Below are 137,446 nucleotides of genomic sequence, written 5' to 3' on the forward strand. Positions count from 1 at the left end.
CGCAGGGAGCCCTCAGTTTGTCCGTCACTGATTAGTAAAAAAAGAAAATACTTCGCCTCTTCTTGCCCAGCTGCAGCGGATATGTGCATCTGTGCATCTTGACACGCCTTCAAGCCACCAGTGGACACACACACACAAAGCCGAGACAAAGACACACAAACTGACATGGCTGAGGTGAGTGCAAATGCACAAATGTGCAAGAGCTGTTATTTCATTTGCAAAACACGGCTCGGCAAAGCCTCAGCAAAATAGGCAATTAGAGACTCTTCTTCATGAGCACTTGACTGTATTCCTGTAACCTTTTACACAACTATTCTTCTCAAAGTATTTGTCACCTTCGCAGTGGGGCCTTCGCACGAAGCTTTTCAAAACACACAGTGGGGGAGAAAAGGAGGCGTAGAAACTTAAAATCCTCCCGTGAGGATTTGGGAACTTATATAACTCCCAATTATCAAAACTTCTTGCAGCCTTTGCAGGCCTCCCCTCTGTTTGTTAGACTCACAAAATATCTACAGTGCCACTGAAGAGTGTATAATGCCTGTATGCCCACATGACTGGCGAAAACACTCCTGCTCTTTCTGCCCCGCTGAGTCCTGCTGCATAATGGGGGTCTTGAAGGCTGTGGGCTCAGAGCAGGCCTGCCTAACAAAGCCTTGGTGGCTTGCAGCAGACAGGAGAATGTGTTTGCGAGCCGTTTGCCAAAAACTAATTTTCGGGAGGTTTTTTATGTGGGATGCAGTGGCAGCAGCATGACAGTGTGAGGTTTAGATAGAGCGGGGAGGGCTGCGAGCGCGATACGTGGCTCTTTTGTGAAAGTCCAGAGAGTTGGTTCAGAAATGAGGAAGTTCACAAATTGGTAGTTTGGAATAAATTGGAAAAAAGTTAGTTGTGGCATTTTTTACTTTTTTGTTTGTTTAATTGCAGTAATTTCCACCCCATCCTGGAGCATTTTTTGGAATTAATTTCAGATTAACCAGACGAAGGAGTCCACTTTCAACAGCCTGCAGGCTAGTCCCGTATTTCTTTCACTCCCTCTGTATCTCTCATGAGTATTTTTTTATCCTGGATCCCCTCACCTTCACTTTCATTTTGGCTCCACAGTAATGTACCTGTTTACCCATTGGGTGGTCCTGAGCTGGGCTAAACTAAAGCCCCAGTTCCTGCAATCTAAGTGTAGAGTAGCTGCTAATCCGATTTCAGGAAACAGCCAAGCCCCCGCCTCCCTACGCTCCTACCCCACCCACCACCACCAAACACTGCCCCCCCCCTTCTCTTCAGAGAAGAAAGGAAATAACAGAAACATGAGTGACAGGGAAGGAGTTAGAGGGAAGAACAATTAAACTTGGGTCCGGTTTGGTTATGGGAGTATTTTTTCAGCAGGACAACAGAACCTGGGCTCATATTTATGTGTCTGTCCCTTTAATAAAAGGTGCGACAGTGAGGACATATTACCTGCTCACGGACTGGTCTCTCCTCCGAGTCCACTCTGCCCTCCCTGGTGCGTTACCGAGGCCAAACATAAAGCAGTGTTTCATGGCGCTGGGGCTTATCTGGGCTCTGAAAGTATGTGAGACATGCCAGGAAAACAAAGGAGCGTCTCTGCGCCAACTGCAGGGTGAGCATATCCCTTTCACGGGCCACACATCTCCCCGGCTTTACTTATTTGACAGGCTCACGGGGGCTTTCAGAGGAGAGGGTCCGCACCTGGAAAGAGGCTGACCAGAATGGCACATGGAACAACCTGTTTTTTTGGTTGATAATACTGTTAGAGGAATTCCAAATTGCTATATCAAACATATCTTAGTCCACTTAAATGGCCTCTTAAGTTAAGAAACAACTAACAGTAACCTGCTGTTTTTGAATGATTCTTTCTTAGGACATAAAAAGATTGAGCCGACCCTGAATGTCTTTGTTCAAAGCCCTGTCCTGACCACAAATCAAATTAACAATCCAATACTAGAAACGTTACAAACTGTAAGTAAAAGTGTAAAACTATTGCCGCTACACGGCCATTTTATAAAGAATAGCGCAATACAGAATTCGAAAATATTGCCGCATTGACCTCCAAGAAGCAAGTGTGGCGAGCATCTTATTTTCTCAAACAATCCAGCTATATGTTGTGCAGAAAAAAAAGATATATTCTACAAAGAAATGATAAACACATTTTTACTTTCCACTGCTGCCCAAGACGTATAGAATGCAGGATGATTGGAAACGCCTCCAATTTCATGGCTCGCGTGTACAGCTGCGGGGAAAGGACCAGAGGGACAGAGTATGTTGGCTCACCCTGAGGAAAGCATGGCCTCAACTGGCCAAACATGAGCAGTGCAACCCGCAGCACACGCCAACTATCCCCCACAAGGCCGTGTGATAAAACACCTCACTTTAGATGGCGAAGCGATGGGGGAAAAAAAAGGGGGCTATCATTGTGGCAGACGTATGTCATATTACGGACATGAAGATATCTGCTAAAACCCCACGACGCGCATTCGTACGCACTCGCACGGGCACGGTGGCGTTGGGACGGAGTGGTGTGTGACATGAGGGGATTCGGTGTCACTGTGTCACAGCTGATCCCTGGTGTGCTGTCAGAGCGCCGAGACCCTCGGGGGCCCTCCTTTACAGCTGACAATACAAGAGTCCATACGGCATCTGTCGTACCCACTGACACACAAGCGCGTGTGTGTGTGTGTGTGTGCGTGTCTTTGTTTTACATGCATGCATGCTCTGTGGCCACATTTGTGTGAGCATTTTGTTGGGTACTTTTCACTTTGCCTACTGAACCATTTTGTTGCAATGACCAATTCCATTTAAATGTTTTCCCCCCCCCTTTCAATCGTCTGATCTCCAACACACAGCTTTTCTCTGTCTCATTCTAACCTGCCAGCCACCTGCCATTGTGTGTCCCTGATTAGCCCCAATCTCTCTTAGTTCTTCCTGTGTTTATTGGTCCCATCTTTAACAACAGGTCACTCTGGTTGCAGGCACTGATGACCTTGTTCTGGCGCTCCTGACACAGTAGGATTGCTCCATAAACGATAAGTAAAGACGGAGTGTCTGGGAGGTTAAAGGCCTCCACTTTCACAAACAAAGGTACGTTAACAGTGACTTGGTTGTGATTGTAATAGGGCTTCTGTTCTCGGTTTTATCAGCCCATTTTAGGGGAGACTCAGCCTTTATTGTCCGCTGCTCTAAAATCAATAATTTGCTTTCTCTACAGAGGCTACAGAGAGAATTGAGCGCCAAAGAAGAAGAGAATGCATTTGTTTTGTCACTGGCTTGTTTTTGCAGGATTTGTTTTGTACGACACCTGTGTTTTGTGCGTTGTTGCAAAACTGGGCAGGAAACGGATTTGCGTTTGTATGCCGCTATTTTAGTCTGCCTAACATTCTAACCGCTTTTTTACACTACATGTCATTCACCCATTCACACCTATATCAGATCGTAACCAATTGGACTTAAGATATCTACTGAATTACTTATACAATAGTATCTTGTGTGTATTATCAACATGATTTAAATATTTAATTTCTAAATAACACGGTCAATATCAGTCTGTCGCAAGACCCCATTTGGGACATTCCTGTTCCCCTCAGGACATTTTGTATTAACTCTGATAGCCCCTCAACTTTTCATGCAGCGCCATCATCAGGTTTATTTCTGAACTGCAAAACGTATTCCATGAGATTCCCATTGGCATTAACTGTACTTTCTGTTTATGGTTAACTTGCAAGTTTTAACGAACGCGCTGAGATCAGAACGGTTAATTTCATAACTGCAAAACATCGACATGTTGACACAGTCATTCTGAACATTTACCATGATGTTGGCATATAATAGGATACAATATCACCAACATAATTTGAAACTCAAGGCTTCAAACTCAAACAATGACCAAAAAGACTAAGCACTGATTTGTTTCACCACTTTGTCTCCATCAGAGCGCCTAAAGTGCTGATCCAACACTTGTATAACTGCAGTGAGGAGAAGCCTCTTGAGGAGGCACCAAGGAGCTCGCTCCACTCCCTGGGTAGACACAGACAGAATACTCCAGATTACCTAGTTTTCCTAATGTCTCCTCTCTGGCGAAGTGTCTTTCAGAGGGCTGAGAGGCAAACCGGCGCTGGTGAAAGACTCACTCTCCATTAGTGGAGGTAAACGGCTCTTCTGTGAGCAACCGGCTAAAGCGGGGCGGGATAAAAGGCCTCTCCACGCACTTCTTCAGGCAGATTAGAGAGGTGACTCTTGTCTCGAGGATGTTAATGTTTGTACGCGCACAGCGGAGCGCTCTACCGCAGGAACCTCAGCGGTCTCATTGCTGCGTTTATCTGCAGGAATTCACATGGTTCTGTTTCGTCAGCAATGAAACCTGCATTTAATTCTCAGTTCAATCATCCTGCATTAGGCTGTTTTGTTTGTAGTCTGAGCTACACCTTCAACTGCAATTGTATTATAACCATTGCCTTGGAATTAAATGTTGAGGGGAATTGGTTTAAAATAATGGTAAGAACACCATGGAGCTGCTTTTAGGTGTTTAGGTGTTGCAACTACTATTCTATTATAATTCTAGAATAAAATGATAATAGTAAAACTTCAGAAAACTGGAAAAAATAGAAGGTAAAGATGGTTTCAATAATTTCCTTAATTTATTTATGTAGTTGATACTTTAACATAAAAAAAACATGCAAGTTGTCCAACAATTACAATGCATTTCCCCCTCTCTCAGTTCTTCCAACTCTAACTGGTCCTTACTTTCTGAGGGGGAGAAACAAGCTGCGCCTCGTGGCAGGCTCACTGCTTCCTTGCCAGCTACCAGCCGCTGATTGCATTTCGCCCGAGAAGTAAATACTACATGCTCAGTTACCAGGTGAAATCAAGCAGGCAGACGTGTCGGCAGCCTCAGTAGACGCTCGCTGGACCCTGCCTGCGTCTACCTGTGACACGGACTTTATAGCCAAGTCAGCTGCTGCTGATCCACGTTGCTGAGCAGGTATCGGTGTGTAAGTGTGTGTGTGTCTGTGTCAGAGAGGGACAGGGAGAGATGGAAAGAAAAAAAAAAAAACAGTAGTGACGACAAAGTTTGTTTACTTTTTAAGAAAATAAAAATGTATGGCCATTGATTTGAAAGACTTGTTAAAGGAATACCGATAACTGCAGCTTTTTACCGACACTCACTGCAGCCGCCATCGGGCCTGTTTGTTGTGAACCGTGTAGAAAGCAAGAGAGCAGCGGAGGTATATTTGCCGGGGAAGGGGTGAGAATACAATAGCCCTCCTTCCAAGGGTCTGTAACCAAACACTCTTAATAAAGTCCCTGCCACTGCACAGCTCGCCTTACAACAACAGGGACGGCATTATACAACTCCACTCTTTGTTTTGAAGCGCCCCACCAGCGAGTCCTAGAGAGGGACGAGCACTGCACAATGTAAAATATTGATGACCCCGTTACACCTTATATTATTTCCATTGGCAGCACATCTACTGATGCTGTGGTCTAGTGTATTTTTTCGAGTTTCTTAGCAGGCAGGTTTTTTTTGGAGTGATTCATGCACCAGAAGTCAGAACAATAATGTCATATATTTCACTGACATGTTGGACGTTGTGATTTAAAGACAAGTTAAGTACAATGTGACATTTTTAATGATTAACCTGTTTTCATAATCATCACAAGTATCAGTCGGACAGATTGAATGATTGTTTGATCTCTTTTCCGACGATGTTGGCCAAGACTGGAGTGAGTAGCATTAAAGGTTGAATTTAAAGAAACGTACAAGTATCTTTAAACGAGCAGTTGATCATTAACCTTAAACCAAGCAGTGACCAATCGTAATGGTTTACAAGACACTGGAGCAAAAATAATAAAACAATACGAACATAAACCGAATGGATCAAATAATGAGGACACTGTAACATGGTCATGCTGACTGGACTCCTTTAACTTTCCCTATAAACACTCGTCGGTATTGTGTCAATACTTGCAGCTAAAGAAGGAGCCTCTCCTTGCGGATTTCAGGCCTCCCCGTTGTTTAAGGTTGTGACCCCTCTTTTTATTTTTCCCGGGGCTTCTGGGTTAATGAAGTAACAACAAACTGGGCCTGCGGCTAATTTGGAGTGGCACTTCCTGGCCCCTCCTGTCTGCACCGAGACGTATTTCATTTTCTCTTATCTCTGCCTCGGTCATGCGGCTTTCCGCATGGACGCCCATGTCTCCCCCAGTTGCACGACTAATGGAAACTTCGTTAATATCATTAATCTGCAGACCAGGACATGAACCAAACACGTTTAACCTTTCTGGGCACGCCTGTGCCACCGTAGCTGCGGTGACTGTCCACGCGCTGTTGTACTTGTGGCTCACTGTGACGTGTAATAATATGCGATTCTCTTTCCCGCATGAATTGGAGCCACTATAAAGCTGAGCTGGTCGAACATGGGGCTAGAATCCAACAGCAAGATGTATAAATGAATGCACATTTTTATTTATTTTTTATTTGTCAGCTGGTACCAAAGTTTCTCCAGGAAAAGTACTTGATAACGAACTCCTTCTTATTCTCCGCATCGCTCAATTTTCACTAAATATCTATCTTTCCTAATCAGCCTCACTTGACTGAACGGGTGTCTATAGATGACAGCACTCTCACTTCCACCATGCACATTAAAACAATGGTAACGTCAAAAGACTACTTAATGACTAATCAGGTGGCTGTGATTCATGCCTCATTCAAAGCCCCTTATTCACACATTCCACCAGCTCCATCAATGGACACTCCCAGCCCCACATGTCATATACGTTCATTCATAAAGAAGAAAACAACGAGAGGGGGGGAGGGGGTTGAAAAAAAAAAAAAAGGAGTCTCTCTTGTAGGATGGGTAACCCAGGGGACATTTTCTTTTGTGTGGCGCTCAGCTTATGGGGCCAAATGCCAGCAGGCTTACCTCCACACTGTCTGTCTGTGTGTGTCCCCCTTTCCTTTGCACGCAGTAATTAGGAGGATCTTAATGGAGAGGGGGTTTATTAGTGTCTGAGGAAGGCTTTAAACGTCACTTTAATTAAGGGGGATTCGGCAGACAGCTTGTGTGGCGATGTCACCCATTTTATAAAATCCTTGTTTGGGCACAACAGAAAAATAGAAGTGGGTCTTTAAAAGGAAGGGAAAAGGTCTCTGCAGAGGAAGGGCCGTCTGGACCTGCGGTCAGCGACAGAATGGATCGTCTGACCCTGGCTGAGCGTTAAGATGACGTCATTATCCGTCAAGAAATTCCAAATGTGTGCGTACGGGGAGAAAACTAACCTCCCTTCAAGGAGAAAATAAAAGCAGCCAAACAAACCGCCTGTTAAAAGATAACCTCACTGCTGAAATTTTTTTTTGGGGGGGGGGATTAATTTATTCTCAGCATATCCTATGGCCGTTCATGCAGGATATAAAAGCCTAGATTATTTCCTGCTTGGTTAACCCGCATCCGGCCAGTCGCTCTCACAAAGGCATTCTAATGTTGCCATTAGTTATGCTCCTCTGGTGGCCAAAAGATTGATCCCAGAGACTTGGAATCCAATAAATGTGTACATGAATGGCAGAGGGAGATAACACGTTCGCCACAGACAGTGCGAGTGCTGAAACACGATTGAAAAAGGCTGATTAATGAGGCCATATTTGTAAATAACCTCAACACTAACACTTCAATAGTAGTTTATTTACCTTGACCTTTTTCTTTTTATCTTAATTTTATTATCAAGCTACAATAGCCACTGAGAACTTGAGTTAGTAAGTAAAAAAAAAACATGTTTCAGGTGTGTTGTTAATTATTAAGTACCTCAATAAGGATTCGTCAGAAGTTAGATGAGGAAAAAGGGAGAAAATGAGGAGGAAGCTTTTCAGTAAAAAAGGAAAGAGCAAATGTACTCACTCATAAGAGCTGGTGTTGTCACAAACATCACGGGGCTATAAAAGTCTTCCACAATAACTGCGGCTGCTGGGGGCCCGCGGAGGGGATCTGATAATGGGGCCCGAGGGGAAGCGACAGCGTGCTCAGGGACCTGGGATCGTCTGGAAGACGGATAAGAAGACACAGGAGCAGGTTATCAGCCAGTTTATGGGGTGTCACTCCGCTCAAACACTCACCTGTTCCGCAGGACATTTCACAAACAGGCACCGTGTTAATCGTGTAGGGATCCGGCTGCTATGGACCGAATCGAATGTATTTTACAACCCTTGAGACCAGAACTCATAGACAATTTCATTTTGTTCAGATGAGTAAAGATATTTTTTTTAAGCATATTTCATTCAAACGTTATTTACCTGTTTTTATAGAGAACACCTGAATGTGGTAGGATACATCGTTGACATAACTTCAAGACTTAGTATAACACCAGGATTCCCACTGTAAACCCATGTGACGTTCTTTTTTCAGCCCGTGTGCGAACTAAGAAAGAGCCTCATGCCGAACACGGTGTGCTTGAAAAGACATGAAAACATCTCCAACACAGTGTAACCCTGCTATAAGACGACATCGTCAAAGTTATATGGCTGGATGTTGTACTTGTTACTTTGAGATTCTGGCTGGATTATCTAGCCGTCACAATTTGCTTTCACAAATTCCCTAATTAGCATCAATCATTCAACAAAGCAGTGATTTTTTTTTGTGGTATCGAGCCTCTAAAAACACATTAAAACGCACATACGGGGAAATACATTGTCTCAAACCTTTCTTATCTGCAGTGTTTCTTAATCATTTTATACAAAGCGCTGAACTATTTTAGAATGAATTGGCTTTATGATAATAATATTGATAATAAAAGTACTATTGAGCAGTGAGAGGGAATTAGCAGAAAGAGCATCTTGACTGGTTGAGATAAATGGCGGCTGACCTGCGTGTACGTAGAGCTGATGTGCCTTGTGGCACCACTGGACAGGTGCTCTAAAAACCCTTCCTGTGTGGGGGGGGGAGAGGGTGGGGGAGAGGTGGGGGCAGTGAGGTCGCCTCCCCCAAGGCCTCGCTGAGAGAAAGTCAGAGCACAAAGCATTTTGTTGCCAATAGATTGCAAACGCCAAGACTGCAACCGCTTATCCTTATCACCTACTAATGCTGTATTCTACTTGTTTGCTTGGTTTTAAATTACACAAACCGCCTCGTTCACTTATAAAATCGGACCGAATGAATGAGAACAGTTGGGGGGGTAAAGAGAAGTGGCCCAAAATGAAATCCCTCTAAACTAAAAGAAACAATGCAAAGTTCTGTTTTCCAATGGCTTCTTCCATACGTGATGAACATCACCACATCATAAAATAATAATCTGCATTTGTTCTTTGATCTTTAAGCAGCTTTCCGCTGTACACCAACGTATAGGAAACGTTTGCTCAGTGTCACGTATTGCCTCCACTGGAAAAGACCCAAACGCAGATTTGTTAGTCACCATGTATTTTATTCGTGAAAAGGAGGCACCGGACTAGGAGGTGACGGGGTGGTGACGGCGGTCCCGGATTCCAGAGGTGGGGGAAAAACAGTGAGCGGGATTCCCGGGGAGGTGCGTGGGCCATGCGGCCCGTTCAGGTGCCTGGGTGAAAAGAGGAAGACAGGACACTGGTTAGTTTTAGAACAGCGGCCTCTGACTTCTTGCTGTTCTTCGACCTGAGTTATCGGTCTGACTCACAAACAAGACTAACAATCCGGCGGGGAAGAGGCTTCGGGGCCGCTCCTAAATACCTCCCCTGATTGGAAGGCAGCAACAGGTGGGTGATTGTGGATGAGACGCAGCTGGGCCCTGCTCTCACCTCCGTGCTGACGTCCGGCCCCCTCGAGTGCTGGTTGGTGCCAACACACCGACGCCTCCTGAGGGTGGCGACCTGACAGTACCCCCTCTCCGACGGGTGTCTCCAGACACCCCACCAGGCCTGTCTGGCCGACGGCGATGGTAGTCCCTCACCATGACGGCGTCCAGGATCTGGCGGCGGGGAATCCAGCACCGCTCCTCTGGACCAAAACCCTCCCAATCCACTAGGTATTGGGTTCCCCGGCCCCGGCGTCTGGAGTCCAGAATCCTACGCACTGTGTAAGCCGGAGCACCGTCAATGATCCGTGGTGGGGGGGGTCGCGGGGGAGGGGGCAGGAGGGGGCTGAGGAGGACCGGTTTAAGACGGGACACGTGGAAAGTGGGGTGAACACGAAGGGACCTAGGTAACTTCAATCGGACCGCAACCGGGTTGATGACCCCTTCAATTACGAACGGGCCAATGAATCTCTGAGACAGTTTTCTAGACTCCGTCCTCAGTGGAAGGTCTTTAGTGGACAGCCAGACCTTGTCACCTACTTTGTAGGTCGGGGCGGCCGTCCGGTGGCGGTTGGCATGCCGTTGGTAATGCTCAGAGGAGCGGAGCAAGGCCGCGCGGACTCGATGCCAGGTTCGGTGACAGCGACGGATGTGACTGTGTACGGAGGGCACGGCGATGTCTCTCTCCTGGGATGGGAAAAGGGGAGGTTGATAGCCGTACAAACATTGAAAAGGGGACATACCTGTTGCGGAAGAGGGCAAGGTGTTGTGCGCATATTCTGCCCAGTAGATTTGGGAGGCCCAGGACCCGGGATTAGCAGACACTAGACATCGAAGAGATATCTCCAGTTTCTGGTTAGCTCTCTCTGCCTGACCATTGGTCTGTGGATGGTATCCCGAGCACAGACTGACTGTGGCCCCAATGGCCCTACAGAAGGCTCTCCAGACAGCCGAGGAAAATTGGGGCCCCCGGTCCGAGACCAGGTCACAAGGCAACCCATGTATGCGAAACACCTCCTTGACAAGGATAGAGGCCGTCTCCTTTGCTGACGGGAGCTTGGGGAGTGGAACGAAATGGGCATACTTGCTGAAACGATCAACCACGGTGAGTACAACTGTGTTACCTTCTGACGGGGGTAGTCCGGTCACGAAGTCCAGTGCCACATGAGACCATGGGCGTCGTGGTATGGGCAGGGGGCGTAAAAATCCGACGCTAGGTCTATTAGATACCTTATTTTGTGCGCACACTTGGCAAGCTGCGACGTATCCCTTTGTGTCGTCAGCCATGGTTGGCCACCAGAACCGTCTCCTTAGAAATGCCATGGTCCGAGCCACTCCGGGATGGCACGTCAGCCTTGAGCCATGAGCCCACTGCAGGACATTAGTTCTCACATTATCTGGCACAAATAGCCGGCCCGGAGGCCCATTACCTGGCCCCGGGTTGACTCTGAGGGCAGAGGTTACCTCGTCTTCTATTCTCCACAGGGCTGCCCCGACCAAGCAGTGTTTGGGGACGATGGTGTCCGGCTCTCGCCCCTCCTCCTCTCTGGAAAACACTCTAGATAGGGCGTCTGGTTTGGTGTTACGTGATCCAGGTCTGTAAGTCAGGGAGAAGGAAAAACGTCCAAAAAACAGGGCCCACCTGGCTTGACGTGAGTTGAGGCGTTTCGCTGACCGGATGTACTCGAGATTCTTATGGTCTGTCCAAACCACAAACGGTAGTTCCGCACCCTCCAACCAATGACGCCATTCCTCTAGGGCGACCTTGACGGCCAGTAGCTCACGGTTGCCCACATCGTAATTGCGCTCGGCCGGGGACAACCGACGCGACAAGTAAGCACAGGGGTGGAGCTTACCGTCCGTCGCGGTGCGTTGGGATAACACCGCTCCCAGCCCCACGTCAGAGGCATCCACCTCGACAACAAACTGCCGGCACGGATCAGGTTGGGCAAGGATGGGAGCAGACGTGAACCGCCTCTTGAGTTCCCCAAACGCCCCCTCTGCTTCTGGGGTCCACACGTAGGGTTTGCTACAGGAGGTAAGTGCAGTAAGGGGAGCGGCGACACTACTGTAATCCCGAATAAACCGTCGGTAAAAGTTAGCAAACCCTAAGAACCTCTGAAGTTGCTTTCTCGTGTCGGGCCTAGGCCATCCAAGTACTGCCTCCACCTTAGCTGGATCCATCCTCACCTGTCCCTCAGAAATGACGTAGCCCAGGAATGAAACAGTGTCGGCATGAAATTCACATTTCTCCGCTTTGGCATATAATTTGTTCTCCAGGAGACGTTGTAGCACCAGGCGGACATGTTGAATGTGTTCGGTGGGGTCTCTAGAAAATATGAGGATGTCATCAAGATACACAAATACGAAACGTCCCAACATGTCTCTGAGCACGTCGTTAACCAGCCCCTGAAATACCGCTGGGGCATTAGTCAATCCAAACGGCATGACTTGATATTCAAAATGCCCCAACGGTGTGTTAAATCCTGTCAACCACTCGTCTCCCTTACGAATTCTCACTAAGTGGTATGCATTACGCAAGTCTAACTTAGTGAAGATTGTGGACCCTTGAAGTGCATCAAAGGCCTCGTTCATGAGTGGTAACGGATACTTATTCTTGATGGTTATCTCGTTTAAACCGCGATAGTCAATACATGGCCGGAGGGAACCGTCCTTCTTGGTGACAAAAAAAAAAACCTGCTCCCAATGGAGACGAAGAGGGACGGATGAGCTCGGCGGCGAGCGACTCCTTAATGTATTTCTCCATGGCTACCCGTTCCGGTTTAGAGATGCTGTACAGACGACTACTGGGGAACGTGGAACCAGACTTTAATTCAATCGCGCAGTCGTACGGGCGGTGAGGTGGAAGTGATGAGGCCCGATTCTTACTGAAAACCTCCCCCAGGTCATGGTAGTCAGTGGGGACGAGGGATAGGTCAGCCGCGCATTGGGTGGATCCCTGGCTGTTCTCTAGTCTCGGACTTGCAGACCGCAGGCAATGAGCATGACAAAACTTACTCCAGTTGGTTATCCTAGCCTCTGGCCAGTCGATTACCGGATTGTGTTTAACCAACCACGTAAGTCCTAGAACGATCGGAATCTTAGGGGAGGAAATAATTAACAGGCTGATCTCTTCCTGGTGGTTACCTGAAATAAATAGCTTAACGGGCTCGGTTCGGCTGGTGATCCTGGCCAGCAGCCTGCCGTCAAGAGTAGCAGCCTCAACAGCCCCCTCCAGAGGAGTGGTGTTGAGGCCCAGTTGTCTCACCACATCAGCATCAATAAAACTGTCGTCTGCCCCAGAATCGATTAAAACTTGAAATCGAAAAGACTGACCTTTTGTTGAGAGCGTGGCGTGCAGTGGTGCTCTGGGCCGGGGGTTGGGAGATATGGGTACTTGGCTCGCTAGTATTCTCTCCACATCTAGCGAGCCCTCCTGTTTGATGAGCGCCGAGGACAGGAGGAACGGTAGTGTCCTTGTAGCCCGCAGAAAAGACAGCTGTTGTTGTCAAACCGGCGCCGCCGCTCCTCTTCGTCAAGGTGATATCGGCCTAGTTGCATGGGCTCATGCTCGGGCCTCTCTTCATTGTTGGTCCCCGCTGGTGATCTGGCGTTGTACCTGGGAGGTCCCCCTCCAACAGAATATGAGGTTGCTACCCTTCGGGGGAGGGGTGACTCGCTGCGCCTCCTTTCTCTCTGTCGCTCCCGGCATCGGTTATCTACCCGAATCGCCAATTGAACCAGATCCTCTAAAGTCTCTGGTTCAGGGTATGAAACCAATTCGTCCTTGATCTGGCTACTTAATCCGTTATAAAAAACAGATTCTAAGGCCTCATCGTTCCATCCGCTTTCAACGGCTAGCGTCCGGAACTCAATGGCGTAGTCTGCGACGCCTCGGGTACCATGCCGCAGCGCGTGTAGTCTCTTGGATGCGTCTCTACCACGCACTGGGTGGTCAAATAATTTACGCATCTCTGAGGTGAACATTGGGTAGGTACTTGCCACATTACTCTGTGTCTCCCATACCGCTGAGGCCCACTCTAAGGCTTTTCCACGTAGCAGTCCAATCACAAAAGCAATCTTTGACCCGTCCGTGGCGAATGAAGTTGGTTGTTGGTCGAAGACCAACCCACATTGTAGTAGGAAGGCTCGACAGCTGCCGAGGTTGCCATCGTACCTCTCCGGGGTAGGAACCTGTGGCTCCCGATGGTAGGGAGGGACTGGCACTGGCGGTGTTTGAGCAGGATCTGGAGCCGGAGCCGGAGGACCAACCGGGGCGCTGAGTCGGTGTTGTATCCCGGCGACACTGGTTGAGAGCTCCTGTAGTCCCTTCATGATCTCCTGAAGTGCTAGGCTGTGTTGATCTAGCAGGGCTCCTTGATTGGTGACGGCCCCGCGGACAGATTGTAGATCTGCTGGGTCCATGTCTTTGGCCGGATTGTTCTGTCACGTATTGCCTCCACTGGAAAAGACCCAAACGCAGATTTGTTAGTCACCATGTATTTTATTCGTGAAAAGGAGGCACCGGACTAGGAGGTGACGGGGTGGTGACGGCGGTCCCGGATTCCAGAGGTGGGGGAAAAACAGTGAGCGGGATTCCCGGGGAGGTGCGTGGGCCATGCGGCCCGTTCAGGTGCCTGGGTGAAAAGAGGAAGACAGGACACTGGTTAGTTTTAGAACAGCGGCCTCTGACTTCTTGCTGTTCTTCGACCTGAGTTATCGGTCTGACTCACAAACAAGACTAACAATCCGGCGGGGAAGAGGCTTCGGGGCCGCTCCTAAATACCTCCCCTGATTGGAAGGCAGCAACAGGTGGGTGATTGTGGATGAGACGCAGCTGGGCCCTGCTCTCACCTCCGTGCTGACGTCCGGCCCCCTCGAGTGCTGGTTGGTGCCAACACACCGACGCCTCCTGAGGGTGGCGACCTGACACTCAGTGACATTTTATTTGCTAAATATTTCGAAAAACTTTTGCCGTATCAGTCGCAGGATTTTGTTTTCTTTTAGTTTTACACGGAAAAACACAGTTTCACGACATGCTTCGACGTGCACGCGACAAAGCCACTAAATCAGAGAAGTACGTTCCCTTTCCATCACAAAAAATAAATAAACAGCCCAACTGTAGACTGCTTGGGTACGTTCACCAGATTTCTTTTTATCATTACGCTTTCACCCACATAAATGATCAAAACAAATGACACTCTCTGCGCAAAGAAGAAACGGAGCCCACAAAAGGGAGTCTGACAGCCATTTCCACAACAGATGTTTTTACAGAGGGGTGTCTTCTCTCCGCTGAGCAGTCTCACACATGAGAGACCCCCAAAAGCTTCAGAGAAACGTCCAGAAAACCAACATGTAAATTTGTAACTGCCATGTCTCCGACTAGCGGGCCCGCGCCAATTTTGTTTCTTTAGGAATAAAACAAAGAAACAAAGAATAAAAAAAAAAACAAGAGACGGCTGCATCGGTGTGGACGGCTTTAAAAAGGCGGGAGGAACAGCAACAGAACCACGACGTCGGAAAAAGACGACAGACGACATCGTTTGTGTGTTATCATGAAAAGATAAGTCCCTATTGATCCAGGTTGTGGGCAAAGGCTGCGCTATTGACAGGAAGACGGAATATGTCGGAGGGGCAATATTTCACACGTTCGGCCCGTTCACTCGATCACTGTGAGGGGGTGTTTTTTTTTTCCCCGGCCTGTATATAATAACACGTGTGCTCTTTATTTCCTTCAGATCAATGGTAATGCGAGGGAGGCCACACAAGATGGATGCCACGGGCGGGTTTTAGCCAAGCGACGCAGGCCGACGCGAGGGAGACCGGCCGCGTTTCCTGAGAGCAACCGAAGCTGGCGGCCATCTGCTGTGACTCGCGACGCCGAACGAAACTTTCGTGGTCGTTGTTGTTACCGCAAACCTGCGACTAAAAAACGTCCAACATTGTCCACCGTGCAAGCCGGCCCCTCTTGACCTGCAGCTCCTCGTGAAATAACGTACGCGTAGAATTCAAATCAACATGCCGACTTTGACTGCACAAATACTGTGGTGCGATAATGCAGACAATGACGCCTTGAATCACACGACCTTCGAGACCAAGCTGAGAGGTGAAATGATTAGTGAGGCTTAGATTGGATTTGGAGGTGGGTTTTAATTGTGAAAGAAGCCTTATGTTGTAAAAGTTTCAATTAATTAAACTGTAATGTGCTTGAATTCACTCTGTAAATGCACCTTTTGTAACGCTTAAGAATGATATGTTAAGTGTTTAACATTTTTAACAAATTCTCTCTCCAAATAATGTGCAGATCCCATCGCAGGTGATTCAACTGAAAGGATCAGATAATTTTGTGCCTTTCTATTGTGGATGCAATGCTACACATTCAGTAAGAAAATACAATTAAATCGAAATATGAAGCCACTCTGGCTGAACTGCGAAGTCGAACGCTAATAGAATAATACTGCTTCGACAGACAGCTCCGAGCATTATTGTCTAAAGTTGGGTAAAGGGTAATTAATTTGGCAGGAAATCATTCAGTGTTTTGGTGACTCTGATGAGAATTGTGATCTTTTTTTTCTTTTTTTCTCTCTCTCGCTCAGACATCCCCGACGCCAACCCCCAGCCCCCATTGTCTGTGTGAAAATGGAAATCTGTGCCACCAGTACAATATCCACATTATGTGCCCTGCCTCCACATTGTTGCATGACATGCTTGATTGTACCCCGGCATATAGTAGCGGAAATGTGTAAACATACCATTAGCACATATTACGGTTCGTCCTCCTCTAACTTATTAATGTGTAATGTACGACTTTGTACAAGGTTTTTTTTTTAGGATTTCTTCTATGTTTGAACCAAACACCTCTTGGAGATTTTGTAGAGCAGACAAAAAATCAGAAGGAAAAGCGTTAATTTACTAATTAGTTTGTGCTTTGGACAAAATACGTCCATTTCAAAATAACGGTTGATACGTTTTACAAGAAAATCATCTGTTTTACTCTCACATTGATTCACAAAACCATCAAAGCTTTTCTGTCAAAAACGTTTTAACTCAACCATACTGGACATTGTTTGTGCCTCCCTGAAAGGCAATTGCTATTATTAACCTTGCCTGAGGCTAAAGGTACAATACATGCCTTGCTATAATTGAGGGTATATGACATTTGTATACAATGTTTTGACGTATTGTGCATGTTCAGATATTATACAATGATTATAAAGCTGAATCTCTCAGACTTATTGTTTCATGTAATACAGTTTAAAGGCGTTGGGACCAAGACAAACCGCCCAAAAGAATACTTTCACATGAATCATTGAGTGGTTCTGAATGAAGATAAATTCACCTCTGAACCGTCCCATGTGCATTGACAATTAAAATCTCTTTCCAAAAGCATGAACTGCTTAAGATGTGGAGCCTCTCCTCTGAAAGACAGTGAAAAGTACCAAACATTAACGACTGTGGCGGTCTGAATTGTTGCTCCGTGATCAATCGGCAAAAATGACCTCCTGCTTCCACCGAAACATGAGATCCCGGCACAGAACCAAAGTCACGCTCCAGGATGTTATTGGTGAGCTCCACACACGGAACCTCTGTGCTTTAACGTCAAGTCGTGCTGCAGATGGAAGAGGCTTCTTTGGAAAACGTCAGTAAGAGTCTCTCATCCCCAAGAGATGCTGTGAGCTGATATTCACAACATAGCTCTAGAGTTCTGCTTCTACTGGAAGAAGTCCAGGGCGAACCATGTCGGAGAGACGTGCACGAGCACCTGAGTGCACCGATAACTCAATGCTGCCACCTTCTGTTTGGGGAACCGTTAAAAAGAAAGGGGGGGGAAAAAAGATCCCTGTTCCAGCTTTAGTGGGCCTGTCAGCATGAGTTCATATTTACCACTGAACTCTGCATTCGCAGGTATGAGAAACATGATTAAACAGGAACCAGGGTGGCCTTTAGATCATTCATTATTGATTTGGGCTAAATTTGACAGTGTAGTCAAGAATTGGCTCTGGATGCGAGTGTGTAAGCAAATACTGCCTGAAGCTCGAGTCTGTAGAATTTGAATACGAGATTGAAGGTAATATTTCAGCGTGTCGATGCTTCTGAGTGAGAGCATCTGAGCGCCGGTGTACGTGTTGTTGGGTCTGCAGAGGAAACCGAGATGCTCCCCTTTGCTGCAGATTTAGCGCGCTCTCCTCCGATACCTCGGCTGGTCTAGCCGTGAGCTCAGAGTTGAAACAGAGTTCAGCCAAGTTGAGAATTGTTCTCGCTCGTTTTATCCGCCCTGTGTACCATATTTCCACCCCCGTGAAATACTACAGCCGGCGAGAGTCACTGCCAAGGGAGCCGGGGAACAATTGAATTGGCATTAATGATTCACAGCTACATATCTGCTATAATACCAACACAGGCGGAGGTAACCGAGAGCAGGATCTGATGACATCATTGATGTTGCCTCAGATAACACCTCGGTCATCAACTATGTATGGATCTGGTAAAAGATATGAGATAATGTCAGAGTGAGAGTAGAATGTTTCCTGGCCTAACGTAGGCTCGACTGATGTTCAGACAGTTCGTCGGGAAGGGTCACGGAAACTTTCCTCATTTAGTGCGGGAAGAATCTCAAACATGTAGCTGCAACAGCCTTAATTTCATGACAGCTGAAATACATGAAGAAGATCTGAAAGTTCTACAAAAGGTTTTTTTTTACCTTGGACAGCTGTTGGACGCATTAGTAGCATGTGTTTCACATGCAGCTTTCATTGAACTGCAGTAAACATGTATTGCGGAGCTTTTTTGCTATTTGCCTTTACTTGTTATGACATATCCGCATTGCTGATGTTTTATCAACAATCGCATTCTATACATTTTTTGTAAAAGCGGAAATATTAACCCTCTAATATTCCTGCACTAACATCTTCAAGAGAATTGTGTCTAAAATAGTTTGATATTTAAACCATAAAACCAAGCTCTTCTTAGAAAATTGATGTTTGTAAACAATGTTATGACATATAAAAAAATGTGGACAAAAAAACTGTACTTGTATTATGTGAATACGTGTTAACCAGGTGATAGGCAGTATTCTCACTTTTTAGATAAAACTGAAATAGAAGGGGGAAAGGCAATGAGAAAATTATTTTCAAGCTACTAACGATAGTCCTGATGGTTCACAGATTTCTGTAAATTAAATTTAGATGAGCATTTAACAATTACTTCTATTTTCAATGAATCTGCTATTAAAATTATTTTCCAAGTAACAATTAATTAGTTGATTGGTTCTAAAATTGACAAAAATATATTTTTTTAAAACACTACGTGGCCTATTTTAACATATTGTCCCAAGGCCAAAAGAGATCCAGTATGAACTTATTTAAAACACACATAACGGAACATCCTCATATTGGAGAACAAGCAATGTTATTTAACGGAATGTTAGGGAGATTTAACGGAATTAAATCATCGGTACCAAAATCGTTATTATAGATAATATAATAGACTAGTTTTTAATCTCAGCTCATCTTCTTGTCTCTTTTCAGCACGCATGCCCTCCTTGTCGGGATCCGTTGTGCACACATGGCTACTAGACAGTCACAACATCACATCTGCGTGAAGCCACGCTGCGTACGATCGGCGGAAATGACGTACCAATGTTTTGAATCGTGCTAACAAGTAGCACGGATACCACTGCACGTCCCCGAATACACCTGGGGGGGAAAGCACCTCGCTTCATGTCCCCATAACACCTTGTCACCGTAAGTTTTCACCCGGTTTTTAAGCCAAGTTAAAGTCGTCGCGACGCATTAAGGCAGCGTGTTGTGGCATGGCGCGTTAGCTGGCTAGCAGCTGTCGGTTGCTAACGGAAACCCCACGTTAGTGCTAACATTGGATAGCTAAGAACCGTTACGCTAGCTAGCTCTAACTGCTAGCTGATTAATAACCTTTCTAATGCAACGACACCACCGGCAGAACGGAATCAATATTAGCGGCACGTGAGTGTGCCGCGAAAAAATGTTATTTTGATGACGTTAACCAGCTGGCGTACGGTGCAGTTGTTATACAACGTTACCTTCATATCAACTTTCTTTACGCCCTCGTCGAGTTTTATGTTTGTATCTGTACAAACTGCCTGACCTGAATGTTTGTAATAAAAAAAAATCTAACTGAGAAGTTGACGTAACTTCAGGTCGTCAACGTCCGCGTGAGGCGCCGCGGCACGTTTTCACCAGCGAGCTTTCGTAACGAATACTTTTGTAACATTGCCGCGTTACGTCTGAGCCCGATGAGGTAAGTCGGGTCACGGCATTCGGTAAATGTCAGCGCGTTTTGCTCTCCACAGCACAGCAGTGGCCATGGACCTCCACAAGATCATCCACAGCGCGCTGCAGGACTTCATCCAGGCTTACATTCCGGATGCCGATCTCAGGTCAGTGAGTCCTCACCATTTTGCATCGTTGCATATAATGTTTTTTTAAAGGTAACCGCTTTTTTTTTTTTTTTTTACAACTCAACGCAGCACCCTGGATGATGTTCTCCTGTCTTACATCACCGGAGTCCTGGAGGACCTCGGCTCTCAGCACAGTGTGGAGGAGAACTTTGACGTTGAGGTCTTTGCGGAGATGTTGGAGGCTTACATACCTGGCTTTGCCGAAATTGACAGGTAAACAAACAGATTTAAATAAATACATTTTTTAAAATGTTGGCTGTTCACATTGAATGATCATCTGTTGTTATCACAAAAAATTGTCATTTTCCAGCGTCAAGGTCTGTGAAATGATGTTCAATCTGGCATCCAAACTAGCCAGCGCCCGGACCTCAGGTAGTGGTTTCGAAGTACTCTATATCTCGAACACATGCACACTGCGACACTCTAGCTTTTTTCCACAAGGTTTCTTCATTTTAATGATACCAAAAGCATATTTTACTTACTTGCTTTACATTATTGGGCTGTGCCACCCATTTTGCATGTAGATCATCGCTTTAACCTGTATAGGACTCTGTGCTGATTTGCGTTTTTTATAAACTTGAAGAAAATGTTGAGCCCAAGGCAAGGACGGAAGAGAATTCCCTGAAACTCACCCCCCAGCCCTGCGACCCGCCACCAGGGAAAACGCAGTGCCATAAAACACAATCAGAGGGCGCCACTGCCAAGGTAATCCTCTCAGCATGCAGCAGCACTTTAATCTTATTTTAATTATTAAGATTTACCGTATTCAGGTTGTGTGTCCTTATCGGCGACAGCCGTAGTTCACATTAATGGAAATGCAAGCTAACGTGAGCGTGTGCATGCGTCCAGCTACCGGTGTCCGAGTGGGAGTCCCAGGAGCAGCACCTGCTGGAGATGTTTCCCAAGTGCGGTCTGTCTGAGGCTCGCAGCGCCCTGTCTATCGCCAAAGGAGACATGGGGGAGGCCGTGCGCCTTATCATAGAGGGGGACATCCAACTCAGCCCCTCTCCCCATAACGTGGGTGTCTCTGCTGCACACAAAAGAACACTGCCACTGTGTGTGTTAGCAGTCTGATTTGATGGTGTCCTGTGCCTTCAGGTGAACCAGGAGAAGAGCATTTCCTCGCGAGCAGACAAGAACCTTAAAGAGAGCATCCTTGAGAAGTGAGTTGGGGGTTGCTTTTGTCCTGGGAAAGCACAGCTGGCCTCGCTCCGTTGTTTCTACATGTATGACTATTGTTGTCTCCATAGGTACATGCTGGTAGACAGAGAGGAGGATAAGAAAACCCACCGGCCTGTCGCCCCCAAAGATGTGAGCTATGCTCTCTCATTCACCATGTACATAATATCATGCACTATATGTACATTCTATGTGTTTCATGCAATACAACTTGCATTCTGGTGTGATTTTTACAGCCTCCAAAGAAGCTGGTTCGGTACCACGGTAACCAGGTGGTAACCACAAAAGGGGAGCGATATCAGCTGGTGAAGAAAGACGAAGCCGAGGACCTGAAGAAGACGTACGTCAACCTCAAACCTGCACGAAAGTATAGATTCCATTGATGACGAGCACTAAAGTGTGAGAGCAGAAACTGAAAATATTGTTTACACTTATTATTTTATTTATTAAGGCTTAAATGTTAGGTTTTCTTCCTACTAAAGGAACATATTTATAAGTGTCAGTGGCTTATTTCTTAAATATTATAACCATCTCATGCCTTGGTTAAATCATTGAATTAGTTTTGGTTACTTGTGAAGCTTTCAACATGTAGTGATATTTTTGTGAGGTGGTTGAAACACCTTTTTGCCATCTCAGCGCGTCCGTTGTTAAGCGGGGTCGGGTTTCCAATAGACAATATCATATTGTCATAATTTCATCATAATCATGACATGATGACGTAGAGGTGAATCTATGGTCTTTCCGTAAATCTTGTGGTGCAGTAGATTCCTCTACTGCTTTTTATGTCCGTATCGAGTTATTCTTCCATCTGACAGGCATACCGAGCATTTTAAGTGGTTTAAATGGTTGTCCAAGCATTGTGATCTGGACAATTTGTTGTGCTATTAAAGGTTTTTTAAATGAAAACTAATTTCTAAAATCTAAAACATTTTTAATGAGCATTTGTACAGCACGCAGCTACAGCAGTCCTCGCCTAAAGGTTTGATGCGCAGTGTCTCTTTGTTGGATACGTTGTGCTAAGCGGTGTAGTTTATAGTACCCAAATGTGCTGTGATTGGTTTTTATCCTCTAGAATCACACCATTTAGTGCCAATAAAGGAAATGTGTGTGATGCAAAGTTTTGTATTTTTCTTGAATTTCTAAAATGAAAAACTACTTTATGAATCATGACTTGACGTGGCACAAAATTGTCCAGAATTGAGTTGATGGCAAAACATCAATAAATGAATTGGTAGTACATTTTGTTCAGCCCATCAAATTACATTTTCAAGAGTACATACGATCACAGCACTCCATCTCTTGTCGTGATAAATTGGATTACTGGTTGACCCATAAATGTTGATCAAAAATGCTGCGGTTGGACCTGATTTTCAAGTTCATTCCCACAGCGTTCTTTATTTTTGATATAGATGTTTAGATTTACAAAGTCTCTTGTGTATTTGTGAAGAGGTGCTTTCAGGGCCTCTTTATACAAATGTGTTACCAAAGTGGTCCGATGTCATGGTCTCGTTCATCTCACTCCTGTTTTGAATTTTGCTTTGCTTGTAATTGCTGTGGAATTTTTTATTACTATTGGGTTATTTGTTGTATATTATGATGAATGTGTTTTTCCAACAAATATACTGTTGTCACACGCGTTTCCTTTTGCATCCATCTTTGTTTATAAGCAATGGTTTTGGTGAAAAGTTCTTTTGTTGTTTATGTGTAACTATCATTGTTAATTACAAAATGAAGCTGTTTAGTTTTAACCTACGCTTTGAGAAACTGCTGATGCACAATTTGTAGTAAACATTTAGATCTTTCACATTGGATTCTTTGAATTGTTCTCATGTTACGAAAGATGTTCGTTAAAAAAAAGCACTGAATATTTGATCCCAAACCTTGATTATAAAAAATCACAAAAACTTGGCAAACAAACTTTAATCAGAGGATAAAGGAGAGCACGTACTGTTCGTTCAAAACGAAAATCAGCATTCCATCAGTAAAAACACACGCCTCTATTTCTATGAACCCTTGTTAATCCCACCTGTTAAAGCTGTTTAAGGCCAGAGTGAAAGACATTTAGACCGAAAATTTAAATCAAGTCAATAAAAAATTTAAGTGCCATGCCATTGTTAAGCGAGGCACAAACGTGCCGTAAACGGAGCTAACCTGGCAATAGAGGAGGGGGAGGAAACATCCGTCTGACACCACTAAAGTCTTTCTACGGAGGAATTGTCTGTTACATCACGGTCTAGAGAAGTTGAAATGCATGATCTCATAAAACCCTGAAAATAAATGAATTCCTACACCGATTCATCTGATGACACATGCAAACTAAGCCTTCTGTGTATGGGGGTACCCACCCACTGGTTAGTCCACGTCGGTTTGGCACATGCAGCACATGTAAAATCATCTTGTTTAAATGTACATATTTACCACCGAGTCCTCTCATTTTAAGGTCTTCAGATTGCAGCTTCATGCAAGTGAAAATAACTGAGTAGAGGATTCTATCTGAGATTTAACTTTTGTACACATTGCAGCGTTAAATTATCGAAGATTTGCTGTCTTTAATCCAGCACATTAAAAAGTTGTATTTTATGTACATTATACAACTTGACCACTAGATGGTGCATTGAGTTGCGATGGTACATTAAGTGCATCCCAGCAGATAGATCCACTTCTTCAGTCCGGTGATTGAACATAAATCTATGGTTTACATAAAAACAAAGAAACCACCAGTTTTTTCTCTTTTCAGTTTGCTGTCTCTTTTTGTTACTTTACCTTAACTGTGGCTGCAACTGAGATGGCAGAATGTGAGGCATTATCACCCCCCGACCCCACCATGCCTACTACTGGTAAACACAATAGCACATTTAGTCCAGAAACAATAAATAAACACAAAGCAGCATCACTCAGTTTAACAATATAGCTGCAAGTAGTCACATTTTCCTTCAGCTGTATATATGAGCAGCCACACATATTTTGATCATATTATGCTGCAGTTTTTGAAATCACTGTACTTCTGGTTTTGATACCGGGCCTGTACTTCCCTCTTTGCAACAGCATTCCTGTTGATCCCTCTCACCGTTGTACGTCGTCCTGGAGAAGACGCAGATGAAGTGGGTAAACTATATTGAAGACACTTGAAAGTCCGGTCGTCTTTAGAGGGTTGCCCCGCCTCCGTTTTAAAGCTGTCTTTGTTACTGAAGACTCAGTAATCAACACACAGCCGTGTTTGAGAAATCTGCTGTATGTAACCGATGTGTGCCGTACATGTAAATACCCTTTAACTCATCCATTAGTGGTCAAAATTCCAAAAAGGTACCAATCCCCGACGACTGGGTGAGCAAATGCACCTGAATACCTATTAGCTTGAATTATGTCAAGAACTCAAATTCACAAAAATACACCTGAACTAAAGCCAAATCAGGCCTTTTCTTCTCAAAGGAAAAAAAAACTTCTTCAAGCAGGGCGGATTCCTGTGAGTAAGTCGGACGTTTCTTCTCTGATTGTTGCGTTTGCAATGACCGTGGCCCCTCGGAGACGACGGAAGCAGAATGGTGTCGACATGTGACGCGGCGCTCCGACATCAGAACGCACAGCGCTCGCTCACTCGCTCGCTCTCTCTCACGCAGCAAACGCTTCCCAAAGCAGCCTTAGCTTTGAAGGGTGAGGCTCTAACTGAGATCCTGCTCATATCGGCCCTTGATCATGGTCTTCAGTAAAGGTCCGACCTACAGGAAGACAAAAAGGACGCTTTGGTTAGAAGCCCTATTCCATCGTTCTACCCGCTGTCCCAGATTGCTTTTATCTGCCCTTCGTTGTAAATCAGATGCGCCATAAATATTCCCGGTAATTGGGTTGCTGGAAGGGTCAGCGTGCTCCGGGGATTCCATGTAACAGGTGACCTAAATGTCGATGTGATTTAATGTTCTAGGAAGCGGCAGTGGGACTTTGTGCAACCGAGGAGAGGAAGGGGTTTGCATTGTGAAAGAAGACGAGTAGGTGTGTTTACCTCGTGTGGGTTTCCAAGGGCTTCTCCCAGCATTTTCTCAATATTCCTCATGATGGCCACCTTTTGATGAGCTCGCAGAGGGTACTCGATCTTCTTGGGTGTGGACGCGCCCTGATCGAAAGAGCCAAAAGAGGTTAGTGAACAAGAAGAAACATCGTCAGGCGACGCTCACGGATGAAATTGAAATAACGGTCGTGAAGACCCGAGCGTGCGTACTTTGTACCAGAAGTTCACGGTGATGGTCACTCCACCGTTTAGCAGCGATTCGATGTGGTGCCACCTGAGAGGAGAGGAGAGAAATATCAATAACTGGATTCACCCAATTCAGTTGGCAGTCAAAGCACTTTGTTTTACCTGTTGAGAGTAGTTCACACCACAAAAGCAATGCTCTGTACTAAATGTGAATTAGTGGATTTGACACATTCAATTTACGACAATAAATGACAACTGCAATATACAGTAATTGCCTTAAACATCATTGAATGAATATCAATGATTAGCCTATCAATAAAGCAGAGGGAACACTCAATACTTTTAAATAGCATGTCGATCAGTCAAATCAAAGAATATTTCAGTGAAATGCCTCCAAGGTCGTCTATGGCCTGGAGATAATCCTGTTCTACATAAGTAACGGCAAACAGAAGAACCTCTTACCAATACATGGGGATGTAGAGCACGTCTCCCGGGCCCACAACAGCCTCATAACCAACTATATTTTTAAAATTTGGAAATTTCTCATAATCAGGGTTATCAAAATCAACCTGTAGATGAAAAGAAACAAATAGGATTCGTCACAAAACACAAACAAACTGAACCTCGTAGGTGCAACTTCTTTAATCATAAAAGGCATAAAATGAATAAGTAATTCATTCAGACAAATGTGTCAGTTGTTATATATGTCCATAGTTCAGGTAATCTTAACCCATTTGTCTTCATAATAACTGTATTTGTAGTTACTGCAAGGAACCTTTATTTGAACTAAATGACAAGTCTGCAAATCTCTACTTGCCTATTATTAAACCCTAGTTGGATTTCTACATAGTTGTGGCTTACTTGGCTCTGTCTGTCACAGGGGTGGTGCACAGGATATGGATAGAGACACTCAAACTGGTCTGGAGGAAAGAGGATGCACCTCTTATGGCCTTTAATCTGTGCAAAGAAGTTCTGCTGCTCGTCATAATGTGCCGGCGTCACGTTGCCTGTGGCGACAGAATGTTCACAGAAAACGGGACCACGTTAAACGGCAGGAACTTTTAAAAACCCGCGTCCCCTTTCGCAGCGGATGACTTCGGGAGAGCCCTTACCCTCCATTCCTATCAACAGCAGGTTGGATGTCAGCTGTCCCCAGTTCCTCTTGGCTTGCTGCTTGTTGATCCAGTTCCAGTTGAAACCGAGGAAGTCGACAACAATCTTCTTCCCTACCGTGTCGTTTAGGGTCTGCTGCAGATACACCCTTGAAATGCATGAGAAAAGAGAGCCGGCAAAATGTATGAGCACCCTGGTTTTCCTCTCCAAGACCTGAAAACATGTCACAACGCAGCTCACGTTGGTTTTGAATGTGTCTTCAAGGTTATACGTTTGTTTACACTGTGTTCTATTTCTGGGGGACTAGAACTGCTTCACACCAGGAGGAACAATATGACGCTGAAAGACGTGGACAGCAGAACCCATCAAGAGTGAATCAAATGGGGACTTCACTTTAGTATGTGACCTGTGTGTGTGTGTGTGTGTGTGTGTGTGTGTGTGTGTGTGTGTGTGTGTGTGTGTGTGTGTGTGTGTGTGTGTGTGTGTGTGTGTGTGTGTGTGTGTGTGTGTCAGGTCAATTCAGGTCACAGTAATGTGCTCGTAATGCGGCGTCTATGCTTAGTCACCCGTAACTCTTGTTTGGACTGAGCCCAGACGGGGCGATGAACATAGCTCGCATTACATTCCGGTTCCAAATCAAATGTCCCTATAAATACGTCTTACCTCTCCTCTCCCCCCATTTCCTCCGTTATATGCATTTTATCCACAAATTCGGAGAATTTCATTTCCATTCGTTTAGACTTGGGGACAAAGTTCTCGAAATTGGCCATTTTCTTCTCGTCATAGTAGAGGAACTTGTGGTTTTCTGCGGTGTAAACAGAGAAGTCTCCATTGCCAATGTTCTCCTGGAGGTATGCAATGTCCCATTTAAGAGCTGGATACACGAGGCTGGTGTCTGTTAAAACCACCGGTTGCTGAAAACAGACAAAGAACATTTTAGGGCAGTTATATTACAAAAACTGATATTTATTAAATCCAATATAACCAGCCCGCCCATACACTTACAAAACAAGCAAGCCTCTGGAGAATAACGCACCGTAATTGTGTTCATTTTGTAGTTTTATTAAACTTTTATTATTATTTTAACTTAATCACGAATCGGACTATTGTTAATGAAGTGCATCAAATAGGTGGTATAAAGATGAATACATATTTATGTATTTTATGAAAAAAGAAAACACGGAGATGGATCGCAACAATTCGTTTCCAAAAAAAAACGGATCAATATATTTTTCAGACTATTTCATGCATCAAAAAAAAAAGGGAGCCGACATCCCGACACGCGCCCGCGCAGCACTTTGGACACGCGGAGCTCGAGGGCTACGTGACTGACTGAACGTAGACCGCAGAGCGCGCTCCCGTGGCGCGTCGCTCTCCCTCCCTCCCCCTCCCCGCCTCCCCCTTTCTTCTCGATTTCTCCAGAGAGCACGCGCACTAGTTAAATAATGTGGCGGCGTGGTGCAGCGCGCGCGCGCGCGCACACACCCCCACACAGCTTTAATGGGAATGTTCATTTAAATGAATGTCATCTAATCCGCCGCCTTCGTGGAGGCTTTTGAACTCACTTGGGATGAATATTTGTCCCCTTAACGTGTGAAACAAGTAATGGTCCTGATTGAAAGGGTGTCAACGTGTTTTCCACTGCACTTGACCTCTTGACCTGGCAATGATTGGCGCCGAATGGAAACACTGTAAAGGAGCCGCGTGCCTTGCGCTTCATGAAATGGCTGTTTAATTCATCTTCTGCTTTCACTTGAACCACATTGCACGTGGGAAAGGGTTTCAGTGTGCGAGTGGGTTAGTTTAAAGGGCAACGTTACTATTCCTTAGAAACACTTCCCAAGAGCTGCAAAGGGAGAGCTGAGCGGAGACGAAGAATCAGGTCACTTTTGACAAGACAGAAGAAGACTATTCCTGCGTGCACCTAGAATCCTATGAGGCAAGGTCTTGATTGTTGTAATGCAAAATCTATTTGGTTATGTTAACACTTTTAGGGTGGAATGAGAAACGTGATAACATGAGATAACACGTTGTCGTGCACTTCTCTATGTGAGCCATTACTGCATTGTGTAAAGGCTGGTGTCCATGTACAGGTGTCCGACCCTCCTGGGACATGCTCCAGGCGGCTTAGACACCGAGTAAGATTAATGAGAGATGGGACGACTTTGGTCTCCCATTGTTCGCCCCCCGGTTTATAGTCAAAACCAAAGCGTGTTACGTGCTTTCGACAAATACGTCTCACACACATGTAACTTGTGTCCTGCATTGAAAAGGTTAGTGCAGCTGGATAATGCGAGGGAAAGGGTTTTAGAAAGATGCTGACGGCTCTCCACATGTGTGTTTCTCAGTGAGCTACAGGGAGTCTATGCAGATGTTTTTAACCCGTCAAAACCAAACCACCTGACGTGACATTGCTGATTGAATCAACTCTTGGACTTGAGCTCCAATGGGTTTTACAATTGTAATAAGCTGTAATCCCCAAAAACCACGAAAAGCTCATGACAGCAAGCCAATTCTCAACTTTTACAGAACATTTACCATCGGGCAGCTTTTATAATGTGAAGATTTCTGACATAATTTATTGTCACTACTTGAAAAATGACTTTATCGTTTCTGTCAAATGTCTAGATTTCTGTCAGCTCCATGGGAGCTCCTCTTAAATGATCAAAACATTTTCCAACCCCTTTAGATCACATCCTGCTAGTGAGCTCCAAGGTGTGTGTGTGTGTGTGTGTGTGTGTGTGTGTGTGTGTGTGTGTGTGTGTGTGTGTGTGTGTGTGTGTGTGTGTGGAGCCGCAGTCTGTAGCTCCGTATGGCATTTTATTATGAAATCCTTTACTCGACACCAGACTAAATGAAGTGCTGATCCCTTCCAATGTCTCGTTACGTTAGATTCCGGGTGTAATGCACTCTGATGATCTTAGTTGGGGGTGTGAAGGCTGCAGGTCCACCTTCTAAGGCTTCTTGTAAAGATCTTAAATTGTTGTAGGCGACTTCCATCAAGCTAACCAAGCGGCTTTACCTCGTTGTGTATTAGCACCTCTGCTCTGGGGTCCGTGTGGGACAGCCTGGGAATCGGCTGTGTTGGGAAGGCATATTTCCGGAGCTGAGACTCATCCCAGTCCGGGTTCTGGAGCCCGATGAAGTCGGTGCCACCTTCGCTCGCCGCCGGATCCGCCTCCGCAACGGTCGCCGCCGCCATGGTCTCCGTCCTCCCAACGAGGGAATAACCCGCCTCTCCTCTGGACCGGGGCGGTCACAGGAGCTTTCCCATTCACCGTTATTCAATAAATTGAGGTAATAGTTGGGCCGTCCGGTAGCGGCGGCGGCTCCTCTCGCTGGCTCCGCTCCGCAGTGTTTACACACCGGTTTGACGGGGCAGAAAACAAACGACACCAGCTAACCAACGGAAAGGCAACACTTGGAGAGTGTCGAGGCCCCGGATGTCGGACAGCGACACCTAGCGGGCCGGAGGACTACGCGCCCCGCCTGTAATGACACGTGCTGACCACCAGAGGGAGCCGTCGGACTTGGTTTTCTTGCCGGTTTTTTTTCTTCAGAAAAATGATCTCCAGAAAAAGGAGACAAAGATGAGTATTTTTTATCACCCTCTAAATCCAATCGTTTTATACATTGCCCAAGTAAAAAAGTATTTTACAACTTTATCCATCCACACTATATTTCAAAAGAAATATTACTTAGTACTTATTTTGTCCCGCTATTAATCCCACAAAATAGGCATTGCAGATAAATAATAATTACCATTATTATTAGAATAATTATAATAGGAGAATAATTATACAATATATCATTTCAATTTAATAAAAATGGACACATAACATTATAGTCTGAGTGAGCATGATCCAAATTGTATGTATGTTGTATTTTTAAATTCACTTTTCCGGTAGCATTTTCATCATGTGATACCTTTTACTTCTCATCCACTAAATTGAAGTCCCAGGAATACTGACGAATAATTTATGAAGCGTAGTCTTGCATTAAGCATTAAACAATTAAAACTGCTAAAACTGTTATATCTTGACTAACTTGAATCTAAAAGTGCAAACACTGCTATACTACATAATAGGTGCTTGATCTTTGAGTATGTTTGAGTACATTTTGCTTGTAATACTTACAATAATGCAAATTAATATTGAGCATATATTATTGACATGTTGAGAAATGGTCCCTCTCTTTCTCTCTCTCTCTCTCTCTCTCTCTCTGAGAAGATATGAAAAATTGAGCAAACACTTTTGTAATCCTGAGCCAATATTGAACTATGGTCATCATTGCCTCAGCATGTTTGTATTGATCCCTTTTCATTAGATAACGGGGCACACAGTTCTTGCTCACTGGACTGATCGGCTGATGTAGTTTTGTAGATATCAAACTGGAATTGAACTTGTTTGAGATAATCTTTAATCACTCAGATCATATCCCCGTTTTTAACCTTTTTAACGTCCCAAAAGACAGAATCTTTGCTCAAAAGCATCTCCCGAAATGTCAGTAAAACCTGACACATCTTGTATGTTTTCTCTTGATCCAGGCTTTACCAGCGGGTTTCCACGGCAGTGACTGGTCGGGGACTCCCTGGTGGGTTCCCATGCTCTGTGTTTCCTGTGCAGATCAGTGAGCTGAGCTGAGCTGATCCCCCGATGCTCCCCTCTCCCCATTCTTTGCAGATAGAACCGGGAGATTGACCACCCCGGTGAGAGCCCCGAAAAGCCTCTAGCATCTCAATCCTGCTGGATAGCAACAAACACGTAACACGGCCGCCTTCTCCCCAACAGATGGCCTGCTGTCAAAACAAAGGTTCTCTTGAGGAGACACTGTTACAACGAAACAGCGTCTGATGTTTCTTGAGATTAACTGGCAAACTGCCGCGATATTCACACAGGTGAAGTTAACTTGTGACGTTTTCTTTTTTTTTTAGGAGCTTTCAATGAATTCCCCGCTCCACTCATCTGTACTCATTTGGCTTTCTCTCACATTCATATTGACCCTCGCCCCTCTAGGTGTTGTAGGTCCAGAACCCTTAAGCCATAAATCCTATTAGCCAAGGATTCTCTGAAGCATTATAAGTCGTTTTCCCATCTTTCAATGATTGCATTACCACTTGTTACCTGACAGCAATTATTTAGACGTATGTGGTGTGTCACAGAGACACAAAAGTACTGATTTAAACAAAAACACATCCCACCTCTACTTCTCTCTTTTGACCGTCTTAAAAAACATGCAAACATGTCTATCAATATTTTTTTGGTGTTCCTACTTTCCAATAGACTATTGAAGCTTTGTGAGAAATCACCTGCTTAAAACCCCACCCTTCCTCTGTGGTGTTCCCTCCCCCTCCACCTTACAGCAAATTGGACGTGGCGGGGCCGGCCCAGGAGACGGAAGTTCAGACCCCCGCGGTCGGAGGTTGTGTCACTCTCTGGGAAATTATGTGTCATGATCAACATTGTGAGCTGTTTCACACGCCATTATAATGTGTGCGTCTGTGTGTGTGTGTGTGTGTGTGTGTGTGTGTGTGTGTGTGTGTGTGTGTGTGTGTGTGTGTCTCATTCAGTTCACCTCCCTTCCGTTTTTCCCATTGGTGTGGTTGTTCATTCGAGGTAATACAATTGACAGAGAGAATACGGATGATAAAGTGCTGTTTTTGTGTGTCTGTAACTCAGGTTTAGGCTTCAACTGTGGCCCCTGGCTCTTTATGTGAGTCACATGGTCTACTTATAGTACTCCATTACCAACGACCCCCTGATTTAAGACAAGCAGAGAAGTACAGTGCAGCGCTGTGAAGGCTTAGAGGCAATTTTGCAAAATACGCATTCATTTTCTCTGCATCGTTAAAGCTAATATTAAGATGTTACGGTCACTTTTAACCGTGGTGTTATCCTCATATACAGCCAGCTAGAGCAATTTCCTCCCGTTCCTCTCCGCTGCCGATGCATGACAGATCTTGTCTGATTATGTGAACATTCCCACAGTTGTGTCAAAACTGCTGATCGGAAGAAACGGCTAAACGAGTCTTTCCCACACATTATTGGATGTATACTTTTATCTGGCTGATATAGTGGGCCAGTGCATGACGGCGCGACTCACATGCTTAAACAACAAAAACGTCCAAATAAGAATCCATTCATTCATTTACAACTTAGCGTTACATTTAAAGTTCCTGTGCATGAACACCCCCTATGGCAGCACATCGCAGGAGTTGCACGGAGCCGCTTGGTATGTCGGTATGCTGGTTCCTTTGTTGGGGAGAGGGTCTGCATGCCAGGCGGAGCAATCCAGCCCGCCACAGGGGTCGTCGGAGGGGGGGAGGAGTTTTGATTATGATCATTATTTGGTAAATAAGATGTCAACAAGGTGTTTCCTTGACACTTTATTGAGTAAAAGGAGGAAGGTGCAGAAATGAAACCCCCCCCCCCACCCCTCTCAACGGGACCTCTAATCTCCTCTTTCATGTCCCATCTCGTCTGAAGGGGCTTCGGCCTCGGCTGCCATGTGCTAGTTTGCCCGGGCCCGGCGCTTCTTACTTGCAGGTGGGGTGAGTATCCTGGCAAGCATGTGTTTATAAAACCCACTTGTTTGGGCACAATACTTGAACTAACTTCTTTTGAGAGAACAGTGTGAATCAGTGCAAAGCCTTTTCCCAAAGTCCTTTAGAAGGCGACAGCCCATTGAGAGTAGAGAAGGAGGGATTACCTTCCTCGACAGTGGTGCATTTCCGAGAGAGCTGATTAGCTCTGCATTCATTGTTAAATCGAGCAAAGGAAGGCCCTAGAGGAGTGAAAGGATCCAAATAGGTGGGCCCAGAAATAAAACAGCCGCAGGAAGCCCCGCACAAGCAACCCAAAGTTTTCCCAACATTTCTTTCCCCCTCTCCTGAGGAGGTGCGGCGTGAAAAAGGAGATTAGCATACAAAATTAGAGGCGGGATGATTTTTAAGGGCAACTTGCCTCATGCCCTCCACCCCCAAGGCCCTACTCTGTCTGGACAAAGTTAATTAAACTAGTATTAAACAGTAAAGAAACTTGCAAGCGCTTGGGAGTTAGGGGGCTCTTTGAGGATTACCATGATGAGGGAAAGAACGGGGAGGTATTTGTAGAGGCAAAATTGAGAAAGGCGTGATGGAACGACGAGTGCGCTGAAAGGTTTTTCTATTCTTGCTGCTTTGCCCCAGAGTTTCCTGACCCCGATGTGAAAGGAAGGTCGTGTTTACTGCAGAGCATCAGGTATCGCCGCCTCAAAGAGTAAAGAAGGAAGAACGGGAATGAAGATTGATGGATTTTTTATTCTGTTATTACAATTTAATAAAAATGAAAAGAAAAACTAACACAAGAAGACTGGGAAACAGTGTGCAATAAATTAACAAAGTGCTTCAATTTATATACAATTAAATACATACAGGAGGGCAGAAAAGGTCAGGGCGAGATAGATGACGGGAGAGGACACTTTTCCCTAAAAATGTAAAAGTATTTCTAAATAAATTTAAAGGGTTGAAGGGTTCCTAAAAGTTGTGATTTTAAAAGCTAACACTCATGATCAAAAGAAATGTATTAATAATAACTTTTAAGTTTTACATGTATGTATGTAAATAAATAAATAAATTGTGTTGTGGAGAATTTTGATGCCAGAGAAAGGCCCAGTGAAAAGGAACGTATAAAAAATATATCTTTAAATACCTTTGTACCAAAAACTCTACAAACTTGTCTAACATGTGACTCTGAGCACATCCCACTGTCTTTAAAACTTTCTACATATTTGACAATGAAGATGGTCCAAACTGGAGCGGCGGCGGTACCGACATGATGACCCCCGTTATGAAGGTGCTCACTGCTTCTTCCTCAGTCTGAGGTTCTTCCTTCGGCTACCGGCACTCTCATTCCTTCCCCTCTGACCTCCCTTCTTTACGCAAAAGTACTTGGTCGCCGTCTTCCTGCACTGCTCGCACTTAACCGTGCAGCACCAGTGGAATTTACAATTACAGCTCGACACAATCTCGGCCTTGCGTTCCTCCACGGCCAGCCCGCACTCACCGCAGAGCCTCTTGCAGCTCCGCTTCTCCCACTTGCTCAGGTTCTTGCCCTTCTTGAGGCACTCTCGGCCCTCCGTGCCCGGCAAGCCCAGCGTGCGGTTCTCCAGGCAGTAATCGGGGGAGTCTTCGAGGTGGACCAGCTCCTTGCGAGAGATGGAGCTGAAGGTCTCGGCGATGGCCCCCCTGCTGGCCGCGCTGTTCCCCGCACCCCGCAGGAGATCCACCTTCAGAGCCCTGTGGTACTTCTCCTTCAGGTAGTTCCCCACTTCCCGGAATTCTGGCAGCTGCAGCCAGCAGGTCTGAGTGGTGCAGCTTCCTGACACCCCGTGGCACTTGCATGTCTTCTGCATGGTTCCTTTCACAGCCTGGAGACGGCAGAAAAAAACTGTAATGTATTTTCATCGTTTACTGTGTTAAATAATGTCTGCTTCATATGAAAAACAGTGTCAAATGAATGTGTGTGTGTGTGTAAAATACAGGATGCCCATTGTCTCTTGATTGATGTGTTGTCAAATTAACTGATTGAATTTTTTTCTATGTTTTCCAGTTAAGTAAAAGGAGGGCTGAATACATTGAAAGGAAGAAATGATAGCTTCATAGTGCACAACTGAGTTCCTTTGTGGTTCGCAGAGTCTCCTGACTTTACCCGACACGAAACAGCTGTCGTTTGAAAGGGGACGTTTTCTTTTTGAGAGGAGGGGGATGAACTTTCTGTTGAGGTACGGCTGAATCAAAGTTTCACATTGAGACCTATTGTCCCCCCAGAAGAAATAGGGGTATTTATTTAGCATGTTCATTATCAACATGTTTTCTGGTGTGAGAAGACCCAATGGAGAGTCCCGTTGAGTGGAGGAATGGAAAAGGGGAGTTTTCTTCTCTCTTTCTATCCCATTTTTTTCTGTTACAATGATGCTCCAGGTGCCGTGGGGATCCTAGGGCCCAACAGGGGGGAGCAAAGGCACCGTAAACAAAGAGCACTTCAGCTGCACGCCTGTGGTCCCCTCAGACTCCCTCGGGGCCAAACAAAGACCAACATAAATGTGGGATCCTTATTGCAAGAATAAAACTAAACACTTATTTTAAAAAGCGGCATAATACAGAACGCTGCGCAATGTCTGGCTCCCCAGGATCTCTAATTAAGCTTGCACCAGTGATCCCGAGATCCTCTAGTCGAGGTATTGTCACAGGGGGCATTCAGCACTAGTAAATAGGCCCTTCTGGTACACCGAACACACTGTTATCATCGGGGACGAGTCGCACCTCACTTATAGCGGCGTGAAAGGGATGCTTGGGTGGCACAGTCAGTGTAATTCTGAGCAGGGGAAAATTATTCAAAAGGTGCTTTGCACTTTGCAATCAGTCGGTGGGCCACGAACACCATGTCCCTAAATATCCAGCCAGCCGCCACCCGGTTCAAGTACTGTAAGGGGGAATTCACGGCGCTAACGTCCCAAACTCGCGCTACAACTTATACCCAGGGCTCATCTCGCATTGCAAAGTGGATGGACGGGAACTTGGAGGCCGCCGCTGTACCTTGCGGCCAGCCTCGTTGTTGTGGAGGTTCATGGCTGCTCGTGAATCCTGTCCGGTCTCCAGCGCGTCAACAAACTGCTTGGAGATGGCCTCGCCGAAGCCAACATTGTCGCTGCAGCCTCCCCAGAGCCAACCGTGACCCCCTGGGAAGGAACGAAGAAGAAGAAGTACTCGGTTTAAAACATCTGTGCCGTGTGATTGAAAAGCGGGAGGTTATGCACACGCTATGCGTATTCCTCTGACCTCTTTGTCCGTTCCGGCTGTCGTCACAGCCACAGTTGTCAAATTCTCCGAGGCTGCAGTTCCTGGTTAAAGTGTACATGACTCCGGCGGAACTGATGGCGTGTACGAACGCAGTCTCCCGATTTGCTGTCAGCAGAAAGACTCATTAGCTTAGCTCATCTAATTCAAACAGATTCATCTATCTTTTAGTACGCGTTTAGTAGTTTTAATTTATGAATGACTTAATTATGAGTCACTTTTATATTTAGAATTTATTTTTGCCCAGACCCATAAAACCAGACATAATGGCATCTGGATTTCTTAACTGAGGTTCACGTTCTATTGCCCAACACATTTGGGTCTTTGTCTCATGGATCTCAGCGAAGCTGCCAAAAGAAGCAGTGATTCGGGACGATGTTGGGAAATGGATTAGTGTGTTTATTTTGGCTTGGGGTTAGCGACCGTGCCGGCTGCAACTATCCCAAAGGGTGATGAATGTTTCCAACCAGCAAACATCTCGATTTCCCAACGTGAATGAAATACAAAACCCCTCTTCCAACACAGACGTTTGAAACACAAACGCACAATTACAAAACACATTTGAAACGTCTTTAAAATTCTCCCGCCGAGCCGAGCCGCAGTGTGGAGATGCTGCAGCCGGTGTCTGGGCCCCCGGGGGACTCACCGCTGCGCAGGCTGCTGTGCGTGGACAGCTGCAGAGCTCTCTCGGGGCAGTTCCAACGGTCCCATGCAAACTGGTATTTGCACTCCTCTATGCCACTCTGAGCTCCTGCCGCCACACTGCTGGAGTAGATCAGGTACGCCTGCAGCAGCGGAGAGGACACAGTGGATATGTTTAAAACCCACGACATGGTGCACGAGCATCCCTCACCTGTTCGACAGAGACGAAAACGATAACTAAGAGGTTGAGGTGTTTTTGAAGCATCTGGCTCGGCTTGATTCAATGACCACGTTCCCATGGTTAGATATTTGCATTGTCGTCAGGGAACGAAGAGACCAGACATTTAACACTTAATAACAGTAAGTGGCCACAGATCCAACCAATCACGAGAGCCCTTCTTGTACTTCCCAACACACTCAGGGTTCAATGCACCAAACAGTATGTGTGGAAGAACACTAGGATCGGTGACGTGACCGAGCATCCGTCACTTTTACATATTATATATTTTACGTTGGTATCTCCCTGCTGGAGGGTCAAATGATTTACTATCTAAGAGGATGCCCCATCAGCCGGCCCTTCACGGGGCTGGAACTCATTGCCAACGGTCATGACAAAAAACATTTTGAACTGATTAAAACATTATTCTACTTGTTAAACTCTACCAACCCGCAGTGAATGTGCTGAATGGTTGAGCGCTCTTGAACCAGTACACTCCGTCCTTGGCTTTCGCCCGCCTCTCTCCGCGGCTTGTTCACACTGTGTGAGCGATAATATAACTAATATGTCTCAAGTGGCCTTTGGGGAGATGGAGTGCCACCTCTTTCACAGGGGTCTGGTCTGCTAATGATGACCACCCACTACAGCAATGCCCGCCCGGGCCTCTTAAAAACATTAAACCCGCGGATACGCAGAGCCTCTGAATAAGGTCAAGTGTACGTAGGGGGGGGGGGGGAATCAAAGGGCCAAGAATATCACTGATATAGCATAAGTGCCATTGACACAGGTACAATAATGTGTCCATACACTGGAGTTCAGATATCACACGCACGGCAGCGTGTTTTCTCTCCGTCTCTCTTTTGGGGAAAGGACAGGGAGAAAAGATCAAACGAATGTTGGCTTACCTTGGGTCCGGTCATCAGGAAATTATTCACTGACCTGGAAAAGGAGACAGCTTATTCACTCAGGGAAGCTCAGTGTCCTTCACAAATTCCTCTGCTAACATCTCTCATTAGTGCGCTTTGTAACATGTTAAACCGTGACACCGTGGGCATCCCGACATAGCGACTCAATAGTGACTCAATTTATTTCACTATATATATGTATATATACATATATATTTATATGTAATATGTGGAGAAAGAAAGACTTTAGAATGAATGGCCATAACTGTGTGGTTTATTTAAAATGTTGGGGTTGCCAGTTTCTTTGACTTGTGTTCATACCTTTGAAAATTAATTAATTGATGCTGAATTTTAAATGCTCATGGGTTTATCAATCTCTAAAAATCCAACAGGACTGTTTTATATATTTTGTTTAAGTCATTAATAAATATGTTTAACTCATCACGTCCACAGTTCAAAGTGGGATAAGATAACAAATTGTTTTTTGTCTTGAGTCTTTTTTGAATGAGCGGTGAGATGCAGTTTTTAACAACCTGGCAACCAAAGGCGGCCAAAACTAATGGTTTACAACTGAATTATGGAGCATTAGTAAATAACTAATCCCCCACTAATAAAGCCATTATTTATAACTAACAAATAATAATTAAAAATATAATAAATATTTTTTGTGAAATGCAAAACAACAAAAATCCAAAAAGTTTATTATTTTCCTTTTATTATTATTTCCTTATATCTATTTTCAAAGTTGTAAAATTAATTGATTTTATTGGTTACTAAATGAGAAAAAGATTCATTTAAATTACCACAAACCAGGAGAGAAAAAAATACAAATTTTACATATTCATTACAGAACTTACAACGCCGTGAAATGAATAGTTGACCTCTACAAGGCGCAAAATAGATTTTTGATAATATTTCAAGATCATTTAAAACTTACCAGCAGCAGTGTGGCCTCATGTGAGCCAGGAGAATGAAAACGTAATAGAAAACCTCCAAATGCATGAACATCCTGACAGGTGAGGCGGGTGACGGTGACTCTTGAGCCCGTCCAAAGCCTGCAGACAGTCTGACGATGGAGAGGAAACTGAGCTACCAGCACATGAAACTTCTCCAGGGCTTCCGAGATTCAAGGAGGGGGCTCTGAAATGGAGCCGCTCTCGTCCCAACAAGAGATTATCTGCTTAATTAAAGATTTTCCCCCATCTTACTCTCTTGGCCAATCAGAAGTATTTCACCAATGGGAGACTTCGATGATCAAAAGGGCACCCTGGGCCTTCAGGGCTGGGCAACGCTGGGTTCCCTGCCTCCATTCAAGAGCCAAGGAAGATCTCTTTAATCCTATAGGAAAAGTGTAACACTGATCCCTCGACATTTTATTGGACGGAGGAAAATGAGTTTATTTAAAGCAATCCAACCCGCGCAGTTGATCGTCCGGGATTAGTCGCAGATAGTGCTGCGGATGACGAAGTGTTAAGTTTGATGTGTTACAAAATACTGGTTGTCCTCGAGGAAGTGATTCGTGGCTATAACACAACAAAAGGTGTGATTGAATCAATGTGTATCACCCCCGAAACAAACCTTTACTCACATGGGAGACGACGCAGCATCCAACGTTTCATCCGACGCATTTCGCTTCGATCGGGCTCAAACCGGCTCATTATATATTAAAATAACAGCATCTTTAATGAACCGGATTAAAAGGAGGTTATTTCTTATGATATCCATCGACGGGACTCGTTCCTAGTTTTTCCAACCTTCTGCGCAGTTACAGTGGCACAACTGCGTCGGATGGGACTTTGCGTATATTTAGGTCGTTATTTCGGACGGATGCAGATAAGAAAATGATTCGTTTTGCATCCCATACAATATGGAATTATATTACTCAAACGAGGTCATACAGAATCATTTATCGAGTGGACTGTTCCCTTTAATGAGACCTTAATGGCCATCTTCATGTTTGTAGTTTTCACGTTTTCCTGCAATATTTCAATCACGAATTTGAGTGGATTTACCAGAGAGAGTTTCTCCGGTTAAGACCCTTCCAACGGAGAAAGAGGGGTGCGTTGCGGCAGCGTGACGGCCGAGCCATTGATCAGATATGGCGCATTTGCATCGCTAATCCAGACGGTCCCTACCTAACATTGCATGGAGGGTAATTCCCAAATAACCCCGTCTGACCCTTGGGACCCTTTCCTTTGGCACAGGCAGCCCTTTAGCAAACTTCTTGTGTGCAAATTAGGATTAAAGAAAAGCGATTTAGGGTGGGGGGTGAGGAGGAGGGCGGGGGGGGGGGGGGGGGGTGACTTCTGAGGGATGTTTTTGGATTACGATTCACAAAGGAATGACAAGTAAATTTAGACAACAGCGGGATCCTTCCTGTTGTTTTGGCATTTCAATACAAGATCAATGATCGAAGCGTCACCAAAAGTGCGCAGTCATGCCCGGTGTGTTATTGTAACAGGTGATTTGAGAAACTGAGAGGTGTCTGCAAACCTCCACGTTGGTCGCTCAGTGTGAAAGTAGCGCCCCTTTGGGTGTCTTTCGTGCACATTTGGTCGCTTGGGCGTCAATGTGCATCTAATTGGCGCCTATGGGAATAACGCATGTTCGTGTTTATGCGGCCAATTTAGTCAGTGCGACTATCAGGCAAGTAGCATTGCGCCATGCAACACGTGTCCCCCATGTGATGCACAAACCCGGGAGGGGTTGAAAACTGCGTGATTGTTCGCAGTGAAGAGCCGTGGTCCACACGGAGGTGATACATGCCGTGCGAGGGTGGGCTGACAGTCGGCAGCCAATGGACAAAAGGCTGATCACACATCATCAATGAAGGGACCACTTACACAACACTTGGACCGGACTCGGCCGGTCGGACTGCAGCAGTTTATGCCTCCCCCACCCCCAAAAAAAGCGGATCGCGTTCTCTGCACGCCGCAAAAGGCTCGGCCATGTGCGGCCATGTCTTTGACTTGCCCATGAAGCCGTTCACCAGCAGGGGGAGCCAGTGCACAGACCGCGTGACGTGGTCGAAAAGTTGTGTTGATTAACTAAATCTTCTTTATTAAAGACCCAAGGGAGGAAATTAGGTTGTTTTGCTCAAGCACTGCTGATCAAATCAGGTTGTCAGGTGACGAGTCCGCAAAACACCAAGCACCGTCTGTACCAACAGAAGTCTGTCCTCAGGAATCCTTAAAGGTGCGACCGCTCTGGTAGCAGGTAGATCCCCATCCTAACACAGGTAACGGAGGACAAGCGGTTAACCTGCATTTCACAAGATTCACTCAAGTTCACGCTTTTTCGGAGAGTATATTTATGACATGATGTATGACAGTGCACTTTGGAAACATGAGCATCAATCAGGAGACCAAGATTTTTTCCATTTTATAACTTTTGACGTTTTTTTGGCATTGACTTAAGTTTCAAATATTGCCGTTATTCACAAGTAGTGTCGTTTGGATTATTTCTTTATACCAAATGTCATAGTTTATTATCGGCAATGGCTACTAGTATGTGCAAAGCACCAAGGAAAGAATGTAACGAAGGGTATGGTCATATTTTTATTCAGTATACGAATCCGGAACATTACAGAATCAACAGAAACAGCAAACACATTTGTCACAAGTAGAAAATTTGGTTTATTTACGGTACATACAGTGGGCAAAAATATACTTTCAAAAAAAGGGTGCCATTTTTTAAGGCAATCAAACTTCAAGAAGTTAACACTGTAAAACAAAGTGTTGCTCTGTAAAAGAGTATGTGTGACAAATATCACAGCATTATCATCGAGATAACAAGTTTTGGATCTTGTTTGGTTCCGCATACGTTAAATCAGTTACGCTTTTTTTTGTTTTAAGATTTGATGAATAGTCCCTCTTTCATTATAAATATTTTAAAGTGTTCCTTATAAAAGAGACAGACAAAAAGAACTGGGCTGAACACTAATTTATTTTCATAACTTGCACTTTTAGATTTATTTTTCTCAGGTGTGCGACCCAAATAAGGCAATCGGGCAAGAGTCCTGACACAAGTGTCAATATATATCATACAGCACAAAAAGGCAATTCCTTCATGAGCCATGTCTAAGAGACCGCGTCTCAGTGTATTTCAAATTAATACAAAATAAATGAAAATATATATCTCTTTTCAGTTTAAGTGAGAAGTCCGGTTCTAGGTTTCAGTCTGATTCAGAGTCGGCTTCCCTACTCAACGGGAGGTATACAATGCATTACACCAGAGTTTTATCCTCATTGAGAACCACTCTTGTACAGTTAAAGACAGTGGGTGTGAAAAAATTCAAGTGTAACACATTTGTACTGTATTCACCCTGATTTACTCAGGTATGATAAATAAAGGGCAGTTCAATTGAGCGTTGACGGTCTTGGCCTTGACCACAGCAGCTTATGATTTCGTAAGACTACCATCTTACCAAAAATAGAGTAGACCGTAGCTTATAAGAGACAAAAATAAATGACACTGCACTCACTTGTGGAATGATACATAGCAGTACGGACAGACGTTAGAGCAAAAAGGCCCTCAGTATCACCTGTAGAGAAACCTCAATGTTGTTAGGAGTTTCAATAAAGCTTTCAAAGTGCCAAAGATTAATAAATAGCACATTAACAATCAAGACATACGCAGTCAATTATTCTGTACTCACTGCTCAGACTTATTCTAGTTTGTTCTACTGCTGCCAGTAGAGCATTTAATCACAATTAGCATTCCCCCCCCTCCCCATTCTCTTTGTGCGGTTTCTTTTTTTATATATCTATATATATATTATGGTGAAAAGCTGTGCTTGCACATGAAGCCAGGTCACTGGCTGTGACGAATAGTTGGTGAGGACACTTAAAACTTATGAGACCCACACATTTAGGGAAAGTCTACAACTCTCAAAAGCCAATATTAGTCTCTGGGAGGAAGGTTGATCTTATATTTAGAAGCATTGTAATCACCACTGAAATGCTGCTATACCTGCTGCTACGTTCGGTCTTGGTTCGACACGTTAGGTATCAGTTAAAGAGCCGGTATGACTCAGCCACTTTTGTTGCTGCTGTCGCCCGTTCGCTGGATGCGCGCCGCGATGATTTCCTTCGACACCTTTTTGGTGTCCTTGGCCAGTCCGAAGAAGCACATGGTGTCTATGAAGGCGGTGGTGATGTTCAGCTTGCAGCCAAACTCACTGGTGGCGTAGTCGAAGGGGAATGTGTGGTGGTAGTTGTGGAAGCCTTCCCCTGAAAAACCAGCGCGAAAGACTTAAGTGTTGGGCTTAAGCTCCAAAGTTTATTGCATGAAAGACGATACGCAGGAAAACAATTTAATGGTTCCGTTTCGCTCATTTAAAAATAAATTTAACAGTCACAGGACGGTAGCACAGTAACAAATAGCTTTTGACAACATTTGATTGATATTTTATGCTTTTTGGGGATTTGGAGATTAAAATGCCGACAGACATGTGATGCAATGCAAATTATGCAAAACGAGCCACCAGACTATCCGATTTGTCAAATGACTTTCCGTTATCATTGAAACATTGGTTGCCACGGTAACCGTGTGGTGTGCCCGCAGCCTTAGGAGATACGGCTCCAACGAATCTCATGGGGCATTGCAGTAGAGTTTGAGCTTAAAGTCATGAAGCCCCCCCCAAAAAAAGGTATTGCTGCAATAGTTACTCTGAACAACTTCAGAACGAATTCAGTCTTTGAAACCTGTTAGGAAGTAATCCAGGAGACTTTTATTTATCAGAAGTTAACGTGAGTGGAAAATGCTTCAAGGCCATAGTCTACTCCTCCATTTAATAAGAACGAGTTTATGACAGCCGTTCTGGGTCAGTAGGAAAGTTAAAAAAAAATTGTTTCCAATAAAATTATTCCTCCATTAGCTCTCAGGTTAACATTTAGTTTGATGCAATACAAAAACTAAAAGCTACACATTTCAATCATGGAAGATAATGTTCTGCCGACGAAAAGAATGTCTCCCAGAATTGTGTAGTCTTGTGCAATCACAATTTAGCGTGTGACTTTGTTGCCGTTCTGCTAAAACAATGCTCTTTGCTGTTTGCAGCATCACACCCCCACGGTGTCAGCCACCACAAATAAAAGTCGTCGCTCGTGGAAAACAATGACACTGAAATAACCCAGTGTTCATCTCTTGACAAACATTTAAATACACAGCTCAAAAGCTTAAACGGACCCGAAATAAACACGAACCAGTGGATTATGAAACCCACGCACTACAGATGCTGAGCTGGATCCGCTTTCAACCAGGCATGTGAATATCAGGCAAACACCCGTAGTAACTAAACAGTGACACACATACAACAAACAGGGAGTTTCCTTACCTATGGCACTCAAAGCAACCAGTCGGTTTTCCCTCGGGTTAATGGTCTTGTCATAAGGCCGGTTGCCCCAGAGGTGCGCAGCGCTGTTGACCAGCCAGGTGGCGTTGAGCATCACAGCGTATCTTAGCAGTCCAGGGACAAAGTATCCCACAGTCAAGGACTCCCCCCAAAAGTACCAGGGCACAAACGTGGGCAGGAGGAAGCAAAGGATCACCACGGAGACCTTGTAGTGCCTGGAATAAAAGAACACCAGAGCCATTCTCACTCAAACAGATTAAATTGGATATTAAATTCTAAATAATTAAAAACAATGTAACAGACGGTCACTCTTTTGGGTAGCAGATTGTGGAAATGAATATACATAAGACAGTTTAATTAATATTAATTAACATATAATTTGCACAAAGTTTCTACCCAGTCAGGTTAAAAAAAAAAAAAGTAAATGAATCAAGAAGGAAAATCTGGGACTGTGTCCAGAAAAGTTGGCATGTTGACAGAGGGCACCAAAGGTCCAAAACTGATGTGATCCATGGTCCAAAATGCACCCAGTATCAGATTGTGGAACCAGGTGTTATGACGATCAAAACAACCCAGCCGACAACATGCGGCACCGACTGGGCGAAAAGGCGAAATTCCTTTTAATGGTGCGACATCGCCTGTATCAAACTTTGGGTGTGAAGGGCGAGGTGGTGGATGCTGCTTGTGCTTCCATCGGTCTTATTCAGCGTCCCCCCCTTTATTTTGTTTGCACAGGCAGTTCCACGCACACGTGGAGCTCCAGCAGACAGACTACACCCCCGGCCCTCTAAAGTTGTAAACCTAGGGGTTGAAAACACTCCTTTAATCTTCTATCCGATAACCCCACCCAGAGTATTGGCAGTCCAGCAGATGGGTAAAAGATTACGTATGTTGAAAGATAAAGTAGGTTGTATTTATTTTTTCACACACCAAAAGAAAACTTTATTAAAACAAAAATGAAGTTTTGATAACATTTGGATTCTATAAAAGATGAAGTAAGCGTCTTTTAGCTCCCTTTTGAGACAACACAGACACAAGAACAGCAACTATTGGCAACGTTGACTCACTTTCTCTGGAACATAACCACTTTGTCGGCCTTCAAGTCCGACAGCTCCAGTTTTTTGCCCTTTTCAATGACGTCCGGATGTTTGCGAACCATCAGCCAACCGACGTGGGCGAAGAAGAAGCCCCGCGTGGCATTGTGGGGGTCTGCATCAGTCTCAGAGTACTTGTGGTGGACACGGTGGTCCCTCGCCCACTCATAGATGTCATTCTGCTCACACAGAAAACATTAGGTGAGGCACAAACAGATAGATAGCCTTAATCAGATAGCCTGATTAAGGTCAGAGATAACAGTGGTAACAAAACAATAAATGCATAGCCCTCAGATTGCTTTAGCTTAGTGAAATCCCTGCACTGTTGTGCATTTATTGATCTTAGAGCTGAATATTAAGCCTTCAAGTAACGAATCTTTTAAGAGATGTAGAAATGACCCGCTTTCAGCAATACTGTGTGTTCAGAGTTTTTTTTTTCCCCCTCCTCTAATAGCCAGATTTAAAATGGTCCGAATTGGATAGACTCCTTTTCCCTCATTAGAGTTAAGTTTCCACAATCACTTTTTGTTACAGTTGTCAGAGTTAAGGAAGACTGCCAATGAACACACATGGCAACATTGTGCTTCTGCAAACGCCAAACTTCCACCTTTGGAGATCAATGAAAGCGCAACTTGACATCCACATCTGTTCCCGTTTTACCTGAAAGGCCATGGAGTTGGCGAGAGCGAGGAAGACTCGCAGAGGGAACGCGGCCTTGTAGGATCTGTGGCTCCATAATCTGTGGGCACCTGCAGTCACACCGAGGGCGCTGATGATGTAGCACACTGCAGCTGGAAGGAAGAGTGGAGGAAAGACACAGCTTAGGGGAAACTGTCACCACCACACAGAGATTCATTTTACACCCGGGAGAGCAAAGTCACTGGGGCACCATGTTCTTTCCATTACACCCTGGCCTCTTTGTTCAGAGAAAGTCATCTATGCGGGGAGATGGGGACACGCAGGTTGGCTCTCACACGTTTGTTGTTCTAAACTGCTGAATGCGTTCCAATGTGGAGCCCAGACAAGACGGCCCAGGATTTGAGACCCGGGGGCTTCGGACTGCCAGAGAGCATTCTGTTGTGGTGCCACACAGCTCACAATGGGATGTCTATGGAAATGGTGATTGTGCTTTGTCTTCCCCCGGTGAAATAATATGCAGCTCAGCATTGCAAAGATAGAAGAGGAGAGGGGGAATTATGCAGTGCCGAAGTGAAAACAAGGTTGGAACTGTTCAAAAATCAAGTAATGCATCAATAGACATACAAATCCATCCATGGGGCACAAATTGCAATTATGCAGCTAAACGTTTGGTGTCAGTGAAATTAAAACAAATCTATTTTTGGACAGTCAAAACACTGCAAAGTATTTGGACAAATTGCGATCAGCCCCTCAGAAGTTAGTTAAAACTTGCATCGGGATTTGTAAAATGAAAAAAAGCACAAGGCCGAGTGACTCATTCTCCAATAGGCATGACCCCCCCCCCCCCCTTATGTATTGTAGTTTGCAATGACAACATCAGCACATTCTCTACTGCGACTGTGGCCCAAAACACGCTCACAATAAACAGTGCACTGCTAAGCCTCTCGCAGCATAGTAAATACTTACTCCACGCAAGAGTTGGAACTGACGCAGATGGAAGGAGAACCAGCCCGTAAAGAGCGGCGGCATGAAGGACGGACATCAACACGATGTTTCTCCACACCAGAGCAGTCGGCGGCTTGGGTCCATCTTTCTCTTTGTAGGTGTCGTCAAAAACGTCCTCCACCGTCGAGCTGTCTGCGATCTGTTGCTTGCCATCGCGATGGGTCCTGGTTACGGTCTCTGTCATCTTGGCTGAAGGGGTTCTGTAACGGTAGTGCGCAGCAGGGAGACCGAAAAAAAAAAAAAACGGAGAGAGAGGGGGAGGGAAAGAGAGATGTTTCTCAGTTGAATGCGCACGGCGGGATGCAGGAACAGAGAGGAAGGTACGGCGGCTTGCTGCGCACACGGTGCGCGGAAAATAAACTCGGCTGAAACGATTATTCTGACACGGTTATGAGAGAGAGAGAACCTAACGGCTCATCACTCGCGTGTCACCCGATAATACACAGACCACCTTGACCCCCCCCCCCCATTCCGCCTCCTTTTATTGGTGTCATACGCAGATTTGAGTGGGAAAGCTGCGGGCACGAACGCATGAAAACAGGACGTCACTCCGCTTTGCTGCTGCCACTTCGCATGAAAGCGGTGACGTCGTCATGCCACAATTGTTGCACCGGAAGATGCCGCTTGGCACCAACACGTAAAGGCAAACATTTTGTGTAGAACCGTAGTCTAAACCCTCCCAAGAAAACAAAAACAAGCCACGGTTACGACGGCGGGTAAAATTAATAAAATAAAACTACGCGTACTGTGGGCGGTTGGGCTAAACTTTTCTGGTAGCTAAGCTAGCTAGCTAGCTAGCTGAATGGTGGGCGTGTTGCTCGAAGTTTGCCGTGTGTGTGTGTGTGTGTCGCTAACGGCAGCCTCGTATCCTTTGAATGAAAAGTTCAACGAAAGAATAAAGCGAGCATCCCCACGTGAGCGTAAAATGTTGTGCCGAAGCGGTGTTTTGATCAGATCAACCCAAAAAAAGTTACGGTTTCGTAACATTATCTGCGGTGGAAAAATGGGTTCCAAAAAAAAAAAAAAATAGCAGCGACGCCACAACTCAAATAGCGCTTACAATTTGCATGAGCACTCGTCGTGTCTTCGTTAATGTCCGTTCAGGCGTGTCCGTCTGCCCAAGTCGAGAGTACTCACCGTGCGGAGGAAGAGAAGAGAAGAAGAGGCTTTAGGGGGGGAAAGGATGACGAGCGAGAGGCGACTCTTTGCTGCGTGGGTCTCCGGTGGCTCGAGTCGTCGCTGCTGCAGCCGACTGCTGAGGTGGTTTTTAAAGCAACTGCCCGACGAGGAAATTGATGCCACGCGCTGTGAAATACCCTATTGGCTGTTTTATTATGTTAACCACCTCCTTGTTTCTTCTTCTTGGGGGTCACCCTCCGAATGTCCCGCATGTTTCCCCCATGGCCCAATGCCATATCTACCTTTTGATCTTAATATGGCCCCTGCAATCTGATGTAATGTGGCAAGATGTTGTAAACGCGGGTCAACTCTTCACGCCCGGCATTATGTCACGCGCCAGTGACGCTGACATTTTGGCCATGGGCACATTTGCATTCGCATGACTGATCCCGGTGGCCCCGCCGGCATGTCAACATTTCCAGTGCAAAGGCAAATTTGGGTTTTGCAAGCTTCAGTTAACGATTTCAAAGTCTGATCTGAAATGGATGGGAACTCCTCAAATGTGTTTTCCCAACTTTTGGTAGATAAAATACAGTTTTCCCTTCAGACGACGTCGAAAATAGTTCTGTCAGATGTGGATATCAACTCGCATAGACTGAACAGAACATCTCATTGACCATTTGAAGCCTTTGTGAAACTTTGCAGCAGAGATGTGGTTCTTATATTTATGAGACTTTGTACTTTTGGTGCATAAAACATAAATGTATTGTGAACAAATTATTTATTTTACAGAAACAAAAATGAGTGAAATATGAGAAGATTGTGCCATAAATGTGCATTGCCAGGGTAACTGGGGGGTTTTCCCAAGTCGTAAAAAAGATAAAATAACTATTCATAAGCCAGGGACGCCTTGTTTCAATTGTACCATCTCGGATAAACGTTGGTAACCTCTACTGTACAGTCATGATTTTACTGACCTTAAGTGAACTGGAATAAATGGGACGTCTTCTCACAGGATGCCTCCGAAACGAGTAGTAATGGCGCCATCTGCTGCTCGAGTACGTCTACTACACGACCTGCACACCAGTAAAGGCACATCTAAACCACTGTAATGACATCCAATGTGAACAGCAGATGTCATTTTGTGAAGCTTATATTGTGTGATGGTTGCATTGACCGAACTCAATTCCGGGGAATTGACTCGAATGTCAATTCCCCCTGTCAATCTGCTGTATGTCAGATTGTATCACACAAGGTCACCAAACTGAACTAAAAGCACATTAAAGAACTTCATGAACCAACCAGATTAACAAAAGGTCTATATTGAATGGAAAAACTGCACATGCTCACGCAGAATTACCTTTACTCGCTTCGACTTCACAAATGAATGAACTCTTCTACAGCATTGTAAAATAAGTATATTATACGAGTTCAGAATGGTTGGTCTGTACAAAAAAAGCAACTTTGAATCATCACTTTGCACTTTTATACATCACAGGATTGATCATAAGATTTTCAAAAAACATTTCTTCGCAGGACTAAAACCAAGGTACTGAACATGGGGGTAATTTAATCATTTAACATATATAATTATTCAAGGACCTTTTGGGTTTTTGAAATAATGTAGGTGTTGCGGGGATGAAAGCCCACCCGTGGACCAAGAAAAACACGTGCTACCTCTCAAAGAGAAGCACCACTTCACAATGGGGCGTGTGTGGGAACATGTCCACAGGCACAGCCAGACTTGGAGAAAACGCATCTCCCCAGAGTTTCTTCCGGGGATCCGGGGCACAGCAAAGCTCCCGGAAGTTCCTCATGGCCTCCCCATCCGGCTTGCAGGACACGTACACCAGCCTGCGGATGGCGGGTTGGTTTCGCAGAGCTCGGACCACCCTGTGATGCAGCCCAGCTCGGGCGGGGTTCACCACGGCTGCCAGGGGGCCTCCGCCTGCGGCGCTCAACTGGGACATGACGGCAGGCAGCACAACCTCCGCCTTCCCGGCGACAAACTCGCAGTTCAGTACTTTATTTAGAGCGGCGTTGTGTCGAGCATCTTCCACCGCCTGCTCTATGAGCTCCACGCCAATGATTCGGTCCACTCTGGGAGAAACGGTGATGCCGATGGCCCCCGTCCCACAGCACACATCCAGGAGGGTACCGCCAGGCTTTGTTGTTGTTCCTCCACCATCCTCGGGCGTAGGGAAGCACAGGTGTCTCACGGTGGTATACAGCACCTCAGCAGCTGCCCGGTTTACCTGGAAAAAGGCATCGGCAGAAATGCGGAATTTGTAGCCCAGCACCTGTGAAGAACACAGAAAAAAGCCCCGTATAACTACACGGATATTGTGGTGCCTGCATTCCTTTGTCTATTATCATAACAAATGCAGAACTTATTGACATGTCAATGTCATGTTGAATAATAATACATAACAAAAGCTGTTGAGGTATTTTTTTTTTAATAATTAGAGACGTATCTCACTAATTTTATTTAAAACCTTTAGTTCCATTTCTCCTCCACTGCTAATCCGTCCTGGATCAATTTAGTAATCCAGTACAGATTCGGGAAACATTAGTTCACAATTATGTCATCAAATCAAACTATAACTAACAACAAATTGTATCTGTCATCTTGTTCATTGGTTTGTAATTGCCGTGAGGCTGGCCTGCGTAAAAAGGTGAAGCAATATTTTGCACCTGCTTGAACAAATCTACTGTTCTTCAAACACAATTTCATGGTTGCAAGTGCTGGAATGTATTCTGTACACTACGTAAAGTCCCATTCAAACACATGGTGGCTCGACGGTGTCGTGTTATACCTCTTCGTATATGTGTGGCTGACCATGCAGGAGCTGGTAGGGCGATTCCTCGTGGCTGCAGCGGGTCATGCCGCTCTCTTGGAAATACAGCGAGTCCAACTGACAGACCGACCCAGGCCCCAGCGTGAAGTATTCCACCAGCTCGGCCTTGTGGGCCGCCACCTCTTCTCGGGTGAGCCCTTGTGGATGAAAGTACACTATGGCCATGGTGTGGCCCTCTGCGTTGGTCCTCGCCGTGACCTCTCTCCAGTGACCCCCAGCGTGGAACAGCAGGCAGGGCTCCAGAGGCGAGAGGCGGAGAAAGTCCTGATAACACCTGGCCACCAGTTTGTGCTTCTCCGGCATGTTGAGCAGGTGGTCTCCGTTGACGCAGACGATGTTTCCCTTCCGGCCCGTGCCCACGTAAAACCCAACCGTCTTTGGATTTCCATCCGCTCCTCTGTTAACTGAAAACGTGGACTTGTTGCGGTAGCCATCCCGGACTGGCGACGGCAGAACGGGCAACACGGGGAAGCCGAGTTTACCCCTGACAGGTGAGCCTTGTGGGTCCCCTGTGAGGTGCCCGGCCAGCTGAGAGAGGATCATCTGCTGATGCTTCCGCTTGACCTCAAGTTGCTCTTCATAACTCAGCCTCCACAGAGGAGTGACCACGTCGGCCAGCCTTTCCTCCCACGACAGGTGATCTGTCCTGGGAGGATTCTTCTGACTTTTTATCCGCTGTGATGGTTTCCTCTGGCCATCTGAGGTAGCGTCGTTAGTTGAAAACAACAGACGGCTTTGCCTCACTGCAATGTTATACAGAATGTTACGTTTGGCAAATATAACTGAACTGCAGTGTGAAGCTGCCGAAGCCATTTCGACTTTCAAAGTAACGTTAGCTAGTGTCGTAAAGGATCAGTTATATATTCATATATGCATCAAATGAACACCACTGAATTCAAACATCGGGGTGTTAGTCGCGCGTGCGAACGGCATGCTGTTAGTTTCATTCAACTGTTATGACGCGTTATTTCAGAGACCGACAGCTTGTACACGTCATCTCCGTGCGTCCCGGGGCAAGTAAACACTTCCGCTGTACCGAGATGGACTCAAACAAGGACGAAGCGGAGCGGTGCATTAAAATAGCCCTAATTTCAGTCAGCAACAACCAGCCGGACAAAGCCCGGAAGTTCCTGGAGAAAGCGCAGCGGCTGTTTCCGACAGACAAGGCGAAAAGTACGTCGAACGAACGGCTGTTTTGGTAGAGATTTAACGTCGTTCGGTGGGCCATCGCTGGAAATCAGCTAACCTTAGCATAACCATCTTAACGTTACACCAGCTGCTCCAAGCCGACACTGGTATTTGTAGTTTTTCAGCACCACCCCCAAATTCAGCAACGTATTTGGTTACTGAATGTCTTAAATTGTCCCAACGCGGGTCGCATTTGCACCGTTGACGTCCTTGTTAGCCGCTAACGTTCCAGTGCTAAACGTTAGCTGACTAAGCTAAATACGTTATCTGATTATTAACCAGACTCCGGCGTCAGCCTTGAATGACTCGACTCCCACCTTCTCCGCAGACTTGCTGGAGCTGCTGGCTCAGAAAGGAAAGCCTCCGGAGGAGAATGGCGGTCCTGCGAACGCAGACGGACCCACTATGAGACACCGAAGCAGCCACGGAGAGGAGCCCAATGTGTCCGCACAGGGGGCCACCGATTCGGGCAAACCGTACACGGCCGATCAGCTCGACGCTGTCAAAAAGTAACTGCATATGTGTTCTTTTGTTTGAGCAAACTGAAGGGACGTGCAACATTTTACCTTGATTAAACTATGTATTAAAGCATACACAATCTTTTTGGGTGTAGGGAATGCGGTCTCTGAAGAAATATGCAGTAAATCCAAAATGCCACAGCAATTATATGGGAAAATGATCTTGTGTTCGTTCAATGATAAATGTTTGTCTTTACTGCTTCCATATTGAGGTATCTTGTCTGTTAATGTTTCTACATTTCTTCCTCTTTAATCCCCTAACTCTCTGCTTTTGTTTGTGTTTTTGCTACAGGATTAAGAGTTGTAAAGATTATTACCAAATTCTGGGGGTTGAAAAGACGGCCTCTGAGGAGGATCTTAAAAAAGCTTACAGAAAGCTCGCTCTAAAATTTCATCCGGATAAAAATCACGCGCCTGGAGCCACGGATGCATTTAAAGGTAAACTAGAGTTAATCCAGTGCCGTTCTTTGACACACATGTAATTTTCAGTGTAACCATGTGGGGACTCTTTTATTTGCCTTTCAGCTATTGGTAATGCTTATGCTTTGCTGAGTAACACTGAAAAACGAAGGCAGTATGACCAGTATGGAGAGGAACCATCACACCCAACCAGGCAGAGAAACCACCGGGATTTTGAAGCCGACATCTCACCTGAGGACCTCTTCAACATGTTCTTTGGTGGAGGCTTTCCATCAAGTAAGTAGAAGGCACATGAGTATTGGACTTGACGGATGTGGTACTTTAGCGCAGTGCTTTGGAGGTCCACAAGTATTGTGGTTTTCATGTTTTGTAGTAACACGTTTACACGCCTCAGCAGCCTCATTTTGCAGCAAGCCAGCCTTCTTCACTGCGTTCTGCGCAGGCTGAGTGTTGATTATAATCAGGGCTGTAGTGGAGGGTAAACGCACGTAAACGCCGTTTACGCACCTCTGGAATTGGAAATAGCGTTTACGCACCTCAAAGTTCCCTGTGCCTTGTATTCTTCCTTTGGAATAATCCGAAATAAACTTGGTGTAATTTTAAAACAGCTAAGACTACGTTTCCTATTGTTGAACATATAAACGCCGTAGTCTGGATCATGTTCATCTGCGCTGTATTACGGTCTGTGAGCATCCAATCAGTGCCTTGCGACTGCAGCAGCGACCAATCAGGATCCAGGAGGCACATACACGCTGTGGATCAGCCCAGTGGTCCCCAACCTTTCTTACCCCACAGACCGGTTTCATGTCAGACAATATTTCGCGGACCGGCCGAGAAGGTCCGACGGGGGGAGGGGTGTAGTAGTCGTTGCGGGCGGAACGACCGACGGGGGGGGGGGGTAGTCGCGCGCTCTGTGTTCGCTGGTCGTGCACGGTAAAAGGACAAGAAAAACGCCCGGTGACGCGTAGATTAGAAAACAAGTCAATTCTCAACGTGAAAAAAAACGTGCTGTATAGGCTATTTATGCTGACGTAGTGTTCCTTCAACTTGTGTTGTCAGTGTAATTGACAGGCTGCTTAACTGGTTAACTCTTAAATTCAACATATTTGTTCAGGCAGTGATAGGACAGGCAATGATGCAGAGAGCACAGGGAGAGGAGAAACACCAGGGCCAATAGAGAGAGAAGCACAGAGGAGCCATGAACCCCAGAACGCGTGTTCTGGGGTTCATGGCTCCTCTGTGCAAGGCAGGACCTGACGTGGAGGACAAGGAGGCCCTCTGGGCACTACTGTAAAAAGGAGACTCCATATGTAGATAGTTCTTAATCTGCAATTGTGTTGTTGTGTTGACATACTTTTCTTCACTTTTTTCTTAGATTTAATAAACTACAAACTAACCATTTATTCATTGTCATTGATTGTATATGACTTTTACTGATAGCATAATGTAATATAGCCAGGACAGCCTTACAGAGTCGCAACAATTTGTGTTGCGTTGCTTCGCATCGCGTCGAGGTCTGTCTGATCACAAAATTCAGAGTTTACCCACCTCTAATTTTACCACTACAGCACTGATTATAATGGCGTTTTTGCGTGTTCTATGCTGTATGCTGTCGACTCTAATAAGCTATCATCCTCTCGCTGGAGTCAAGGCGATTGTGAATCTCTTAATTTTATTAGACTGTCTTTGCCTTTTATCTTCTAAGGAAAAAACCCTCGGGTGGGAAGTGGTGCAAAACTTTATTCTGCCCATAGCTGATCATTAAAATGCACTGTATGTCTTTTCTTACGCTCTTTTCAGGTAATGTCCACGTTTACAGAAATGGAAGAATGCATTTTGCACACCAAAATAGGCCAGAAAGACGAGAACAGCAGAGAGAGGTAAGTCGTCTTTAAAATACCATACTAACACTTGCTTTTGATACGAGCGGATGTCCTGTACGCTCTCTGCAAGGAAACCATAATCAAATGATTTTTTGTGTTTGTTCCTGAACAGGGAGGTCTGGCTCTGTTTGTCCAGCTGATGCCCATCTTAATCCTCATCATTGTTTCTGCTCTTAGCCAAATGATGGTCACCCAGCCTCCCTACAGCCTTAGCTACCGTCCGTAAGTGTTTCACCACTCGGAGATCGTTCTCATGTCTCATCTGTTTCACCCGGTTCTAATGACTTTTTTTATACATCAGCTCAGCTGGACATATTCACAAAAGGCATACATCAAACCTGAAGGTGCTTTTCTATGTGGGAGATCGCTTCAATGAAGAATTCTCTGGAAACAACATGAAGAATGTTGAGAGAAGTGTCGAAGAAGACTACATCTCCAACCTCAGAAACAACTGTTGGAAGGAGAAGCAGCAGAGTAAGTTTTGGCTTGCGCCCCGAAACAATGAATCAGTTGATTGTAATTTAACTAGTACAGCTTTATATTTCTGCCACTGCGCAGTATGCCATCTTCATTCTAAATGTGGTGTGTTCTTAGTTTATTGGTATGAGCCTAATCATGTCCTATTTTTAAGGATTAGTAAATTGATGCTACAGCCACATCGGAGCGGCTGTATCATCAATCATTGTAGCATTTTAGCACTGAAACCGTGCCATACGTACTGACATCCTCTCCTTTCAGAGGAGGGCCTGCTGTACCGTGCTCGTTACTTTGGGGATTCCGAGTTGTACCAAAGGGCACAGAGAATGGGGACTCCCAGCTGTTCCAGACTATCTGAGATTCAGGTTCTATTGGATGGCTAGAAACCACTCGTGCACGCACGGGTAAGTTGCCACTACCGTCAGTCTCTTTACAGTATAATGGTGTCTGTATTTATTTGATAGGAACAGAAGCCATACATATAGATTAACTGAAAGCAGCTGCTCAATGCTAGTAATGTAGCGGTAAAGATATTAACACCAGTCCACAGAAGAAAATGTGTGAAACCAAAAATATAGTACATGAACTGCAAAAAACTAGAGTGTGTTGCTTTTTTGATCCCATTCAAACACACTTCATTATGGTTAGAGGTTTTTCAAAACATACCAAAGGTTTTCGGGTTGAATCCAAACATTACCGGGCAACTCATGCCATTCATTTAAATTTAAACTACTTGCTTCCTGTATGTAATGAACTGTAGCAAGCATTGACTCCGTTCCTTTACTTGTTGACGCGAGGTAGTCCAGTTGGAAGCAGGACTGACACCTGATATTTAAGAATTGGCTATGTTGTCTCCAATGTCGGTGTTTCCTACAAGCACTTTACGACATCACCAAAAAGGGGTTTTATAGCATGTCCTGCTCACAGCAGCTTTGTCATGACATGGTAAAACTTTTGATTTGATTGATTTAAAAAAATTAGCCATCATCATCATAGCCAATGTAATAGTCACATTGCTGGATTGTCTTGAACAAATGTGACTGTTCTACAAGTTGGTTTTGATACCAGATAAAAACGTTTTTCAACTGTCTTGAAGATGGGAAAAACATTTTTGAAAAATAGAGCACGGCTGTGAGAGGTTTGACATTGTGTAAAACATGCAAAAATGTCAAAGCTCAATTTCTCCGTGCTGCTGGTTCACTGATTCTGAACGTTGTGCAAGTGATAGTGAAGGATCTGTTTTGGGGTTTATCTTTGCATGTATGGAATCTAATCAGAGTTCATCCTACGTAGTGGCCGCTGCAAAGCTATCAGTGATTTCTTTCTTTTGTTTTTGCAGGTTTCTCGGTACTTGAATCATTAGAAGAAATCGGTCGGAGCCCACTGAAATTGGAGCATATTTCTGCAGCAAACCAAGAGAATAAAAAATGCCTTACGTGCAGTGGGCAGCAAACCTGATCATGGAACCTCTCTGCGACTTGTCGTAGATTGACTTCCTGTACATTTATGAGAAGCATTGAGTTGACCGCTGACGTTTTCTCACTCTGGTCTCTTCATTATGGTGAGAGTCCGCTGGGCGTCACCGTGGAAAGTAAGAGCATAGTTGTCTGTCCGGACGGTAAACAAAGCTGCTAAGATTAGTTTTCTCTGTCCCAGTCTTTTTTGTTGTCCTTAATCATTTTTGAGAAACCATATGGCCTTCTCATAGACAAATGTCTGAGCCACTCACAAGGAAAGTGTAATTTTTATAGTTCTTAACCAATGTAAATATTCATTTTCTTTTAACAGTGCAGGGTTTATTGGAGTTGATATCATCTACTATTGTTTTTTTGTGGATTCGCTTGTAGCCTGTTGGAAGTATTGAATTGTTGCACAAATAAAAGTAAACCATATTTATTAAATTAACATGCTAAAATTGTATAAGATTTTTTTTTGAATTAAACTTGTCCGATGGTTAACTAGTGCATGTTTTTTTCTTTAAAATAAGACTTCAGTCTACAGCCATGCTAGTGGTCGGGTGAGGCTGTACTTGCGCGCAGTGGTGCTTTAAGCTATTCAAATGATTCAATTCATGCTCACAATGACATTGCTAACTTGTTGATGCAGATGTAATGTCTGTTTGGGTCATGATGCAAAACAAAGGATGTTAAAGTATTGGACACATTTTTACCTGATAAGTGCAAAAGATGAACAGTAAAAATTATTTTGTATGGACATGAACTTCAGAACCAGGTTTAAAGATAATTCAACCTATAATTGTTGACACTTTTCCCTTTACGTGGTGAATGAACGGACTGATGTTCCAAACCCTAATGACACATTGTTTGTTAAACATACATACACATGAGAAGTAATTGACTGCTTACAAGTGAGCCATTAACAAAATATTTATTTCGATATGTTCAAGTTGAAAGTACAAAACGCATGTTTTAGGTCACATTTGACTATCAAAATACGTGAGTTGTTCCCTTAAGGCTGTGACTTTACATTCATAGGAATGAAACAAACACATGATCAAACATGAATCGATGCCGTTTCATGTCACACACATCCAGGTGAGCAGCTGCCGTGAGTCACAGTCTGTTTCCAGGAACAGTTCGGTACACTAGTAATTACAATGTGGTAACTCACAACCATCCTGTTTGACCCATAAGCTACTGTATTTACAAAAAACAACCTTTTATCCCACCAGCCTCCTTCTAGAGCAAGTCCCACATGCGAGTTCAGCTCGGAGCGCTTGGTCAGCAACACTCCTCAATCAGCAGCGCCCCCGAACAATACAGTTTCCTCTTGATGGCCCTGAAGTTCTTACTCATCCTCCGAGTGCCCTGGTTCCTTGCAGACGTCTCTGACTTGCGACCCTTGAAGAGCTTCTGAACTTTTGGCCACAGTCCACCGGACTCGAGCCTCAGCACCAGGGTCACGTGGAAGGTGGAGACCAGGCTGGCGTCCACGGCTATTTGGTCCACGGCGCACAGGGGGCCCTGGCCTCCGTTGTCCACGCACAGGTCAATGAGTGCTCCCCTGAGGCCGCAGGGTTCGCTGACAGCCAGGTGGAGCAGCTGCTGGCTGATGTTGTGCAGCAGTAAGTTGGGTAAGACGAGTTTGGAGCAGCCCAGGACATTCGAGGCGTCTGTGAGGCTCTGGGATATCGTTGCTACGACGTCGGCAGCCAGGGCTTCCTCCAGAGGGTAACAGAAGAAGCTGCTCTCTGATTCTGACAAGGAGATGTCCGCCACCGACCCTAAAAACAAAAGAATACAGGTCAAAGTCTCGCCCTGGTAGTGCTGGGCTTACTAAAATGAAGGCCTCTGCCTTGTTTAACCCTCTCGCTCTTTGTCTGTTCATAATCCATATTTTTGTAGAAGTTCAAGTCAACTGAAATAAAAACTAAATGACATCTTGGACTAAACACAATGGAGCTTCGTCATGCAAAAGCCAGCAACGCTCACCAGTTCCCCTTCTGCTCCACCGATGGTCATCTGTGATCCTCTGCTTGCTCCCCTTCAGCTCAGTCAGCCTCTGCAGCAGCCTGCCCCAGGACAGTCGCTTTGCACCTTCGCCCCCCGCCGGAGACGGAGGAAAGCTGCCATCCAGGGAGTAGTTGGAAGAAGAAGACATTTTTTCAAACGAAAGAAAAACAGGATCTGATGGTTAAAAAAGTAAAGTAAGTGCTATGGTGTCTTCAAACGGTGACCCCCCCCACACCACTTCTGAGTCAAACCAACTGGAAAACACACTGCAACAATGGAACAAAGCTCTATATATACATACACAGAGCGGAGGCCCCGCCCTCTGTGTTTATCAACCAATGAGGTTTCAGCTCACGTCTTCAGCGCTTCATCCAGTCGAGCAACATTTGTGGTCCCTCGGGTGAGGCGAAGGATTTAAGCCCCATAAGCAGGCACCGACCCCCAAACACACTTATATTTGTTTTATTTTTTTCTGTTCTAAAGTAGTTTTATACAAATCTGGGATCAAACATCCGAATCGACGGACCAATCAGTGCCCTTTGGTCAAAATGCCATGAAATAACATTATGACCCAGCCTCTCAGCTGGGGGGCAAAAGATGATGAAACCGCTGTGGGAAAGACTCATTCCTGCAGCTCAAGCCGTCACGTACCGCACGTACGGGGCGTGTTTTCTCCAAATGATCGGAAACACGCACGCTGACCTTTTTTCTTTTTTCTAAAATCGATGCATTGTAATCTTCGCGAGTCCCTCAAAGAGCCTCTTTACGACACCGACGCACACTCAATAAAGTTCTTTTAAGTTGCAGATCGGTGAAGTCAGCGCCCTACAATGTCCTGTTGTAACATTCGTTCAACTATTCTGAAACCATTAGATTCAGAACATTTTGTTTATGGACCTTTTGGTCAATAACGAGCACGGAGACATGTAGATTATTGACTTTAACTTTTTATCATACGTTGGTCAACGTGTTTACAGTAAGTGTTTTTCTTGTTTTTGCGTTTGCGTCCTCTGTAAAAATCGATAGTGCATACACGGTCTCTCTTTGTCCGCTAAGGCTGAATTATTGCTAATTCTTTTTCACGTTTGTCGGAGATTGTGATTCTGACCTGTGCGGAACTCAATGATGCAAACTAGTATAAAATAAATGAATTTACCGGGGGGTCTGTCCTTACTGGTGTAATACACTGCATATTCTGAGGGGGGCGCATTTGCATTACTTGTAAAACCGACAGTAAAGAAGCTTTAAATCAAAAGTGTCTGTGTGCATGACTGGATGTTAGATGTTCGTGCCTGGGTGCACCTATTGTTTTGAGTGAATGTGCCTGAACACACACAATCTTTGACGCGCATGCGCGCTTTGACAGTCACAACTGCGTGTTTATTCTGCTTCTCTACTGTGTCACTGCATATGACTCCAAAAATATGTCTTCTAACCAAGTTTAAGCTTCTGTGTCACCATTTTGGAGGGAAAAAACATCTACGCGATGTTGTTTTGGGGGAAAAGTCAAATGAATAAGAGCAAAAAAAGCTTGACAGGCATTGTGTTTTACAGATCCAACAGGCCCGAGAGAGCTGCGAGTTGAGCCAGCCTCGGGCTATGTAATTCATATATAATAAATCAGCTACCTAATGGGTTGTTGGGAATGGATTTCTTTTGGGGTAACTATTTGCTCTAGCTGAGGTACTCAGTAGTGTATCACAACAACAACAAAAACCTACCGCTTCCTATATTTTTCCCTCCAAAGGACTAGTTCACTAATTGGTGTGAAAGGACCCGGAGCAATCGCGAGGCACTTCAATGCAAAATGAAGCATATTTACACTTGATTTAGCTCAGATACAACCCTCTCTTCCGGACTCTTAAATATGCTCATGTTGTTAATTAATTCAGTAGGGGGGTAAAAGGGTCCCTGGATTGCATTTGCCGTGCTGTAGCTATAGCAACAGCATGCTATTTGTGAGCAGGGTCGGAGCTGTAGTGTAATAACCATGGTTGCTTTGTTTATCACTGCTCATGACTGAAAAAGTGAGGTAATGATGTCAAATCTAATAAAAGAAAAAATAAAGTAGCATTACATCTTCATGAGGAATATTCAACCGCGTGTCCCTGTGTCATCTGAGCCATGTTTATCTGTAAATCCTTGCAAGTGTTTATCTGTAAATCCCTACAGATTTTTCTCTGTAAATCCTTACAGATAAGTGCAGAACTCATTGCGTCGGCTGAGGGGGGAGCTTGTACGGCGTTCCCTTTAGGTTTTTATTTATTGCTGGAGGAAGCAGAAACAGGCCGTATGGGGGACAGAGAAACCGATGTCTGGCATGTTTTGCTAAGAGGCACATTACAAATCATGAAGGCTTTACACACTAATTTAAAAAAATCATCACTTTTGGGGGTACTGGTTTAATTAGGAGTTTATTTCTGACCAACCGTGATTTAAAAATAATGATGATATGTGGTTTATGAGCTGAGGTTGAACTGAAAAAGCCCTTTGAGAGAAATTAACTCCAAATTCTACTTTTCGTACAAACTAATGCTGTCTTTACAAAGTATGCTGCACGCGGTATGATTACAATTGGCTCATATGTCGGTTGTCGGTATGTTTGCATTTGACAGACTAGGTAATGTGAAGAACTTATTATCGTGAATACTAAATAACATGGTTGTATGGGTATTACAAAGGCTCAGGTAACCGCTTATCTCCCTTTCCCTGGCCCCACCCCTTTTTTTACCTGTCTTTTGATGACATACCACTTTCTTGCTTTTGGCCAACAGGCTTCCACATTGACAGTTAACGAAGCTCCCACTCAGCAGATTGGTGGGAAACAGTAGAGGGGTGCAAGCTGCTGCTCACAAGGACCAGGTTGAATAAAGGCAACATAATTCTGCCATTTTGAGAGCATTTTGAAGTAAGTATTCAGAGAAGGTTACCAGGAGTGCAGTTTGTTTATATAAAAACAATAGGCCCTTTGCCCAGAAGCCATATTGCCATGCCATTGCAGGATGAATAGAGGTGTAGCTAATACTATTATTTATGGCTGTGTTCCATTTAGGTGGACCAGGCTCTGGTATTTTGTCAAGCTGGCCCACTGGAATCAATTAACTGGGGAAAAATCATTTGATCTATTACATCTGTGTTTACCCTGCTATGACATGTCAAAATGGCAGTGGAATCGTGCAAAATAGCCAGACAATTAAACAATATTGTTATGCATGTATAATAGTTAAAGGCTTTCTGTCTGGTGTTCTGATGCATTGTTCACAATTTTGAGACATTTCATATCCAGTTGTTTTGTCTCATGCTTTTCCTTTCACTTTCCTCTACTCGTACTGTGTAACGGTTTTAATCAGGCCTTTCGTTTTTCTTTTCCTCGGCCAGACATGAGCAGCACTGAATGCAAACATATTAAAGGTATTATCTTGTGTCTCTTCTCTAAATACTGACTTGACGTAAAGCACCCAAAGGAACTGGATAATTTGCAGTCTCCAGGTTGTGTTATCATGTCTTATCATTGCTATTGATTGAATGTCATCACACACACGGGCGCCGTTGCTTAAAGATAGTTGCAGGAGTGAGAAAGTCGATGCACATATGATGAACCACATGACATCAAGACAGAGAAAAGGATCCTGATCATTATTTATAACTACTCTTACCGTGACACGTCCCTGGGTGACGCCAGCTCTCATTTTAGAAGCATGTGCATTATTTAACAATGCTGCCAATGTTTGGCTTTTTTTATTTGGTTTGGAATTAAACTTAAGACCTTTAATTGTGACTGCTGTTTGGGTTTCGCAGTGTACTGTATATCATTCAAATAGAGCTAGATGATACCACTATTCTTAAGTTGGATGAAAAGTTGGCGCTAGCAGCCCGTGCAGCTGGAGGGAAGAGCTAGCCCGGCTGCGCGCAGTTAAATCCAACTACGACTCTCACGGTAGCTATTCCTCCTTACCGTTCTTAATGAAACACAAAACAACTTCATAATGTCTACCACTGATTTGGGCTCAATGATGGGCCCATTTGTGTCTAAGCGTGCAAGGCGCCGGTTCCTGATAACAGCACACAACATCCCGTTCTCATTGTGCACCGTCTGATCCACACATTTCTTGTCAACAAAATGAGATGGCTTCAACAAAGCATCAGACCTGGGGCAACCACGCTCTCGTGACTGACAGGAACGTATTCTCCCTGTCTTTTATGAAGGGATTACCTGAACCCCCCCCCCCCCCCTATGGCTCTGTGATTCTAGGATTACCCCCCTTTTCTCTTTACCTTGCTTCAATAAATGAGTTGCACATTGTTGGCCTGCCATGTTCTGCCCTTGTCTCTCCGGATGATTGTCACATCACATCTTTCTGTTGGTTCACGATCCGGGTTCTGTGCCTGACTCCCTGTGTGCAGCGGCCGCAAGGTTTCCACCTAATATGTGCCTTAAAGCGCGCGTAATGTTAATCACCAGGCCGTTTTGCTGAATTCGAACCCATCGCCTTTGGTTTGATTATTGTCCCCGAGGATGAAGCTGGCTGATTGCAGCAGCTGCAGAGCGACATGTTAAAACGCATCAGTATAAATGTCACTGTGATGTTGTTTTGCAGCAGAGAGTTCAAACTGAGGACAATCCAGTTCAAACTGACATGTGGTAAACAGATTTGGTGTTTGCATACATAGATTTTGTTTTTCCCAATCTGCAAATGAGCGTCACATGTACGCCTGAATATATAGATTCAAAAATCCCTTGTTGCTTTCAGACACAGATTTGATCACATTGTGTTCATTTTGAACAACTGGCCCTCTCTTTTTGGCTTCGCTGGTGAACTTGATTGCTTTCAGCTGAGGGATTAGATGACACCCTGTCTCCTGCCTGCATGCTTTTATTAAGAGGGCCTCAAAGACACTCTCCAGGATGAAATAAAGATGGCATCAGTTAATCCAGCATTTCAATTACAAGCCGTGATATACTACGGCGCTCTGGGAACCGCGTGAGACTGTAGCAAGCAGCGATACAGCCGACAGGGCAGATATATGCTAAATGGGGCTTTCCTGTATTGTATATGAGAAGGGATGCCATTATCTGCGGGCAATCTGCAACAGAGCCCAAGAGCAGACTGATAAACTAACCCTCCTCTTTCTGTTGCCTCCTTGTCGCTCCAAGTAAGAATTCTGAGGCAAAGAGGCAGCAAATACTTAATCTTTCCAGTTTTATGAAGGCTTGCTGTGTAATTCTGCTGCGCTGTTATAGTGGCTCTTCCTGCAGATTTGGACATTATGGAAAAAAATGTGGTCAAATGCAACTAACAATCAATTTAGTTTATTCCTGGGTATCCCACATCAAACATAAAGGTATTTTGATAATGTTACAATTGATAACATGAAGCTTCTAGTCCACAAAACAACACAATAATGTTCCTGAAATGTAGTTGTGTATTTTCTCGTTGAGGTAATTCTGGCCACTCTGTGCTTTCAAATAAGCGACACCTGCTACTAAAATAACAAGAAAGGATTTACAAATCCAATTGGCAGCTCTGAAAGATGCCGTCATTTAAAGCTGTCTGTCAAATGATTTAATTCAGGAATTAATTCATTATAGTATTGCATTTTAATTCTGATATTGACAACTTTCAATTGAAACGTAAACACAGTTGTTCTTAGTCAAGTCTGCATATTTCGATTAACATAAATTATTCAACTGTTATGGATGAAAGCTGAACAGCAGGTCACACGACCAGCTAAGTCCTTTCATGGATGATGTGATCGAAGAAGCTATAAAGTGGACCTTGAATTCATTAGTAAAATACTGTAGGCCTAATTCAAAACAAAACGATAAAACAATACAAAAACATAATTAAAATATTCTTAATGCGACTATAAATTAGTGTAATCAACACAATTGGTGTATTGTCTTAATCAATCAATCGCTATTCTCCGTCTTATATGAAAAATGGTGCTCAGCTCATTCTGTACCAAACCAATTGTCCCACCTAAGAAACCATAAGTGTGTGTGTGTGGGGGGGGGTGCAGGGCGTCACGTGACTTTTAAACCACCACATTAAAATGCAAATAAATCCGTGACATATTCATACAAACACACCAAATACTACCACGCGACCCCAGGACCATGAGCACTATCATCACCTCCCACTCTCTCCCCCCCCCTCTCTCTCCCTCTCTCCCCCCCCCTCTCTCTCCCTCTCTCTCCCTCCCTCGGCGGCAGAAGGAGCATCCCATAGGCTAATCAGCTGGTGGTTTCAAACCAGCCTCAGCATCCTCCCCCTCCTCCCCTTCTCCTCCGCCCTCCTCCTCCTCCCAGCAGAGGAAAGCCGGCGGTCGGACAGCACGAGAGGTCTTTCTTTTTTTAGTCCGCTACCATGGTGGGAATTACGGATATCGCGTGCCTTCTCGTCCCGCTGGCGGTGCTCGCCGGTTCCACCTTCCAGACCGACGTGAAGGGCGTCAAGGAGGCGGAAAAAACGGGGAACTTCATGGAAGACGAGCAATGGCTGTCCACCATTTCCCAGTACAGCCGCAAGATCAAGCACTGGAATCGGTTCAGAGACGTAAGTCCTGCGCGTGGATCGTGAGATGCGCGGTGTAATGCGGCAGAAGACGCGCTCGCAAACTGCAATAATAGTTGTGGTTTGGTTGTTGGGACACGTCCCAATCCGTAGAAACACATGAACACTTTAAAACATTTTTTTTTTTAAAGAAAGAAAAAAGCTTGAGTTATAACCAACGAACGATCAGCAATACGGTGATGGAAACAGGGCATGTGTTCTAGGAGGGGTTGGGTTTTATACACATTTCTTGATTTTAAAGAATTTCTCAAAATATATATTTCATGTGAATTCGATAGCAAAGGGAAACTGTCTCGATATTGAATTGGAGGACTTGACCACAATTGTTTGGTCAACAAATAAAGCCACTGATGATATTACTCTTCCCACTTTTAGTATACAGGCCTTTTCGTTGGTATTAAGCAACTCACGTTCAAGTCCCACCTGCACAGCAGGAGCATTGTAGACCTATTCCATCATACTGCTCTTAATGTGGGCTACCACAGATGTGCTTCTGAACGTGTCTCAGGAGATTTCACGAACAAGAGAAATAAGCACTTAAAGCAGAGAGCCGGGGATTGATTGATGTGCATATTTACCAACTGCACAGACCGAACTGGGTTGCACAGATTGATTAAAGCCTGCAGGCTACGGACAGTGATATATTGCCGTGTCTGTGAATGTGTGGACATCATTTTGCCTGCGAGCTCTTGTGAAGTGATAACTAATGACCCCAGCAGGAAGGTTGGACCATGTTCCTTAGAACTCCTGTTAATTGGGTTGTTTGTATCACGTGGTGGGTGTCGTTGTCAGACTGAAAATGTGAGCAGCTGGCCTCGGCTTGTGTCGTGAATCAGAACAATGCACGATCTTCTCAGGACCACAAGCCTTTACAGGTAATAAACAATGGTGGAGAGGCTTTGGTGTCTTTTTCAATACGGATCCGTACGCCTCCCAAAGAGTGCAGGTAAATACGTGTGAAAATTAGCAGCCGCCCCTCCTGGAATCGGATCACACGGTTATTACTTACGGAGAATGTTCTCAGTAAACTGTATTACGGGAAGTAATGAAATTGTGGGCATGAAAAGATTTAGTTAGAATTATTGTGGGATTATAACTCAGTGGATGCTGCTCTATATTTACTCGGCTTTGATCCAAAATGTTAGAGCGGAAACTTCACTCTGAATTCAGCGCATTGTGATTGATTGTGCCCAACAACATCCCCACCCCCCACCCCCCCAACAGTGAATAAAAGAACAAACACACACAAGAAGCCTCCCAAGATTTAAACAGTTCCTGTTAACTTTGCCTGAAGGGATGCCGTCTAGTATGAAGATATCACTCTGACCCCCCCCCCCCCCCCCGTTGATTTAACATCAAAGCTGCTGCGCAACACATACCCTGTCTCTTTTATGTTCATTATTCCCAGAGGTTTTGTCTTAATCTGCACATCTGCGTGGGCACGGAGGGAGGATTCGGTTCATACATGTGTGAAAGCGGGATTTTGTCAGGGCTGTTGCATCCGTGCGTGTCAGATAGGAGTGGTGTTGTCTCTGGTGGTGTTGATGATGATGATGATGACAGGAGAAACATCAGAGTAGCAAACCACTGAAACTCCCGGGGGGGAATCGCCAATAGAAACCACTTTGATGTCGGCTTGCTGCCGTAGCAACAGCCATCGCTGTGTTTGAGTGTTGATATGGAGGATGCAACGCTGAGGGTTCGATGATTATCTCCCCCAACAGTCCTGCTTCTGGATGGAATCATTTCTTATTACGTTTTTTCGTGCCAAATCATTGCTGCAAACGTCTTCGACTGAACTGAATTCAACAGAATAACATGGTTTATGTATAATGTCATCGTTATAGGAATTCAGAGGACACTAATTAATGTTGATTTGCACAGTCCTCTGCGGGGCTGAATGTTGAATATTAATTTGACGCTGGAAAGCAATAATCAAAGCTGCACCGAATGAAAGACGACCTCTTTCATTCTCTCTTTTGCATGTAACCAACACGGATGCAAATGAAACCACGGCACACATAAACACACGATGCAGAGGCCACAGAACACATACTGTAAATATGCACTTATGAAATGTTGAAGAAAATCTGCGTAAGAGACTCTTTCTCTTCCAATATAAATAGCTCCCACACTTCAATTCCATCTATTTCACGCGAAGACAAGGCGATTAGATTTAATAGTTACAGTCAACACTTAATAGAATGGGATACCTTCAATCCTTTAATCTGACAGGTGCACTCAACATTTCATTTCACTAATGCACCAAATCCTCAGAAAAAAAAGGAAAACAGGGAACCGGGAAGGCAGTCGTGGTAACTGAGTGCAAGTCTTCAACCACTTCAATCACTTGCTGTTATTTGCTGCATTATCATAAGATATGAAGCGCTGTTATTTGACATTTAAAACAGGTATGAGATGGAATACATGTGTCCAATCTCTCTATTATTATAACCAACCAGGAATTTACTCCCAATAATGGACCAGCGCTATAACGGATCAATGAAAGATGCTGACATACAGTTTTTGAAAAAAAATTGCACATATTAAATAATAAAAATAGATTGTGTTGTTCATTATGTACGCAAGCTCCGTTTCCAAGACCAGGCAGTTAAAAAAAACAGAAATGTCAAGGGGATCATCCTAGTCGAGGACTGGTCTATTTTCAGTGTGAGATTAAAGGGCTGGAGACTAATGCATTTTATGCATTGCTGATCCAATTTGCTACGTCTGCTAAAAGAAAATCAACAGTAAATTAGTTTTTTTTGCCCACTTCTCTTAGAACTACTGTCTGTGAGACCAAACCAAACTGGGAGGTTTAATTCCTGTTAATTCAAGATAAACTCAGATATATGACTCAAATGGATAACGATTAGGACTGCAACCGTTTATCATCAGCATCCCTCCCATTGACATGCATTAAAGAACTCATTGACGTGAGTTTTGGTAAATATTTGCCCCAGTTTTTCTCTGCTTCCTACCCGGTAAGTCCTTATCTTAGAAACACGTAGCTCTCCTCTGAGGCAGCTCTGGACCACACACTGCCAGTCCTGCCTGCACCTGTTATGCATTCACTTTCTTGAAGAACAAAAACATCATGTGCAGCAGTGGTGCCAAGTAACCCATTAAAGACCAGATGAACCATAAATTATCCTCAGCACCCTTGTGCTCAGACTGGCTTTCCTAAAGCTCAGCTCTGTGATGTTAGAGAAGAATGCCACTGATGCGATGAAGCTATGAATGGTGATAAGATCTTATTGCAAACCCATTAGTCTATCTAGTCATGCTCTGCGCTGGCCCGATTCGTCTCTTATTGTGCTCTCCAGATGCATTAATGTCGTCCAGAGCTGTGTTGGCGTAGCGGGTGGATCTTGATCACGTCCAACAGTTTTGGGGGAGTTGGTCCGGTTGCTTTGGAGCCCACTATGGTGCACTAGGTGGGCTGTAATTGAATAGAGGGAGAAAAAAACAGGGGAAACAGCCTTTCATCCACGCTGGCACGGCCACAGCTGCTCCTCACTGCAGCACAATGGCCACAGCTGAAGGGCACAGGTGCCGCAGAGGGACAGGGAGCGGATTGTCCAACCAGTGGAGAGAGGTGATGAATATCACATTTCTTAGCAGATGCAGTTTTTTCATATGACTGAACACAGCTGTTAGCAATAGCTGCAGAAAAGAGTATGACTTTTGCGCAACATTTTCCAGCCCACAGGTGATAGAAACGCCTCTATTTCAGCATCTCACGCGCATGACTGCTCAGAGAGACCGGCTTCTGTGATGGCTTCACCTGCGAGTCGGTGTGCCAAATAGAGGGTTTGATGCGGAGAACATTACATTACAAGACTGTGGGCTTTTTGAGATTATGTAAGGCCAGATCTGTACATCACAATTGTTTGCTCGCAAACTCAAAACTCTAATGGCAGCAGCCGCCCGTGCACTAAATGCCACCCAAGTGGTAATTTCCTTCGGGCTCGAGCCGAACTGAGTCACGCACAGTGGCTGATGCAGGAGAATTTGGGAAAAGTTAGAGGTGGTTGAAATGGTAGCAGCACAAAACTGGATCTTGCACCTGAGAGCTATTGAGTGGGCTTGTTGAGAAGGTGTGATGTGTGATCAAACTCACACGCTGAAAAACGCACCCACATCCAGACGAATGCGCACAGTGTCGGGAGGGGAGAGGCTTGTTTGGTGTCAGAACCAACTTGAAACATACTTTGAGGGCTGTGGTGAGAGCGATGCTGTCCACGTTGATCATTTTCCAACCTTTCTGAGAGCAAAACAGAAAAGAAGAGATTTAGGTGTGTTTGTCTGCTCCAACATCAGGTTGGCATAGAAGGTTTAGTAGGAGTAAAACCTTCTCTGTGCCAGGATGGAAAGCTTGCAGGCGTTGAAAAATACTCTAACAAAGGAGGTCAAGTTACTTGAAGACGTTTGTTATTTTGAAATATAAAGATACTTTTGAAAAAACGCCATACGAGAGCACAGGGGATGATGGATACATCTTCTATTAGGAGGTTCAATTTGTAGGTTGCACATTTTTTGAAAAAATACCGTAGTGATGTGAATCGATTATTAGTGAATGATATGAGTAAGCTGACTGTGTTTCTCAGGCACCAGCAGCCCGTCTGCCTTTTCTCCACTTGATGAGCCGGGTTTCAGTCCTTTGTTCCTGCTGATCTGGTTAAGACTCTCTTATTGCATTACATTGTTTTTGACTCCCCCGTCTCCAATCATTGGCTCATTCTTATCCTTCTTGTTGCTCCTACCGAGGCAACTTCATTGATTTCCCATTGTTGCATGTGTGTTTCTCGGCCGGGAACAGAAGCTCCTGTGAGTTGCCGGCTGTGTTTTTATTCACTGCAGGGCACTGAAATCACAAGAGCTGATTTTATTTATAGATGTTGAGTACAGGGCTAGCATGAGCGCACAGAGACTTGGTGATCGAAGTGTGCTTTTTGTAAGCCGCAGCTGTAGGTGTGTCTGTGTGTGCAGGCCTTGTGCTGCTTTATGCACACACAACAAAACACATTATGGACAACACAAGTTTCAGATTTGCCTCAAACTTTCTGTCAAGTTCACTGACTTCAGTAGATTCTTTTGAAGATGTATTTGTTCGTCCAGCTTTTGTATTTGACCTTCTACACATCCTTTGATGTCAAAGCCTTTCTGACGGCCCTCATTTTCTACTTGAGGATGAAGAGGGTACACGAAGAGCCTTTCTTAGGCGAGACCGGGAATAAGGAACAATAGAGATAATCATCTGTTCTATTTGAGTGTCACACACTTCGGCGCAGAGGTGAATGTAACCTTCGTTCAACTCCTTCAGTATGAAAGAGATTCCTCATGTAACAATGAGTGTGCAGTGCAGACAACAGGCTTAGTTAGTCCTAGCGTGTTTTATGATAGAAATGGAAATCTATCCGTAAACTGAAGCATAAGAAAGGGACAACGTTCAAGAGCTTAACTGCTTTTTTTTGTTCATTCATATACTGCATGTAATGTTTTCCATATGCAGTGTAAGACAATCCACGTGTAGAAGTGGTGGGTTTAAATTTAATATCTGATTTTGTCACACAAATCTGACGACCAGCTGGATTTTGGTTTGGTGGTTTAACATCGCATTTGAAAATTCTGGGATTATAAGGAAATGGAAGGCTCTATAATAATGAAGTCTAGCTTGCTCTCACTAAACCCTCAGTGGGAAAAATCTTTGTGCCAAAGTTTACATGGGATTTGCATTTTATAAATATTGTCGAAAATATCACAAAAACAGAAGATGACTTCAGAAATAAATCAGGATATCAATGTAATGGACAAATATTCTTTAAATTTGCTTGTATCAAACTCTTTTTGCTCTTGTTTAACCCACCGAGTTACCAAGGTAACAATTGGCCAGCTACACAAATATCTAAGTAACAAATAATATTCCACTTGACAGAAATGAGATTAATTTCAATATATTTTGGGTGAAACTATCCATACAAAAATAGCCTTCGAATAATAAGCGCTACGTTAAAATATATCTCAAAAATAAAGACAATTATGAAGAAAGAGTCCTATGTAAAAATGGGGAAAATAGTAGCAATAAGTAAGTAGGAATTAATGAAAGTAATTAGGCTGACTGTTATTTGTGTGTGTGTTTGTGTGTGTGTGTGTGTGTGTGTGTGTGTGTGTGTGTGTGTGTGTGTGTGTGTGTGTGTGTGTGTGTGTGTGTGTGTTCAACTGGTTCAATATTATATTTAAAGGTGTTTTCTTTCTTATTTAAAGGAGGCTAATTCATGATCTTTGTGTTTTATTTCTTCTAAACAAACAGGTTTATATAATTTAACCATTTCCAAAGAGCAGTCAGTAAACTGTTCCTCCCTTTCATTCCAAAACCTTGTCTGGGGTTCAACATAATCCCAGTCCTAACGTGGTTATATTATATAAATTGTACTTTTCCAGTCCTCCCAGCTCTCTTACATAAGGCACAAGCAAACCATATTCTCATCGCCGGATGCTCTGCCTCTGCAATCTCTTAAGCGTCGGCTCAGAGTCCCGCGTGAGGGCCGAAATACGGGAATCAGCATCCTTGCTTCTTGTGCCCTGCAGCCCAGTGTGCATGCAGATAAGAGGAGAACGTACAGGCTGAGAATATCGTTGAAGGGGGGTTGTTTCATCTCAGACGTGTCTCGTGTGATCTGTAAACCGGAGCTAAGTGGTTGTGTGAACAGCAGCTAATGGCGTGAATGTCGAGGTGGGAGGAAGTGACACGGTCCTGTGTGAAGCGGCCGAAGGTTAACTCTGAGCTTCTTTGTTTGATTTGGAGGTTGTATTTCATACTAAAACGGTATTCAAAATAGTCCGCTTGTGTCATAACATCAGTGCACTGTTGAGAAAAATAGATTTAAGTCTGATTAAGAAGGCGCATTGCTTGCTGATCCGCCTGCCTTTCGTCTCAGTGAGAGATCCATTGAGGGGGTTCCTGCATTTACCTGAGCACCATTTACTGTCCACAGAGTTGACTGGGAGGATGATGGAAACAGAGGAATTCATTGTGCAGATGTGTTGGGCATGCAGCCTGTTCCTCAATTAAGTCTGGAGGGAGATTACAGTGAGGGGGAACCTCAGTGTGGAGAGGCACTCAGTTTCAATCTGCATAAGAAATCGGAATGTGTCAAAAAAAACGGGAGACGCAGCTCATGGAGCTTTGGGGTTTTCATGAAGAAAGACCACCAAAATCATATATGTGTATATAGAAACAAACATATATACATAGCATATACATATTGGTCTATATATACCCTTATATATATGAGGGATTGGACTCTATGTGGGCTAAAATGAATGTCCCATAGTTGCTTTGACAGTCAGAACATGGAAGGTGTGTTCTGCATGGGTTTGATCAGTCCCCCGGAGGCTGATATTAACTGTGTGAAAACGGTTCGGTATGAACCTTTATCTGGCAGACGCATCTGCACATGACAGCGTTATCACCGTGTCCTTTGTCGCCCACGAGGCACCCATGCACTCCGCTGTCCTTGTCGACGCCAACGAACACCTCAAGATAACCACAGTGAGCGCAGAATGCATCTGACAGTTCGGATTTTCACCCAGCAACACCTGTCAGTCACTCACACGCACTACAGTAACAGATGGATGCTCGTGTTCCTGTGGTGGGTTCACTGTTTGCGCTCAGTTTTTCCATCCACCCTGACAAGCACCACGTCCCTCACTTTTCATACTGTTTTGCTTTAGTAGTGACCCGTCGTTATGCATTACGTCAGAGTGAACAGTCCGCCGTGGTAAGTCTCTCGGGTGTTAACGGGTACATCGCTGAGCTCTGTTTTCAGCTCTCAGCTTGCGTCCTAATCACGTGTAAAAAAAAAAAGTCTGTTTCTTCTTTGTGAGTGATATTTTGAAGTGATGTACCACGTCTGCCAAACTTGTCAGCATGCTCTGCTACTCTTACTCACTTTTCCCCTGTGTACTCAGGAGAATTTATTTCCCCCCGAATGCGTATTCTGCAGCCTCTCTTTTATGAAATCATTGATTTCCAGTCCTGTCAGAACGGCACGACGCTTCCATCATCGGCCCTGGCAGACACACGGCTACTGAAAGGCTTTTAAATAATGCAGGAGCTGAAGCATCAATAAAGGAGACGGCGGAGGCGTCTGACTAACAGCAAGGACGTAAACCCTGTGAGATCTTATCCTGAGAAGGCGTGAGTCCACCAGGCCCAACGAGGTTAAACTACACAACCGGCAGTCATTCATAAAGCTCTGCTGGAGTGTTGAGTTTAAAAATCAACACACTAAGCAGCTCACTGGAAGAGGGTTCTTCCGTCACCTGCCGCTGCAGCGAGGTGGAGGGCGAGAAGAGCAACAGCGGCACAGTTTGGGAGATTCCAAGACTCGAGTGGAACCCTTGCGAGGGGTGAAAATGCGTAGCCTGCCTCTGCGAAATGGAACCGTGCGGATCGCACGTCTCCCACGAGGTCCCAGCTTCCCCCGAGGGCTGTTTTTATCATGTGTTGTGTCGGGAATTACCGCCCTCGCCGCGAGCTGTTTGCCACGCGCTTCCAGTACAGTAAATGTTTACGGTGATGAGTGAGTCATCTCCAAGTATCGTAAAATGACTCATGTTTATTATTTCAGGAGCAGCAATATGCTCAACAAAAGCTTTGTGTGATCTGTGGGATGTGCTTATGTTTCAAGGAAATACAATCGTGAATGCGTATTTTAATGCTCTTACTCTTATGAATGTGGAGGTTAATTGAAATATGTTAATAAGAATAGGATTATTAACATATATCAGTAATGAGCGGGCACCTCCCTGCGATCAGGGACCAAAAGCAAATTGGATTTGTTTACTAAAATTTTTTATTTTCTTGAAATCCCTGAAAATGTGATGTCATGCATTTTGGTGCAGTTGAGTTTCATGTCCCTGTCAATTGAATCTATTAATAGTACAGCATCTTCTTCACTAATATCTGTCCTTTCTGTCCTTTTGCTGTCATTTCACCAGGAGGTAGAGGTTAGTTTTGTCCTGATTTTCTACAGTTTCTCCAGCTGCCTTTGTAAATGTGTCTATTTCATTCATGACTCATTTCCTTGTCTGCTTCTGTGTCTTTATCTATAATTCTCAATCCAACCCAAAATCCAAATGCCCTTTGTCATCTTAATTAGAATGACTGTTCTTATTAAGTGTGTATATATAAATATATATATATATATATATATATATTGAGTGCAGATTTGTTGTGCTCATTTCCACTGATATGTACATCTTGTCGTACCCATCTGTTTCTGGTTTCACTCGTCGTATTATTCTAATGCTGCAAGACTAATGTACACGCCGCGTTATAAATAATAATGTAAACTACATCACTTTTCCTCTACGGAGTCGACGGGGAGTTGATGTGCCATCAATCACACTGCGCTCAGGCGTTCACTCCGTTGTTCTGATGATAAACGATTGTTTTCTTCTTGTTTTCTGCAGGATGATTATGTCCGTACTGGGGAGGAAAGTCAAGGATCTAATGACAGTGAGTCTCCCGCCTCTTCCTTACTGTGTGGTTGGGGGAAGTCCTTGAATGCCATTTTATATTTTCATTTCCATGTACATCCTCAGTTGTGAGGCTGTGTGCAGAAGCTTCTTCAATAACTCACACTCTCTCCTGTCGGGCAATTGTCAGACCCCCTGTTTTGCATTTGATGGGCCCCTAAAAAGTAGTGCTGCCAGCACTCAAGCTTCCAGCTGACCCGTCAGAAAATCTCCGCCAGTTGTTTTGCATCACTCGCTGGATGTTGATCTGCCTGCACTGCACACGGTGCAGTGACACATGAAGTCAGCCAAATGTTCCCATGAGTGAATTGGACCAAAGCTGTGTTTGTTTTGAAAATGAAAACAAACACTGTTATCCAAAAAGGCATCTCTTCATTTTTCTCCATATTGCTCTTATTACTAAATATGACTAATTTCACGTAAATTGTGTTGAAGCCATCAAAGCTTAATAACCAAAACACAGCATTTCCACCTGTATATCCACATGTATCGATCCAAGATTTAAAGAAAGAACTGTACTAAATTAACTCTGTCAATTTATTTGACAAATCCATGTTGATGCAGGGAAAGCAAAGCCTCATGATTATTTCAAAGGGTATGCCGCAGCACGGAGACAGAATCTGTGGCCTGTATTTGAACCGTGATGCTTCTCAGAGTGTCAGTGGTTCGTCACGTTCGATCGCGTATGCTCTGCGTTTGTATCCCGGGGTCGGACGTTCGCTCTCCACACTCGCCGTTGTTCCTCGGTGATAGCAGGTTGAAAGAGATTGGCGCCGCAGTTCATCTGCTCGAGGGGGATCCGATATATACACGTCCCAAAGGAGATGCCACAAACATTGGCTCTACGCCTTAATTGAGCCTCGGCAAGATGAAGTCATGACAGAGTCGTGTCCTCGACCGGTTGCCGCTTGATTTGCAGCTTAAATGAAGTCGGCTGAGTCCATTAGTGCAATTTGCAAAGGCTTAATAAAGGTCTAATTATGAGTTCCAGTGAAAGGCCATAGAGGGAAGTAAAAGCACAAGAAGAGAGTGACAGAAGTGGCCTTGATGTAATGTAAAGAAATGTAAAAATAATTCCTGCCAACTCTTCTGTCCGTGTGCTGATTGGGAAATTGTGGACTGGGGAGGAGAAGCAAGTTAACAAGTGTAAGAGTGAGGGTGCAGAGTACACGAAAACCCGAGAATGCATGGTGTATTGTCCAACATGTTTCTGCATAACGCGTAGACAGACAGCCTTATCAATGAAGGTGTAGCAATGACGGAGCATCCTCAGCCTAGTCGACATTCATGCCCTTAGCTATGATAGGTGTTCAACTGTCCCGCTTTATATGCCTTGCCTTAGGTAGTCACATGGCACCTTTCATTTCACACCATACAAAGCCCCTCATCTATCCTTTCTTTTGTTTTGACATGAGTATACAACCCCCCCCCCAAAAGAGCAAAAGAGCAAAAAAGAGGAAGCGTGTCCCTCTGAGACATCGCTAAATCAGCGCGACGTCTTCGCCCCAGAGCTCGGGTGAGCCCGCAGGCCTCATTTCTCAGCCAGGAAGCCCAGACTTCTGCTCTGCCGTGAAGAGAGACACGGGGCTTTTGAACTGCCAACACTCCTAACGCACAGGCAGCCGAGGCCCGACGGCACACTGAGGTGGACATTTGCATGCAGGCGCCGTTGTGGCGAACTCCACTTCAGCCGGCGGGGTGCAGAGTGAGGGAGACGTCAGGGTTACTTCAACCCGGCAACTGATTCAATAACCTCCCTGTTAAGACGCTAAACAAACACTAAAGGGGAGCAGTTGTGTTTGGGGAGTTTTCAGAGCAACTTGTATGTGCACGCTGCAACGCACAAACACTCGAGTGTAGAGCACACAGAAGAACAGTTTTATTATTTATATATATGTATATTCCAAGGTGTAGACACTTTCTTGTAAATCTATGGATTCAGATCAACAGCAGACACAGAGGAAAAATACTTGGTGGGTCGACACTCACAAGGTCTATGGTTTAATTCCTATTGAGGTTATTGATAGATACTGTTGCTTGGACCTCACACTCACACACACACACACACACACACACTGTCACCCTCTATGTAGCCACTACAATCCTCCAGGGTCTACTGTTGCCCTTCTCACCTTCACACACCACAAATTTGAGCGTTCAAATAGAACTTTCTTTTGCCATAACGTGTGACCTTGGAGCTGGATGGAAACTCTTAATGTGTTATTATACACACAAACCTATTTTGCTAAATTATTATTTTCTGGGGCTTTAAATCAGTACTGATTTTCAATTATATCCTTATTAATTATACCGGTATAGCTGAAGTTGGCAATAAATTACATAGCAATTGGTGTTTAAAGTGTGTTAAAGAGTAATCAACACTTGATAAGAATGTGAATTTCCCTATTATCCACGTAGAGACACTCCTTTAACAATTAATCAAATGGCTGTATAATTTATGTAGGCAGGCACCCACGGAGACTCACCACCTGACTGCAGTCACTGTCAGCTCGAGCTCTGCTGAACATTTTAGTTTCATTGGCATTGTTTTGGTTTGAAGGCTTGACATTTTTTCGAGTTGGTGGATCTGATCTTAAAAATGAATTCACTATTGCGCTTGGATGCACGATGTAGACAGAAACATAACAAAAATAAAATTTGTCCACGTCATGCAATTTATTCAGCTTGTTGGTCTGCCCCAAAAATCAATTAATGCAGGTTTATGTTTTGAACTTTATTTCCCTGCTGATCGTCTTTAGTCTCTGTGGGGGAATTCAAGCCCGTTTTTTGCATGAACCGGACTAACAGTCCATGACTGGCTTCACGGCTACTTACAAAACAGCACTAATGATGTTAACGACTGAGCGTTTAAATAGTAGATAAGAGGGTTGATGACGAGGATGTGGCCTGAGCTCCGCTTCTGTTATCCTCAATCTGCAGGGATAAACTTCACGCAAATCTGGATTGTATTAGACCGAAGCAGGGGAGCCTAATTAGGAGAGCTTTACTGCTGCAGGCATTAGGAGAGATATACCAAATACCAAAGGAGAGACTTTCAAAAAGTAAAAATTGGTTGATGGTGGGGTTAAATAGACAGACTGTGGATGTGATGAGAAAAAGTAATAATCGAGCCGGTAGGACATGAGTGAGAATACAGGGTGCCGTCTGATATGAAGAGACAAAGGAGTGAAAAGAGGAGCACTGATATACACGATTGCACAACAGGGATTTCAGGAACGGAGAGGGAGCGAGTTCTCAGAAAAACCAGATTGAGCTGCAAATCACAGTCAACCCAGAAATGATTCCTGGACCACGGAGAGCCTGTTGCTATGGAAACGTCATCATCGCAGGCGCTGCTTTAATCCGCGGAAGCCTGTTAAGTTAACATGAGGCTCAGGCAGCCACCTTATGCTTCTGTACTCACAACACAACGCCGTGCCAGCATTGTAGCCGCTCGCTACCAACAAGGTTTATTTACAAATGCTTACTATTAGAAGGCAGGATGATCTCCTCGGCCTGATCTGCATCCCGCCTCCATGATTCTTGAATTCACTGTTTTACATCTTTATTGGATGGATTGCAATTTTTGGTGTACATCCCCACCCTACTCCATGAGCTTTTTCCCATTAGTGCCTTGCTCTCCTTGTCCTCTTTTGTGTCAGGATGTGTCACGCAGGTTTAATTTGCTGCTGCACTGATTCTGCTGATGCACTGGTGTGCATTAGAGTGTGTATGGGTGTATGTGTGTGTGTGTGTGTTGGGGGGGGGCTGCATAAGGCTAACGCTGACAGTCTAAATGGATGAGGACTGCGTCGAGGCATTAATTCCTCTGAGCCTCGCTGTTTTTTCAGTTAGACCAGTCAGTCGGTTATACAACACGCTCAGCCATGACAGGGGCGTGAATTGTTTTGGATTTACTTCTCGAATCAGATATCTGTCGGTTTGCTTCAATAATCCTGTGATGTTGGCAGCATTAATCTATTCAGCCACCGCAGAGGACAAGCGAGGTGATCCAAAGCCTGTCCGCAAAAAAATCTGACGGCGGCATTAAACAGGATACAATAAGAGCAGGGGAGTGAATTCAAACGGTGGCGTTATGTAGAACCTGCAGCAGCTGTCCTCGAATAGTCAGCGTCCCGGCGCGCTGTGCTGATGGATGGTGTAGGTGAATAAAGGCCCGGGGATTTGAAGAGAATAGAGGGCGACATCTAGGTCGGGCACAGGGGCGCATGCTAGGAACAGACATCTGTGACATGTGAGGGTGAGTTGGGTGCCGACACTCAGTGTGACGGATAGATGGATAAGGCGAGGAGTGAGCGAGCCGTGCAGGCTTCAACCGACATCGCGAAAATTATTGGTCTCAGCATGCCATCTATTAAAAGTAATAAAAACGTCATATTGAGACGAGAAAATGAGAAGAAGAAATCTGCCAGTGGGGTGTGGAAATTGCACTCTACTCCAGCACACGCATACTTATATTGAAAAGTACTCACGGTACATATTTGTCACAGTGCAAGCCCAACAGTTGACTCTAATACATTCGAAGGACTCGAGTTGTGTGGTGAGAATCGAGGCGAGAGATTTGATATTCAAAACTGGCAGTAGAGAGATAATGAGCAGAGAATATAGAATATAATACGAATAGAGTGAGAGCGAGACAGTGATTATACTCCATTGTACATTTCATTTCTTTCATTTTGTCTCCAGATGTGGACACCACCAAGGACCCCTGTCAAAAGGTTAAGTGCAGCCGACACAAGGTGTGCGTCGCCCAGGGAGACCAGAAAGCTGTGTGCGTCAACCGCAAGAAACTTGAACACAGGTGAGTGTGTAGAACTCCCCAATGACACGCCAAAAATCTTGTGCCCCAAAATTAAGTCAACACTAGCAAGTTCACAATCAGCTGGCGCCGCTTTGGGATGTGATCAAAAAATAAAGCGACTGCCCGCTGCTGACCGACGCGTTAATGCGTTCGGACGCCACGGAGGAGGTCGTGAATTAGCACAGCAGTCGGCGCCTCGGCGTGACTTAGTGAGGTGTTTGCGTGTCCTCTGTCCTGCAGACTGAAGCAGCCGGCTCTCAGGTCTCCTGATGGAAACTGTCAGCCGTGTCCCATCTCCTCCGCTGGGCCCGTGTGCGGATCAGACGGTCGCAGCTACGCCTCAAAGGTACACACAGAACAAATGCACACACGCGAGGCTGGTGCATAAGTCAATATGATCAGTTTGTACGAGCCGCGGCGGTTTCATGTCCCACTGAAATGGTAATTGATTGATTGATGATTTTACAAAGATTTGCAGTCCAATTGGTTGACTCCAAGTAAATTGACATCAAATTAATGATTATAGCACCTTGCTGGTGGAAATGCAGCAAAAAGTGCTCTACAAAAAGGAAAGATGGGCGTAAATACTATTTAAAACACCTTAGTGGAGGTTATTTGAGAATTATTAAATGTAAAACTAACATTTTTGTTGAATACTGCTGTATATTTTCAGTTGCCAATTCATTATCGCAGTCTAATACAGCTCTGCTATAGAGTCTACCAAATGTTTAAACTCTTTCACAGGGGTATTTATTCAACTGTATGGGCCTTTATGGGAGCTGTTATTTGTGGTGTTTTAGAATACATGCCGAGCGCTAACCAGACAGACATAAAAACATACATAAAGAAGCATTTAAGCGGCTAAAGAGGCAGATATTTGCCTCAGGAGTTGTTGGAGCGTAAAGCAAATTAAAAAGGAGCGTGAATGTCAGACCTCCGTTTGCCAGCTGGCCAGAAGTGCAACTCTGAAAGAAAGTCTTCATTGTTTTCTGGATTTACAATTGTTTGCTAGAACACCATAAACTTCACGGGATGTTAAAATGTCAATTCTGTGTTTACGGTTTGTTTCCAGTCGTCTGAAAGACAAGCGCTGCAGTTAACATACAGAAAAAGAAAAAGAATTATCTGGGAAAAGAAAGAGGAATAATCATTACGTGGAGGAGGCGAGTGCATTGGCAGTGGAGTCTTCAGCATCTGCCTCGATAACGAAGTGAACATATTGAATCCGTGGCTCCAGCATCACACATGCTCTGCATGCTTTATGGTAACATATGTTGTGATATAGAATTTCCAAAATAGTCTTGACACCCATAAAACAGCAATTATAATAAAAGATACAGAAAGTCCACTGTTGGTACATTTGTTCACAGCTTAATCTTTTTGCTTTTTACACGTGCTAAAATAACGTGCTAAAATAATGTGCTAAGCATCGTGGGGGAAATTGTGACATCCAACTCGCACTCGCGAAGAGACTCTTGTGGGAAAAGTCGAGACAAAGAGCCACGAAACAAAGCCTCAGGAGGACCAATTGCAGGCTGGTGGTGGCAGTAACTCAAGTGTTTTGTGATTTATGCGTTGTCTTTTGGATAACTATTCCCGACCTTGTGTGCAGGCAGAGGTCGTAAAGCACATTCAGGAGCGAATCCCCGATTTGAATTAAGGCGTGCAGTCCGTCCCCTCATAAATATTTGATCTATCTCGCGGCAATAACTCATTTTACTTCACCTTTGTGTCCCCTTCTCCGTGTCGCCTGCGTGTGTGTGTGTGTGTGTGTGTCTGTGTGTGTTGGCGCGTGTATTGGTGTGAATTTGTGTTGTAGTGCAAGCTGGAGCAGCAGGCATGTCTTATAGGGAAAGATCTAACCCTGAAGTGTTCAGGTCTCTGTCCTTGTGCAACCGCTGCTCCTGCATCCACGGAGACTATACATGGTAAGATTAAACACATACAGAACAATGAGTCTGTTTGACATGAATTTACGACATTACAAGACCTCCCGTGTCTTTTATTCTGTATGTCTCTCTCTTACACACACACACACACACACACCAATTATAAATCCATGATCAGGTGCAGAATTGATCATATTAATCATCTCTCTCTGACCTCCACAGAGGGGTGTACTGGACAGGATCTGGCTGATCTCGGAGAGCGTCTGAGGGACTGGTTCCAGCTCCTGCAGGGCAATGCCAAGCAGAACAACAATAGCAAGACTGGGGCCAGAACCACTGCAGCCAGCTCTACGTCAGGTCAGACCTAATAAATGAATCCAGACATCATGCAGAGGGAGTTACAACACTACAGTTACAGGCGGAGTTCCACAAAAAATGTCAATAAACAAGTCCAGGTTGTCTGTTAATTGGAAGAAAAAAAAGAAGTACATAGAGAGAAAATTAAAAAAGCTCTCAGATTGCGGCTTCACGGTTCAACTGGTAGTGCCTCCACCTTCAGGTCTTCTGCAGATCTCAGTGGATAAGTCTGGCAAGCAATGCTGGATATCAAACACATCTGAAAACGTGTTTGGGGTTGGAAACGCTTCATAGTGTTGGCTTGGAAGTTTAAGGTAACATGTCATAACATGTTGTGCTTCCATGCAAAAGCCCCCAGACCATTTTGGCCACAGATTAGTGGCCACGACACACCGGAATGTTGATGACGATGCCGCTTTTTCCCAACTGGAACTTTATTTTTTTTTGTTGAAACTAGGAACATAATTAAGAAACTGATTTGCATTGGGAAAAGGAGGTAATTCTCAGCACACTGGCTTGGTTTCACTTTCCATCTGTGCAGCTGTCTCTTGATGAAAACAAAATGTTTGTTTGTCTGTCTGTGTGTGTGTGTGTTTGCAGTGCTGGACAGGAGCCTGGTGGCCAGCTGTAAGGACTCCATAGGCTGGATGTTTTCCAAGTTGGACACAAATGGCGACCTGTACCTGGACCAGGCTGAGCTGGCCGCCATCAACCTGGACAAGTACGAGGTGTGCATCCGGCCCTTCTTCAACTCATGTGACTCCTACAGGGACGGCAAGGTCTCCACTGCCGAGTGGTGCCTCTGCTTCTGGAGAGAGAGTGAGTATTCTGGGGCGGTGGGGAGGTTTAAAGACTGTTTGTTTGTGTCTGTGTCAGGCGCCTGTGTGCCGGCATATTCCCCATGCATTCAAACTTCAAGGCGCTGAACTGCCCCCCAGGTGTGGCCATTCCTCGTTTCTGTGCTGGTCCATCACTATTTGTCTTGCCGCTCCTCCCCTCGTTCCCCCGAGGGGTGAAACGGTCACCACGAGGAGCTTTAAAACGTTCCTGCTGCTTGTTGGCAGCCTGGTTCTTACAGTTCTTGGATTGATTTTAAAATTGCACGAGGTGATTCGGGCTCTTGATTGGACTTGATTAGAAGATTCTTCAACTGTGTGTTATGTTCTCATCTAAAAACATATTTTTCTGTCCTTTTTTAGAGCCACCTTGCCTGGCTGTACTCGAGAGGATCCAAGTATTAGACGGCGGCAAGAGGAAGTTTGGTATGTATCTGACTCCTCATTAGAACATTTCATCACCATTGCGTCTGTCTTCCTTGGTTTGGGGGATTTCATCCAGCAGATGACGAGCAGTAGGCGGGGATTAGTCCTTGATCAGTCTCGTGGATTAGAACTTGATACTGACAGACGGCAAAGGAAAAGCAGCCATCAGCGTGTCTTACATGCATGTGTGAGCGGGTGAATACGTGAACGTGTGTGCGTGTGTGTGTGTGTGTGTGCATGTATGTGCGCACTGCAGATTTGGGCTGGCTGGCTGGGCTCTGAGTCAGGACTCTCCAAGGACACGGAGCAGGCTGCCAGCCCGATGCTCAGATGTTCCTTCGAAAGACGGTCACGGTTCTTTTTTGATGTTTTTTTTTTACTTCTTTTTTAACATTATTCTCTGAAATGTTTTACGTCATCACCTCTGATGATCATATGAGTTGACGGTTTGCTCTTCTTTAGAACAACAGCCTAGAAGATGCTGGCACATTCACCTCCAGTATGTTGTGCTTGGCTTTCTGACACAGGCGGTATACTTCATATTCATGTAGTAGTTCAGAAATTGAAAACTTTCCAATCTTGTGCCCCCCCCCCACACCCCCACACACACACACACACATCCCCCATATGCCGAGTTCATACTGTCTCCCCCCTGTGTCGCTCCGTGAGCATATTTGTATTCATGGAATATGGAATTGGGGGCCACATATGCTGCGTGCATTTACACTCTCGCCCGTGTCTGATGAGGCGTCGCGCACAATGTGTTCATCTGCTTGTTTGTCAACATACCGACTGTTTCGTTTGAACGCCAGGTCGCTTCATCCCAAGCTGTGACGAGGACGGCTTCTACAGGAAGCAGCAGTGTGACAGGGGAGAGTGCTGGTGTGTTGACCAAAACGGAGGAAAAGTGGCTGGATCTAGGATGCGTGGCAAGCCAGACTGCGGTACGTTTCAGTTGTCAATATATATATATATATATATATATATATATATATATATATAGGTATATACATATAATTTGAAACTGAAAGCTTGAATGTGGCAGGAAAAAAAGCTGGAATTGTCTCCTATGCCTTGGCCCACTACCCACTCTACCCCCACACTGCTTCTGCACAAGGCTTTCTTTATGTTAAAGGGCCCAACACAACATAACTCGCTACAGGGACCAGTGACACATTCATGTGTCCGGAGTCATTTGCATTCTAAAGAGCCGCTGTGGGAAAAAGTCTCTTAAGATAAATCAGGGCACGTTGGACTAAAACTTGCTCTTGATTAGAGTGGCTCCTCTGACAAGGTTTAGAAATGTTTTCTTAAATCCAGACAAAGTCAAACACATGCCCCCCTTTTTACAAACGCACTCAATGTATTTGAATTGATGTTGGCTTTTCTCGTGGATAGAAAGAACCGTATCAAAGTGGAGAGGAAGACATGCCCAACAGAATGTAGAACATTCTGCAGAACTATGGGAACAAGACTGCCACAGTGGATAGCTAAATCTGCCCCCCCCCCCCCCCCCCCCCCCGGTCCCCCTGCCCTGTGTGTTTTCTGCCCATCTCTACAGATGATGAAATGGCATATTCAGGTGATGTTGGCAGTGGGGTCGGATGGGAAGATGAAGAGGAGAAAGAGGCTGAGGAGACTGCAGAGGAGGCTGAAGAGGAAGAGGGAGAGGTGGGGGAGGTGGATGACGGGGGCTACATCTGGTAAACATGTAGTCCAAGCTGTCATCTTGGTGGTCCTGAACCCCCCCCCCCACACACACACACACACACACACACACACACACAAAGATCCTGCGAGGAGGAGGACGCGTTGAAGCTCTCACACTCAACACTTGCTTTTGAAAAAGCGAAAGGTAGAGGGAACATGTTATGGGCGTATTCAATGTTACAGGATGTACTTTAAGCAGGCAGGGGAAGGGGACAAATCACTATTAATTCTAGGTTTAGAGAATTTTATCCCCCATACTTGTGAATGTTTGTTCTCTTCTGTTGTGAGTCCTTTGAACTATCTTTGAGCAGTTTTAAGCTGGTGCATAATGGAGGCTTTAAGCAGTTGCAGGTGCATGTCATGTGCTTGCATTGAAAAATGTGGAAAGACTGGGTGCATTTCAATGGTCCCAATTGGCCTCTTTCATCTTTTATTTCTGCGGATTAACACCAGTTAGACAACCAGTTTTGATTTGGCGATAAAGAGAGGAAGCCACATTAGGATGTTGAAAAGCACCCTTTCACTGTGCTGTTTTTCATGTCATGTGCTCATGTGACTCACTCATTCGTGACTTGATGAAAAAAAGAGTTCACCGCGCATCACTCTTTCGCCTGTATATAACGTGTGTATCTGAAGACAGATTGTCACCTATTTGTCCTGTTATCAACGCCTTGAAAGACCAGCAGAATATACTGCTTAGCTGACAAGTATACGTCGTATCATTATGTGGATCAATTATTGTGTTTAATAAGAAAAACATGAAATAAAATAAACTTACACCATACATGTAAGACTGTGCATTTGTCCTCCATTAATTCCTTGTGTGAAATCGTGAGCACTGTGATGTAAACATTCCCGTTTAAGCCAAACTACACCTGAAAGTTGAATAATAACAAACATCATAACAGATAGTGACAGCAAATCTAAACAACTACCATTTTGAAGATAAAAATCTCTCTGTGATTTATCCTGTGAGGAGCACGTCTTATTGTCACCCCCCACTGCAGGGCAGTGTAGCTTATAGCTGTGAGAAGACCTTAAACACAGTCCGCATATCAGCACCCGGAGCAGCACAACGCCCGTAGAGAAGTCTCCCTATCCCCCCTTGGGACATCGCTCAAGCCTCTCCACTGCAAACTGATTCTGGGAACCAGGGAAATAGAAACCATAACAGTATATAGCATATTCTTGGAAGCCACGGCCCAGAGAGCCGTTCTTCACATTGTAAAAACTGACCGTAACCAATCCTCTGAAATGTCATTTCTCAGTTTCACATCTTGTTGGTAATGGAAATCAGCACCGGTAATGTCCGAGTGGGTGAAACCTTAAACGCGTTAGCTGTGAGTGTCTGCGCCTGCCGACAGATGTGTGAATACTTGATACTGACTGAGCGCGTCTGTGGCTTCCCAAAGGGACCAATCATTTTCAGCAGCCTATCAGCAAGCAGGGCTGATTATTCCTCCTGCTTGGTCAATTCCAGCCAGATGAAACGGGACCACATTTCAATTCAAACACATTCAAAGTATAATGTATTTTCTGCATATTTTAACAGTTTAATATTGTAACTAGTTGTGACTTAAATGGTGGATGAAACCTGATCCTTTCTGCCATTTCTTTAGGATCAGGAATCATATGGCTATTTAACAGCATGTGGCTCAAAATGTATCTGAGATCATAGAAATGTACCCAGAGTACACTGAAATGTCACCAGTAAGAACCATCTTATTGACATGATTACAGCACAGGATCATAAAACGATCTGTCGTTATTAAAGTCAATTAAACATCAATATTTAACAATACTGCATAACTCTGGGTGTGAGCATCAACATTACATATTGAGGATTTTAATTCCATTTACCACTCAGACTGACTTTGTAACAAAGTGAGGTATGAAACAGCAACGGAATGAATAAATTACTCATTTAGAGTATTTGATATGATTATACATATAATCCATATTGGTTTAACCATCACATCCTTTTCTCTAGCTTATCTCGAGCTGCAGGGGTCCTCAGTTATAGTTTGCTTTGTGCGCTCTGTAGCCTCCACACTCTGCTGACTTCTTTTTCTGTGCTATCCAACACCCTGAACACATTAACATCCTTTGTCTGGTGAAAATGCTGCAACAAGCTCTGGAAGACAGCCACTGGGATGCTAAAGTTCAGGTGTGGGTAGGTCACATTGGCGGCAAAGTCCCTCGTGTTGCTGGACACGATACCTGCAGAACAGAAAATAATCCTCATAAGTCGACAAAATGGAAAAAAAATACAGCAGCACAGAAAGAGCGATCCGGTGTGGATGGCTGACTCCTTACTGCAAAGGGATGCATTGTTACACTATAGTTTCTTCCATGGTCATCGTACGCCCCCCGCTGATCAAAAAGGGAACATAGTTTAGTTGTTGCAGGATTTCTTACCCAGCAGCTCTCCTGTGCGCGTCCGCACCACGGCGCCCCCGCTGGTTCCTGCTTGTACTGCACACGTGGTCTGAAGCATGACAGGCTGGTCATTGAAGCTGATGGTTTTGGAGAGGACACCGCGGGTCAAGGACGGACCACATTTCCGACCCAAGCCACCGTATCCCACAACCTGTACAGATTCACCTGTATGGGCGGACCAACCAAGCGGAACATCAATCGCATGACAGTTTGATCAAGAGTAAAGAATCCCCCACCCAAAAAAAAAACTTTTGACTAAACAAGACCTGGATTGTAACTCTGAGTCATGCAAGGGACAACAGCCTCTGCGACGGAGTCCCTCAGCTTTACCAAAGCCAAATCATACGATGATGAGGCTTTGGTAGCAAACAGCACGTCACCCGTGACATCTTGGACTCTGCGAAACAGAAGTCAAACACACAGTTATATATTGTGCATCGTTTGAACTAAATCGATACACAATGTGATCAGAAAGGCCCAGAACACAGAGGCCCACGTTGAAAGGCCCAGAACCCACCAGGTGTTTCATCTGACCGATTTAACCGAAGCCATTACGGGTTTTATAACTTTGAGTAGTTACCAGTATGCAAGAAGGTTCCAATCACAGCCTAAATATGGCAAAGACCCACATATTTAATAAAGACTCGTGGATGAATTAATTAAAAAACAATCTAGGGCCTGAGAAGTCCTGTTCAGTGGACATGGACACAGCCCTTATAGTGAGGGTCCAATCAGGCATGTGAAAACACCTGAATCAAGGGTGTGATGGGCCTTTAAATGGAAAGGAGTTGCCCACCGGTTCCACTGTGTTTTATTTATGCATTTATTTTGTGTGTTATGCCCACAAATAGGACTGATTGGATTTTTCACCGGGGCCACCTGCCAATGGTTGCATTCATAATTGTGTTTGTTTTTTAAGCCCACGCTTGGAGGGAGTCTCGTGCTCACACCTGTCCCCGCGGTGGAACTTCAGGCCGACTTTTGACCTCCCGTTGACGACGTGGCGGCAGGTCACCACCAGCCGAGGGGCGACGACGACCCCCGAGCCCCAGAACGTCCCGCTCTCCACGAAGCACACCGCGGGGCCTCTCGTCCCGCACGGCGCCGCGAGGGGAGCCGCCGATCCCGGGTCGGGCCAGACGCCTCGCAGCGGATCCCCGCCGACGCGGCAGCGCGCGACGCTCCCGAAGATGACGTCGACCGAGCAGACCAGCGTGAGGCCGATCCACTCGTTCGCCTTCCAACCGAACGGGGACACGATCAGCCCGAGGAGACGCGCGTCGCCCGGGGCCTCGGCCGCGAACAGCCCGCCGCCCTCCGCGCCGGGCAAGCACCGCGCGTCCGTGAGCACGACGGCGTTGCCCTCCCCGCACAGGTTGCTGAGGATGCCCGCGCTGAGGCTGCCGCCGAAGAGGTCCACGCAGAGGGAGCCGAAGGGCGAGCCGCACGCCACGACCGGGAGGCCCTTGCGGAGCGACGAGCCGCTCCGCCAGGGTATGGCGGCCCCTGCGGCGTCGGGACCGCCGGCTGCACCCACGCTCGCCTTCAGGACCGCGAACCAGCCGAGGGACAGAGCGTCTCCCGCCAGCTCCTCGTCCCCCTCGTCGGCGTGGAAACGCCACTTGTCCGCCTCTTGGAAAACTGCCCGGAAAGCGCGTGTGAACTCCGGGCAGCTGACCAGCATCAGCAGCTCGGCCGCGACCTCCCGGTGAGCCGACGTCTCGCCCCCGGAGGGTGAGGACGCATCTCGCTCGGTGGGGAAGCTGACGCGGATCTTAAGTGTGTCGCTGAAGCGGTGCGGCAACAGGAAGCCGCGGTCCGAGGAGAGGGACCGTTTGTCGGTGGCGAACCGGGAGAACGGGACGCCCGAGCAGATCACTGTTCCGGTGTGACGGTGGACGATGACCCCGCTGCAGCTCGCGGGATTCTCCGCGGAAAATGCGTCGAGCACCTGGACGACGCAGCACCACTTCTCTATCCCCCGAACCTCCATGCATGTGAACTTTAACCACTTCGCTAAAAAAAAAAAAGTTAATCGATGACACGTTTGATCAAGCCGAAGCCGGGGAGTCGTTTGACAGCAGCAGCATCGAGACAAGTGGTTGGATATGACGTCACACTGTAAATGTGTGATAGCCAACGCAGTCAAAATGTAAACTTGTCTTCTGTTTCGGAAACACTCGCTGCGGTGTTTACTAACGTGGTTTCTGTCCTTTAACTTCCGGTTTGAGTCTCATTGGTCCACAGAGCCGAAATTAGCGGGTCCATGATTGGTCTGAATAATCGATAGCAAAGCTTTGAGCCAATAGGAAAAGAGCAGACGGGACTTTACATCTCTCAGGCATAGTAGTCTTCGTTTTGGTATTTATGTTTTCGCAATTCTTTTGGAAAAAAAAAATCTAAAAGGCATACTAAACCTTTTTAATTAACGAAAGGTGAAATGGTTGATGCAATTATTCTGGTGTGATAACAATATTGCTAAACAAGGTTCAATTTGCTATATCAAACTTTTACAATTCACAAAAATGGATAAGACAAAGATGTATAGGATTGTCAAAAATATTTATTAGGCTCAAACTTCACACACTTAATAACAATATGACCTACCCTTTGTGACAGATATATTATGTCAGAGCACAAAACTTCATGTAGCATAAAGCAGGCCAAATTTTTATTGTAAAAGATAAAGAGCTTATATACAAAATGTATGATGTTGCAGTAAGAGGTAATTCATGTCTATCTTTTGTGTGCCCTATTTGTAAGCAACACCAAAGTACTCTCCTAATATCACTGCATGTTTTGAGCAGCCATTAATCACAAAGTACTCAAGTTGTTTTACAGGAATACACCTTCCTCAAAAACCAGTAGTTTGGCATCCAACATTGTCAGATAACCTGGCTGTGCCTATGTAGTTACTATATACTAAATATTAATCACAGTCCTGTACTATTAAATAAAGCTCTTCACAGCAAACATATCCGCTAATGCACTTGTGGTCACATTCATATACTTCCCCTGCAGTTGTAAACCCTTCCCAACAATTAGAAAACAACATGAAATCAGTACAACTGATGGTATCTTGGAGGTAGCAGCATACTGAATCAACACCTTTCTTAAATATGGCACCAAATCTCTGCATTGCTGCCCAGAACCCCTAATGTGTTCTTGAGTGAAAATTTGTTTGTTTTTTTCAATATTTCCACTACTTTGAAAGGAGTAGGGCACATATGAAATAATTATAGTATTCACTCTCAAACACAAAATGTTGACCAAATTGACCTTCACTGTAAGTCTACACCAGCAGCTAAAAATAAACCCGGGTCAGAAACTGGTTCACAGCGATCACATGTTCTAGATGGCAGACCGAATTCTTTAAGGCTTTAAGTTGAGGAGGAAACCACACAGTGAAGATTATCCTCCACACCGAATCTCAGCAATACAGACGGATGATTCATTACTTATATTATTAATTATATTTTGACTCACTGTGCTTTGATTGATGCGCAATAGATTTCTTTGAACTCCATGAAGAATACAAATCATTTGAACACAAAACACTCGTAACACATTTCCTGCTGCCGCAAAGTCCTAAACATGGTATGGTTGACAAATATCTCTGTGGCGGGTGGTTTCTCTTTGTGGAACATGTCTGTCCGTGTTCAGGTAGCGTTGTAAATGGCGTCGTTAAAAGAACATGATCAGTCAATGTACTGGGATAGCCAGCGGAACCCGTCTCCGTATCCTTGTCTCTTCAGCACGCTACACATGAAAACCTCCATTGGCCTCAAATTCAGCTCCTTAAGTGACACTTTGCCCTGAAAGCCACAAAAAAAGCCACATCCATAAGCATGGATATTAGAAGAACCCTTTTCTTCTGAGCTGAAATCAGGGTTGATCTGGTCTTGAAAGATTTGCGAAACACACTGTTCTGTTTTAGTAGGAATTGGAAACATGCTGCGTTTCTATCTGCTTTCACAGGGATTCACTCATTGAAACGCTCGTGTGTGAATTACCTTTCCAGTGGTCTGTCCGTGAAGGCCAAACATTCCTCTGAGCCCATCCTCACTGACGGCCTCAGGGCGGTCGATCTTATTCCCCAGGATGAGGACCGGGACGTTTGAGATGGTTTCATCCGTCATCAAGGCCTGCAGACAGAAGGGGTTTCGAATGTACATTAAAAGAGACCTGAGCTGAACGTCGTGAACAGGTGAAAACCAACATGATTGACTTACATCCAGTTCAACTTTTGCCTCTGCTAGTCGCTCGTGATCTGCACAATCCACCATGTAGACTATTCCGTTTATGGCAGGGAGATAGTTCTTCCAGATCCGTCGTGCTGTGAGAGCAACACACAATTCCGGCATTTATGTACACACAGCTACCGGCGCATCAGACGGCATTTGGACTTAATTCCTACCTTGTGTATGACCGCCGAGGTCAAACGTTGTAAAAGTCATCCCAGCTATGGTCAGCTCCTCAGACGCTGAGGACAGAGGGGAAGCGCTGACTTTAGATGAGTGATGAAACAAAACTGACTGCAGAAGTGAAAACGTGTCAAATTGCTGCGTATACTTGGATGTAGAGTGGGCACGTGTTGTCCCAGCCGATCGTCTTTGAGCATGTGCAGGAGTGTAGTTTTTCCAGCATTGTCTAGTCCGAGGAACACTAGCTTGCCACTCTTCTTGTACAACCCTGAGAATAGAAGGAAAAAAAAAAAACATTATAAATTAGGTCAGTGTAAACCTTTTTTTTTTCTTTTACCTCAGTTTTGAAGGTCTTAATAAAGAGCGAGATGAAGAAAGTGAGGCCCACACTCATAACAGACAAAGGTGTTTTTTTTCTTGTTCAGGGATAGCATGGGAGTTCAACTGTATCTGTGTTTTGAAGCGTTTCAAATTGGTATATAGTTTTAGAAATAGATAAATATGTATACATACACAATATATAATTCAGTTGGGTTCATGAGCTACAACCAATTTAATTTGGGTTTGTCAAATCGTTTTACACGGCATAAAAACTCTGGCGCTTAAGGCGGGACTATATTATTTATATTTACAGTGAAAACAGTACTTTACCTAACAGTTGCAGGACGCTGCTGAAGCTCTTGTAGATCCAGTCAAAAATGAAAGACATTTCTCTGGAAATAAAATACACCATTTAGAACATTAAAGAACACGGCCCAGGACAGTGGTTACGTTAGTTACAGTGCACGTCACAACTTCACCGCGCCTCCTCTCCGAAGTACCCATGAGCAAAGCAACGCAGCCCATCAAGACAGAGTGAGGTGGAAAATAAGCATAGCATTTAATGCAGCGTTGCAAAGGGACAAATCTACCACTGAAGCTCATTGTTAATCATCGTTCCCAACCGTGGATTACTCTGCTGGAATGTATAAACTCTGCGTAATCACTCAAGCTTTAAAGCATGAAAGGAGAGGAGGGCAAACAGCCTTGAGAAGATTTTTTTAGATGCTAGTTTCTTAGCTGTCTCACTAAGTTGCACTGATCTTCCTTTGACTATTTTTATGACGGGTTGTGGCAAGGACACTTGATCTTGGCAGTCACCCTCTGGTTCTCTCTCTCTCTCTCACACACACACACACACACACACACACACACACACACACACACACACACACACACACACACACACACACACACACACACACACACACACACACACACACACACACACACACACACACACACACAGGCTTAGGGGGAAATATCCCACTGCTGGTTACTTATCAAACAGTGTTTCGGTGTTGGGTCATTTGTGAACCCTATTTATAAAAGGAGGACGTTTAAATCCAACAGGATGAAGTCTGTAGCGCGGCAGGTAGCGTTTATTTGAGTTATTCGCGCGGTATTGTTGTCATTCAGACAGAAATCCCACCGGGTAGTTTATGCACATTTACAATCAGTATTCCCAAACAAAGAAAGCAGGTATTACAACATTAAAAAAAAGTCAAGTCTGTCCGTTTTCACCATTACTGCGACGGTGTGTCCCGTCACATGAAGCTACAGCAGCGACGTCATCAGCTGTCAACAGACAACAGACGTTTAGTAAACAGCGCGCGCGCAAAGACATCTGGAAGGACTCGCTAACTAAACCTCCGCAGTGTTAGAGGAAAGCGGGAAACTAAACCGAAAACCGAAGTGCGCAGTTTAATAAGGCGTCGAATCGAACTCTGAGTTGGTAGTATTACCTTTGTCTGTCGAACTTGTGAAGTAGCCGTCAGTGGGTTTTTGGTCCAACCTGTCCCGTCCGCTGTCATGTAGCCCACGGGTTTGACAGTTAGCCGGAAATACGTCACCAGGCAGCAGGCATGTGTACAGAGGGGGGAGCGCACGTGCCGGCGATTCTTAAAACATTAACATGAACTCATACGGTCTTTTATAACAGGGATTTACTACAAGAAATATGTTATACATACATTTCTGCCACAATAAACCTACAATTGTGTATTGCTTAACTAATAGTTAACACTTTTTAAAGTTATAATGAAAAATATATTTTTATTAATTTTTTTAATGTGATGACCAAGATTAATTCAGTACAGACAGACTTCCTCACGTAGACTAGTTACAATAATCTGGAATAATATTTTCTACGATAACTCAATTTCTTTATTGATCCACGTTAAGAAAATAAAAGCGCATCAACCCGATAGTAAAGGTTAATCACAAAAAACAAACAGAATTACTGATTGTATCACAAACTGCGACGTGAAAACAGTTAATATATATAAAACCTAGAAAGGTAATGTAGGATACTAAACACTAGGTAGCAGCCTAATTACAAAAAAAAATCTTAAGACTTTTTAGATGAAGCCTATTTAAAACTTGATTTTCAAAATGTACTGCCCCGCTAGTGCGGTCAAAACAGCAAAAGAAAAGTTAGTGCATCCTAACTTTTTCCTTTCATTTATTTAGAATAAACTCTTTTTCGAGCGTTTTGCAAAAAAAAGAAGAAACAAAACTGATGATAATTTAACCAGAGAAACTTTATTTAAGCAGTTCAGATTCTCATACATGATGGTACCAGTAACTACAAGAATAGCACTTTTAATTTTTGACAGGAAATCTTAAGAGTTTTTATTAAATACGAAAATTAATTTGGTCGAGACATGATTACTTTTCATTTCCTACAGTAAACAACTATTATCTCCCCATCTACGCATCTACAGGGAATCAGCCAGCCCGGAACCAAACACCCACATTGCTTCACATTGGTGGCACCATCTACAAGTACGTGAGATCACTGCTTCACTGCTCCAATCCAAACCGCTGCTGGGTTACTTCCGCTCATAGTAGAACCATTTATCTACTGCAAATAAAAAAACATCAATCTTGCGTCAGATCAATCGTGTTTGGCAGATATACACATCGTTATAATATTGACAGGAACATTTCTTTGAAAGGCTACCTGATGAGGGGATGGGTTCTTCATCTCCAGGAGGACTGGTCTAAAAATGACAATTAAACATCAGTTATGCGACCGGAAAAGGGCAGATGTTGAAAAAAAAGAAAGAAAGGGAACAACAAAATCAATTAACTTACTCCACTGACAACAGCTTTAGCCTCCTCCGCTGAGCAGAAGTAAGGGCTGTCACTGGCCGAGACACACGTGTTCTTGCTGTATTGCACGATAAGACAGTCATTTATGGTTTAGAAGCTATAATTGGTCCTAAAAAAACAGCTGTATTTTCAGCTGTGGTCAAACGGGTAAGAACAGTGTTTACCAGTTGAGTTCACCAGGATCGGCCTTTTGGGAAATGAGATCTTTCCAGAAGTTGTGCGTGTTCTTGATCACTTTGATGGCAAAGTCCTAAAAAACAAAAAGCAGTTAAGTGCCTGCTTGAAAGTATGTTTTTTTAAATTAGAAATAATATGTTTATAACTACATTCAGTTCTAGTTTGAGTGAAGTTTGCACCTGTTTGACAAGGGCGCGGACAGCAGTTAACTGAAAGTAGGTTTTATCACGGCACGGTCAACAGTTTAAAAAAAGGGACCATTTGATAGAGTGAAAAGGAGAGCAGAGTTAGGTGCGTTAGGGTGGACACCTTGTCTTTGAACTCGCCGTTGAAAGCAAACTGGTTCTCTGGCTTCCCATCTGGCACTTTATATCTTCTGAACCAGTCGACCGTGGACTCCAGGTAACCAGGTTTCAGGCGCCGGACGTCACCGATGTCTGAACGTACATGAGGGCAACGTCGTTAGTCCAGTACGACCGATGCAGGACTGCAACAAAACTCAGAGGCACAAATATGAGGGTTCTTACTGTTCAAGTCGTTGGCTTCAGGGTCCTCTACATTGATTGCAATCACTTTCCAATCAGTCTCGCCCTCGTCGATCATGGCCAGGACCCCGAGCACCTTCACTTTGATTACATCCCCACGGGAATGAACCTAAACAGCACATTTCAGCTTGCAGTTCATTTTTTTTCCATTGACTTATTATTGAGTATTCGCTTTTCTTCAATTACATGAACGCACACAAAGAAAACACTGGAAATCGATGATCAACGTGGCTTTGTGACCTTGCAAAAGAAGACAAGCATTTGTGTGAGGCTCTAACATCATCGGCTAGCGGTTTACCTTACTGCCGATCTCACAGACATCGATGGGGTCGTTGTCTCCGCAGTAGCCGGTGTCTCCATCTTTGTGCGAGGGATCTTCCCATGTCTGAAGGGCCGCAGAACAGAGCACGCCAGCAGAATGAAGTCACATTAAACATTTGCTGGTGTATATTTTAAATGCTTCAAAATTGGTAATTTCTGGGGAAACTCAAATTGAAAAAAACAAACAAAAAACGAACCTGAGGAATGGCTCCATAATTCCATATGTAGCCTTTATGTGGGAAAACATTGGCAACAAATCGTAACTTGCCTTTCTTCATATCTTGCTTTACTGGGTTCAGGGGGTCTTTTGTAGCAATCTAAAAAAATAGAATTGTATTGCTGTTACTTTTAAAGAACGGATTAGTTCTAAAAGTAAAACAAAAACACCATTATTTATTTCAGGTCTTTTTCCAACCAAAACACTTAAATGAAACTCATACCTCCATCTTTGCGTTGGTCCACCTTGGTACTTCGACAACCATGTTGAAGATGTTCTGTAAGAAATGAGAAATTAATCTGTCATAAATATTTTTAACTGCTCTGAAAAATAAACAGGACCCGGCAGAAGATGACACAGCAAATGGTCATATTTTACTGACATCACTTTGGGCAAGACATTGGTAGAATAATTATTTCATTAGATTAGATAAAACTTAATCTACTGCAATCACAAGAGAGTATTGACACAGCACTGAGAAAATAAAGAGCAAAGGCCATTGCCATAGCAAACAGACTATGACGTCACTCCTTTTTAAAACCGGTCCACTGGCTGATTTTTTTAATATCTAACCCTGCAGGTTATATGTTAAGTAGTGATGTATTTAAAATGGTGCAGAAATTAAATGCACACACATATGCATACATACACATATTTGTATACATACATACATACATTTACTGGGTTAGAATTTACAGGTGCTACATACCTGACTCTCATCAGCATACATTGGTATGTCATGGAACGGTGACACATACTTTCCTTCAGCATTCTCTGTAAAACAGTCAGAAGGAACAGCTTATGAACGCGGCATGCAGGCTGTATGTCAATGCTGCATTGACACCGTGTAACCACAGAGGGCGCTGCACTCAGCGCCTTTACGCTTTAACGCCAGATGACGTGTGCGAGCACCTTGTTGGATTTCCCGAAATATCCAACTTCCTTCTCCAAAGTCCAGGTAAGAAAGGACGGGGACGAATTAGAGTTTAAAGACTATAAATAAGAAACGGTTTAATCTCACCGGGGACCCCGGGGGAACCGCCAATACCCGCCAACGCCTCTTAAAATGACTCAAACAGAGACTTTACGAATATCGGGACTAGTGGAGATTTGTGTGAGAACAAACAGCCCCAAACTATCACTGACGTGATAAAACAGCACTAATACTAAATAAGTAACACGTGGGAGGTCGCCGCTAGTCGGTAGGATTTGTGGTAAAGACCTCAAAGTATCTAACGAGAAACGTAAGCATTTCTACTCAGTTTCTACTTACTGAAGAATATGCGGTAGTTCAGGGAATTGAGGTTTCCCCTTTCCTCCACTGTGAAGCTCATGTTTGGGTGCAGGTTCGCTGGCTTTAGGATGGAGGAGTGTAGGCGGAAAGAGCCGTATGCGCCGGGTGCTGGGTAGCGTTGAAAGAAAGGGCACGGCGCATGCGCTGTTTGTCTGATGCCTTCAGGAGCCGTCGGAATTATAACACTTAGCACATGAACGTGCCAGGGTATGCAGAGTATATAGTGTTTATAAAAATATGAACTAAATGATGTTTCCTTTTAGGTTGTATAGCAAGTTAATAGATCAACGTGCTGAAAATATTTTGACATTTCCAGACTGAGTCCTTCCTTTAAATTTAACGTTGTATGAAACCACAAACAACTGGAAAACACTCCCACAGTAAAATATGTGCAATATGTTTATGAATGGAAATGACAAGCACTCACCTATGTCATATCTTATCTTTATGATATTACTATCGCCAAACCATTACATCTCCAGTAGTTACATTGTGCTCTTTGTGGACTTGCTTTTCGCTGAAATCCATACAGCATACAATACTGGAAACTACAGAAGAAGACCAATACATAATTTCTACAATGTTTACAATTAATCAAGTGGGGTAATTTTCCCATTATCTTCACAACTGTAGCTCTCTGCCCTCAATGCAGTAAGTTAAAGTCTCACTGAATATGTGACTCTAAGTATAAGGCGAGTTCATTATGGCTTAGTAATAATGATAAAGGTACACATAATTGTACTTTGTAGTGTTTTACAGTATTCAGGAAAACATTTTATTTGGGGCGAGGCTTTAACCTCTACGCTGCTATAAATCCTGTAAATTTCCCCACTGTGGGACTAATAAAGGATTATCTTGTCTTATCTCATATGAGACATGTATAGTAAAATGTTTGATTAAATCTGATTTTAGAATTAATTTTTGCCTCTTTTTCGGATCTTCTCACGATGTGTCCAAAGACGACCGATGTTACAATATTGTAGTTCACAGATTCTGGCTTTGTGCTTAAATAATCTTGATAAATCTGGACAAATTAGGAGGAGGTGGCGGGGGGTCCATGTGCTTTAATTAGTTTAAAATTGGATAGTCTGTGGAAACTCAACATAGTCTTTTTTTTTGTTACCAAGTTTCTGTTAAAAGATTACGAGACGCACTTGAATGCAGCCCGGGACATGCATTGACAGTATGGTGCTAAAGTAGTGCTAAAGCAAAAGTATCTAAACATAATAATATATGTACCTATATATATATATATATATATATGCATTGTTTACTTCATATATATATATATATATATATATATATATATGAAGTAAACAATGCATTTCCGAAAGAATGGCCATATAACCAAGCATTGATGTAAAAGCAGGATTTTACCGTTGTAAATGTGATCATTTTGTGTTATTCTGCATTTGACCATGTATGTATTTCACCACTTATAATAGACGTATAATAGACGTAGGGACTCTAATAAGTAGTATGCTGCCATTGATTGACGCTCCTTAGCTTTAATGTTTCGATCTCTTGTTTGGCACGGGTTGTTTTGCCTGTTCTAAGCCATTTTTCCGTGTGGGCAACGTGGCAAAGCTTGGGCTGACCCAAAAAGCACACATATGCGCTATGCATCGAGGGACACAAAGTGGGGCTGATGCTCCGCGCCGCTGACGTCATATCCGCCCACTGCTCTCCGCGCTTCCTGCCTTTGCTGAGGGACGCTGCTGACGGCTGGGAGGACGACCGGAGAGACCAGAAAGCTTTCAGGGGAGAGAAGAGAGTGGGAATCGGCCCCGGGGTTTGCACCGTCCTTCGGGGGTCAAAAAAAAGAAACACCTGCAAACATTTCCCGTTTCTGCCAGATTCGTCTCCGTCATCGGCGCAGAAAAATGTCGACCAGTCGTCAGCTTAGCGAGTGCAGGGCCATCCCGACCAGGACGGTGTTGATCAACGACACAACGCAGCTACCTCATGACTATTGCACCACCCCCGGAGGCACTTTATTCTCCACCACTCCCGGGGGTAAGACAACGGCGATCTGTCTTTCTTTTTTTCATTTCACAAACGAAAATGGATGGCGGGCGAGATGTTTTCACCGAAACGTCTGTGTTATGTCACCGTGGCCTACCGTGTCATCGCGATCAAAACAAAAACAAAGAGAAGCCCCGCCCCCTCTTCGCCCTCGCGGCTATCTGATTGGCTGGTTTGCAGCGCAGAGATTTTGATAAGTGCATTGTGCGGCAACTTAAAGCTAATAATGAATGTGTCAGTGTAGTTAGATTCCATATGTTAGTTATTGCATAGAAGTTCCTTTCAGACGAGGACGTGCTATACATCAAGACCGCAGACCCATACATACTCATCGCCTTGTGATTTGAACACTGTGTTCCTATAGTGCTTCAAATCTGCACAGACAATGTATGTCAATGTTATAAGTGTTTATGTCATTGTGGTTTTTTTTTATACAAGTATGTCCCATTACAGTGTAAATGTCAAATACTTTTAAGTTTACAATAATACAAACCTGTGAAAAGGCAGCAAATGTCCACTTCAGATAAGCAGGAGATTTATTATCGTAAGTATTTTGTAAAGCAATGGTTTCCAAAGGGCATGGAGCAATTGCAATAACCTGAGAAAAGTGTGAAGCAAAGCGAAACCTAAACAACCGTTGGAATCGACAGACACACCAGTCAAACAGGTTATGATCCAAATAATTGCTACACCACAATGCAATAACCTGTAACTGAGCCATCGTTAATATGTAAACCCATGCGTTTCTTTTTTTCTGCCTTGAAAACGGTTAGCCAAACTGTTTTATGTCGGAGTTATAAATGAATAATAATAACACATTTAAATACACAAGTGCTGTGATGTTAAAAAGCAAACCGCATGTACATTACATGATAGCGGAAGTTTCAACATTTCAAGGAAAAAGACGATGTGGCAAAGTTGGGGGTCAAATCCAACTGGGAAAAAGTATCTTTCACTATCAGAACCTTGTGTCTTTTATGTGCATCAATTCTTGACAGTTTGAGCGAATGTGGGAAAGGAAACAGTGAGGCAGTTTACCAGTTTGGATGTTTTCCTTGTTTCCTAAGAAGGCTAAATTAAAAGTGTGTGAGTCACTGACTCGACTGAGTGGTCCATGTTCTTTCACGTTTCCTTTTTTTTCTTTAGATTCTTTTGGGTTCATTTAATTTATTTGCTTTTATTATCAGAGCCCTGCTTTAATTTGGGCCCTCTGGATGAAAGCCAGCGTTTTGACCACCACCTTTTTATAGGACCCTCATTCCATACTTCCTCCACTAAAGACAATGAGTTACTGCAACTTATATGTGATTATATATTTTTATTTTTTTCAGGGACCCGAATCATCTATGATCGCAAGTTCCTGCTTGACAGGCGTAATTCCCCCATTGCCCAGACTCCCCCGGCTCACCTGCCCGTCATCCCTGGAGTGACGAGCCAAAATGTCCTGAGAGAGAACAAGAAGAACGAAGCCAACAAGCACATCATCAAACATGACGGCAAACCTGCAACCGGTAAGTGTTACAATATTGATCAAGAGATCTTCTTATGTAACAGAGAGTGTTTTGTCGGTATCGTCATCAGCAGCCCTTTCCTTCTCCATCATGTGACACATACACTTACTCTGTATGTACTATGATTATACCACTTCACGGTCCAATGGTTCATCAAACATGATGAACAGAATGTGAAGAGACTTCAGTCATGACTTTATGTCAAAGATGGCCAATGTAAACCAAAGGCCAACTCCACACGCGATCATTATACGATTATAACGTAGCGTTTATATTTTTACCCTCCTTCAGAGGTTCAGCAGTTTGATTAAACTTTTCTTATTCTTGCCTTGCCGTTAGTTACATGTTGGCTTTCTTTTTACAGCCCATTAATGTAGACTTAGATTATATACACACCCAGTAAAAGAGGCTCCTTTATTTGGAGCGCGCGGACGGGGCATCGCACAGTGCACCTCTTTAATAACCGCCTCGGCCATTAAACCACTCAGCTCTGTTCCAGACATGCCTCAACACCGTGTTGCCTTTGCTTTCCTTTCAAGGGGATGATGCTCAGTTTGAAATGGACATCTAACAGACTGGAGGCACACCAGCACGAAGCAAATGACCTGGCATCCCCACGTGCCAGTGGCTTGGCTTGTAGAAACCAATGTTGTGAGCCCTCACGGCAGCCATCTTCTTTAGCTCTCTGTCTCGCAGCTGAATGTAATGTTTGTAAACCACGGGGATTCTGCGTGTCACGCATACGTCTACTCTGGAAATCATGTTTATTTGTATAGATCTCCATGGTTACCAGTCGCTGTACAAACCACACAATGAGGAAGCCGGCCTGAAAATTCTGTACCCAGACACTTGGTCCAATTAGCAGATTGCAGCGCTCGTCTTCCAGCTTTCTGTGAGCGGAGCACACTATGAAACTGACGTTAATTGAAAGAGGAAGCACTGGCCTTGGAATCAATCAAAATCTTTGATATTCATCATGGTTTTGTTTTAAGAACCCTTGACAACTTGTTTAAGGGATTTTATTGTCTTTTTTTCTGAATGACTTGAAAAACCCCACAATCTAAAAATTGATTGTTCAGTCAGTTAAGTTTCCTGTGAAGGAATGCAAAGGGATGTGCTTTTTGTTTTTATTCTGTGATTAGGTGAAAATGCCTTTCCAATATTTCAATTCCCATTTCCAACAAAAGCCTTCCAACTTTTTCAAATTAATCTTATATTTTGTTGTCATCAAATTATTGTCTTTCCTATTATCACTTGAATCTAATTATAAACCTCGTAATTAAAAACAAGATTTTCAATGGCAATTAACTTTCAGAACAGCATAACAATATCGCTAATGTGACCTTCATAGAAACTGTGTTTACACCTTCCTCTTCCTGAGAAAAGTCAATTCACTTTCCCTTATTGACACTTTTTGTTCATGATTGGATCAATTAAAGAAATTAGGTTTTACTCTGCAACATCAGGTGTTTATTATTATCCAGACCAGATCAATAATTAGATTGTGGAAAGGGTTAATATCACGATAGCATTTTTCAGGTGAAAAATAAGATTTTTGAAAATTGTCTTCTATGCATTCTTATTTTTTTACGCAATTTCTGGGTGTTGAGGTTAATTACTTGGGCATCATCAGCAATGTCGAGCCTTTGGATGACGTGTCAATGAACCAGAAGACATTGTTTACATCAGGTTCCCCGTGTCCTCGACCCGCCGGACATCACCCTATTCCTCCAATGTGTCACGTCTGTCCATGCCTTACTTTACATCAAATGCAGTAACTACAATTAGGTTCCTGGCCATCGAGTTGTATTTTCCAACAGATGTTTATTTTTTCACTGTGACAGTAACATTGTTCTTGGCAATTTGGCAAAGCAAATAAGTTTTATTTATTTTTTTTTTTAATAATTCTTCCTTCCTCCAGCAGGTGTGAAGTTGTGAGTGGCAGCACACATTTCATTTGGGGATTCTGGAGTTCAGATAGCGATGGTTTAAAGAACTCCATGAGCTCATTTAGTCTAAATTCCTTTCCTAAAGTTTGTTTGCTTGTGTTACACCATCATAGACACATTCCCGTCTGTTAATTGTCCAAACATTTCTTCACTTGGAAAATCAATCACCATGAAGTTTTTTTACTCAAAACACCAGTTAGTTTCTTTAAACGAGGGGAACCAGTGACTGGCTCAAAGGATGTCTATCAAAGGTTTTCTTCTTTTTCTTTTTGGCTACGTATTTTATTCTGGCCTCGTTTCGTGAACACTACATTCAGGGGTTGCTTGAACCCAATTTGCGTTAAACATTTTGGCAACATTTGGCAGCATTATAATTCAGATTGCAGATTCATTTCAAGTCAGTTTGGTTTGGCAATGAGGGCTTAACATTGTGTGTTGAAGGTGATTTGCACCAAAACTTACTGTAACTTTCTGCTCTTATTTCAAGTACCTTATTTTAAATGAAACTCCAATGCCAGTGGACTCTGTTGCTGCAAGATCAATAAAGTTCTGTAACAAAGTAAATAAGATGTTGTGTTTTTAATTACCTGTTTGGTATTTCTTTTTAATGTGGCACAAACATGGAGGGAATCAGTGAACGTGACTAAGTGGCGTCCAATATTCTTATGTTGATATTTCTCATTATGTTTTCTTTGTAACACTGATTCATGCTGTGCAACAGAGCGCAGCTCTCTTTTCACATCCGAAATGTCACATCACTAGTAATCATTAGCAAACAAAAAATATAATCTCTTCACATACACTTTGTTATAGCACCGATTAATTTCTCTATTCACAAGACTTTTAACGGTAGAGGCAGTAGTAAACTATGTGGGATGTTCTTTCGATATATTTGTCAGGCAGACCGACTAAAAATGTGCAAAGACTGTTAGTTGTAAACTTTTAAACCTATGCTCAAGTCGATCAAATAATAAAATGGTGTAAGTGAAATATTTACTTTTTTGGATATTTTGATTAATTGCAGAATTACAACACTGCAGGACAAAATATACTGTCTCGTAGAAGGGACTTTTGGCCAATATTCCAGGCACAGTAAAAAGCTGCCATTCATAGTCTGCCATGTGCAATCTACAATAGTCTATGGAAACATGAAGGTGTCTGGCAGCTCCACATCAATTCATGGCCCTGGACCACTATAACTGGGGCATGACATACGCGTTCAAAATTATGCTGTGCATTTACACAAGGATACTGTGGTTATTGACATACTGCTTCCTGATCCCTCGAACTAAATGGTACTGACTTTATTATTCAGACGCGTACTACTGACGTCTAGTGGTAAATAAATGAACTGCAGTCGACGTTTTCCAAACAGGTCTGTATAGCCACAGTACTTTTACACGTTTACAGTTTGCTCATCTAAATAACCCAGGTTGTGTTTTATCTCAAACTTCAAGCAGTCCATTGATTTGTCAGCATGAACGCAGAAATCAAAAGTAAGGTTTGGCGGTCGGAAAAACGCATCAGGTTTTATCAAAATACGCAAACGTATTAAATTAAACGGTTAAGTCGTATAAATCTGATAGGCTCTGTATTACGCCTGCTGTAAGAAAAACAATAAAATAATTCCGCCGAGTTCTTAAATTAACGTTATGTTTACGTTTTTGCAGCAGGCAGGAGAAGGACGTACCTAAATGATTTTGTGCAGGCATTAATCCGGTCGCCTGCTGGTCCTTCCTCCTTTTCTACGTCCCTGAGCGAGCACGGCGTCAAAGATGGTGAGTCTGGTGGTCAACTATTAAGTAAAATCCGTTCATCATCGAGGCCATCCGATATTCCTAAACCATTACATTCCCTATAAGTGTTGGTTTAAGTGTGCACTACAGTATAATCCCGATATCGAGAAGGTTTGACGCTAGTTGAACTGATATTAAGCGTCAGCATCCAAATGCTAACCCAGTTGCTCCCCTGGACGCCATCAACAGTCTATTTACCTCCTTTCGGATGGAATGTGTACTTTCCACTATCTGTTTTAAAGGCCTTTTATTCGCAACGCATACTAGTCAAACTACACGGTTGCTTAAATGACTCCCAAACGCGTGTAGACCCTTATTAGATTTCAATAACAGAGTCTAGCTCCCTGCGGCTTACGTTAGCATGTATTACAGCGGGAGCCATGGCGAGGCCCTCATGTTGCACGAACAAGGGCATTAAACTGCTGTAGAATTACTTGACTTTGTCAACTGGCACATAGTGGTTTATAGATTAAGATGAATCGAGGCGGGGGAAGCAGAACGTTATCAGAATCAGAACGTTATGCATTTCCTGGTTAGCGTATAGGTGCTAACGTCATATTAGCCGGTTAGTCAATGGAACCTGGAGAGGCAAAATGCAATGCAATGATCGTGTGCCTTTTTTATTTGTTTATATTGAGATCCGTAGTTCCAGACTAACAAGTTGTTGAATATTGTCCATCCTTCTGCTTTCTCCCACCTCCAGAATGACACAGTGACAGTCAGGACCCGCAAGTTCATGACGAACCGTCTCCTTCAGAGGAAGCAAATGGTAAGCGTTTTGAACACTTCGGCAGTGTTAACTGTGTGCATCTGTGATGCAGTCATGTATTCACGGGCCTTTCCTCCCTGTAGGTCGTCGATGTCCTGCATCCTGGCAAGGCCACAGTCCCAAAGACTGAAATCAGGGAGAAGCTCGCCAAGATGTACAAGACCACCCCTGATGTCGTGTTCGCATTTGGCTTCAGGACTCAGTTTGGTGGCGGCAAGACAACCGGCTTTGCAATGGTCTACGACTCCCTAGACTACGCTAAGAAGAATGAGCCCAAACACAGACTGGCCAGAGTGAGTCTTGTCCCTTTTTGAGTCCATGTCAAGTCAAGCACCCTGGTATGACAAGTTATACCATAAAAAGCATATCCATTGACACACATCAATGGTGGATTATGTGGGAATAGGCCAGTTATTTGAAAGCAGGTGACCTTTTGTATGTGCCCATATTTTAGGTATTTTTATTTAACTGTTACCTGCCAAAGCCCAATATAGACCCTCAATTACTATAATCATTACAAAGCACAATTCAGTGTTTGTCACAGCTTCTCGTGATTAGCTGCCCCTAATCCATGTTATGCTCCAGTACACCTAGTTTGCTAAAAATGTCTGTCTGCCACCAATGTAATCCTATGGGTTGGCGATATTGGTAGTGTCTTTGACTCTGTTCCGTAGGCTGTTCTTTTAATCACAATGTTGGTGGTTTGATTACCGGCCCCTCCGCACGCTGCTGTGACCCCACGTCACTTTATAGTAGGAAACTGTTCCCTAAAAGATAGAACTATTTTAGAGTATAAACTCATGCATGTAAAATGACAACTTTACGTTCGCTTTAAAGTGATGTGGAAATTGTGAATGTATTAACATCACACGGTTATGATGGCCAAAGTATCGAGTCCAATTAAACCTGTGTTGGTTTTTGTTCTTAGCATGGTCTCTATGAGAAAAAGAAGACCTCAAGGAAACAGCGCAAGGAACGCAAGAACAGAATGAAGAAAGTACGAGGCACCAAAAAGGCCAGTGTGGGCGCTGCTGGCAAAAAGGTAATGTGACCGTTTTACGTACTTTAAGAACAGTCATTAAACGTGTGCGTCTCCGGTCAGCTCTGTTGACTAAATGTCCTTAGAGCGCATACCACGGGAAAATAGAACATATTTTTGGTCTGTCCTAAATTAAGGGTTAAAAAACAAGGATCATTTTTTGCAGATGTTGTTAATCATTGCTATTTTTCTCCCAATTCTTACTTTTTTCATTTCCTTTTCCATCTTTCCGATCATATCCAATTATCTTTGGGAACTGTAGAAGGTAACAGTTGTGCATAAACCACCTGCAGTGTGCAGACAATCCAGTAGTGACGTAGCCGTCTCCTTCCTTTCCCCCCCTCACATACCCATACGAGAGCCACCCTTGATGCCCCCCTCCCACCACCACCCGTGCCATAGCCTTCTCTTGAAACTAATAATTACTAGCTTAACCTGAACGCTAATAGTATTTTATTATACGCTGTTTTGATGTGAGAGCCGTCAGCGAAAAGAGTAGACTTTAAAACGTAGTGTTCGTGAACTGTTCTAAACTCGCCTAGAATAAAACCCAAATGACAAAACACAGCTGTATTTAATCTGTTTCTGCTAAACATTGACACTCTTATCGTTATTGGCTTGCTTCGAACTGACTCGAGTACAGATGCAACAAATCATTTTCTCTCATGTTTTTATTTTCAACTGTTAACATTACCTTTTTTCCGTCTTCTGCTCTTGATTTTGCTTCCCATGGATTTCTTTTGCAGAAGTGAAGTGTCAGTGTGCAGGTATAGAAGCTGAACAAGCATGGTGTGCCATTGTGTTGGACATCAAATGCTGAAAGGCCTAAGCTGTGCTATGCATGTCTTGCCTTACCCACCCATGCAATTTCTCCTTCAGTGACCCCCCCCCCTCTCCTTCCAGCCTCTACTTACACATGTCTTTTCAAACTCCCGGCTAATAGGTTTTTCCCTCTGCCGTTCCTTTGTAGCACTACGATAGGCCTTTCCATTAGGCTCTCAAACCTGCCGTACATTTAAACAGACACGAGTGCTTTGATGCTTCAGATCTCTGGTCAATAGAAGCAGAACCTGAGTAGCATGTGGCTCTTACATTCTTAATGTTGAGTGTGGTTCGAACTAAAAGCCCGCCAATATGTACAGTTTTCACAGAATTCTTTCCCGAACACGTCCTAGTCCAGTCATGTTTTACGAATCTTCAGACTAAGATGTTTGGGTTAAAACTATTGGTCTTGCCTAAATTAAGTTTTTGTTTGCTCAGTGTGTGGTCCTCAACCTAATATTATATGCATTGTTCTGGAAGTTTCTTTTGTAGTAGGAATTAAATGTCTGTCATTAATTGTACCGTTTCCTCCCCACAGTGAGAGCGGACAACCAGGGAGGGACTCCGTGCTCAAGATGTTCTTGTATATTGTCATCAAATAAACTTTGGAAAAAACACTGGGGTTTATTCATTTATCATATAATATAGATATCTATATGTGTGCGTTGAGCTTGTATCTGTCTGCCTATAGCTGTAAATCTAGTCTGTATATTTGAGGGTGTCTCTAAAAGGTAATTTTGGCGGCCATTATTTCCGCTCAGTGACTCGGTTTATCAGACCGCCGTCCTCAAGCAACTGGCACGATCCCGACATCAGTGTGTTGCATTTGTAAGAAACCCTGACTGGCTTGTCGGTGCACGTCGTCTGTCCTTTGACTTGAACAAACTACTTCTTTTGATGTGACTGTGGCTCTGCAGGGACTTTACCGCTAGGAGCTGAATAACCAGTCATTCACTTATATACTGTTGCTAATAAATTAGGTACTGGGTTTATAAAGTGCTTCTAATTGTATTAAATGTGATTTACGTAGTCGTCCTCCACACAGGCTGACCACTTGGGTCTTCTTTTCTATTCTATACATCGCGACTCTTTTGAATGATGTTCTTATTGGTAGTTTGTCTCGTCAGGACCAGAAACCTTTTATCTGAACACCAGTTAGTCATGTTTGAATTGTATTTAAATATTTCACTGTAGTAATTAAACCGGCCACATGGGGACTCCCCTCGCTTATGAAAATGCACAACCAGTTGGAAACACTAAACGGAATTACCAAAGGCTGAAAAGAAATGCTGGATACGCTCGTCTGCACGTGGTCGTTTCCCACTTCCTGTTTATAAACAATAATGACCCTCTGCTGCGTGACCTTTTCACACAAGATGCATAGAAACCACCAGAGAGCGCGTGTAAAAGAAGTGACTGAAATGCTGGGGAATGTTCTCCTCAGGGTAACACACACACATACGTCTCCTGTATTTTCATGGACTCCACTGTTCCCTCCATGTTGTGGATGCAGGAGCTGAAACCTTTCAAGTACTCTCTCCATGAAAGAAATCTGCCCCACTAGAGTGCTGAAAATGTCACTTTCTGACTTTCAATTTCTTGCCAGTAACACTCCTCTCGCTTTATTATCTGGTTCTGCACTTCAGCTCCATGCAGCACACATGTAATTGTCTTCTTCCCTGCAATTTGACATTTCCATGCCTACACAAAGTCAGCCAGACCCTTCACACCAACGCTTGGGAAGAGAGGAAGAACATTGGCTTGGAGGCACTTCCATTGACACATTTTGAGTTTTGGGCCCTTGTTTCCCCGGCAGAGGGGCCTATATTTGTACCCAGCGGTTCCTTTGGGCTTTGCTTCGATCGATGCCAGCCGGCTACCACGGAACAACAGTTCATCAAGATCATTTCAACCCCGCGACACCGGAGTTACAAACCGGAGTAACTGGATCACGACCCCCATTGGGTGGACGGTGACCTCGCATGAAGCTGCTTTTCTTTCATATATTCATGAATAAATGAAAGCAAAATTCATTTTCCCGGAGAACACTAAGTGCTTCTAACAAGGCGGTGCCCGGGTACTCATGCCTTTTCTTCTCCTGTACAGAATCTCAAACCCCTCCATGACCCAGATAACGGCACATTCATTTATCTCCTCTGAAGTGTGTGTGTTGGTTCCTTTGTGGAGGATACGTGTGTGTGTGTGTGTGTGTGTGTGTGTGTGTGTGTGTGTGTGTGTGTGGGGGTGGGTGGTTTGCATAGGTGTGGAGGAGGTATCCTGTGCAGGGGACCGAGGAGGAGGAGGAGGCGGCGGCAGGGGTCTTCGGGGGCTCCCCTGGTGTTCGGTTGTGGGAGGTTTGACATAAGTGGAGCTTTGCGACCCGGGCTACGGTAGCAGATGGTGCCGGGAAATTAAGCTCCTCTCTCCACGGCCCCTCTGGTCCGTCCCAGGAGACTCTGCCTCTGTCTTTGTCCCGCTCACCTCCTCTTCCTCCTCCTCCTCCTCTTCCTCGCCTCCTCCTTCTTCTGCCGTTTCTCTGATGTGCACATCTCCTCCTTGGTGTTCTGTTGTTTGTTGATGAGTGAAAATATTTCTCTTTTCTCTTTTTATTTTAAGGAAGATGACATAACAGTAATAAAAAACGATGCAGGATTTTAGTTTTGGAAGAAATAAACGTTAAAATAAATCAATGGCAAATACGAAAAGAAAAGGGAAGATATTCACCTCTGATTTCCTTTAGGAACATTTGTAATGTGACTATTTCTCTACAAAAAAAGGCGTTTCTTCTGTCGGATTCATGAGAGATGGTGAGCGACGCAGGCTTGCGAACCCGCAACAGGTGGAGTTATAATGACCCGTGTCTCTCTCTCTCTCTCTCTCTCTCTCTCTCTCTCTCTCTCTCTCTCTCTCTCCCCCACGTGCTCATATCGATGGCGGCAATAGATGTCTTAAGGCGTCGCTGTTTTTTGTTTTTTATGTCAGAGTATTTACCACTTTATCAATGGCCAACACTGGATATTATTTATATTTTCCATTTGACGTTCTACCACTTTAGACTCACCAACCTGGCCAGTTTGCGGTTTTCATCCCTCTGGCTGCAAACTGCCTGTTTGTTGGATGGCAGCGACTCGGTGCTGTAAAGTGCGCCTGCGCCTTTCGAGGATGCCGCGCATCTTAATGAGGTACGTCTCTCTTGTTGGCCTCAGCAGAGGAATCATCACAGCTCATTTTGCAGTCCTGCAGTGTCCTATCGGCTTTGGCAGCCTGCATTAAAGTTCAGTCCATCTGCCAGTTGCTAGGTGCTGATATATAAAACGATCTGTGCCTCTGCAGCCCCCCGGAGCAACAGGGAAGTGATTCGCTTTCGAGGACACACTGTGTTCGTGAATCCTAATTATCCTCTTTGCATCACCAGACAAGACACGGTTTTTGTCATTTATCCCTCTCTGGAAGCGGTGGGTTTGAGGGGGCTGCAGGAGATTGCAGCAAATACTGCAGAAATTTGTGGAAAGGCAAAAACGGTGTTTTCCATTAATCCATGTACACAGGTTCAGGGGAAGGTGAGTAGAAAAAAAAACGGATGACCTGCCGTCTGTGTCTCCACAGGCCGGTGTGCACGTGCCCCCCAAAAAAAAAAAATCACTTCTCGAGCACTTTTCTTTTTTTCCTTCAGACTAACATGCAGACTAACATTCCTTCTAACATGCTGTCAGAGGCCCAGAGGACGGAGGACACGGTGTCGGAGCGCGTCGGCCCAGCGGCCTCCACGCCGCGTCCATGTCCCCAGGAAACGTGTTTGTCTTTTTGCTGGCACGGAAGGACGTTTGAATAGCGTGAAGGGAGGGGAGAAGAAATGCGGACGGTTCTGGAAGGAGGAGAGGAACGACTGGGGTTCGGCTGCAGGGGGCCTTAAGGAGAGAGAGAGGGGGGTTGTGAGGCAGCGGTAATGAGAACGGGCAGCAGATGTGAGTGACAGTATGATGGAATGCTCTGTGTGATGGCCATGCTGTACTCTGCAGTGTGCAGTCATTGAGGAATTGTGTGTGTCCTTGAGTTTTAGAGAAAGGATATCAGCTTTGTGCAAAAAATGTAGTTACACGCACCTCTTTCCCAAGGCGATTCATCATAGTCCATCAACTTCCAGATTAAATTAAATTATACCAAATGCTAGGTGATGCAGTACAGCCCCCCACCACCCCTCCCCTGTCCCCATCCATGTTCTAATTGCAAATATATACATTTGTAGACCTGCTCTATTGTAAACATAATTATAATATTCTTTAGTAATAATTAGCTTTTTATTCACTTTCACTTTCTTTTCTGTTGGCAAGATGAGAATATTTCTCATCCAACACCCAGCAAGAAGGCAAATAAGGACATTTCCCATAATATTCTTGGCCCCCACCTCTTCAAAAATCAATTGCAGTTTCTTGCAAAGGCCAAAAACAACATCCGTATGAATCCAGTACTGATGAAAAAATGACATCCCACAAACCTCAACGGTTTCTACCTCATGGTATAGAGACATGCGTTCATTGACGCCTTTACAAATTCAATTCATGAACCAAATGCTCCCTCAAGCCTGGCTCAGTTTTCCTCAATCAATGAAACAATTTGTGTTTGGTGTCTTAGCGTTGCAACGTGCGGCTCCTAATGCACCAGATTCGATGTGTTATCGGTCTCACAGCAGAGCAAATTGTAATGCACTTAATTCCTTGTAAGGATGAGACAAGGGTGTGTTTGGACTGCACGCGGCACTCGGCTGTGAGTTATTCTGCCGTTTTTTCCTCCCTCGCACATTCTTCCACTCATTGGTATTCCTGTTAATATTACCCTCTTCAATCAGCAGCGGAGAAGCTCTGATTAATGGCAACAGTGAGGGCAATCTCCCAGTGATTCATTAAACAGGACCGGCGTGAATGAAGAGGGAGATTTGCTCATATTGCTTCTCAGATCCCCTAATATGTTCTGTCGCTGGGAAAATCCATAATTCGTGGAGTTGTTAGTGGCTCTCAACAAATCTACACATACAGTACATGTGAAATGAATGAGGAAGAAGTCAAATTGATCGTCTCATCAACTCGTCATCGTTATATCTGGTCATATCGGAATAATTGATGTACCCTGTTTAAGTTACAGACTTGCTCAGCAGTCTTTTAATAAGTCCCAGTCATTATAATGTCACAAATCCTATTATTCCTGTTCATATTTCCCTGATCATTTGCTCACTAGTACATTTTGTGGTCTATCACATCGACGTGTCTGGATAAATCTCACAGCACCGGACTAAACATTTGTTTGTGGAGAAAACGGCTGTAAACATCTTAGCTTTGTCCTTAGCTTTTCAAGGTCAAGCATTTTGTGAAATGAAGCCATGTTTTGATCCATTTTTTAATGCAATTGAAACATCTATAACTTTGTAACATGCCTGGAGAAAATAACTGTAATGTACTTTTTCTCTGAAGACCTGCTGATTGTCTGTGGTACTAAATCGTGATCAGGTCACTTTATTTCTGGTAGTGTGGATAGCGGTTGCACAATGATACTGTTACATTTCGCTGCATCTGCTGACCCAATATAATGGGGTATATGTTTCTGTTTATCCCTCTAAAATGGATTATTTGTTCAGTGTGATTGCTTAGCCGATTTGAGACTTGCGCTCCAGTTACAGCATATTTACACAATTTTACCGTTATTTAACAAACAATACAAGCGTATCAAAATGATTTCAATCAACAATCGTTTTTATTTTTACCGTTCTTATTCACAAATGAATGTCTCACTGAAGAATAGCATGAGGAAAAGCCACATATATAAAATAGACATCGCCGGCTGCAGAACCATTGCACAGACAGATCCACATCTTCAGAAGATCACCTCAGCGCTGCCGTCCACCGTATTATCACGGATTGATTTCTATCAAACATTACCCCCGCAAATGTGCATGAGCCATCAGGCGAGTGCCATTACTGCTGCTCATTTGCGAGGTAAGAGACGAATCGGATGTGACAGGGGCGGAATTAGCTCTGTGTTGGCTCTCCGTCACTCTCGCCCTAAACTGCTGCTGGGTGGGGGCGCATGATTCAAAGGATATATAATTCCACCCTGCACAGAAAAGACCCCCTGAACCCCCCCCCCTCGCCCTGCCTTTACTGTACATCACACACGGACCCCAGCCCTGGCTGCTCCACTGTACGACGCTGGTGCGATGGAGGGCTTTCCTATTTCTGCCGCCTTTCTTCTTCAAGGTGATTGCTGATCAGAGAGATAAAATGGATGAAAGCATCCGGGCGGAAAGCCAATCACATAAGAGATCCCCTGTATTGCCTTTTCATTACAGAGCACCGACATGAAATGGTCGTAGCAGACAGCGTAACCGAGCTGAGGCCGTGTTTCTTTCACACCGGCTCTGTAGTGGTGTGTTTTGCACCGAGCAGCCTGCTGTCACATTGAGCAGTGTTGAAAATCAATAGGCTCTGACCTTACCTCTGTCCCGGGCCCCATCAGGACACAGTGTCCTCCACTGCCTAAGTACTAGCACTCGTGGACTACTGAGGGCCATTAGTCAACGCTGTGGGTGGGCAGTCGAGTACTGGCGGACAATGTGAGTTAAGCTGATGTCACACCAGCGTCTCAGCAGTAAATGTGTGCGGCGCGGATGCTAAAACATGAATACGTCGTCCTTTCTACATTTTCTTTGTGTTTAGGCACACTAGCAGCATGGCTCTCTGGAAACATCGGCTCAGACAGAAATATCCCAATGACAGGACACTTTGCACGGACATTAATGGTGTTCTCTTCATGTAATGCGTTGCCTTTGGTGACCTCCAGACTTTTTGTGATCCCTTTTCACTCCATCATCGGTTCAGCAAACATATTCGTCCAATATTTAATGAGCAAATACCTGAATTTTTATGTTTCTTGCTGATTAGAAAATGTCAGCGTGTTAACAGGCTGAACTTAAGAGGTGATTTTTAAGCCTGTTTGTAATATTTGTATCCATAAAGAAATAGTCAACAACTATCTGACAAGATGCGACCTGAACCGAGCCACCATGAACCCCAGTGTTCAGATTTACTTTGAATCACACACGTGTTAGACATCACAACGGCAGCAGAGGATTTCCTCCTCTCAGCATTGAAGTCATGAATTTACAGTTTACCGCATTATCTTTAATTAAATGGATGAACCTTGAAGAAAATACAACCCAAAAATAAATATTCAATTTATCATTTTCTTGTTTAAATAGGTTGCCAGCCATTCACCATAATTCTAGAGGCCCCGTAAAACCATGTGACATTGAGTCAGCCTGCAATCTCAAGGTTACACCTCAGAAAGATCGTTCCTTGTGTGAGTATTCGTGTTGAGAAGCCCGTCAATAATTAAGAGGAACCCAGAATATTAGCTGCTCCCTGTTGTGCAGTCAACTGCACCGGCGCAAAATAGAGCCGGGCTTGAGGAGAAGGGGATGAACGGCGAGGAGTGCTTATGAAATATGGATACAGGAAGAGAGCAGTTCAGGGAAGTTAACCGAAAAATGCCCAATCGTTGGTTTATTGATGCGATGTGGGACTCAAAACAAACGATTCCAAGAATCCGAGGCTGTACGTATTTCTAAATCAGTTTGTGGATTTTGTGATTAAAAATCCTCTTGCTTCAGTAGGCTGAAAGCCTGTAATCATATCTACCCAAGGTCATGTGTAAACACAGTTACTGAAGCCAACAAAGGTTGTAATGAGTACACAGTGATCTCACCCTCGTTCTCTCTGGCATCATATTAGAACAGTGCCATAATTGCCTTCATAAAGCGCTGTCTTATATATATAAACACTCATTATCATCCATTACAGGGGGAGCGGTTACTCTAAGCGCTTTCTTCCGTGTTTCGTTGGTGAAGTGGCATAAAACAGAACACCTCCCAGGCAATCCCTGATGGCTGCACGAACGTATGCATCATTTCGTGCCTGCTGGCGCAGCTATTCTAAGAGCAGCGGCTATGATTAGCATCCCAGCGGTGATGTTTATTCCCCGTGAGGTTCAACCCAGAATCTCTCCGACATCTGATGCAAAGACTTCACATAAAACGTGATCAAATAAAATGAAAAGAGATTGTGTTTGTGTTTACTACCAGGGCCGCATTAGTCACTGAGCGATGTTATTGCTTCGGGCTCCTTGGGATGCGTCTTGGGAAGTATTTTAGTGCACTGAAGAAAAGCAGCGAGGAAAGAACGCGTCTGATCTTGAACGTGAACCCGTGCCATGAATATTTACTTAAGCCTTCAAAAGACCAAAGCGCCAGGATACTCTTTGACTTTGGTTTTATTAACTTGAAATGAGCGCATTATGAGCTACTCGAGTTGCTTCATGCCAAATGTTATATGCTCTGTTGAGCAAATGACTACGAGACTTTCACTGACAAGACTGCGGTATTAAGATTTAACGTCAGCGCTGACACGGGTTGGAGGGAAAAGCTGTTTTGTATTCCCTCTAGCCCGGCTGAAGACCGGCCTCACACAAAACCAGAGTAGCACGCTATCAATGGGCTCGCTGGCCGGCTGGCGCTGGCGTTCAGCTTCAAAGAAGCGCCTGCAGGCATCGTTTCTAATATTGTCTCAGAGTCTGTGTTTTTCACAAAACTACTGAGGCGTGAGTGGCCTGGAAAAACAGAGGGGAAACATCAAAAGTGCTTTTGAAGCGCCGACCACAACTAAGCGCTTCCACCTGAAACCACAGTTTCATCTACGGCCGTCATTTGACAAGAGAAAGAAAGAATCTTTGGCGGATTATGTTTCTGTCCAGATAACGTTTAGAGCGATTGAACAGGCCGACGCATGCAGATGATGTGCCTGTCAGGGGTGATTGCACGTGTATTTCTAAGCATGCTGAGAAAGCTGTGCTGAGGGCAGGAGGGGGGCCGAGCGCCTTTCTCTATCGCTGGGGTGAACAGCTGTGTTTGCCTATATGCATGGTTCATGTCTGGCATGTTAATCAACAACCAAAACAACGGTATCGAAGTGGAGGATATGTCTAATTGTATCATCGTGCAGCCAAAGCATGCAGCTAGAGCAAGTGTGTAGCCCCCCCCCCCTCCCCAAGACCCCCAAACCACGTCCCCTTTTATTCTCACACAAGACCGAAGTGCACGTATGTGGTATTATGTAAGACGGGGGCCGGGTGTTGCAGTGAGAGAGTGGCCCTCGGTTGGGAATGTGCAAACAGCTGCAGTGGTACACTTCATCATCACGCCACAACACAAGACCCCGGGCGTCTTGTGTAGCAGGAAGTGAGCGAGTGTGAGCTGGAGAATCACAGTGAGCGGTAGTTTCTCAGAACCCTTTTCTGGTGGAACTCCTGACAATGTTTCCCCACATCACCGCACACTTTGTTAGACGTATCCATAGACAGATAATCCATGGATCTGTGATTAAAAATAACTGCGGAAAAATCCTTGTTGTTGTGTCATTCCTTTACCCCTGCAATCGGCGAGGGAGAGACATGAGAGTTAGCGCCGTGCTCTGAGGAAATGACCGGTCTGTCACGCTCCGCTTGACTTCCGACTTTCATCCCCTAAATCCGCGCCATGTTATTTTCTCACTGTCATTGTAGATTGACCTCACAATACAGTAAGCCTCCGCTCATAACTACTTGGAGAGGCAACAGAGACCCATCTCGAGCCCCGGGCAGTCCCCGAATGCAGCTACTTAAGCACTTAGAAACTCATTAAACTGCAAAAGCGAACGTGGTCCTTTAGCTCAACCGGACATTTTGATATCAAGTATCATAAGTATCATGAAACATATTCAAACTGACCCGATGAGGGTAATTTGTGCCTGTTACAATTAATCTATGAGCTTTAAAAATATTGTTGGTAACCACGATCACAGTCATAACAATTGTGGTGCTCCGTTCTGCAGCAGCAATATGGCCAAAAGACTGAGGGCTTACTTTTTCAACAAAGCATTGCTCTGGGGCACAAAGCCAGGTCCAAAAGCCAAGGAATGTTCTTCCATTTTTGGTGTTTAGAGAACTTGAACTGGCCTGCTTGGAAGCCCAACTACAAAGAACTGGAATGCACGACAGCGGACCAGGCTTTGCTGTGTGCAGCTGCATCCACCGCGGTGGAACCGAGGTAGACAAATGGTTACTCTACCGGGTACCATTACCAGGTACCACCACATGGTACCACCGCCAGGTTGGATTCCAGCCATGGAGACTTTATTGCATGTCATACACGCTGTCTCTCCTCACCTGTCCATCAAAAGACATCTATGCATGTACCTTATTCAACTGCCTGTTATGGTTCTCAGCATTTATCTACTGTGTCTAATGTGTAGACTCTGTTTATCTCGCATGACTACGATGCTGTGACGAAGCTCTGCAACAAAGAATAACATCACTGCATCTGCTTACGGCTAATATCCCGATATCAAAGCTTTATTTTAAAGCCCTGAAGCACTTTATACCCTTTATTTGTCATGTCATGCAGGGGGGGGGCGTACCCACACATGTAGCGAAGATGCGAAGATGCGAAGATGCGCGCGCACACAGATACACACAATTCACACAATTCACACAAGAGGAGGCCGTTGAAGTAGGCTGCGCACACATTTGTCACTCTGGCAGGCCGACCTCCCATTCTCTGTGTTGGTGGCCTGGTTTCTGCACGGGGGACGGGCGTCCCCCCGCCCGTGCTGCCTGGTGACTGTCAGATCTAGACTGTGATTTATGCAAATTGGCAGGCGAGGCCTTGTGGGTCGGCCGCGATATGTGGTGAGACCATCATCGAACGAGATGATATAAGATTGTAGAAAATGCTGAAACAAAACTCATGCAATACAATATTTGTACAATGTGGTGAGAAATAAGACCCTTCATCAATCAAACCTTTCAAGTCTAATTTATTTTAACATCAAAATCCAGTAATATAAACCAATACAATAAAAGAGTATCCATTACTGCAGAATAAATTCTGAATATTACAAGCCAAAACCACTCAACCACACAGACAGACCCTTTAATTCCTCTCCAAAAGACAGAATGAGAGGAATATCCATCAATCACGCCTGCTGCCAACTTCTGGACTCAAATCTGTCCCAAATGGATCTCTCACAGTCAAACACCTGCTCACTTTGTTCCCCGAACACTTAAGATGATTATTTGTGTGCAATCTGGCACACTATCCACTTCTGGAAGGAGCTCACTAATAAGCAATCTCACATAGTTGGATCACATTGATCGATGCAGGAAGCAGAAATAAATCACACAATGGACGGCTCAAAACTCATTTCATTTTCTTTTGAATAAATGGCAGATTTTTAAGATAGATCTCTGTCTTCTACTGTTTTTTTTACTTTTATGAATATGGGGAAAGGAGATTCTTGGGTATGGGGCAGCTGGTTGGTGCTCCTTAACTTTGTCTCTAAACACGTTGAAGTGCACGGAGAAATTTAAGCCAAGAGAAAATATCTAAATTGACCATCACCAGGACTCTCCAACACTCCTTTACAATTTCAAATGATGTCTCCCATTCATGGATTGAATCAAAGGACTGCGCTCCCAATGCCACTGCTCGGGTTTGTAACTGCTTTGTGTCCTAGCTCAGAAAAAGCCCTTCATACGTATGTAGGGAGCGGATTCCACCATATTGCACCACTTTGTTTCTACAGCTGCCCAGAACGGACGTTATCTGAAGGTAGCGATGCGTTCCGAAACCCGGAACTAGAGGCCCAAATTTGTCGGATGTACTTCCCTCTCCAAAGAAGGTTTGCAAAGGAAACGCTTTAAATATTTGACTTTTCTTGTGCCTTGTTTGTTTTCAGTCGTCTTCTTCAAAGCCTTTGTGGCGGCTGGAATCGGGCCACAACACCTTTGTTCAAATCATAGCCGGGGTCCTTCGTCGCATCCCTCGTCTCTCTCACTCACTCATTTCCTGTCGGCTCCAGACTGTCTCTCATGTCTAATTAGGGCAAAACAATCTCTGGGAAAAACATGAGCTTCAGAAAATATTTGTGAATATTCGAAAAGATGACGCTCTGTGATTTTGCTCAGAACCAGGTGATCCAGGCGGGGCAAAGCATATGACATTGCCCATCTTCAGATACAAACAGTTGGTGTTTCCATTCTACCAGCTGGGCGCTTGTGGTGCCTGGCACGGTTTAATTAGTGCGAATACATTATGTCTGTGTGCGATCGTGCTACCTGGCAGGGGGTTAGAGCCGGGCAGGGACTCTGCAGAGGAGCAGGCTGCACAAGCGGCCCTCCCGGGCCCCGCGGTAATGACCCTGCCAGGCCGACACAACGCTCCCACCTTGGGGGACCACTGCAGCCTTCCGATGACAGATGGAGGGCTGCTGAGGCAAGGGAGCTGGGCCGGATTACTGCGGGCTAACGGAGCGGCCATTAGAGCGGCCGACGTGCCAGCGAGCCGACGTGCCGGCGCGTTGGCTCCACCTTTGCCTGGTAAGTAATGTGATGGTGTGACCAGACGGACCGCCAAAACACTAAGTACATCACTCCACCGTCATTTTGCATCAGTGGTTATGTTTGGGATTAGTTACATGCCGGGTGGTGTGTGCTCGGGTTATGTTATTGTTTCTGTGTGTGTCACATGCAGCGTGTTCCAAATTGATGAGTTGTTTTGAGGTTGAAATGTTTTTTGTACGTTTTCAGGAATTTCTACATGAAACAGAATGTTATTTTTGATTTTAAGAACCAAATTTAGCTGCAGGACTTTTTCCTTTTTTTTAAACAGTGAAAGCAGGCATGCAGCCACTTGCTTATTCCTCCTCCTTCCCATTTGCACAGAATTGTATTCTTATATTCTAATTTTTCCCCCTCATTTTTTAACTCTCCAATTATCACCCCTATAATTATCTTGATTGTGTTTGGTGGACAGCATAATCATGTGTTAAGTTTAAGGGTCTTTTTTTAGTTCCCATAATACTTAGTGGGATGTCCACAGTTAATATATTAGATTTACTGTGTGCCCTTTCTATTTGGCCTATTCTTTTAACTGTCAGCAGTTCTCCTTGCAAACTGATGTGCAGACAATCACTGGATTGCTTTGATTCTGAACAAAAACACGTTCCCTATAAAACAGATATGCAAGGGTGAGTCCCGCCAAATATACAGACATGTGTATGTTAGTTCAGATTTGATCGAGTTATGACCACGGGCAACGGTGCCATCTGTTGTGACGCAATTGGGCACCTCTATCGTAACGTTCTCGTAACGTTATCTCGTCGTAATAGCCCCCGGGAGCCGTGTGTTTCACAGCCACTGACGCAGCTGCAACCGCTCACCGTGTTGGGAAACAGTCCCACAATATTTAACGCGTGCGCGTTACACGCGTTTAAGGCACGAGCGGGCACCCGTCCACGTCACGCTGTGTGTTTACCCAACGTGTCTGTGGCTCTCAGGTTGAAAACCAGCCACGAACAGATAGCAGGGAAGCGCATTCTTTCATGAGGTTTCACGCCAGGCTCAACGTGATGAGAACACCAGGCGAGCATCCGACACAGTCGCCCCGTGGCTTCTGCACGCAGGCCAGAATAAAATACCTCCTTCTGACACGTTGATCAGAGAATTCATTTGGAGCCATCAGTTGTCAACAACGTGGGAGGGGGGGACGTTGCGTTGCGTTGCCTCTGGTGACCATGAACCGCTCGGGTGTTTTCACACAGCAGAGCGAAAGGGAAATAATCCGTTGTGAATGGCAGCTCTTCTGCCGCACGCCCTCAGGCAAAGGCCGGCGGCTGGCTGAGACGGCGGGAGGGCAAAGGGGGGGGGATGAACGTGACGGAGGGATGGAGAGATTGGAAAGGGAGATTAAAGGTGTGGCGGAGGAGAAGATGGGAACAGACACCGCCCTTTAATGCGCGCCATCCACGTGCCATGCTGAAATGCTTGCATCTAATGGGGGACAAGCATGCACAACCTCCTGAAGGTTGTACAAGCAATTATGCCACTTAGGAGTCTTTGACAGGCAAGGTCGTATTGGCAAAGAGACACGAGGAGCATTACAATATAATGTTCTGTATTCTGGTCGACACAGACCCTTTTAGCTCAGACTGTATCAATCCTCTGAGTGTCAATCACTGTCCCGTGTCCACAGTGACCTAAAATCCTCTGTAATCCCAACCGCGCTGGCATATGGCGTGGCAACAACAATAACAACAGATGCTTACATCATTGTCATTTTGCTCCTTTAAAGTGCAAAATAGACATCAGAGGCACTCTATAACTGCCTTTATCCTCCCAATCCCTGCGAGTTTTATACTCCCTGGAGGATGAGGAACAGTGAAAAGAACAGTGAGGGACACATTTCGCTTGACCCTTAACCCACCACGAGGAACATAAGCCGGGAACAAAAGCGGATGAGGTGGAGGGACTTTGGCGGAGAGGGTCGAGGTAACAGTTCGCTGCGTGTCTCATTCTCGCCGCGCAAGCAACATGCGTTGTTGTCAGGGGAGATGTTAGTTTTTAGTGTGTAATCTGTGTAGGAACAGGGTGCTCACCTGAGCTCCTTCCAAAGAAACGTTGTTGCCATGGACACAGGATATTATTATTGGATGGCAGCAGGTAGATCCGCGAGCATGGTCAGAAAGTTTGGTTTAAGCCACTAAATAGACATTTACTGCTTCAGTCAGCATGTAAAAAGCAGTTTTCCTCAGCATATGTTTTGTCTTTCTCCATAGGCTCAGTTATGTGGGAAGAGATAGACTTTTAGAGTTCACTGCTCTAATGACATCAAACTTCCTTTGCTTTTAATTCCCAATCAGACAATTAAATGTGCAGTTTAGTTAGCAGTTGTTTCATTGGTGTGTCTGCTGAAATAGTGCATGAATGGAGTCATGGCACATAAATAAACCAAGGTGTGCCAGATTGAAGATTAGAAACCCCACATCACATGTTTACAGTAACAAAGCATCATACTTTTGCTGCCATAACGGTTGTTTGTTCTCTGTTACAGCACATCAGTATTCCTGCGCTGTTGGCTTCTTGTAGCTTGAGACCCTTTTTTTTGTTACGCTTGGAGCACAAAACCTGCTCCTGCTCCTCCTCAGCCAGTCAGCTGTAAAAGTTCAGAGCGGTGGGACCCCCCCCCTCCCCGGCGCCAGAGTAGAGTGTATTCAGACCCTCTGCACCAAGGGACAGATATATTAAAGTTAATGGCGTCAAAACAGGAACCTCTCCTCTTTCTATAAGACGGCATGTTAACATTCTTTTTAAACCTCGAGCCAATAGAGGGTGCTGTGAGATGTGTTATGAGTGTCCAGTCCAAGTCATCTTCAACCAATTCTTCCCATGCACACTTCGCAGCGGGGAAAGAGGCATGGGGTTGGGAGGAATAATAGAAAATGATTAATATGTGATAGAAAAAAAGTATTGCTTCAAGGTTGCCTGATCATCTGGACTGCATAATGCATTGTGCTCTATTGCTCTTGGTGCTCGTTCCCTGGTTTGAATTAGGGAGGAACTTGTTGAGATGGAAAGCACTGATGTGTCATCTCATACTCCTCCTTTATCCTGAATGGTTTTACCTCCGTGCAGTCGTCCCACTCAATCATCCTCTGCTGCTCTCTTAACAACCTTCCCGCTTTTCTCTGTCCCTCCATCCATCTCCAACCTCTTTGCCTTCACCCCTCCGCCTCCTCCCTTTTTACACGCCATGATCCTCCCCCTACCTCCTTTCCTTTCCTCTTTTCCCTCTCTCTCTATTCCTGTCGGTAGACGAAGTGTTAGCATGAGTTTAGCACAATGCATCAAGGGAAAACCTCTAAATATGAAGCAAAACAACTTTACTTCACTCTCTATGCTGTGTGCATTTCTTTTTAATGCCTTCTTTTTCTCTTTTTATTTTTGTGTGTCTCCACCTCTTCTTAAAAAAAAGAAAGTTAAACATTGTCTATAAGCTCAGTTATCAATAAGAGATTCAAAATATATTAAAGCTGTACATTGGTAACTTGAGATTTATTCTAACCGTAACCGTATACCCATGTCTAAAATTGCAACAATTGTTGTCTTTTTATTTTATTTGTTCTATTTTTCATTTATTCTAGCCTTTAAACTTACACAAATGGTCTGACACAAACTGGCAACATCGGGGTTAATGGCCGGTGTGTTAAATCAATTTAAACCATATTTTAACCATAAAATCAATGGCCAGCCTCGTGAAGACCGTGTTCTTGCTCCCCCAGTGTGACGACGTGATCAGGTTATTTCCTCCACGACTTAATGAACACATCAGTGACGGCGAGTTATTGGACTCCTCGACGTCCATCATATAGATACACAACAACAACGGCCTACAGCTGAGGATGAAGGACAACCAGCTATTGCATATTCAACCTCCAGGGAACGGTCCGGCTGTAAAAAGCTACACTACCCCATTGTTAGTCCCAGCCACACACACATTAATCGCCCGTTAAGCCTGATGGCCTCATCTTGCGTGGACCCTGCCCGTGTGCTCGTCCTGTCGTCTCCCCGCCCTCGAGACGTCCTTGGCAGAGAGTGTCTGCTCTGCGTGGATGTAATCCCGGTGATACACGGTTAACTCCTGACCCGTCCGCGCTGTGGCCTCTCCGTTAGATGCTGTTATGCGGGCCTCTAATTGCGGCTGACATTTATTTACCCACTAAAGGCTATCGCCTTTCCCATTACACGACCGGCTCTTGTCTCCGGGTGTGTGTGTGTGTGTTTGCGGCTGTAACCTGCAAGGCTATTGCTGAACTACTGTTCATTTACTGTAATCAAAGCATCGGGCCCCCCCCCCCCCCCCCACCGATTGCCTTCCCCTGACTGCACGCACAAAAAAAAAAAAACCCAGCTCTGTCTCTTGTGCGGTTGTGCGGCAGGCAAGCGCCTTATCACATCCGCCCGGAATGACAGTATTCACCGTATCTGTGGCGGTGCCACAGCTTGATTACTGTGGGACTTATCGCCCCGGACCGTGACACAGGCTCACCTGCATTCTGCTGCGTAGCCCACAAGACTTAAGCTCCTCGTTGTATGTGGGGGATGTGTGTATTCTGAGGCCCTACTAAACGCACAGCCACCGCAGCGGTGGGTTTTTGAGACCTTCATTGTTTCTCACACATCTTTGCCACCATGAGCCAATTATTTTGGGAAGATAATCAAATGATAATTGGATGCAGAAATATTATGGTTCCAGCTCAGCGTCTCCCGCTTGCTGTTTTTGGGGAGGGGAGGGGGTGGAATTCTTCAAATCATGAAATGAATGTTGCAATCGGAGCTGCTGTCTGCGCAGGGTCATCCTGCACCTTTGTGCAAGTAAGGGAGAGGTTGAACTGTGCAGCTTATCTCACGCTCTGATAAGGCAGGATGCAGGGTCTGGTAACGAGAAACAGAAACGATCAAAAGAAAGGTTTTAGTGAACAGTAATCATGTCCATCATGTCAGATCATTGCCATTTAAGTTAATAACTTTCTCCTTTTAGAAATGACTTGTCCTCTGATTAGTTAGCGAGTAGCCGGTGAACATAGCGGAGCATTTCGCTGCCAAACAGCCAGATCTTCCCCTCAGGAGTTGGCGGAGAACAAAACAGAGATGAAATGAGAGTGAATGTTGAACTTACATTCATCAGGTGGACACAGAAATGCCTCTAAATGAATGCTAATGTTACTTTAGCATTCTCAAGAGCCCACACGCAGTTTTTAATAATTCTTCATAATTTATGTATAAATAGCAAATAACTACTGAGCATCAGTAAAAACCTTAAGAAAACCTTCATCACGGTACCATTTTTTGTGTCAGTATTTGATGCGATGCTCCACACATGGGAGCCCGATGCATGTGCGCTTCTCTAAGAGGGCCATTTGGAGAGCGGCAGGTCAATACACATTCATTCCAGAGAGCATTTCCCTGAATGCTTCAACAGTCTGTAAAGCCTTCAGTGCCACTTTCCAGCGTTTTCTGCTTACCGCATTAATCCATCCTACAAAAGCGTCATTCTGCGTTTGGAGAGAGGACACTCACTCACACACGTAGACACACATTTTCACAGCTTCAATGGCAGGAAATCCATAACCCTTTCAGGGAGGAGGAATTCCATTAGATAACAGATATGGAATCCATTTCGATTCCCCACCTTATCTTCTCCCGAGGTGAGGGATCAATACCGCGGCTTCGGCTCAACCGCCAACAATAACAGGAAATTGATGGGACGGAGTGAGGAGCGTGGAGGCCCAGTAATGGCACTTTCTTGGCCACCACCTGCAATGCAAATTAGAGGGACGGCTAATTGGTGAAAGGCTGCTTATAGTAATGAGGGGGAAGTTCATGAACCAACACAGATTAGGCAGCTGATTGTTTGCAAAATGAATACACGCAACTGCACGACGGACGACGTCGCACAGTGGAAACAAAAGACTGGAGATGGCAAGAGAAAGCACAGAAACCCAGTTATCCGGACGAATGGGCTCGCACGCTCTAATGGCATCTGATTTTCCAAAAGAGCTGAGCGGAGGTTTCCTGTCTGAGTTGCCAGGTGCTGTGTTGACGGAGAACGTTGCCTGGCAACGCATCCCAAACAGTATTAGGATATGAGGGCCAGGGGGGGGGTGGGGGGGGCAGCGGCGAGGTGAGCGCGGGGTCGGGTGCTACAGATACCGGCCCACTGCTCACCAGGGACCCGGGCGGGGCCTTTCTTACACAAGGATGAGTCATTCTGTGTTTGTGAGGCGGGAGCAAGTGTGTGTGGCAACATGTGGGCGGGAGGCGTTTGGGACGTTTTACAGCAACCCCGGTCCAGAGTCCGTTCTCGCTGAGATGTTTGCACAGCGAAAAACACCACTTGTTGCTTTACATCACAACTGAGTTATTACAGAAAACGCATGAGCAGCAAATATTTTGCGTTTCCTGATACACAATCTGTTTTTTTCCCTTTTTTTTGAAGCTACTTTTGCTCACACTTGACGGATTCATCCTCAACTTTTGGCCCGAATGCCTCCAGAAACCCGCACGCGGCACTCTTACAGTAACAGAGAGTGAGGCCTTGATGAGACATTTCATAACTAAAACTTTACTGTGATCCCTGCAGTTAGGGTAAACCCCCCCAATCTCCCTCCCAAGCCCTCACCACTAACCAGACACCACCAGCAGGTGGTGCTGTCTTCTGTAGTATCAACTTATTTCATCCCTTGAATTCATCCACAATGGACTGTTTGATTTGTGTCCAATGTGGAGAAATAAAAAGTAAAAACACCACCACGGCTCTGTGCTGCTCTACAATCAGCGAAGACGAAGTAGATGAGGCTATTTGAGATAATTGAGATACACACGATTGCAACTTGTGAGCAACACGCTTTTCTCTCTGATCCCCGCGCGTGTCTTCCAGAGCCTTATCTGCAGTAATAGAGTCAGATCTTCACGGAAAAGAATCCCTGTAATGTTATCCACAGCGCCCAGGGGAGACCACCCTCCCCGGGAGAAGGGTGGTGGGAGCTAATTTCAACCCACACAATAGACTCATCTCAAAGACTGCCTTGTTAGATCACACTATTTCTTGACTGTGTGTGCGTGCGTGTACATGTGGGTTGTATTAAATAGAGAACTGTACTTTGTGAGCAACGACACTCTGGGGAATTAAGGTCATTTTTTTTCATCCCTCTCGAATACTAACAGCTGCAGACTGAAGCTCTCCTCTTCACGGAGGTCTAATCGGGGTCTTGATCAGCAAAATCATCTGAGAGAAGACCGATCGCAGATAAGAAAATCATGCAGCGGGAGCTTGTTTTGGAGTAAAACATCCAGGATGCAATCTCAAGGTTTTGATTGAGTGCTGAGCCCTCGCTGGGCCTTCTGTGCCTCGCTCTCCCGCACGATGACGTCATCCGTGGGAAGGTATTTTCTCTGAGACACAACCTGTCTGCTCCTGTCAGGGGCCACAGTAACTCGAGCCGCCTTGAAAGTCTGGGAGTGAGCACCGGTCACTAGCAGACAAGGGCGTTATTTATTTTTTCTGCGGCTCGGAGCTCCGTCCTGAACTCTGAGGCGCAAAGCAACTCGCCCTCCGGAGACGCACGAGAGGTCGCCAGCTCAGTCACAGGGCTTTGGGGAGCTGGAGAGTGGTGGGTTGTATAACGTGATTAGTATTTGTTAATGTATATAATCACTGAGATTTGGAATGGCTAAGGCTCTTAACCAGTGTTTCTGTTGTTAAAACGCAAAGCAGACGTTGTCTTCTAGGGTTATGAAGGTCCTCTCCCCATATTCAAGGCATATAGTGAAATCACATATTAACTAAAACTCATATAATTCAACATGCAAGGTTTTGCTCAACGTGATCATGATGCCTTTCGGACCCTTATGGTAATTTTAGTACTCCGGTCAATTTCAGTTTACAGTTTATTCTTAAAATAAATATTTATGAAAGGAGCAATTAATCACTGAAGAAGGAAAATGCTTCCATGTCAATATATTCAACTGCAACAGAGGGTTTCATGTTGCACCAAGGATGGGAAAAGCAGGGAAGGGACTTTCAACCAACATCTACTTTCAAAACATCACCAGACGCACTGCAAGTGTTTCTTTGACCGACTGAAAAACCGAACATTTTAAAACTCACATATATTCTTTGGCATCACATTGTTGCAACTAAATAAAGTGAGTCAGCATGAGAGCATTAAATAAATGTTGGCTGTTACCGCCTCACGCATAGAAACCTTTTTAACTACTTACAAAATCCAGTTTCACGGACACCTGCAGCCGCACTCGAGTGGAAGCAGCAGTGAGCTTAAAAACAACCACAAATCAGCTTTTTCACAAACTCCCTCCAGGATCAGCGAACGCTAAATGGATCTAAAGAGTCGACGTCTAAGGGAAGAGTCATCCTGACTGGCAAGAGGTCCATTGAAGACCAGCGGAGCATGAGTCAGCACGACAACGATGAACTGAAACTACAACATACGGCGTAACAGAGCGTTTCTATTTTTATAAAAGGTTGTTTAAACTTGAGCTACAAAGATGACGTCGGTCAGAAAAAAAACTCTTGGAAGATGAGAAGAGCACACGTAGAGTCGATTAATGAATTGTGAGAATAAATGAAATGAAAATGAACTACTCCCGCATTGAAACACTACAAAACACAATATTTAACATGCAACACTGCAACAAATCCCTGCTTGAAAACATGCCTAAGCATTCGGAGTGCAGCAATCGATTGGCTTAAAAGGTTATGTGAATCAATACAAAGTTGTTTTGGGCACCGGCGCTATTGTATTAATGTCATCCTGAGAAATAGGCTGTAGCTTAGGTGGCGTGTCTGCCCGTCTGTTTTCCTGTTTAACTCCCGTCACAAGATCCTTGTTGCGATGCAACGACGGCCTCGAGGCTGTTTTTAATGGCGTGGTCTTTTGAATGGGAATTGTACACGTCTTTAATTATGGAAAGCCTTTTGGTACAATGAGTGATGAAATCAGATTTTATTTAGGATGATACCAGAGAACGTCACCGGGCCATCAATGGAACAAAACGAGCGTGCGACCTTTGGATGTGAATAAGCGGAATTAATGATGTTCTGAGTACTCGTGAGAGCTGCTCTGTGACTACTGAGGTAGCAAGTTGTGCAGTCGAGGATGACACAGAGGTTGAAGCGGTCACACATTTACTCAGCTCCCTCCCTGCCCCTCTGGCACATGTTCTTCCCAAGGTCAGATACTGCGTTGCATAATGATGTAAAAAAATAAAAAAAGGGGGGGGGGGGGGGATTGTCTCGGACAAACGCATGTATGCATGCCGACATGCAACAATGAGGGGAAGACGAAGCCAACTAAAAATAGCACTATCACTGCAGCCGACACCCCGAGCATCGGACCACCACTCTTCACTTCACATCTCGTGTGGAAATGTGCTGTGCTTCCGAGGGCGGCCGAGAGTTCCTGAAGTCACACGGGCTTCGTCGAGCATAAACACCCACAAAGGAATACGTGCTCTGATGCTTCATGCGTGTTCTTTATTTTCTATGTGGTGAGAGGGAAACAACCTATATGACGCACACGTGTTAGAGCGCGCAACCTCTTTGACCACCTTCCTCCGCCTTTTCCCTCTTTTCTTTCCACCTCTTTTGTGTCACCTCTTCACCACCTCCTTCCCGTGGCCTCGGGGAGCTGTTAGCTATCAGGATGCTGGCGCTCTATTGTGGAGACTCATTGATTGCCTCTGTGCTCCCCACAGCCAGTCGGGCCAGTCAGCGTGGGGCCCCGGCTGTCTGCCTTATCTGCCACTGCTCAGTCGACATTCGCTGTGAAAGAAAAAAAAAGAAACAGAGGAGGAACGGAGAGACAGAGAGAGAGAGACTTTATAAAAGGACGTCCAAGCTTCCAGAAGGCAGCGGTTGTATCATCTGTTTTCTGTCCCTCTCAGCTTCTTGTTCCTCTCGCAGCCAGAGACGATCAATGGTGTACTCAACCAGACCTCTCTCCTCTTCCCTTAACATCGTGCTCTTATGCCTTTTCCCTGCAGGAGACGATACATTTACCGCCCCGCGCATCTTCTATGCTTGTCCTGAACATTTGCCCCTCCGACCCCCCCTCCGTTTCCAGGCAAAAGGGTCAGGATACAAATTCCTATCGCTTTTCTTGACAAAGAAATTAAAAAATAAATAGAGGAAGGACTTGATAAAGTAATATGCAGCCTCAGTCTGGGCTGAATGTTTCCAACCGGAGCTAAAAGACACATTACTTTGATTCAGGACCTTGTATGCTGGCTCAATATTGGTTTTAAAGATTCAAACTGTTTGATCACACAATAAAAGGTGATTGACTTACACAATGCGGTCGTGGGTCTTTGCTAAGAACCTTCGAAAGGGAAATGGACTCGACTAGGGTTGTTATTATTATGTTTCCCAGAAGTTACCATGTAGCAATCATGTGGTTACCATAGTAATACTACACCCAAGCAACAGCGAGCGAGCGGGTCAGGAGCAGTGTCACCGTCGTTGGTCAGAAAACCCATTTACGTCAACGGAAGTCTTCTCTCTGCCCTTGTTTTTCGGTGTGAAAGCTGTTCCAGCCACTCAGCCACTCTGCTCTCCCGATGATAGGACTTGTTTTTTTTTTGCGTTCCGGCACAGTTGTGTTCCGCGGCGACGGCAGGGTGGCACTGTAAACAGCCATCACACCTCCGTGTTAACGGGGAGAGCTGATGTCAGCGCAACTGAAAGTCTCCCTCCATCATGTAGCTACACGAGGCCCCAGCAGCATCCATCACTCAGCCGAGCCGCCTCCACAGAGGGGAAAAGCCTTGTCATCGGCAGAAAGCCCCGAGCAAGGTGGCCAAGAGGAATGGGAATGTTGAACGCCACGTCTGGCCTCCATCGACACTAATGTTCAAAAGGTCGAACCAGTTTTTCACATGTTGATTTAATGCACTCCCAACACGCAATGCAACGTGTATTAACCTTGTCGGAGCGTGCTTCGTCGAGGGTTCTCTTTGTTCTCCGTCAAAAGCCTTCATTCGGCCCCTTTGAAATACTGCTCGTGTGATATTGTACACGGAGCAAAGTCAAGCTGAAGTCACCCCGCGTATGATCCATCCATCTTGTTGGCAGCCATCTGGCCGCATTATTTTGGAGAGGCGGAGGCCGCACGCCTTGCCACCAAAGAGAAGACTTCTGTCAACAAGCCATTCCTTGAACTTAAGAGTGACCCGACCGGCTGCGACCCCCCCCCCCCCCCCCGCCCCCTTCTCCCCCCCCCCACCACCCTGACTCCAGTAACAGGCCTTGTCACCTTAAATTGGTATCAAACAAAAACTTGATGGATGATCCAGAACAGACGATATTATGATAAGAAGGAAACCTAAATGGAAGAAGGCCACAATAGATCCGTCAGTGTGTTGATCCCGAGCTGTGGGGGAGCAGTTAGAGACCTGTGTATATCTCACTGGCAAGCAAGAAATGTTCAAATTATACAACAAGAAAAATTCCGCGATGATAGCGCTAAGGAAACCTGCGCCTTACGCAGATTGGTAGGAGAAAAAAAAAATCCGAAGGGGTGTCAGGAAGAAGATAAGGGTCATCTCCACCGGCCATTCGCAGAGCAAAAAATAAATAAATCAGATCACGAGTTCAAAGCCACAGCATTGCGACATTGACTGCCGCCCCTTTTTTCCGAAATAAAAATGAGTGACTGCCAGAGCCGTGATTTCGCTCCCCCAGCTGCTTCTACCAGGGGGCCGGGTCGTCCTTGAGACTCTGTGATACAACGAGCCCCGTCCACCCGCTGCTGATACCCTGCTCTGCAACCATTGGAGTCGCCAGCCCCGCAGCCAGGAAGCTGAAAAGGACGCCAGTCCCTTCCTTTCCTTCAAAACACAGAGCAGTCCGTGTCGTGGGAGCAGCTGGCAGGAATTTGACCTCCGGACTGATGACGTTATGTGAATTTACCTTTTCAAGCAGACCTAATCCCGCCCCTTTCATTGATCACCTAGTATTTAAATGTATCTGGAAATAAGGCGTTTGGTAAAGTGCACACGCACGCTGGCTTTTGTCGTGTTTCTTTCTTTGTGTGATGGTTTATTTGCAGTAACTGATCTTTTCCCCCACTGTTCTTTTTTTTTTCCTTCTGTGAAACAAACAAATAAAAACTGAAGAAAAACCCTGTGTACGGGCACAGCATGAGTAGTGAGTGATTTTATCTGATGCACTGTGAGCTGAGCGGCCCTCCCTCTGGGCAGTTCAGCCTTGCCTGACTAGGAAGGGAGCGACGAGCTTGTGTGCTCTGCTGTGCGTGCGCTGTGCATGTCGGGAGGGGAGACATTGTTCCTTGACGTCACCGCTCGGCCCAGCCTGCCGCTGCTCTCAAACACGTCTTTGTTATTCTTCCAGTGGAGACCGGCCATCCGCAAAACACGGAGCCCCGCCCGCTGACCTGCTGGAGCGGGGCGCAGGTCGCAAAGGTTAAGGCGCACACACGCACGCACGCACGCACACAAGCACACACACACGTGTATTGTGGGAGGTGAAGTGTAAATCCAGTCAGGGCCAAACGAAGACTTTTACAGATCAATAAAACTTCTAACTGCGATCAATGCTTGTATCGCTACAATACTTATTTTATTGATGCATTTAATGATGATTATGTAAATATTATAATGGAATTGCGTGTAAATATTAACAGTACTATTAGTTTTATTAACAAAACTATATAAAAGTACAAATAAAAGTATATTCTATTATATCAAACGTGCTCTATCACATTATTATCATAATATTAATTTTATTTAGAGCTCAGTGTAGTTGATTATATGATTGACAGAACATGAACCAGAATCAATTGTCCTTGTATTATTTTTTTGTATAATTTTTTAAAAGACAAACAAGGGTAATTGGCCGGGATATTAATAACACATTTTTGTTGAAGCTCTTATATACTATATCTCAGCATAGTTGTTGCAAAGGATGTACAACGGCTTTTATTTTTATTTTATTTTTACCGCAGATGGGTTTTATAAGTGAAGGGTTCATTTGAACTACATTTTACCCCCCCCCGCCTTAAAAGCAAAATCACTAATGAAATGAACTATTGTGAAATGAACCAATCGCTCACCTCGCTGCTTTCATCACACAAAGCGTCGAACCGACACAGGACCAGACAATAGCCGGAGCGGCGGTCCGCTCCAGTGCGGAGCGCGTGTGCTCACACCTTTTACGCTCGGTGTCCTTCCGCGGGAAATCTAGGTCGCATTTTCTCCCCGACCGACGGCCGAGCACGTCTCTCTCTCTCTCTCTCGCTCTCTCTCTCTCTCTCGCTCTGTCTCTCTCTCTCTCTCTCTCTCTCTCTCTCTCTCTCTCTCTCTCTCTCTCTGTCTCTCTCTCTCTCTCTCTCTCCCCGGTAACTGAATAGCCAGTGTAATCTGACACTTCAACTTGCCTGCTCTACGGTAGTTGATTCAGTCAGTCAGTCAGTCACACCGTCTCCGGGGCTCTCGCGTCGTCTTTTGTGAAGTGGAGGCACACAGAGAGAGAGAGAGAGAGAGAGGGGGAGAGAGAAGGGAGAGATAGAGAGAGAGAGGGGAGAACCGTAAACACGAGGTTTTTTTGGGGGGGGGTGGCGGGGGGGGGGGAAGAGAAACGATACGCGGATTTGTCGCTGTGGTCCAAGCTCAGAGTAAGTTTCTCGCCCGGTTCTTGATTTATTTCTGTGTTTTGAATGTGCGGTGTGGCTCGCTTCAAGATGGGGACCTCTGCCCCCCCCCTCTGGACAGATACTACCTGCTCAACCACGGCGTGACCTCCGAGGAAAACCCACCCTCGGTGGCCGCGGATGAACCCGTGTCAAAGGGGCGGATTGTGTCGGCGCGAGCGGTTACCGGAGCGCGTCTCCCTCGGCGTCGGGTCCGGGCTCGTGCGTGCGCGCGCGTGTGTGTGTGTGTGTACGCGCGCCTGCTCTTCGCTTCTTTTCTGCCTGGTGTTAAACGAGTTTATCCGGAGCAAAAAGGGGTCAATGTGTCTGCACCATTGTTGCAAGATAGCTGCGCATGCACGGGCTTTTTTCTTGTTGTTTTCCTTTCCGAAGACACTAGATAGGAATGTGCGAGTAAATACCGCGCGCGCTTGCGCGTGTGGATGTGTGATCAGCTGATTTCTCGGTTCACGCTACACGCCCGTGAGGGCATGTCACCCGGCCACCAGTCAGCGGCGTGAGTGGCGCTTGTTGACTCCCTCGCCAGGATGTTATCGGCTACCTGTTGTAATGCAATTAGCGGCCACGTCCTTCCGCGGCTCCGCTGTCCGCTGGGCGCGCGATGCGTCGTTTGCCGCCTGATCGTGCTGAATTCGTGGATGTGGATATCCCCCCCTTACCGATCATTAGAGATCAGTGACTCCCCAGCGGGGGGTCATTGGGACCCCACAGAGGGGGGAGGGGTGGGCTCTCTGGTGAGCTGAGAAGTGTGTGTGTGTGTGTGTGTGTGTGTATGTAGTTGTTTTGTTTTAATGCTCTGTGAATATTTAATAATCAGACAATGCTCATGTTTGACTAGTCTCGACGTTCCCACTTTACATTATTTGCATGCACTGCAACCTTGACTGCCCCCCCCCCACCCTTCCTACCACCACCACAAATTAGTCCACACACATAGTTCCACGTCTGGGAAAAGAAACCCATCTGAACCCCCGACAGAGGCCAGCGGCACCACGTTGCCTCAGTCCTCCCGCAGGAGAGCGTGGTTTAAGCGGCTTGACTCAGCACAGACAGAGTCAAGCAGCCTCAAGATTGGCGGACCCCTCCCCATAAAAATTCCTCCCATCTGGATGGGAGGCCAGCGGGCCGGGGCAGAGCTCTGCTCTGTTGTAATCATGCAAACCTGCCACAGGACAGCTGAACTGGGATAATGGAGGGTTTATCCTTGTTGGTGACGTGCTGAAGTTTAAAGGGAGCGTGATTACGGAGCAAATCACTGCTCTCTTGGAGTTGTGAAGCTTTTTTTTGTTTGTTGTTGTTGTTGTTGCTATCTCGCTGACTGTGCTGCTATCCCGTTATCATGATGCAGGTGGGGTAACGAGTGTTTATAGGCCTCGCTGTCACTATCCACAGAAAATCAGTTAACAAATAAAAGCCCTCTTTCCTGAAAAGGTTTTGCAGGTTCTCAACGAAAAAGAGAAATATTCTTTACTGACTCCAGTCAGTATTTATTGCAGTATTGCATTGGATTGCAGGTGTTCATGTTATTGTGTCCACGCCCTGCATGTTGGTCCAAGAGCGCGTGTAAACAGATTTTTGGATGGCTGCAGCCTCCAGTGTCTCCCGCCTTGGTAATTTAAGTTGGTGATGTAATGAAATCTTTTCAGCAGCAACACTTTTTCAGCCGCAGCACATTAATTAGTGCTGTTTGACTTCTTTTTTTCTTTCTTTTTTTGTACTTCGCCTTCCAACAAACCGAAGCAGCATTAAGTCATCTGAGTACAGCACGAAAAAAGGAGGCCCGCTCGTTGGGACTCAGTTACCTGATGAATTGTGAAAGAAATAGGTCAAGGAATTAATGCCATCTGCAACTGTTTGAAACTTGGAAGTGTGTGTGTGTGTGTGTGTGTGTGTGTGTGTGTGTGTGTGTGTGTGTGTGTGTGTGTGTGTGTGTGTGTGAGCGAGAGAGGGAGTTTTCTTTCCTTCTGTTGTCCCTCCTGGGGCCTCTCTGCAACCAGCCAGCCAGGCTGTGAGACAAGAGGGAAGAGTGTCCAATTCCAGGCTAAAGACTCCAGTAGACTCGTGCTAAGATCAAATTTGGGCTGTTTTAAGGAAGTGCAGGTGGGTGCAAAAGCAAAGCATGCACGCCGATGTGTTTAATAAAGAGAAGGGAGGAGAGGGGGGTCCCGGGTGAAGCAAACGACTGATGCTGATTAGAAGTATCTATAGAAAAATAAAAATAAACAGTAATTACTCGCGTCTGAGTAATGAGCTTTTTGTTACTCAGCGAATCTTCGCCCGGCGTTCCACGTGTGTCGGGCGCAGCTGCAGCCGGCTGAGTGCCGCGAACCCAGAGAACGCTAATCAATGTTTTGACAGCCTGACATTTCGTCCGACCCGAGGTTGTTGCTGCTCGGAGGAGTGCTGTGAAATACTTGCGGGCGGTTTGGCGTGACGTAGATTGCTCGTAGGCTGGTGTCTCGGCCTCAGTCCCGACCAGAAGTCTTGTCTGTCTCTCCATCTGTCTCACTCGTGGTGCCGCTTTGGCAGTACTTTTCATATAGAGCCTTTTTTTGTTTGGTTTTCAAGGTGTCTATTTTGGTCTTTCTAATACGGGAAAAACTTTTTAGAAAACAGATTTTTCCGAATAATTGCTTCGAAGGATTCCAGCTCGACATCCTCACCTTTCCCTCGCAGTGAGACACTCGCTGCTTCCCAAACCTCCTTTGTTCTGAACTTCATCTAAAAGTTTAAGCTCACGATGAAATGACGCAGCCGGCACGCGTGCCTCATCCGACCTGACTGGCTGCGATGACATCAAGCGCCGGGACGAGAGGCCCTCAATGCCGCACGCCTGTCAGCGCCGTCCCTCGCACTGTGGTTTGGCTTGTGGCTGGCGAGTCAAGGCGACGCGCCGTAAATCTGTCCCGGAGCGTGGCGGTCAACCTCAGGAGTGGCAGCGAGCCGCATTGTTTTGGTTGATAAAGTGTAGCTGTGCTGCGTTCAGGTGTTCTAAAAATACAGTACCAGTCAAAGGGACGCACCTTCATATTGATTCGAATGAGATAAATGTATATTCCACTTCTCAAAAGTCTTCTACGACGAGTTTGTATGCGTTTTTCGGTTTTCTGTCACCGGCACGTATCTGTCACGTAAGTGCCACAACGCAGACAAAACATCGACCCGTGCTTCCGGAGACAGCCGTCACTTCAACCTTGAGCGCAGCCGACAACAGCGATACGCAGTCCTCTTAAGTGCTTTTTATTTTTCCTTCTTCTCCTTTTTTAATTTTTTTGTGGGACAAGAGAGGGAGAAAGTGAAGAGCGAAGTCGCTGGTTTCCCCCCTTGCCT

The 137,446-nt window shown here is 44.8% G+C and overlaps 14 protein-coding genes and 2 long non-coding RNA genes across 34 annotated transcripts in view; 8 read left to right on the plus strand and 8 right to left on the minus strand.

The window, feature by feature from the left end:
• The first annotated feature begins 1,276 nt into the window (after positions 1–1,276).
• On the plus strand, positions 1,277–18,180 carry LOC120820216 (uncharacterized). Of its 2 annotated transcripts, none has more exons than XR_013467916.1 (3): positions 1,277–1,615; positions 2,985–3,093; positions 3,221–6,020. It is a non-coding gene; the product is annotated as an uncharacterized LOC120820216 (long non-coding RNA). The 2 variants fall into 2 exon arrangements; XR_013467915.1 differs by lacking the exon at positions 3,221–6,020 and adding an exon at positions 15,501–18,180 and having other exon boundaries at positions 1,296–1,615.
• A 1,122-nt stretch (positions 18,181–19,302) lies between these two features.
• On the plus strand, positions 19,303–23,178 carry cuedc2 (CUE domain containing 2). Of its 4 annotated transcripts, none has more exons than XM_040178565.2 (9): positions 19,303–19,505; positions 20,090–20,176; positions 20,267–20,410; positions 20,508–20,569; positions 20,781–20,902; positions 21,047–21,214; positions 21,296–21,360; positions 21,448–21,508; positions 21,613–23,178. In XM_040178565.2, exons 2-9 carry the CDS (start codon positions 20,103–20,105, stop codon positions 21,757–21,759), a joined length of 843 nt encoding a protein of 280 aa, XP_040034499.1. In that variant the 5' UTR covers positions 19,303–19,505; positions 20,090–20,102; the 3' UTR covers positions 21,760–23,178. The 4 variants fall into 4 exon arrangements, with proteins under 4 accessions (XP_040034499.1, XP_040034500.1, XP_077960579.1 ...); XM_040178566.2 differs by having other exon boundaries at positions 19,362–19,505; positions 20,095–20,176; XM_078104453.1 differs by lacking the exon at positions 19,303–19,505 and adding an exon at positions 19,561–19,742 and having other exon boundaries at positions 20,095–20,176.
• Positions 23,179–23,281: 103 nt separating this feature from the next.
• hif1an (hypoxia inducible factor 1 subunit alpha inhibitor) lies at positions 23,282–30,111 on the minus strand. The gene is made up of 8 exons (XM_040178563.2): positions 29,701–30,111; positions 27,342–27,592; positions 26,678–26,826; positions 26,427–26,572; positions 26,028–26,134; positions 25,590–25,653; positions 25,374–25,484; positions 23,282–25,092 (listed from the first exon to the last, which is right to left on the minus strand). Exons 1-8 carry the CDS (start codon positions 29,878–29,880, stop codon positions 25,036–25,038), a joined length of 1,065 nt encoding a protein of 354 aa, XP_040034497.1. The 5' UTR covers positions 29,881–30,111; the 3' UTR covers positions 23,282–25,035.
• Positions 30,112–31,467: 1,356 nt separating this feature from the next.
• Positions 31,468–34,497, plus strand: LOC120820611 (uncharacterized). 2 transcript variants are annotated; one of them, XR_005712409.2, is made up of 3 exons: positions 31,468–31,575; positions 32,041–33,228; positions 33,865–34,497. It is a non-coding gene; the product is annotated as an uncharacterized LOC120820611 (long non-coding RNA). The 2 variants fall into 2 exon arrangements; XR_013467917.1 differs by having other exon boundaries at positions 32,041–34,497.
• On the minus strand, positions 33,956–39,919 carry wnt8b (wingless-type MMTV integration site family, member 8b). The gene is made up of 6 exons (XM_040178561.2): positions 39,215–39,919; positions 38,278–38,311; positions 37,160–37,298; positions 36,496–36,621; positions 36,253–36,395; positions 33,956–35,084 (listed from the first exon to the last, which is right to left on the minus strand). The coding sequence occupies exons 1-6, from the start codon at positions 39,283–39,285 to the stop codon at positions 34,515–34,517; spliced, it is 1,083 nt and encodes a 360-aa protein (XP_040034495.1). The 5' UTR covers positions 39,286–39,919; the 3' UTR covers positions 33,956–34,514.
• A 1,902-nt stretch (positions 39,920–41,821) lies between these two features.
• On the minus strand, positions 41,822–48,896 carry scdb (stearoyl-CoA desaturase b). Its single transcript, XM_040178219.2, has 6 exons — positions 48,508–48,896; positions 47,332–47,570; positions 46,387–46,517; positions 45,700–45,905; positions 44,615–44,847; positions 41,822–43,508 (listed from the first exon to the last, which is right to left on the minus strand). The coding sequence occupies exons 2-6, from the start codon at positions 47,552–47,554 to the stop codon at positions 43,309–43,311; spliced, it is 993 nt and encodes a 330-aa protein (XP_040034153.1). The 5' UTR covers positions 47,555–47,570; positions 48,508–48,896; the 3' UTR covers positions 41,822–43,308.
• An 895-nt stretch (positions 48,897–49,791) lies between these two features.
• Positions 49,792–52,359, minus strand: trmt2b (tRNA methyltransferase 2B). Of its 2 annotated transcripts, none has more exons than XM_040178215.2 (2): positions 51,306–52,359; positions 49,792–50,789 (listed from the first exon to the last, which is right to left on the minus strand). In XM_040178215.2, the coding sequence occupies exons 1-2, from the start codon at positions 52,158–52,160 to the stop codon at positions 50,163–50,165; spliced, it is 1,482 nt and encodes a 493-aa protein (XP_040034149.2). In that variant the 5' UTR covers positions 52,161–52,359; the 3' UTR covers positions 49,792–50,162. The 2 variants fall into 2 exon arrangements, with proteins under 2 accessions (XP_040034149.2, XP_077960580.1); XM_078104454.1 differs by having other exon boundaries at positions 49,792–50,744; positions 51,306–52,305.
• Positions 51,943–57,791, plus strand: dnajb12a (DnaJ heat shock protein family (Hsp40) member B12a). Its single transcript, XM_040178217.2, has 9 exons — positions 51,943–52,520; positions 52,864–53,044; positions 53,346–53,491; positions 53,579–53,749; positions 55,274–55,353; positions 55,469–55,578; positions 55,658–55,830; positions 56,095–56,237; positions 57,173–57,791. The coding sequence occupies exons 1-8, from the start codon at positions 52,304–52,306 to the stop codon at positions 56,214–56,216; spliced, it is 1,200 nt and encodes a 399-aa protein (XP_040034151.2). The 5' UTR covers positions 51,943–52,303; the 3' UTR covers positions 56,217–56,237; positions 57,173–57,791.
• A 414-nt stretch (positions 57,792–58,205) lies between these two features.
• LOC120820464 (DNA damage-inducible transcript 4 protein) lies at positions 58,206–59,627 on the minus strand. The gene is made up of 2 exons (XM_040178221.2): positions 59,286–59,627; positions 58,206–59,077 (listed from the first exon to the last, which is right to left on the minus strand). The coding sequence occupies exons 1-2, from the start codon at positions 59,452–59,454 to the stop codon at positions 58,575–58,577; spliced, it is 672 nt and encodes a 223-aa protein (XP_040034155.2). The 5' UTR covers positions 59,455–59,627; the 3' UTR covers positions 58,206–58,574.
• Positions 59,628–65,522: 5,895 nt separating this feature from the next.
• Positions 65,523–86,258, plus strand: spock2 (SPARC (osteonectin), cwcv and kazal like domains proteoglycan 2). Its single transcript, XM_078104455.1, has 10 exons — positions 65,523–65,863; positions 75,362–75,407; positions 80,135–80,249; positions 80,490–80,595; positions 82,069–82,177; positions 82,361–82,495; positions 83,096–83,314; positions 83,695–83,757; positions 84,570–84,701; positions 85,319–86,258. Exons 1-10 carry the CDS (start codon positions 65,675–65,677, stop codon positions 85,462–85,464), a joined length of 1,260 nt encoding a protein of 419 aa, XP_077960581.1. The 5' UTR covers positions 65,523–65,674; the 3' UTR covers positions 85,465–86,258.
• Positions 86,259–86,999: 741 nt separating this feature from the next.
• tysnd1 (trypsin like peroxisomal matrix peptidase 1) lies at positions 87,000–90,122 on the minus strand. Its single transcript, XM_040179534.2, has 4 exons — positions 88,857–90,122; positions 88,173–88,303; positions 87,886–88,071; positions 87,000–87,687 (listed from the first exon to the last, which is right to left on the minus strand). The coding sequence occupies exons 1-4, from the start codon at positions 89,897–89,899 to the stop codon at positions 87,485–87,487; spliced, it is 1,563 nt and encodes a 520-aa protein (XP_040035468.2). The 5' UTR covers positions 89,900–90,122; the 3' UTR covers positions 87,000–87,484.
• Positions 90,123–90,451: 329 nt separating this feature from the next.
• On the minus strand, positions 90,452–94,232 carry sar1ab (secretion associated, Ras related GTPase 1Ab). Of its 3 annotated transcripts, XM_040179537.2 has the most exons (8): positions 94,115–94,203; positions 93,894–93,947; positions 92,982–93,043; positions 92,479–92,598; positions 92,324–92,389; positions 92,139–92,242; positions 91,920–92,051; positions 90,452–91,721 (listed from the first exon to the last, which is right to left on the minus strand). In XM_040179537.2, exons 3-8 carry the CDS (start codon positions 93,037–93,039, stop codon positions 91,605–91,607), a joined length of 597 nt encoding a protein of 198 aa, XP_040035471.1. In that variant the 5' UTR covers positions 93,040–93,043; positions 93,894–93,947; positions 94,115–94,203; the 3' UTR covers positions 90,452–91,604. The 3 variants fall into 3 exon arrangements, with proteins under 3 accessions (XP_040035471.1, XP_040035470.1, XP_077960582.1); XM_040179536.2 differs by lacking the exon at positions 93,894–93,947 and having other exon boundaries at positions 94,115–94,232; XM_078104456.1 differs by lacking the exon at positions 93,894–93,947 and having other exon boundaries at positions 91,920–92,242; positions 94,115–94,232.
• A 661-nt stretch (positions 94,233–94,893) lies between these two features.
• Positions 94,894–98,217, minus strand: ppa1b (inorganic pyrophosphatase 1b). The gene is made up of 11 exons (XM_040179535.2): positions 98,020–98,217; positions 97,456–97,520; positions 96,970–97,023; positions 96,727–96,846; positions 96,507–96,593; positions 96,191–96,317; positions 95,973–96,100; positions 95,651–95,736; positions 95,469–95,544; positions 95,335–95,374; positions 94,894–95,235 (listed from the first exon to the last, which is right to left on the minus strand). Exons 1-11 carry the CDS (start codon positions 98,078–98,080, stop codon positions 95,204–95,206), a joined length of 876 nt encoding a protein of 291 aa, XP_040035469.2. The 5' UTR covers positions 98,081–98,217; the 3' UTR covers positions 94,894–95,203.
• Positions 97,588–108,947, plus strand: rps24 (ribosomal protein S24). Of its 6 annotated transcripts, none has more exons than XM_078104459.1 (7): positions 97,600–97,704; positions 105,196–105,303; positions 106,025–106,090; positions 106,174–106,383; positions 107,019–107,132; positions 107,876–107,896; positions 108,490–108,947. In XM_078104459.1, exons 2-6 carry the CDS (start codon positions 105,301–105,303, stop codon positions 107,879–107,881), a joined length of 399 nt encoding a protein of 132 aa, XP_077960585.1. In that variant the 5' UTR covers positions 97,600–97,704; positions 105,196–105,300; the 3' UTR covers positions 107,882–107,896; positions 108,490–108,947. The 6 variants fall into 6 exon arrangements, with proteins under 6 accessions (XP_077960587.1, XP_077960585.1, XP_077960583.1 ...); XM_040179540.2 differs by lacking the exon at positions 97,600–97,704 and adding an exon at positions 104,866–104,900 and having other exon boundaries at positions 108,490–108,609; XM_078104461.1 differs by lacking the exon at positions 107,876–107,896 and having other exon boundaries at positions 97,588–97,704.
• On the plus strand, positions 99,602–104,089 carry eif4ebp2 (eukaryotic translation initiation factor 4E binding protein 2). Its single transcript, XM_040179538.2, has 3 exons — positions 99,602–100,056; positions 101,397–101,576; positions 102,116–104,089. Exons 1-3 carry the CDS (start codon positions 99,924–99,926, stop codon positions 102,145–102,147), a joined length of 345 nt encoding a protein of 114 aa, XP_040035472.1. The 5' UTR covers positions 99,602–99,923; the 3' UTR covers positions 102,148–104,089.
• A 24,828-nt stretch (positions 108,948–133,775) lies between the features above and the next one.
• zmiz1a (zinc finger, MIZ-type containing 1a) overlaps positions 133,776–137,446 on the plus strand; it is an 83,435-nt gene continuing 79,764 nt past the window's right edge. For 4 of the 6 annotated variants that reach the window (XM_040177720.2, XM_040177725.2, XM_040177723.2 and 1 more), the window contains exon 1: positions 133,778–134,080. The gene's annotated coding sequence lies outside the window, so the exon portion shown is untranslated. Of the gene's footprint in view, positions 134,081–137,446 lie in introns of all 6 variants that reach the window. The other 2 variants (XM_040177724.2, XM_078104462.1) reach the window with 1 other exon arrangement.

This window comes from Gasterosteus aculeatus, chromosome 6 (assembly GCF_964276395.1).
Source record: "Gasterosteus aculeatus chromosome 6, fGasAcu3.hap1.1, whole genome shotgun sequence".
NCBI lineage: Eukaryota > Metazoa > Chordata > Actinopteri > Perciformes > Gasterosteidae > Gasterosteus > Gasterosteus aculeatus.

What these genes read in the sequence shown, in the direction of transcription:
- cuedc2 (XM_040178564.2), top strand. Translation starts at nt 19,699, where the DNA reads ATGCAACGACACCACCGGCAGAACGGAATCAATATTAGCGGCAC. An exon ending in GGCTTTGCCGAAATTGACAG is followed by an intron (nt 20,411 to 20,507) that starts GTAAACAAACAG and finishes GTCATTTTCCAG; the next exon opens with CGTCAAGGTCTGTGAAATGA. An exon ending in AGCCAGCGCCCGGACCTCAG is followed by an intron (nt 20,570 to 20,780) that starts GTAGTGGTTTCG and finishes ATAAACTTGAAG; the next exon opens with AAAATGTTGAGCCCAAGGCA.
- hif1an (XM_040178563.2), bottom strand. Translation starts at nt 29,880, where the DNA reads ATGGCGGCGGCGACCGTTGCGGAGGCGGATCCGGCGGCGAGCGAAGGT. An exon ending in AGGTGCTAATACACAACGAG is followed by an intron (nt 27,593 to 29,700) that starts GTAAAGCCGCTT and finishes GTCTGTTTTCAG; the next exon opens with CAACCGGTGGTTTTAACAGA. An exon ending in CTCTACATCCCCATGTATTG is followed by an intron (nt 25,654 to 26,027) that starts GTAAGAGGTTCT and finishes CTCTCCTCTCAG; the next exon opens with GTGGCACCACATCGAATCGC.
- wnt8b (XM_040178561.2), bottom strand. Translation starts at nt 39,285, where the DNA reads ATGTTCATGCATTTGGAGGTTTTCTATTACGTTTTCATTCTCCTGGCT. An exon ending in ATGAGGCCACACTGCTGCTG is followed by an intron (nt 38,312 to 39,214) that starts GTAAGTTTTAAA and finishes CTCCTTTTCCAG; the next exon opens with GTCAGTGAATAATTTCCTGA. An exon ending in GCACAGCAGCCTGCGCAGCG is followed by an intron (nt 36,622 to 37,159) that starts GTGAGTCCCCCG and finishes TTCTGCTGACAG; the next exon opens with CAAATCGGGAGACTGCGTTC.
- scdb (XM_040178219.2), bottom strand. Translation starts at nt 47,554, where the DNA reads ATGACAGAGACCGTAACCAGGACCCATCGCGATGGCAAGCAACAGATC. An exon ending in AGTTCCAACTCTTGCGTGGA is followed by an intron (nt 46,518 to 47,331) that starts GTAAGTATTTAC and finishes TCTTCCTTCCAG; the next exon opens with CTGCAGTGTGCTACATCATC. An exon ending in CCAACTCCATGGCCTTTCAG is followed by an intron (nt 45,906 to 46,386) that starts GTAAAACGGGAA and finishes CTGTGTGAGCAG; the next exon opens with AATGACATCTATGAGTGGGC.
- trmt2b (XM_040178215.2), bottom strand. Translation starts at nt 52,160, where the DNA reads ATGGCTTCGGCAGCTTCACACTGCAGTTCAGTTATATTTGCCAAACGT. An exon ending in AGCCACACATATACGAAGAG is followed by an intron (nt 50,790 to 51,305) that starts GTATAACACGAC and finishes TGTTCTTCACAG; the next exon opens with GTGCTGGGCTACAAATTCCG.
- dnajb12a (XM_040178217.2), top strand. Translation starts at nt 52,304, where the DNA reads ATGACGCGTTATTTCAGAGACCGACAGCTTGTACACGTCATCTCCGTG. An exon ending in CAGCTCGACGCTGTCAAAAA is followed by an intron (nt 53,045 to 53,345) that starts GTAACTGCATAT and finishes TTTTTGCTACAG; the next exon opens with GATTAAGAGTTGTAAAGATT. An exon ending in AGCCACGGATGCATTTAAAG is followed by an intron (nt 53,492 to 53,578) that starts GTAAACTAGAGT and finishes TTTGCCTTTCAG; the next exon opens with CTATTGGTAATGCTTATGCT.
- LOC120820464 (XM_040178221.2), bottom strand. Translation starts at nt 59,454, where the DNA reads ATGTCTTCTTCTTCCAACTACTCCCTGGATGGCAGCTTTCCTCCGTCT. An exon ending in GTGGAGCAGAAGGGGAACTG is followed by an intron (nt 59,078 to 59,285) that starts GTGAGCGTTGCT and finishes TTTTGTTTTTAG; the next exon opens with GGTCGGTGGCGGACATCTCC.
- spock2 (XM_078104455.1), top strand. Translation starts at nt 65,675, where the DNA reads ATGGTGGGAATTACGGATATCGCGTGCCTTCTCGTCCCGCTGGCGGTG. An exon ending in CGCAAGAAACTTGAACACAG is followed by an intron (nt 80,250 to 80,489) that starts GTGAGTGTGTAG and finishes TCTGTCCTGCAG; the next exon opens with ACTGAAGCAGCCGGCTCTCA. An exon ending in GTCGCAGCTACGCCTCAAAG is followed by an intron (nt 80,596 to 82,068) that starts GTACACACAGAA and finishes TTTGTGTTGTAG; the next exon opens with TGCAAGCTGGAGCAGCAGGC.
- tysnd1 (XM_040179534.2), bottom strand. Translation starts at nt 89,899, where the DNA reads ATGGAGGTTCGGGGGATAGAGAAGTGGTGCTGCGTCGTCCAGGTGCTC. An exon ending in AAGTTCCACCGCGGGGACAG is followed by an intron (nt 88,304 to 88,856) that starts GTGTGAGCACGA and finishes TCTGTTTCGCAG; the next exon opens with AGTCCAAGATGTCACGGGTG. An exon ending in GACTCAGAGTTACAATCCAG is followed by an intron (nt 88,072 to 88,172) that starts GTCTTGTTTAGT and finishes CCGCCCATACAG; the next exon opens with GTGAATCTGTACAGGTTGTG.
- sar1ab (XM_078104456.1), bottom strand. Translation starts at nt 93,039, where the DNA reads ATGTCTTTCATTTTTGACTGGATCTACAAGAGCTTCAGCAGCGTCCTG. An exon ending in CAGCGTCCTGCAACTGTTAG is followed by an intron (nt 92,599 to 92,981) that starts GTAAAGTACTGT and finishes TTCTATTCTCAG; the next exon opens with GGTTGTACAAGAAGAGTGGC. An exon ending in ACGGACAGACCACTGGAAAG is followed by an intron (nt 91,722 to 91,919) that starts GTAATTCACACA and finishes TGTGGCTTTCAG; the next exon opens with GGCAAAGTGTCACTTAAGGA.
- ppa1b (XM_040179535.2), bottom strand. Translation starts at nt 98,080, where the DNA reads ATGAGCTTCACAGTGGAGGAAAGGGGAAACCTCAATTCCCTGAACTAC. An exon ending in ACGGCGAGTTCAAAGACAAG is followed by an intron (nt 95,737 to 95,972) that starts GTGTCCACCCTA and finishes TTTGTTTTTTAG; the next exon opens with GACTTTGCCATCAAAGTGAT. An exon ending in CTAAAGCTGTTGTCAGTGGA is followed by an intron (nt 95,375 to 95,468) that starts GTAAGTTAATTG and finishes TGTCATTTTTAG; the next exon opens with ACCAGTCCTCCTGGAGATGA.
- eif4ebp2 (XM_040179538.2), top strand. Translation starts at nt 99,924, where the DNA reads ATGTCGACCAGTCGTCAGCTTAGCGAGTGCAGGGCCATCCCGACCAGG. An exon ending in ATTCTCCACCACTCCCGGGG is followed by an intron (nt 100,057 to 101,396) that starts GTAAGACAACGG and finishes TATTTTTTTCAG; the next exon opens with GGACCCGAATCATCTATGAT. An exon ending in TGACGGCAAACCTGCAACCG is followed by an intron (nt 101,577 to 102,115) that starts GTAAGTGTTACA and finishes TTTCCTTTCAAG; the next exon opens with GGGATGATGCTCAGTTTGAA.
- rps24 (XM_078104457.1), top strand. An exon ending in TCCTTCAGAGGAAGCAAATG is followed by an intron (nt 106,091 to 106,173) that starts GTAAGCGTTTTG and finishes TCCTCCCTGTAG; the next exon opens with GTCGTCGATGTCCTGCATCC. An exon ending in CCAAACACAGACTGGCCAGA is followed by an intron (nt 106,384 to 107,018) that starts GTGAGTCTTGTC and finishes TTTTGTTCTTAG; the next exon opens with CATGGTCTCTATGAGAAAAA.